Genomic DNA, 102,533 nt, shown 5'->3' with positions numbered 1-102,533 from the left:
ATCTTGACTAGAGGTAGGAAAGTATGTATGAGGCTATACCACTGTTAAATAATAGACAAAATATATATTGGTCTCTGCCCCCACTTCATGCCACAGAGATGCCAAAACTCTTGTGATTTCCGAAGTGATAACAGCACCAAGAACATATTTTTTTCTCATATTTGGTCTTTGACCCCAGTTCCTTACACAGGATTCCTGAACCCTTTGTAATTTTCTGAGTGATATAAACTTTTGTTCTCCTAAGGCAAGTCTGGGTGGGCTCCTGGATGAGGGATGGTCACCAGAAAAACCAAACCATGATTAGAAGCTTGGAATTTTCAGCCCCTTTCCCAACCACACCCCATTCTCTTGAGGAGGGAGAAGGAATGAGTTAATCATCAATCATGCCTACGTGATGAAGTCTCCATAAAAAACCCCAAAGTAAGGGGTTTGGAGAGCTTTCAGGTTGGTGAACACATCCACGTTAGTGTACCCCAACTCCATGGGGACAGAAGCTCAGGACCCTCCAGACTTCTTGCCCCATGTATCTCTTTTTCGGGCTATTCATCTGTATCCTTTATCACATCCTTTAATAAAGTGGTAAACAAACATACGTATTTCCTTGAGCTCTGTGAGCCATTCTAGCAAATAACTGACTTTAGAAGGGATTTCTTTGGAACCTCCGATTTGTAGCCACGTTGGAAAGAAGTTGTGGGTAACCTAGGACCTATTACTCATGATTGGCATCTGAAGTGTGTGTGTGGGTTGGGGGAGGGGGAATCTCCTGGGATCTGAGGCTATCTCCAGGTAGACAGTGTCAGAATTGAGTTAAATTATAGGACATCCACCTGGTGTTGCTCGTTGTTGGGGAAAATCTCCACACATCTGGTGTCAGAAGTGTTGTTAGTGTGGCAATGTAGAAGTCAAGGAGAAACACAGGAGGAAGACTGGGTATTTTTCCTATACAGGCAACAGTGCCCAGTGCTCCCCCCTCCCCACCCCACCACCACCTGCAACCCTGTTTACTAGATAACTGGGGATATTCAAGGCTTGATCTATGACCCCTGAGTGCAGGCTCCCTGCAATGCTCCATTCTAAAAATCAGGGAAGCCTAAGTCCAAAGATGTGACCTTCAGCTACTCTTCGTCCCCATCTCTTGTCCCACCTCATTCATAAAGCCCTTTAGAGGCCTGGGTTCTTCCTTGCACTTGCCAATCTCCTCTCTACCAATATGTGCCAGGATACAAATACTCACACTGTTCCAATGCATAATCTTATCTGGTTTTGTTTTTCTTCTTTTTCTTTGATGCACTAGAAAGTGAAATGCAAATATTTTTCCTCATCTTTGGTGAAGAAAGCCCTCCCTTCCCTGGAGCAAAGAAGAACATGTTTCTCAAGTTACAGATTTAATGAACTTAAAGTGTTTGGTGACGGAGCAAGAGGGAGGAACTTCCACCCATACTAGAAATTACTTGGCAATGGTGGGGAGAAGAGGTCCATAGGTCTAGAAGCAGTAGGAAGCCAGGCTCTGCTCCAAGTCATTACCCCAGGAAGCAGCAAGACTCCAGAAGGAGGTACGTGGTTTACCTAGGGAAGCAGAGGCCTAGGCACTGGGTTTCAGAGCTTTGACAAATATTCTAGTATGCTAAATGTGTCAGGGAAACTGCCAAAAGCTGCCCGACCTGACAGGATTGTGCGGACAGAGACAACGGGCAGACCAGCAGTAACTTGGGTGGGAGACATGACTCATGAGTAAGAAAGGCCTCCGGAAGCTTGGTGAAACGAGGGAGCACAGTTGAGGCGGCAATGCAAGGCTGCTGGAATAAGTTGTGTACACCTTCCTACCAGCCCAGTGGAGTGGCACCTTGGAGTCAAAACTAGGTTGATTCAGGGATCACAAAGAAATGTGATATTTCTTGCACACCAGAAGGTCTTAGATTCAGACCTGTTACAATATAGTAGATTCCTACTTGGGGTGTAAATCCAGTAGCTGAGGGACTAACCCCAGGAGGAGAGATCTCTGTTGACCATTCCTTGGTCACCCTTCCAGACTCATTTTTGCCACACCAACCATGCCTCAGCCTCTGGCATGACACTGCTCACCAGCCTCAGCATTCATCCTCAGTCCTGCCAGGTGTCCAGGGCAAGCCTTCTGTATCTTCTCTCCCACCTTGTCTTGATGTGGTTTATCTCAAGAAAGAGATATTTGTAGGATGGAGAAGTTTCTCTTCCTCAATTTTACTTTCCAAATGTTCACCATCTATCCCCTGGTGACTCTCAAGTCTGTATCTCCAGCCCTGTCCTGACTATAGAATAACAGTTCATATATGTGACATCCCCTTGGTACCCTACCTATAACTCAAGTTCCAGATGCTAAAACTAGAACTCATTAGCTTGTGCCACCCTGCCCTTAGATGTCCCTATCTCAGTAATTAGAACCACCAACCAGTTGCCTTAATCAGAAACCCAAAGTCACCAACTCTTTTTAAATGTTCTTTATTCTCCATCTTCTCAGGTCCCATTACTTCTGATTTCATTCAGGACTTCATCATCTCCTTCCTGGATTGTTACAACAGCCTCCTAACCCATCAAACTCCAGTATACTTTCCACAAAGCCAGATCAATGTTTCCAAAACACAAAGTGACTGTCACTCCCCTTTTTAGCATCCTTCAGTGGTACCTCACTATTCTGCTGTCCCATGTCATACAAACTGCGGACCCTGGCCAAATCCAGCCTGTACCCTCTTTTGGTATAGCCCTCAAGATAAGAATGGATTTCACATTTTTAAGTGTTTTAACCAAAAAAAAAAAAAAAAGAAGAATACCAAACAATTGCCATATATGACCTACAAAGCCTAACATATTACGATCTAGCCTTTACAGAAAAAGTTTACTGCCCCTCTTAAGTTTAAAGGACTCCATTCTGGCCCTCCTCCAACCACTCCCCTCCCCACTCAGGGCCAGGAGTCCCCATCTATCCAAAGGGTGGTCCCACTGAGAGCCTGTGTCCTCCTCCCTTCCAGACAACAGTCCTGGAATTCCCAACCCAAACAGCCTGATCCCACTGCTAGGGCTCACTCTTAGGCCTTAGAAGTGGCCAAAGGCAGATATTTTCAGGGAGATGGGACAGAGCCTGGACATGCAAGCTGGGTTGTTCACACATGTGTGTGAGGTGAATTACAGGAGAGAGGGTAAGATGAGAAGGGGACCAGCCAGGAAACTGTACTTGTGTTTTTGGCCTGGGCCCCACGAGTATAAGGATATTTTAGAATTCCCTAGGTCTGCTCAGGATACTTTTAGAATTCCCTAGCGTGATAAGGAAAACTTTTCATGATGTGGTACCCTGCATTCCACACTCAAGACAAGCACTAACAAGACTGACTCTTAGTGCACCCTGCTGTTTTACCAAGTTCCCATGGACTTGCCTCCCTTTTGCTGTCCATTCTCCTAGTAGAATCCTCTCAATTTCAAGACTCAACTCCAAGGTCAGCTCCTCAATGAAGCTTTTCCTGGTCTCTCTTCTCTCATGTCTCATCATTTCTCATTTAGTTTTTAGGGCCTCAAATGCCCTACACAAATGTCTACCACAGTACTTCTGACACTTTATTCTACCTCATTTCTATGTCTGCTTCCTTCCTGTAGACTGGACCCTCCTTGAGGACAAAGACTTGGTCTAATTTTTTTCTGTAACCCAATCAGTGTAATGGAGTATCTAATGCATAATACGTACTCAATGATTTTTGAAAGAATGCATGAATAAGTCAATATATATGATCAGTTTACCTTACCAAATCTTGGGATCCACCCTCAAAGGGCATAGATACTTGTATAATCCTAAGTCACTATGGTCTCCATCCCATTTTTATCCATGGGGAATTAAAATAAAAACTAGGATCCTATAACTATCTGCAGTTTTCTACATGCACCATATGTTTATGGCCTCTATGACCTTGTTTTGAGGTCTGGTGAAGTCCTCAACACTTAACACTTACCTCAGGTGTCCCCTCTTTCAGAACACCTTCAAGCTGAGTTTGTCTTCCCCATTGGCATACTCTTGTTCCATTGCCTATTTCTCATACCAAACTTTTACATTGTTTATGTCTTTCTCCCCAACAAGATTGAGAGCTCCTTGAAGGCAAGATCTGTCTATGCATTTTTGCATTTCCAGCGCCCAGGGCTACACCTGACACTTAGAAGTTGTTTAATAAATGTGTGTTGACTGATTAATGTTCACACACACAGAGACTTTAGAGACTGTGGAAGTTATCCAGTCCAAAGAAGGAATCCCAGCCACTGTATTCTCTCTGATCTGCCCATCTTTGTTTGAAAACCTCCAGTGACTGTCACATAAGACTACCCTAACAGAATGTACGCCTCACTGGGACAAGAGTTTTTGTGTGTTTTTCACTGGCAAATCCCCAGAACCTAGACCAGTGCCTGGCACATAGTAGACGTTCAACAAATATTTAGTAATGTTTGAATGAATAGTTGAAAAGTTTTTCCTGACACTGAACCCAAATTTGTTTCCTTGTAATTTCTACCCTTTGACCTTGGAATATATGTTTTTCTTCTTCACATGACAAGTTCCACATATTTTTCAGGGAGATCTCATATCTCCCCCACCATGAACCTCTTCTTCTCCAAGCTCAACAACCTCAGTTCCTTCAACTCTTCCTAATCTGTTCCCAGTCTCTTTGCCATCTCCATGCATGCCCTTACCGTCAACATCCTTTTGATACTGAAAAAATAATTAAGAGGAGCTGTGAAAGAGAGGGGTATAATGTAATTAAAACCCACAGCCCTAGGCCTAGTATAACAACTTGAACATTAAAGAGTTCAGAGAATCCCTAGGGGTTAACTAGTTTAAGCTCCTCATTTCACAAATGAAGAAATTGAAGTTAAATTACTCATCAGAGCAAGACCTGCTCCTGGTCCAGTAGCTAATCAGGCGTAGACCCATCTCAACCCCAAGATTAATCATCTTATTCTACTTGAATTCTTAGTTGGATGTTAAACTGAAAAAGCTTAGATTTGCAGAATCTAGCTCTCTGCCAAAGACTATTCTCTCTAGAGATGTGATGAAATTATTTTAAAAAGAAGGCCAAGTTTCCTAATTCTATAAGCAATAATTTACACTTGTTGAAGCTGTTTTTCATGAATCACCAGATTCTTGGTAGCCTTTTAAAGAGAGAGTTAATAAAATGGTTTATAACTTGTTATAAGAGCTATAAAAATCATTTTATTAAGTTCTTATACAGATTCTTTGCATGATACTTAATTTTTTTTAGTTCAAGAACTAACTGAATCTCAATGTACATTATATGACAGAGGCAACCCAGCTGAACCACAAGAGGTCCATGCCACTTTTTTCTTTTACCCCATATCAGGCAAATATAGAGGAAATTAAATTAAAACCAATTTTTTGGAACAAGAAGGGATCACCCATTCCCACCCCGATTTACCATTCCTCTTTTCTATTTACCACTTTTTCTTATCCCAGAAAAGAATGAACAAAATTAAGTAAACAAAGTCAAATTTTTAGGAAAGACATTTAAATATTTCAAAGGCATGGGCAGTTACATACCTTTTAAGGAATTCTGTCTTAAAATTGATGGAGTAGAATAATTAACAGAGGGATGGTAAGGGTTGCTTTTAGTAGGTACAACGTCTATTTGCAAATAAGCCAATTTGCAGATAATCCAGTTGAAGAGCTCGTTTTCTAACCCATTTTTCTAAAATGGATCTGCCTATTTGTAATTGGAAACTTCCTGGAAAATGGATAATAAACACATAAATTTTACTTTCATGTTAAGTACAAACTTTAGTAGTCAACAATTTGCACAAATTATTTTTGGAGAGAATTTTCCTCTGTGAACTTCCCCCTCAAAGATTTGTAATTTAAAACAGGAAAATGCACAGTGCAGTCCAGTGTCAGAATTGCATCAGAGTATTACCAGGACAAAGTGGTAGATTTTTATCTTGGGAATTGCAGCTAACTACAATAGGTCTTTTCTTTCCCTGTAATCATCCTCACCTTTGATACTTCCATCTTCTTCAGTGGTTTTCAAAGTGTGGTCTGGCTGCATCAGCAACACCTGGGAACTGATTAGAAATGCAAATTATCAAGTCCTACCCCAGACCTACTGAATCAGAAACTCTGGGGGGTGAGGCCCAACATTTTGTGTCTTAACTAGTCTGCCAGGTGACTCTGATGCACGTTAAAGTTTGAGGATTGACACTGTATTGTAATAGCAGTTCACCACATCCTTTCCTTTACATTTCAAATGCAATGTTCTTACCCTTAGACAGGCCCTTGTCACCTTACAGAGGTGAGAAACAGAAAAGTAGTCACTGACATCTGGGAGCTGATCTGGCACTCACGGCTTAGGTCTTGGTGTAGAACATATTCAATTTCACAGAACATCATCAGATCAGGCCACTCTGTGATCAAGACAAAAACAAACCCAGTCCGAAATCACATCTGAACACACACAAAAACAGGAACATGTCCAAACCACAAAAATAACCAAAATATTTTCCATCCTAGCTAATATAAGCGGCCACTGCCTCTTTGCCAATTAAAGTTTAGGCTCTTTTTATTCCTGCCCCTTTCCAATAAGACTTATAAGATACCCAATCATAGAATTGCCCCCACTTCCTGACAGCATCCAATCCCAGACAAAGCCCCATCTCTCAATATTACCTGACACAAGCCCAAATCCTAAAATAAGTCCTTTCTAATTACATAAGCCCCCACTTATCTGCAGTTTCACTTTAGTGGTTTCAGTTACCTGTGGTCGACCTCAGTCTAAAAATATCAAATGGAAATTTTCAAAAATAAACAATTCATAAGTTTTAAATTGTGTGTGGTTCTGAGTAGCATAATGAAATCTCACACTGTCTGCTCCATCCCACCCACGACGTGAATCCTTCCTTTGTCCAGCTATCCTGCCCCTTAGTCACTTAGTACCCAACTTAGTTATCAGATCGACTGGTCACGGTATCAGTGTTTGTATTCAAGTTACCCTTACTTAACAGTGGTCCCCAAGTTCAAGAGTAATGATGCTGGCAATTGAGATCTGCCCAAGAGTAGAGGCAAAGTGCTTCCTTTAAGTGAAAAGGTGAAAGTTTTCGACATAAGAAATAGTATGCTGAGGTTGCTAAGATCTACAGTAAGAACAAGTCTTCTATCCATGAAATTGTGAAAAAGGAAAAAGAAATTCATGCCAGTTTTGCTGCTGCACCTCAAACTGAAGAAGTTATAAACACAGTGCATGATAAGTGCTTAGTTAAGATGGAAAAGGCATCTTAAATTTGTACAATAAGATATTTTGAGACAGAGACCACATTCACATAACTTTTATTATAGTATATTGTTATAAGTATTCTATTTTATTATTAGTTACTGTTGTTAATCTCTTACTAGGCCTAACTTATAAATTAAACTTTATCATAGGTATGTATGTATTTTTTTTAAAATGCAGTATGTATATGGTTTAGTACTATCCACAGTTTCAGGCATCCACTGGGAGTCTTGGATCGTATCCCCCGAGGATGGGGGGGATATTACTGTTCTTACTAAGATGTTGCAGGGTGTGTAACTCATCTTGCTACAACAAGTAATAACCACCTTTCTCAGGAACAGATGTGTTCCTGTGGTCTTTGACTGGACGGCATTGACATAAGAATTATTGCACAACCTCCTAGTCAGTGGGGACCAGTACCCTTCCATGAACAGTTTGTTCCCAGACCAATGCAAGGTAAAAATTAGGATTTGTTGTTTAGAAACATTGACAACCATTTGAGACAGTAATTTTATGTCTGTTGAATCTAAAAATAGAAGATTGCTTATATTTTGTATACCAGTTGTTTAAATTTTATTTTTCTAGTAATTTGTAATTATATCTTACAAATGATCTGCAATAGATTTAAAAAAGAAAAAAAGAAACTGATACTCCATTACAAATTGTTTGAGACGCATCGTCCTCCAGGACTTTTCTAATACTTTTCTTTTTCAATGCTGCTATCACATTAATCTTTAGAAAAGTCTGCTTTCAATATATTGTGCTCTTTCTCAAGCATCTCCAACATTACAATCTCCTCTGTTTTCCAGTTGAAGAGAGAGGAAACTAACATATTTTGAGTGTCTACCATATGTTATTAATTGTGCACATTTAAATACACCCAATTCCCAGGAAACAATTCTAAATAAATATTAGCATTCTATTTCAAAACCTATTCCACAAAAAGTACAAGGACTTTTATGCGTGATTTTTTTTTAATTCAAGGAACATATATATCGAATGTTATTTAGACAAGAATAAAACAGGACAGGCTTTCCAATTAATTTTTTAGAAGCCATCATAGTAGAACAAACCTGATCAATATAGCATTTGAAAACTCTAGTGCAATGTCATTAGTAAATATTGATGCAAAGGTGCTGTACTACGCACTTGTGAGAATTTGTTCTTCACTTAACATTTATCAGGTACTTACTAAATGTTGGCACCATTCATGGTCCCTTTGGCAGCCACATTTGTGCCATTTCCCCTCCTTTTGATAATAGGCTTTGTCATCCTTGGCTACAGAAGCTGGTAAGCGACATAAGAGCCAATCAAAATACCTCACCCTTCTGGCCTCAGTGATGGATCCAGTGGTGTGTTCATTACCCATGTAGAATAAATCAGTTTTCCCCAGAATTGTTCTAACTATAGGTAGCAGGGAAGTTGCTCTTTTTCCTTTGTTGTGAGTCATTAGGGCATGGTATAGATTACCAGTAGCGTATTCCCCAGTACATGGAGAAAAAAATTTTTTCCCCAGTACATGGGGAAAAAAATAAATTCAAAATTCAGAGAGACATAGAGATAGAACAAGAATGAGAACAAGAGTGCAAAGGAGAGACTCCCAAAACTGTGGGATTCCCTGGGCGAGGTCATCCCTGAAGCCAGCACGTTCTCTTCCCTGTCTCGGGCTTGGTTTCATAAAACAAAAAAATTCCTTTTTGGTTTAAGGTAGTTTGAGTTCCTTTTCTGTCACTTGCAACCCAAAAGGCTTCATTAACACAAACCTTCAATAAGTAGCCTGTGTGGTAGAAAGAGAAAGGGCTAAAGATTGAGACAAATATAGTTTTTCCACTCAATAATTATGTGACTATTAGCCTCTCTGAGCTTCATTTGCCTTGTTTGCTATCTGGGAATAAAAAGAGCCCACTCCTAGAGTCAGACTGTAAGCTTTGGAAGGACAGAAAATATGTCTACCTTTCTTGTTATGTCTCTCTCACATGAGGGTCTCATGACCTGCTTAATGCGGGAAGGGCCAGGGGAAGGTCAGAGAGACCCTCCTGCTTCTGCCATTTTCTCAGACTCCTTCAACTTAAAATATTCAATATACCAAGATGTCATGTTTTAGGATAGCATGTCCTAAACCCTATCACTTGAAAACCAGAGCTTGGTTTGGCAAATGTTCCCACAGTTAAAGCCAATTTGTTGACCTTTTTGTGTTTCTGCTTTCACTTACTTTTTAGCCTCTAAAATTCCTAACTTCCTCATCCATTTATTGTTTTCTAAATGTCCTTTTATCCTTTATCCAGCATTTTTATTGTGAGAGTCAACCAAGATATCTAGACTGCCATTTTGCCAGAAACACAAGTCTCTGACTGGTAGTTTTATTTACTATTCTTACGGACTTCCACTGTTTTCATTCAAAAATCTTTCCTTTATTTAGCGTCTTCTATCTTTATTATTGTAGAATATTTTAATGTCTTAGTCTATATGATTTTCCTTCTCATATTTCATGATTAATTTGTCTAAGTTTTCCCAGGTGTCTTACAATTTTCTAACCTTTGACTAAAGCAAGTAAGTGGTCAGGAGTATGAGCAATTTTCATAAAATAATCAGTAGAGCAGAGTAGTTAAGAGCATGAGTTCTGGACCCAAACTTCCTGTGCTCAAACACTCATTGCCACTTAGCTGGGAGACCTGTATCTTGAACTTCCTCATGTGTAAAATGCAGGTGATAATAATAGTACCCTCCTGTTAGTATTAAAGAGAAAACCACAGGCCCAAAATGGCATCACTTCTGCTAAAGACCATGATGCCAAACACAGATTTAATACCTAACGGAACTGCAGTTTCAACCTTCCCCAGAAATGTAATCTTATTCATCCAGTCTGGAATTTCCTGGTCAGTATCAAGGAGGTAATCTGCCACAGTGGGCCCTCTCCATTCTCCCCCATCCCCAGAGGAATAAGAGGCAATCTACATGATAAAACCCTTGCCCTTCTCTCTCCTCCCCCCAAAAAGATATCCTTCTTTTCTTTTGCTAATAGCTTCCTCATCCCACACTTCTTCCTATAAAAACCTACCATTTAGTACAACCCCTCAGAGTGCCTTTCTGTTTTCTAGACAGGATGCTGCCTGATTCATGAATCATTCATTAAGGCCAATTAGATCTTCAAACTTACTGGGCTGAATTTTTTAACATTAGGGACTGAATTAGTTAATATATGTAATGCTCTTAGAACATAGCTTGCCACATAGTGTTATATTTTTTATACCATTAAAACTGTAATATGATTAAATTATTAAAATTAGTGTAACTACCTGGCACCTGTCAGTGACAACATTTATAAATTAGTAACTTTTTTTCACATAATCCTAGAGGCCTGTGCTTCATTGGCTCAAAAGCCATATAAAAGCCATACCCATACGAACCTTAGAGAAACCAGACCTAAGTGTTTTATATAAAAGAATTAACACTGAACACTTACTGTGCCAGGCATAACAGTAAGGACTTTCTATGAATTATCTTTTTTTTCTAACGTCACTGTAACACAGGTAGTATTATTATTCTCATATTACAGTTTAAGGAATGGAAGTTCTGAGAAGCTAAAGTATATGATTGGGCCACCCAACATGGCTGTATCTTGCTTTCTGTACACCCCCTGGTCAACCAGTTCCTGCTTCACCTACACCCTACTCATCTAACTGACTTTCCCTCTTAATTATAGATCCTAATCAGTAAATGCCTACATACTTGCACCTGGTCCCAGCTAGTGATAGTTCAAAACTTTAGATCAAAACATCTCCACTATGATAGCTTATCAAAGGAGCAATGAGGAGAGTGCTCCTCTGCTGGTTTCCCTGGTAACCAGTGAGCCCACCTGACATCAATTCCCCCTTTGACCGGTAACCTTCTTCTCTCCCCTGAAGCGAAGACTGCTGCCATGTCCTGCCGGCCATCGGCTGCACATGGTAGGGTGTCACTCCAGGACCTTATTTCAGACATGTAAGATCCCCCATCCATTAAACCACTGATGTCTCTGTTGCTGACTCTGGTCTCTTCCTTCGGTCTTGAGGCTGGGCAAGTACAGTGCTTGCAGGCCTGCGGGGTGCAGCCCAGCGTAAGGGGACTTACTTAGGCTTGTGATGGAGGAAGGCCCAGATTCAAAGTCAGGCTGTCAGACCTCACAGTGAGTATGTTTAACCAAGAAGGTGGGCAGCACATCTCTGGGGCCAGCTCACGCTTTCATCCCTTGAATTCATGGGTTTGGTTCCATGTTGCTGTTGTTTTGGCCGCTGGATAGGACATTAAAGACTCCTTTGTCAAATGAATCCTCTCCCTTTTACCTAGGAGGAAATTGGGGCTGTAAGTTTGTGACTTGGGCTCCACAATTAGAAGTGGCAGAAGTGAGGCCTTCTAACACAACACTCTAACACTTATTCATTTACTTCCTTAATCCTGAAGCCAAAGTTTTATTTATTCACACCATCTGAATTCACACCACCTGAGTTATTTGATATGTAAATTATAAATGTAACAATAATAAACTTAGGTGAAAACGTTTTGAACTTGCTGGATTTCTATATTAATAAAACAAACAATAAAACAAATAATACAAAACCAAGCAATTTGAGCAAAAGTATCTTCAAAGGAGAAATAGGTTTAACTAGATTGGATTATAATGCCGCCATCATTAGTGCCACACCATCTTTCTAATATGCTAGAGGGTCATGTGAACCACCTGGTTAGCAAGAAAAAAAATGTTTCAAGCCTCAGTAAAACTTCCTCCTTCCACTGAAGCATACTCATCTTCTGTGAACAGATATAGCAAAATACAATAGAAATAAAACTAAGGCTGTCCTGAATGAGAATGGGAATTACCACCTCCCAGACTCAGCTCATCTCACTAGTCCCTTGAGTCTCAGGTACCAGCAGGCCACTTGGCAGCCCCTCTCAGCGAAGTTAGTCCTCATTAACAAGAGTGAAGATCAGGAGATCCTCAAATTGATTCAGGTCTGGACATGCTATCTCTGAGACTGGGATGCTCATGGTGTTCTAGCTAGCTAAGTGTTTAAGGGCTTCACTTATTCCAGCCTGAAACTTCCACAGGGAAGGGAATTTGCCATGTTCATCTTTGTCTCCCCAGCACCTAGCATGGTCCTAATGCTTAGCGGGTGGGCCATACCTGTCTTTGGAATGTTGTAAAGGTTAGACAAATGAAGGAGTCAATGAGTTAACGGATGTGAGTGAGACTGAAGGTCAGGGACAGGATGGTTCAGTTATGGCATCTTCCTTCTGTGGTCACAGACAAGGTCTGTGTGAAAACAGCAGACGATTTAAGTTTCTCTCAAACTTAAAGTTTCTCTCAAACTCTTCTCAAAGTTTCTCTCAAACTCTTCTCTCAAGAGTATGATACTCAAAGAAAAGTTAGTAAGGGATTCTTCACTCCTACGGTCACTTCCGAAGCATTCCAAATGCCATGCTCAAATCCAAAGGAAACTGATCTTTCTTTCCAAGATAGACTCTCACCCTTTTGTCCTGTTTCTTCACATGGTTTTCTTCCACCCATAAAAATCCTTTCCATCTCATCTTTCATTTCTCCGTCGTCCTTCTTGGAATACTCTGCTGTTCCACAATCCCAAGCCCCATGCTCCCAACTTATCTCTATATCCCCCAAACTGCTATTACAGTGTTATGGTACTTATCTTTTTTAATCTAATATTTTCACTACTTATGTTCTTGTCTTCTTTATCAGAAGAATCTAAACTGTAAAGCACTGATCAAAGGCAAGGAATTTTCATTTTTATTGTTGTACTTGCCTCCATGTACATTTCACATCCATTAGATTATGATCTTCTAAAGGCCAGTAAGAGACTCATTTATTTTTTTTAATTTCTCTTTAAGTTACACACTGTACCTAGCTAGCTGTTCTGGGCAAAAAACAAATGTTGTTTGTCTGATGGTTGACTGAGGTATAACTACAAGCCACAACAAGAGGAAGCTAACACACTAGCAAGGAACAAGAACACACATACACTGCAAGCCAGGAGCCAGGTTTTGAAACCTTTCTTAGTATGCAGACATACAGATCTATTTCCCGATTACATACTTTCATGTACATAGATCAAACAAGAGTTAAGCAACTAAGGACAAAAACAGATAGTTCACAGAAAAGGAAATACAAATGGCTAATGAAATAGACAATGATGTGCCATCTTAGTTAATAAAGAGGGAAATGCAAATGGAACAAAATGAGACACCATCATTTGCCTACCACACTGTCAAAAGGCAGAGACAGATAATATTCAGTGTCAGCAATGGTGGGAATGTAAATTTTAAAAGGTACTTTACAATACTGATCAAAATTTTTAAAACACACATTCCTTACTAAATAAGCCCACTTCTAAGAATCTACTCTTCAGAATAACTTTTTCCATATTGCCAGGATATTGGCTGAAGAATGTTCACAGTGCCATTAAATTTATATTAGTAGAAATCAGAGATAACCTAAATATGTCAAAAGTGAGATGTTTAAATAAATTATATTCATACTCTGATGCTACATAGCCATCACAAAGAATGAACCATATCTATATGTGTAGGTATGGGAAAATGATCACAATATATTGTCAAAAAAAAGCAAGTTGCAAAGCAGTAAATGTGGTATAATTTCTTTTTTGTGGGGAAAAAAGACGTGTTCCATGTTTCTGTGTTCATATAAATACACAAATTTCTACATAAGTCTATGTGCAAAAACAAAAATAAAAACAAACATACGGGCTTCCCTGGTGGTGCAGTGGTTGAGAGTCCGCCTGCCGATGCAGGGGACACAGGTTCGTGCCCCGGTCCGGGAAGATCCCACATGCCGCGGAGCGGCTGGGCCCGTGAGCCATGGCCGCTGAGCCTGCGCGTCCGGAGCTCCGCAATGGGAGAGGCCACAACAGTGAGAGGCCCGCGTACCGCAAAAAAAAAAAAAAAAAAAAAACAAAAACCGAACATACAAACAAAAACAAAGGTCTGGAAAGAAAAACACCCAACTGCTAAATGCGGTTTCCCCTAGGGAGGTAAAGCAGGAAGGGCTTTTCCTGTTGTGTATTTCTATGCATTGTTTAAATTTTCTTGCAACATCAACGTAATACTTTTGACTTTTCTGAAATAAAAAATAAACCTAATTAAAGTAGTTATAAAATGTTTGAAGATTCACAAAAGCAGTGATCAAACTTCCAGGAACTGCATGCATGAATTATCTCTTTAAGTATTCTTTAGAACTCTATGCTCACAAAATTATTCACACGTATTTGTGTCAGTTACCAAAACCTGAAACCTTATGTGGTAGCATAATACAGTCATGCCATGTTTTAGAAGAGGTAAGAAAGGAAAAAAGAAATTCCTTTAACACTGTGTACGAAGAATGTCACCTGTTATCAGTAAACAAAGGATGCTGAAGCCATCAACTGCAGACACCTCCAAGTGTACACCCTGAGGGAACTCAAGATGGGAAAGAACAGGATACTGGCCCTAAACAGTTAAGGTGCATATCAAAGGAATGATTTGAATGAGCCCAGGCTCTTGCACCTTCCCATACTGTAAAGCAGGGCTAAATTCATTAACTTGAGATGTCTGGTTTTCTTTAATTAACAGTAATCTTTTGATGTTCCAACTACCTGTATATTGCAAAAACTCATATATCCTGGCTACTCCTGTACCTCTTTGGAACAGCTAGCTCCTCAGAGCTATCTAAGAGTGTGTTTCCCAGGCTTAAGTCCTCAGTAAGTCCACCGAATAAAACATAATTTTCAACTTTTAGGTTGTGTATTTTTTTTTTTTAGTTGACAACACTTTTTTTAAAGAAATTGACAAACCAAGCAGAGGGCTCTCAGAAATAATTCACCTGATCATTGATTTATGCTAGGGGCCACAAATACAAATGCCAGAGGAGACTGGAAAGTAACAGATTAATGAGGCCAGCTGGGAATAAGACAGCAAGGACCAGAGGGACTATTTGGAGAGTGTGTACTGCTTAAAGGGAACAGCTACTTCAAAACTCCAGCTAAGTGAGAAGATGGATCTGGTGTTATCAGATCTTTTAATATTTCAAAGGAAATCAGAAACCAGAATTTTTTTTTTAAAGATGTTGGGGGTAGGAGTTTATTAATTAATTAATTTTTGCTGTGTTGCGTCTTCGTTTCTGTGCGAGGGCTTTCTCTAGTTGTGGCAAGCAGGGACCACTCTTCATCGTGGTGCGCGGGCCTCTCACTATCACAGCCTCTCTTGTTGCAGAGCACAGGCTCCAGACGCGCAGGCTCAGTAGTTGTGGCTCACGGGCCTAGTTGCTCTGTGGCATGTGGGATCCTCCCAGACCAGGGCTCGAACCTGTGTCCCCTGCATTAGCAGGCAGATTCTCAACCACTGCACCACCAGGGAAGCCCATAAACCAGAATTTTTAATAGCAATACACCTAGGTTTTACATTTTAACAACCGATTTCTTAAAATCTTAAATTTCATGTTGGAGGACTTCCCTGGTGGCACAGTGGATAAGACCCTGCACTCCCAATGCAGGGGGCCTGGTTTCGATCCCTGGTCAGGGAACTAGATCCCATATGCATGCTGCAACTAAGAGTTCACATGCTACAACTAAGAAGCCCAAGTGCCACAACTAAGACCTGGTGCAACAAAATAAATAAATAAATAAATATTAAAAAAATAAATAAATAACTGCTACGTTGGTAAACATTGCACAAGCCAAACAAAACACATCTCCTAGCTGGATGTGGCCTGCAGCCTCCCATTTGCCATTTTTGGGTTTCACTGTCTCCACAGAGTTCTAGTGGACTAATTCTGACAGACACATCCTTCATCACCCAGATCAGTTCCCTCTTCTTCCATTAGCACTTTGGCCATGGTATTATAGAACATTAGAGTTCAAACATATTTTTTTAAATCTCATTAAAATATCAATTTTTTATGGTAACAAAATACATATAACATAAAATTTGCCATTTTAGCCATTTTTATGTGTACAGTTTGGTGACCTTAATTACATTCACAATGCTATGCAAATGAAGCAGGAGGGAAGGGGGCAGGGCACAAGCTTTAAAAAAAATGACATAGCCATAGGACATGACAAGGACTGGTTAGAATCAACTCGGTCCAAGATGGCAGAAGATTCGACTTCCAGTAGACCTTGAGCCTCACTATATGCTCATTGTAATACATTAATAAGATAAATGACACACCCACCAGTGCCATGACAATTCTGAGGCCAACCATAAACGGTCAAAAAGTGAGCGGTGGAAGATTGGGATTGACATATATACAGTAATATGTATAAAATAGATAGCTAATAAGAACCTGCTATATAAAAAATAAAATAAAATAAAATCCAAAATTTCAAAAAAATATAAGAAAAGTGAGTGGTGGCCCAATTCCTGGAAATTACTGCCCCTTCCCTGAAATAACTGGAATAATCCTCCCATTCATTAGCCTATGAAATTACCCAGTCCATAAAAACTAACCATGCCATATTTTGGGGCCTGTTGCCTTCTGAGATGTCCACTTTGTCTGTGGAGTATTTTTCTCTCTAAATAAATCTACTTCTTATCTAACACTTTGTCTCTCACTGAATTCTTTTTGCAATGAGACATCAAGAACCTGAGCTTCATTAAGTCCTGAGACCAGGTGTGTGATCTCAATTAAAGGACGTGGGTTCAAGTCTCAATCTGGGTTTTGGCTGGGTTCGAGTCCTGGGACATGGGTTCAAGTCCCAGTCTGAGTTGCACAGTTTCATTACCATCACCACCAGCTCTTTCCAAAATTTTTTCATCACCCCAAACAGAAACTCTGTACCCATTAAACAATAACTCCCCACCCCACCCTCCCCCAGTCCCTGGTAACCTCTTATCTATTTTCTGTCTATGAATTTACCTATTCAGGGTACCTCACATAAATGGAATCATATAATATTTGTCCTTTTGTGTCTGCCTTATTTCACTTAGCTAAATATTTTTAAGGTTCATCCACAGCACAGCATGTATCAGAACTTCATTCCTTTTTACAACTGTGTAATATTTCATTGTATATTGTGATTCATATTAGGAAACATGTATTTGGTCTTTGTTCCCATTACTAGCACAAAAGCTTCTAAAACACTTGGAATTTTCTAAGTGGTGTGAGAAATAAAGGCTTCTTTTGTTATGTTAATGAGGTGATTTTTGGAATGCCCCTAGGGCACCTAAGAATGGATGCTGGTTGCCAGGGGAACCAACCCTGTGACTGGAGGTTTGGAACTTTCAGCTCCATCCCCCTGACCTCCAGAGAGGGGAGAGGGGCTAGATGTTGAATCATCACCAATGTCTATTGATTTAATCAACTGTGAGTATTTAAGGAAGCCTCTGTAAAAACCCAAAAGGACATCGTTTGAAGAGTTTCCACCTTGGTGAACATGTGATTTGAGAGAGAGTGATGCACCTGGAGAGGGCATGAAAGCTCAGCATGTTTTCCCCATACCTTGCCCTATGCAGCTCTTCTGTTTAGTTGTTCCTGGGTTATATCCTTTTATAATAAACCCATAATCTAGTAAATAAATTGGTTTCCTGAGTTCTGGGAGCCACTCTAGCAAATTGAACCCAAAGAGGGGGTCATGGGAACCTCTGATTTACAGCCAGTTGGTCAGAAGCACAGGTAACAACCTGGACTTCTGATTGGCATGTGAAGTACAGGGTAGCCTTGTAGAACTGAGCCCCTGACCTGTGGAATCTGATGCTATCTCCTGGTAGGAAGTATCAAAATTGAGTTAAATTGCAGGATACCTAACTGGTGTGAAAGCATTTTTTGTTGGGAAAACCCCCTCTGCTGCCACTATGGAACTGTCTTCAGAACCATTTGTATGTTTGAGTCCATTTTTTATTCTTTTGGGTATATACCTAAGAGTAGAACTTCTGGGTAATATGGTAATTCTGTATTTAACTTTTTGAGGAACTGACAACCTGTTTTCTACATCAGCCACACCATTTTACATTCCTACCGACAATGCATGTAAATCCCTCATTTTTAAGATGAAGAAAGCAAGGGTAAAACTTGTTAGATAGCTTGACCATATACACAGAAAGTCAACTGCAGAGCTGACATCAGAAACCAAGTATCTTGACTCCCAATACAGTCCTCTTTCAAAGGTTAACTCCACGAGGATTTAACTCAGATGACTAGGCAAATTGCAGTATTGTCTACACAAAGAGTGGGTCATTGGAAATAGATAAATTGATATATTGGAAGAAAGAATTTGAATTAAGTTCTGGATTTTGCTCTCCAAAATGGAGAGAATTTTGTTTTTCTTCTTCAGGTCTAAGCTCTAAGAGAAGATTAAGTCATACTTGTCTTAAGCCTAGTACCTAATTGTAGAATAATCATAGAAACATTTTTGTATCATTATTAGTCTTAACATTCTGAACTAAGGGCTTTTTTAAAAAAAATTCCTTGAAATGCAATAAAGACTTATTTTAGAGGAGTTGGAAAATTCAGAAAAGTGGAAAGGAAAAAGAAAGGGTCACCTAGAGAACTGTCAACCTGAAAAATATTCACTTTTTAGTACTTTTTTCCATGCTAGTTGTCCTAAACATGGTGTTTTTGTTTGGTATACATGGTCGAAATGATAGAATCTTAAAGCTTAAGAAAATTATTACAATTTGGGGAGTAAGCTTAAAAAACAGAATAAGGAAAAGTAGATATCAAAGTCTAGGAAAGCACCCAACATAGAGTTAGCACTCCTTCCTACCAAGTCTCAGCCCTCGCAGTCTTATGACATCCCTTTCGGTGGTATGTTCTTACTTACCTGTCCATATGGACATGGCCACACGATGCACTATTTTGTTTCTCCCTCTGTCCCTCGTACAGTGCTACAAATACAGTTGGTATTCAGTAAAGAACTTCTGAATGATTATTACTGATTTCATACCATCTTCAAGGTTAACACCCCTCAGAGTCTCCATAAGGGGTAACCCAATTCAGGCACTGCAGGACCCAGTCTCGGCAGGGCTTCACACTCCACAGAATTTGGTTCCATAATCAAAGATAATTTAAAAGTCATTTGAATCTTTACTTCCATTACTTGAATACTATAGGTAATTCAACTTGTAACCCACAGTAGCACTTTTTTTTTTTTCTTTTTTGCGGTACGCGGGCCTCTCACTGTTGTGGCCTCTCCCGTTGCGGAGCACAGGCTCCGGACGCGCAGGCTCAGCGGCCATGGCTCACGGGCCTAGCCGCTCCGCGGCATGTGGGATCTTCTCGGACCGGGGCACGAACCTGTGTCCCCTGCATCGGCAGGCGTACTCTCAACCACTGCGCCAACAGGGAAGCCCAGTAGCACTTCTTAAAACCTCCTTGGCCCCATTCTTTTCACTTCAGTACATTTCAAGTCCACAGCTGACTTAAAGGCCCAGTCTCAAAATCTTCACCAAAAATTCTCTCTCAGCTTCATCCCTGTGGTTCTTGGTTTTGCTTTTCATCCCCTTTATCTTCTATTTCTTCTTCCTTTCAGCCAAAAAATTACAGCCATTTGTATCATCTTGGCATTCATTCTTACTTCTTCAGCTCAGCCCCTCTCTCCTCAGTCTCTGATTCTCTTTCAGGAAAGTTCAGGAATAGAGCAGGCACACTCAGCCCCTCTCTTGGAAGGAGACCCAGGAGTTAGAACTGGGGGAGAAGAAGGCGGAGGAAGTGGGAGAAATCACAAATGCTTATAATGTACTGTCCTTTCTTTTATTCTCATCACGCAATGAAATTCTCATATATTATTTATTTGGGGTGGGCTACATGAAAGTTCTTTGGAAAAAAATGTGACAAGTTGTAAAGGTAAAACGATGAAATTTTCTTTGAGGATGGAGGTCACGGCCTACCCACCCTCTCCTCTTTGGGGTGTCACCTTGAGGGCATATAATAGGCTGATAAAAATGGTCTGATCTTTTGATCTTACAAAGCAGAGTCACAGGCCTTCTGACCCTTGAAACTGTAAACATTTACTCTGGAATTAGCTCAGAGGTCTCTCATGGGTATAATGAGACAATTACAAGGTACATCATCTTGTCTCTCACAGAGAAGTTTTCATTTTTCTCTCTTCTACTTTCTGCATAAATCTGTGTGGAAATTTCTCCAAATTTTGTATTCACTTTTGTGATACCTTATATGCATGTTATCACTGATAATGCTTACCTAATAGTAAAATTACATTCTCTCTCTCTTCTATATTGGTACAGAGGGGTCTTTCGTTGGAGTCTTTGTTTTCTTTCCCCAACACTATGATATGGTCCTCCAAACGACAGTTACATCTGTTTAACTATATTTCTTATTTCATCTCTTCCCCCAGTCCAGTAATATCCAAAGTGCACTACTCCTAGGTGACAGCAGACTTAAGTAACACTTACTACTACTTGACATGGGTCGAGTAAGTACCAACAGATAATCACTGAAACTTTTTGTTCTCCCTGGCTATCTCTGTATGCAGAGACTCAGAAGGACAGAAGGACAGTGGGACGGAGCTCAGAAAGTGTGACTGAATATTCCAGGATAAGGGATGTAGAGCTACCACTCATCTAGTTCTCAAGCCACAAACTTAGGATTTTGCCTTAATTTCTCTTTCCCTGAAACACCACATCCAATTGACTCCACACTCAATCCACATCCCAAATCCATTCAGTTCTTCCATTTTCACTACTTCTACCCTAGTTCAAGCCCACGATGCATCACCCTCTAACTGCACTTCCTGTTTCTACTCTTGTTCCTCTCTATAGTAGCTAGTGTAATCTTTTATAAAAATATAAATCATAAAATGCCACTGCCTACTCTTTAATGGCTTTTCATCATACTTAAATTAACACCCAACTAACCTGAAAAGGCCCAAACCTCATTTTATACTTCCTGCTTCAGCCACACTTGCTTTCTTTCTGTTTCCCCGACACATCAAGCTTGGTTAAAATGTACTTTCCCCTGGTTTTCACATGGCTCCTTTTAAGGACTCAGTTTAACTTTTACCTACTTAGAGAGGACTTACCTATTTATTCTAAAGTAACCACCTAGTTGTTCTCCATCACATTGCTGTGTTTTATCAGCATGACACATTTCTAGTTGTTTCTTGTGTGTATGTATGTTTTCAATTGCTCAAACTTTTGTTGAATGGATGGTAAGCCTTACTCTTCCATCTCCTATATGCGAGATAGGAAATACTGAGCAGGGATCAAAAGTCTAAGAACTTGGGGCTTCCCTGGTGGCGCAGTGGTTGAGAGTCTGCGTACCAATGCAGGGGACACGGGTTCGAGCCCTGGTCTGGGAGGATCCCACATGCCGTGGAGCAACTAGGCCTGTGAGCCACAGCTACTGAGCCAGCGCGTCTGGAGACTGTGCTCCGCAACGAGAGGCCGCGACAATGAGAGGCCCGCACACCGCGATGAAGAGTGGCCCCCGCTTGCCGCAACTGGAGAAAGCCCTCGCACAGAAACAAAGACCTAAAACACAGCCAAAAATAAATTAATTAATTAATTAAAAGGTAATGTGAAGTTCTTTAAAAATCAAAATGTCTAAGAACTTTATTTCAGATTTTTCTTTAACTTCCTCACAATAGCTATTTTATCTATTGTCAGTTTTCTCCATCGTGATTAGTTCTTACTATAGAATGGCATGGGGACTTGCAACTAACTCCATATGAAGCCTTGAAGAAATAAGAACACCAAAGAATGGGGTAGGTGGCAGTGACTTCAAACAGGAAAGGAAAGTATGCTGAATCCCTATAGCCTCCTATAGAGAAGAAACAAAAAGAGTCAAAGTAGGAGCTGATAAATAACCTGGGACTAACAACGGAAAGGCCCATGGGACTTCCTAGTGCCTGCCACTGAAATCTCTGAACTCAGATCTCACCTTCCTACTGTACTCATAGCACAACATAATCCTGCCAGATCCGTACTGAAAACTCACCGTCACCACCTCTCTCTCAACCAGACCTCTCAGATTCAGACACAACTCTCCAATTCCTTTTTGAGAAGTCATTCCTTAAAACTTTAGTCCACCCAGAACTCTCTTCTCTGACCTCCTTGTTTCAAAAGTAAAATCCAATTGTGGAGCTCATTGGTCTTTCTTTGTTTGTTTATCTTTACCATTACTTGTTTTTTTTTTTTTTTTTTGCTTGTTTTATTTTTATTTTTGCTCTTGTCTTAAACTTAGAATCCTATGTAGCACTGAACACAAGATACCCAGTAAGGTTTTTGGGGGGGTTTTTTTGGATTAATTGAACAGATTCACACTCTGGCTGAAGTTTGTACCCTCAGGGACAAAAAAAAAGAAGGAAAAACTAAAAGGAGAGGGAAGAAGAAGGTGTGAGAAAAACAGGGACTCTAATACACAGGGAAAGGAAGCAGGGGTGCAGAAGAGGGAAAGGACCCAAAAAATCAGCTTTCATTGTGAAGACTTAATCACAGTTTATAACATGTTGTCAATCTGCTAAAATGGAAGTTGACAGAAAATTGGCAGAGACAGGGAGATGGCCACAGGCCAAGTTATACTCTTGTGTTAAATCTTTCCACTGCCTTGCCTTATTTGCAGCTACCTCACGGTCTCAAAGCTAGGTAGATTCTGATTTGTTCCTCATGCAAGTATGGATTTATCAACAGACTGATTTATACATAGCTAGAAAGTAATAATCATCTGTGGACATCAAACCGGATGAGCCTTCCTCTATCACCTCTTTCTTTTTACAACTAAAAACTTACTGTGGGATATAAGTAAGTTTCAGTGGAATAACATGAAATCTCAATATCTCTTGTACAGTCATAACAGAAGCGGTTTCTGCCATTCCTATCCAGAAACTAACTCACTTTGAAACCACTCACTTGGTCTATCAGGTAGATCAGTGTTATTCACTGCTATTTCCTAGCACCTAGAATAGCGCCTGGTACATGTCATGTGTGCAATAAATTTTTGGATACTGACTGATTGGATTAATGAATAAATGATGGTTCCAATCTCTGGTGCACCCTTAGGTGACCTTAAGCCAAAGATACAGACATACGGGAAATACAGGATGGATTTTTAAAAAGGACATAATTGAGGGAGAAGATTACCAGAGTTTTGCTGCTTTGTTTATCTCCACCTAAAATTCATTCCACGAATAGAAACTGAATGCCTTCTATGCCTTCTATGTGACAGGAAGTGTGTTATACCCTCAAGTACAAATATAAAGATACAGACCCTGGATCCAATGTGTGCTTTTCCATGACTACATCATAGCCTCTAATCACACTCTGTTCCCGTTACTAGACTGTAACTGTCAATGTATCTGTCTTGCCACTATATTGTAAGCTCTATTAGGACACTGCCCATCACACAGTAAGCACTCAGTAAATAGCTGGTAAAGCATCTGCTTAAAGATGCCTTACCAGCTATTACCAATTTACCAATGGAAATTGTAGCCTACTAGGGGGAAAAGACATAATGAACCGTATAAAGTCAGGATTCTTAGTTTTGAGAAAGAAGAGCTAACTCTTGCTGATATAGCAGAAAAGGAGCATGTTGAAGATATTGGGTGGCTCTCAGAATTACTGGAGGGTAAAGAGAATCATGGCAGACGCTAGGCCTCCAGGAATAATGCACAAAATCACTGCAGAACTAGTCCAGTGAGGAAACTGTCTCTATTGCAGTTCCCCACCCATGCACTTCTGCATCGGAAACTCAATCTTGCAACCACTGAGAAACTGCTGTTGCTGCCAGTGCTGCCAACAAAGTCAGCCACCTCTGCTGCTACTCCTGTCAAATGCCAAAGAACCAGAGAGCACCCTTGTTCATTGGTAGCTGAACCAAGGTTGGAAAGACAGGTTGAGCCTGGATTGTGAAATGCCTGAACAAAGGTATAGGCAGTCACCAGAACAATTTATTCCTAAACCAGATTCCCCAATCAAATGGAGTAACCAAAAGCTAAATGTGCAGTGCTTGCTTTTTGCCCATGGTGGATGCCAACGAGTATTTGCAAGTTTGGTTGAAACAACAGATGGGGGTCTGCAAATTTAGGACAGACTGCCCCACTTAATCCCTATGATTAATCATGTCTATACTGATAGCCTTACCTGAGATCAGAAAGTACTATCTCTCATAACATATTTTTGGGAATACAACTATGATATCGTGGTCCTTATGTCATGAATCTGGGTCAGGTACCAAGAGAATCAACAACATTTAGATCTGCAACATTTAGAGTGTTGGGAAGGGGGGTGGATTCACCAGGATTTTAAGTGCTCTGGATCATTTTCAACTGAAGGTTTCCCACCCAAATGAGGACTCAATCTTTGTCGTTCTCTTGCATCAGCCACGGGTTGCTACAGGTCACTTCGGAGTTTCTTAGCAAAAACAAAATGCAGTCTGTAGGAGCACTGCAAGTCAAGACAGGTGAGTAGAATTGGCTCCAAGGGCTGAAGAGGAACTTAGCCAAAAACAGGTTAATCCATCTGAACTGGGACAGCAGACACCAAGGAGAAAAGGGACTAGGTTAGACGTGTGCAGCCTCGGCCTTGCTGGCTATACTTGCCTATGAACAGCTACCAATTCTTCCAATCCCCCCGCCACCATCCCCCCGCGTCCACTCGGATAATCTCTTTAGGCACGTTAGCTAGCCAGAGAAGCAGGGAACCTGTGGAAGAGGATGAGGTGTTATTTGGGGTATAGAGATCATGGATGTTTTACGTATGCACTTAATGAATTTGTCGAGCCCCTCACCCCCGCCCCATCTTAGGCTGGGTCACTCGGAGGAAAAAAACCCTCTTTCCTGTACCTCCCTTTATGCTGTCCTCGCCTGCGACTTCTCCCTCTCACTCTGAGCCGCACGCAGCCTCCGTGCCTCACCTAAAAACTACTCTTCAAAGACTTCCTTCCGGGCCCAGCAAAGCCCGGCGTACTCGGTATCTGGAGAGGCAGAGGTACTCGCTTCTATCCAAAAAAACAAAACTACCCTTTCCGGAAAAAAAAGAAAACTGCTCGAGCATTCCGAGGCTCGCATGCGCGCGTCACACGGGGAAGCTGCTAGGAGGGTCCGGGTGCTTCAAATCGCAAACCCCGCCCCCGCGTGTCGGCCCCGCCCCGCCGCCTCAGCCCCGCCCCGTCCCGCCGCCGGGGCAGGCACGCGACGCCCTCTCCAGGCCAGGCTCCCGCGCCCTATTTGGTCTTTGGGGGGCAGGCGGTGGGAGGTGAGGCGTGCGTGGCGGAAGGGGACGCGGGGCGGGCTCGGGTGCGCCAAGGCACAGCTCTAACCAGCGCAGCCGCCACCTCTTCGGGAACCCACGCGGCCTCTGCGTCCTGCCTCGGAACAATGGGACTCGGCTCGCGAGGTATCTTGGCTGTGCTGGCCCTGGGGGTCGTGGTGGGGGTAGCGCTGCTGAAGATCATCGCCGACAGCACAGACCCGGAGGGTAAGTGGCTGCGGGGGTCGCCAGCCCGGGCTCCGGGAGGAGTCGCGCTGCCCATCGGGAGTTTCCAAGTTGGATCTGGTTGTGCAGAAAGTTCTGCAAGTCTTAGGCCGAACGCACGGGGCAGTCCTGGAGGTGACCTGATGGCCCCATCAGAGGGAAAACTGAGACTTGGGCCAGTCCCCCACCTGTCCCAAGGCCGCCTGCTTAAGAAATGGTCCAGTCCTTCCCCTCAGTTTTTCTGCAAGCAGCGGACGCAGGCCTGGAGGAGTGCGTATAACCTGTTGAGTTACCGAAGGATGGGCCTTCAGCAGGGGTTCAACTCAGTTGTTACAGTCTTTCCCCGAAGTTAATGTTTTCCTGGGAGGTTAGAGATTATCTAAGCCTTCCTTTTGTAAACGATTAGATGGATTGAAAAATATGTCTACCGATTCCTGAGCAAATATGTCTACCAGTTAGTTGCGGAACCTTCAGGCGTTTTCCGGCGTTTCATCGCCTAATTGTGTAATATCAAACCAATTATTTATAGTCTTAAGGACCCCAGACGCTTTGGGGCTAGTGTAGCTGGTTGGGAGCTTTTGGGGTGCGGACAGCGCTCCCGGGCGCAGGTGATGCTTGTGCTTCTGTGGATGGGCGCTACCAGCCCCTCGTGTACCGTAAACACCGGCCGAGGCGGGCCGAGGCGCGTATCAGCTGTGCAGCCTTACGATCACAGCTGCGCTATTGTTAGGAGTCCACGACGTCGTCAGTAAAATCATAACAAAATGATTTTGACATTTCTCTTCTGGGGTAAGTGGAGGTGTCCCTTTAGGCCCTTGGCCCTTTGGGGACTTTTTGGATAAAGTCCTGAAAACTGATTTGCTGTGTAAATTCTGTTTTCTCTTTGTCAGCTCTTATAGAGGTCAGGTCACTGATTAATGGTCAGTAAACTAGAATAAGTTAGTTTAAATGACCCAAGTTTTTCCTGGTTTTAAATTCTATCCACTGTATATTACATTAGTTTTATCCAGCAGTTTGCAAAACCAGAGGGTTCAGGCACAACACCTGCTTTTGCTAGAATAATCTGGGTGAGTTAGACAATAACAGTTTTTGTTTGTTTTGCTGAATTTTTTTGTTTGCTGAATTGCACATGTGACAGACTGGCTTTGTAGAGCTAATTTTGAGATCATTTCAGGAAAGAATGATCAGTAAAATCATGTCCGTCATAGTTTCAATATTATGAGGTATTTTATTGTAAAAGTGGACTATCTGGAATTAAACAGTATATTTTGCTGATAATTTTATGCCAATATTTATGTGAGTTGCTTTCCATTTTTTTATTTGTTACTTTGTGAAAGTATACCTGCTTATTGTTTCTCTAAAGAATTACTGAGTAGAGAAACTGAGTGTGCTTGCTTTTCTTTTGCCCTCATAACAGATTTTTTTTGCCCTGTTTTAATACTCACTGTTTGTTCTATTTGTTACTTGATGTCTCACTAGACGTTAATGCTATTTGGAAAACTTGGAATGCTCTACTATATGAAAGCCTTGATTTCATAAACTAGTATAACCAATGTGAGCTGGAATCCATTTCTGCAGACTATACAGTCCACCTTGAAACTAGAGTAAAGGAAGGTTCTGTAGAGGATGTCTCAAAAGAGCAAGTAAAGGTTGTCCTAGTCTTTATATGCAGTGTGTAATCTGTATAAAGTGTCATTATGAAGTACAGTGATTTTTGTCATACTAGAGCTTATATAGCTAATTTTTACTAGACACTTTTCCTGTGCTTCTCACACTATGCTAATTGAGGTCCATACTTACTCCCATTGGATCCTCACAGTATTATCCCCATTTTATAAATGAGGAAACTGAGGCTTAGAAGTTACCTAATTTATTCAAAGTGAAACAACTAATACATGTTTGATTTCAGAGGCCAGAATCTAAACTCTCAATTAACCATTTTGCCACTAAGCTACAGTAGGTGATGTTGGCTCTTCAAGTAGATAATACTTTTATCCACAATACTGACATTGCCCAGAATATTGTGGGAGAAGATAAAAACATTATTGAAATTCTTCTTTTAAAATATCCTTCACAGTCTGCTGCATAGTTTCATAAATATCTTCAGTTGAAGGAGGAGGGATACTATAAGCAAGTTAGCAAGCCAGCAGACAGGATAGATTGTGGTAGTTCAATGAAAGACGTAAGGGTGGGGGAGGCTATTAATCAGGACTTTTGGTGGCAAGTGACAGAAACCCACCTTAAACAGCCTTAGGGGAAAGGAAGAACTTTATTGACCCTTAAATGGAAAAGTCCAAGGATTAAGGTGGCTTCAGAAATGCTGCATTAAAGAGTTCAAATAGGTTGCTAAGAGATGGCCATTTCCGCTAAGAGATGGCCATTTCCGACTCTCTAGATTACATCTATCAAACCATAGGCAAGCCCTAGTTAAAGTGTTCTTAGCCTGCAGGGGGAATGCAAAAAACAGGGACTTTCTAAAGTGATTCCCAGGCTTCAAAAGCCACCATAATGGGTAGCCAATTAGGATATGAAATTAATCTTTAATGAGCCTATGCCACTTCATGAACTTAACTTTCTTTTCTTCTATTTAGTGCAATATTCTATTTTAATACTTGGTCATTTTGTCAGGTAAAGCATCAGCCTCCTTGTTCTTAGATTGTCCGTGCCATTCTTTATCTCTTAGGACACAGAAACAGTGCCTGCCCATAGTAGGTACTTCATAAGTATTTTTTGAAAAGAGGAGAAAAGGTCCTAAAGCTAGAAAGAGCTTAGAAAGAACACTGCTTCTGCCTTCTTCCTCATGCAAAAAAAAAAAAAAAAAAATGGGTTGCCAGGAAATCATCCCTCATAGGAGTGACAACAGCAGGTAGACAAAAACAGGAGGCTCTCGTAGCAGTCTAGGCAAAAGATGAAAGCACGTGGTAATGGAGATAAGTAGATAGAGTCTAGATCTTTTTGGGGGGTAGAACTGAAATCATTTGCTAATGGATTGCATGGTGGAGTGAGGAAGAAGGAAGAATCAAAAGATGACCTCTTGGTTTTAGGATTGAACAACTGGTAATGCAACAACTGGGAACACTGGGGCAGAAGCAGGTTTATAGCAGAAAATCAACGGTTCCATTTTGGCATTCACAAGTACAGGCTTTGGAATCAAACAGCCTGGTCCAAATCCAGACTCTGCCACTTACTAGCTGGGTGGCCTCCTCTGGGTCTCAGTTCTGTCACTGCACAACAGTGTTCCTGTCACAGAATTGTTGTGAGGGTTAGATGAGCTAATGCAAGTTACATGCTCCCCATGAGGCCTGGCATGTAGTAAGCCCTTAATAATGTTGGCAGTTATTTGCTTCCTGCTGCTAAATACATCTGTACAGTCTACTGACCTTGATCTTTTTCAAGTTTAATCTTCACACTATATTCTTTTGTGATAAATGGATTATGGTTCCAGCAAGAGGAAGAAACGCACAGTAAAGATAGCTCCTTCAAAGTTGTTATTGCTTACTTTCTTTGTACTTTGAAGGTTTTTTGGGTAGGGGAAAACTATCTTTGTGAAAAGTACACAGTAATAAACTTACTTGCCTCCCATGTAGTATATGTGTTAATCTTTCATTATACAAAGACCAAAGATGAATAACCCACTCTGAAAAGTTGCTTAACTGGGGCATAGAATTCTTCCAAACTTTTTCCAAATTTAAGGTACTAGCTAAAAATTCAAAGAATTATACTGAGAAGGCTTGCAATTTTAAATGAAAATCCTAACCCACTTCATCTTCTCTCCATTGTATGCAGTTAGGCATGTTGGTGGTACAAGACCTAGGAGCACCCATTAATAGTAAGGGCCCCTCCCAGGATGGTCCAGTCTACTCAGAAGAGCAGAGTTGTCAGTAGCAAAAATTCCTCACCAACCACTGTGTCCTCATGTGGGTGAATGAACTTTGGCAAACTATTGTATCATTGGCTGGCACATAGTAAGTACTATATAAGTGTTACATTAGCCATATGTTTTCTGTCTTGAAAAATCCAATAATACAGTCCCAGATTTACTGACAGTTTCAAGGTATATTTCATAGCAACAGTGGCAAAAGTAGAACTTCCTGTGGAATAATCTACCCTTCCCCCACACCACCACCACCCCAGAGACAGAAAGAAACATATTGCCAGTGTTCTTAGTTAAATATTAAATGTCCTTTCATCACAGGATATTTCTTTGTTTTTATAGGATCTCCAGGTAAGAAGAATCCTATGTCTGTGGAAGACTCCAATGATAACCCAATAGGTGAGTTTAAAAAGGTCAGGAAACAGATTATCTGTCTAGGATACATAAAGTAATATCAGCTAGTCAAGTACATGTAAGCTGGTACACTGACCTGTCTTAACCATGATTTGTTCATTCGTGAATCCCTAAAGCCTACCATCAAGGGCTGCCCTTAGTGGACATCAGTAAATGATAGTTCACTGGATTAATAGTCTTTCTCAGTTTAGCAAAGATGTGAATAAATTCTGAAACTAAAAGCATACTGGAATTTATTACTGAGTTCTGAAGCACATTTTTAGGTATGACATTTTGCACTCTGCCTATAGATATGAACTATGAATATGTAAGTCTGCTGATCTTGCCGGTAGAACAAGTCACGCTAAGCTGGTCAGCCACAGTAGCCTTAATTTGCCTTGGTGGACTCCAGGGAGACCCTACTTATATTTCACCCATCAGTTAGATTTCAACCCACCCTCTTGCTTCCCTATTGAAACAATAGACGAGGCCCTTTTTGTTTGTGTTTTTGTTTTTTGGCTGCACTGGGTCTTCTTTGCACCTCTCGGGCTCCTGTCTAGTTGCAGCACATGGGTTGCCCCACAGCATGTGGGATCTTAGTTCCCTAGCCAGGGATCGAACCCGCGTTCCCTGCATTGGAAGGCGGATTCTTAACCACTGGACCACCAGGGACGTCCCAAAAAGATGCTCAGGCACTTTTCTTGTGCTTTTAGTTTGGGACAAATGGATTTCTTTCTTGATTTTCTGAGTTCATTAGCATGGAAAGATAGGAACCAGGCTGATGTTATAAATAGTGAACCATCAAGGCATGTTTCTTGTAAGCAGTATTTAGTTTATCTTCTTACTGTCCTTGTTATTAAGAGTTGACAGAGGTAGAAACTAGAAAAAGGTACACAAATCCTATCACTGGACCCATTTTCTCTACTTTTATTCAACAAATATTTATTGAGTGCTTCTAATGTAAGGACACATTACAAAATGGACCAAGCCCTTACTTCTTGGAGTTTTTGTTTGTTTTTTGTTTTATTTCATTGTAGAAAAATACACATAACATAAAATTCACAATGTTAGCCATTTTTAAGTGTACAGCCCAGTGGCATTAAGTACATTCACATTGTTGTGCAATGTCATGGAGTTTTTTATTAATTAATTTTTTTAGTGAAATATAGTTGATTTACAATGTTCTGTGAATTTCTGCTGTACAGCAGAGTGATTCAGTTATACATATATATATTCTTTTTTATATTCTTTTCCATTATGGTTTATTCCAGAATATTGAATATAGTTCCCTGTACTATATAGTAGGGCCTTGTTGCTTATCCATTCTGTATGTAATAGTTTGCATCTGCTATGAACATAGGGATGCATGTGTCTTTTTGAATTATACTTTTGTCCAGATATATGCCCAGGAGTGGGATTGCTGGATCACATGGTAATTCTATTTTTAGTTTTCTGAGGAACCTCCATACAGTTTTCCATAGTGGCTGCACCAACTTACATTCCTACCAACAGTGTAGGAGGGTTCCCTTTTCTCCACACCCTCTCCAGAATTTGTTATTTGTAGACTGTTTAATGATGGCCATTCTGACTGGTGTGAGGTGGTACCTCATTGTAGCTTTGATTTGCATTTTTCTAATAATTAGAGATGTTGAGCATCTTTTCATGTGCTATTGTCCATCTGTATGTCTTCTTTGGAGAAATGCCTCTTTAGGTCTTCAACTGGGTTGTCTGCTTTTTTGTTGTTGGGTTTTATGAGCTGTTTGTATATTTTGGAAATTAAGCCGTTGTCGGTCGCATCTTTTGCAAATATTTTCTCCCATTCTCTATATTGTTTTTTTCATTTTTTTATGGTTTCCTTTGCAGTGAAAAAGCTTGTAAATTTGATTTGGTCCCATTTTTTTATTTTTGTTTTTATTTCTATTGCCTTGGGAGACTAACCTAAGAAAACATTGGTATGATTTATGTCAGAAATGTTTTGCCTATGATCTCTTCTAGGAGTTTTATGGTGTCATGTCTTATATATATCTAAGTCTTTAAGCCATTTTGAGTTTACTTTTGTGCATGGCGTGAGGGTGTGTTTTAACTTCATTGATTTACATGCAGCTGTCCAACTTTCCCAGCAACACTTGCTGAAAAGACTTTCTCCCATTTTATATTCTTGCCTCCTTTGTTGAAGATTAATTGACTGTAAGGGTGTGGATTTATTTCTGGGCTCTCTATTTTGTTCCGTTGATCCCTATGTCTGTTTTTGTGCCAATACCATGCTGTTTTGATTACTGTACCCTTGTAGTATTGTCTGGGAGGGTTGTGCCTCCTGCTTTGTTCTTTTTTCTCAGGATTGCTTTGGCAATTCTGGGTCTTTTATGTTCTGTATAAATTTTAAGATTATTTATTCTAGTTCTGTGAAAAATGTCATGGGTAATTTGATAGGGATCGCATTAAATCTGTAGATTGCTTTGGGTAGTAGAGCATGGGATATCTTTCCATTTCTTTGAATCATCTTTAATTTCCTTTATTAATGTTTTATAGTTCTCAGCATATAGGTCTTTCAGCTCCTTGGTCAGGTTTATTCCTAAGTTTTGGGGGGATTTTTGGTGTGATTTTAAAAAGTAATTTTTTTTACATTCCCTTTCTGCTATTTCATTGTTAGTGTAAAGAAATGCAAGTGATTTCTGTATGTTAATCTTGTATCCTGCTACCTTGCTGAATTTATTTATCAGTTCCAATAGTTTTTGTGTGGCGTCATCAGGGTTTTCTATATATAGTATCATGTCATCTGTATATAATGACAATTTTACCTCTTCCCTTCCAATTTGGATACCTTTTATTTCTTTTTCTTGTCTGATTGCTGTGGCTAGAACTTTTAGTACTATTTTGAATAGAAGTGGTGAGAGTGGGCATCCTTGTCTTGTTCAAGAATTTAGCAGGGCTTTCAGCTTTTCACCATTAAGTATTATATTGGCTATGGGTTTGTCAAAAGTGGCTTTTATTATATTGAGATATGTTCCCTCTATACCCATTTTGGTAGAGTTTTTATCATGAATGAATGTTGAATTTTGTCAAATGCTTTTTCTGTGTCTATTGAGACTATCATGTGGTTTTTGTATTTTCTTTTGTTGATGTGGTGTATCACATTGATAGATTTCCGTGTGTTGAACCTTCCTTGTGAACCTAGGATGTATCCCACTTGGTCACAGTATACGATCTTTTTTATGTGTTGTTAGATTCAGTTTGCTAGTATTTTGTTGAGAACTTTTGCATCTACGTTCGTCAAAGGTATTGGCCTGTACTTTTCTTTTTTAGTGGTATCTTTGTCTGGTTTTAGTATCAGCGTGATGCTGGCTTCGTAGAATGTCTTTGGGAGTGTTGCCTCAACAGTCTTTTGGAAGAGTTTGAGAAGGATCAGTAAAATTTCTTCTATGTATGTTTGGTAGAATTCGCCTGTGAAGCCATCTGGTCCTGGACTTTTGTTTGTAGGGAGTTCTTTTTTTTATTACAGGTTCTATTTCACTTCTAGTGGTTGCTCTGTTCAAATTATCTATTTCTTTTTGATTCATTTATGGTGGGCTGTATGCTTCTAGAAAGTTGTCTGTTTCTTCTAGTTTGTCAAATTTGTTGTCATATAATTGTTCATAGTATTCTCTTATGGTTTTTTACATGTCTGTGGTATCAGTTGATATTTATCCTTTTTCATTTCTTATTTTATTTGGGTTCTGTCTTTTCTTCTAGGTCCTGGTTTTATTGATTTTTTCTATTTTTTTAAATCTCAATTTTATTTATTTCCTCTCTGAGCTTTATTATTTCCTTCCTTCTGCTGACTTTAGGTTTTGTTTGTTCTTCTTTTTTTTGATTCTTTTAGGTGATAGGTTAGGTTATTTTTTGAGATATTTTTCTTGTTTCTTGAGGAAGGCCTGTATTGCTATGAACTTCCCTCTTAAGAACTGCTTTTGCTGCATCCCATAGATTCTGTATGGTTGTGTTTTCATTGTCACTTGTCTTAAAGTATTTTTTAATTTCCTTTTTGATTTCCACATTGACCCATTGGTTTCTTAGAGGCATTTTGTTTAGTTTCCATGTAATCGTTTTTTTTTCATATATCTTTTCTTGTGGTTGATTTCTAGTTTCATGTTGTTGTGGTCAGAGAAGATGCTTGAAATAATTTCTATACTGTTAATTTGTTGACGTTTGTTTTGTGCTCTAGTATGTGGTCAATCCTAGAGAATGTTCCATGTGACCTTGAAAACAATGTGTATTCTGGGTTTTTTGGATGTAATGTCCTGAAAATATCAATTAAGTCTAACCGTTCTATTGTATCCTTTGGATCTTTGTTGCCTTATTGATTTTGTCTAGAAGATCTGTCCATTGATGTGAGTAGGGTGTTAAAATCTCCTACTATATTGTATTTCCATCTGTTTCTCCCTTTATGTCTGTTAGTATTTGTTTCATGTATTTGGGTGCTCCTATTTTAGGTACATATATGTTGACGAGTGTAAAAATCCTCTTCTTGTATTTGTCATGGATTTTTATTGTTGTGGGTTTCCTAATGCTCCATGTAGTTCATATTCTCAGTTGCCTCTGGGCTTGCTTTTTATTATTTCTGCTGTACATAGTCAGAATATACTTTTATTCTAGTTACAGTAATTCTACAGAAAAATTTTCAATTGGAAAAAAATGACTAGATAGATTACCCTAAATGTACTTGTGATTATTATTGGGCAGTTGTGGGAATGGTTTTTTGTTTTTAAATACTTTACTCAGTTGTTCAGTCTTTTCCTATTGGACTTCTTTTCTCATTTTTAAAAATTCAATTTATTTAAACAGACTAAAAATAAAGCACAGTTCACCCTTTACTCTCATGCCCCCATCCTCAGTCTCTGGCAGCCACTGATTTGTTCTCTGTATCTATGGGCTTGTTTTGTTTATTTTTTGAATTCCACATATAAGCGATATTATACAGTATTTGTCTTTCTCTGTCTGACTTATTTCACTTAGCATAATACTCTCACAGTCCATCCATATTTGTCACAAATGGCAAGATTTTCCTTCTTTTATATGGCTGAATAATAATCCATTGTGTGTATATACCACAATTTCTTTATCCATTCACCTATCGATAGACACTTAGATTGTTTCATATCTTGGCTATTGTAAGTAATGTGAAATGAACATGGGGGTTTGCATATCTATTTGAGTTATTGTTTCTGTTTACGTCAGATAAATACTGAGAAGTGGTAACTGAATCATACGATAGTTCTATTTTTAATTTTTTGAGGAATCTCCATCCATAGTGGTTGCATCAATTTATGTTGCCACCAACAGTGCATAAGGGTTCCCTTTTGTCCATATCCTTCACAACAGTAGTTATTTCTCATCTTTTTGATAATAGCCGTTCTAACAGGTATGATGCAATATCTCATTATGGTTTTGACTTGCATTTCCCTGATGATTAATGAAGTAGAGTATCTTTCCATGTACCTGTAGGCCATCTTTATGTCTTCCTTGAGAAAATGTTTATTTAGATCTTCTGCCAATTTTTAATTTGATTGTTTTTTGATGTTGAGTTGTATGAGCTCTTTATATATTTTGGACATTAACCCCTTATTGAATATATCATTTGCAAATATTTCCTCCCGTTCAATAGGTTGCCTTTTCATTTTGCTGATGGTTTCCTTTGCTATGCAGAAGCTTTTTAGTTTGATGCAGTCCTATTTCTTTATTTTTGCTTTTGTTGCTTTCTGTGTCAGATTCAAAAAAAGTCATTACCGGGCTTCCCTGGTGGCGCAGTGGTTGAGAGTCCACCTGCCGATGCAGGGGACACGGGTTCGTGCCCCGGTCTGGGAGGATCCCACATGCTGCGGAGCGGCTAGGCCCGTGAGCCATGGCTGCTGAGCCTGCACGTCTGGAGCCTGTGCTCCACAATGGGAGAGGCCACAACAGTGAGAGGCCCGCGTACCGCAAAAAAAAAAAAAAAAGTCATTACCATGCCAACATCACTGTCAAGGAGCTTACCACCTATGTTTTGTTCTAGTAGTTATATGGTTTCAGGTCTTTTGTTCAAGTCTTTACCATTTTGAATTTATTTTTGTGTATGGTGTGTCAACCTTAAAAACTAAATAGCCAGTTATTTTACCAGCAAAATGAGTTCATTTGGGAACAGCAGACTAATTATAATTCAGGACAAGCAAAATATGGTGAATCATAGGCAAGTCTGGAGAACAAAGGAGAGAAGCATGCTTTTATAGAGGAAGGGAGGAAGTTGGGGGGGGCCTGCTTCAAACAGAAGTACACTGGAGCAGAGCAGGAGTGCAGGGTAATAGCAGCTTCTCATTGGCTGAATGTGGTAGTTTCTCATGGGCTGGGCTGTTGCTGGGCAAGGAGAAAATCTTTCTTCCTTCTTCTACGGCATGTAAAGTAAGCTTCCTCCTGCTGGGTCTGCAACTGGCAGTGAGAGGTAGTGTATGAGAGCTCTCCCTTCAGGGATTCTCAACTCCATTTTTAAGTAAGAGTTCCTTTATTTATTTTCACATTTCCCCCTGTTGATTAGTATCTTTCCTTAGAAGCATCACTGATCAAGAGTCAGGTTTTGGTGATTCTGTTCCTTGGTTTGAGGAAGGTCCTTTCCTGGTTGTCATATCCCACGTTGGAGGGAAAATGCACAAATTGGAAACTGTTGAAGCTACATTTGAGTAACAGGGAAAGGTAGGAGGGAGAACTCTCAGACACTTCTCATCTAAAGTTTATATCTTATCAAGGTCATAGCATTTGGAGATCATCTCAGAGTACTGAGTTAGCATTTCCTCTATTTGATGCAAAACCTCTGCAGAGATTTGACAGGCAACCAGTACAAAGTAGAAAAATAATTATGCAAAACAAAAGTAACAGGACAAATCCAAGTTATTTGATGATTCTAAACCATAACCCTAGACCCAAAGGTAGCCAGCTGAACAAATCAAAGGACCATGGAGAGAGTCAGGTGAAATTCCTTGTAACCAGTACACTTGCTCCCTGATCTTGTACAGTTGAATTTCTGTCTTCCGATCTTGTACAGTTGAATTTCTGTCTTCCCAGAGACATTAATCCATATGTGACAGGGGGTATTTGCTATTACACAAATGCCTCCTTGCTCAGCAAGTAGATAAACAAAGGCTATATGATTGTCCAAAACTACCTTAGCCAGTGAGTCATGTAATTATTGTTAGGCAGCTACTGCCTTGGCTGTGGAGTTGGCTAGCTCTTCTAATGTTAGGGAAAGATTTTTGAGTATGCATTCCCTGGTTCTTACCCTAACCCATGGGAGAAGGGCTCTCCCTGTGGAGGCAAACCCAGAGTCATGTGTGCTTCCTGGAAGTTCCTGTTTAAGGCAGCCATGGAGGTTTAATGGGGAGAACAAATGGGAGGCTTCTGATTTGTTACAAATGTTGACAGTTAAATGTCCCAATAAGCATTGGCCTCCAGTTCACCATCTATCTAAACATGCATACACCCATGAGAAATGTCATCCACTGCAGAAAAAGATAAAACCAGGTGGAGCAGAGAACTCCATCTAAGGTCTGGTTCTTCATTAGCTAGAATTTCCTGATTGACCTTTTCAAGTCAAGGGTCAGAGGAATTGGGATGACATTCTGTAAGGTACTATCCTAGCCCAAAGGGGTCTATTCTAAAAGCCTTCCAAAGAGAAGTTTGCCCGCTTGTACTTCCCTTGGGTGTAGGAAAACAGATGGTATTTTAATAAGGAAAAGGGTGTGGGAGAGTTAAGGTCATACAGTTGGTGGAGGTTTTTTATTGAGCTAGTATTGTTATGGTTGGAGAAAGATTGAAACAAGGCACGGGAACACTTGCATGTAACAGCCTAACCAAATAGGTAACACCTGTAGGCTTGTAGGTATAATTGACAGTGGCATTTGGGACTAATGACAAATTAGTTACAGGTAAAAATGATGGATCTCCAACATCATGAACAGGTTGGAGTATCTAGGGACAGATCCAGCAGTCAGAGAGGTTTCCCCTTTTGCAATACATTGGGAAATGCAGATAAGAGAACTGTCTTTTCAAGAAAGAAGGGGAGAAAAAGGTGTATACCTGTACAGGCCTGGTTCAGTCATCTTGGAAGAGCTGTCTCCTTCAGGTGTCATCTGCTTCAATTCCTGTAAATCTTTATTTTCAGGTCACCAGTTGGTGTACCGGTCCAGTTAGTGTTTGATGCTTTCTTGAGATGTGATGTGTTAAATCCAAGAGTCTATATTTTTGAAGTTCGGCAACACAAGGGTTGGTTAACAGTACCTGATAGAGGCCTTTCTAGTGGGGTTGAAAAGAGTCTTTCTAGAGATGTCTTTTCCAATAGATGAAATCTCCAGGCTGCAGTGTGTGTTGTTTGAGGCCTTCATCTCCCAGGAGTGCACGATGAAAAGATTGCTCTACTAAAGTATGGTTATTTTTGTGACACACATTTTCGGATGCTAACTAGAATTATGACTGATAACATCATACCTGGACGTATCAGAATTTTATACAATTTCTAGAACATTTATGTTAATAACATTCACCCATGCAATATAACTTAAAAAGGTTTATTATCGTTTATTTGACAATGCTTCCCATGTAATTTAACATACCAAATAAGCCTAATTAGTTTAATATCTCTTTGTAAAGAGAGAGAACAAATCTTTTGAGGTGTTGTAGGAGCTCTGGAAATGCCCAGGGTTACTTTCAGATCAAAAAGACATTATTTAGAATTTGATTTTTGGGAAATTTGTCAAAATTATCAAAAGGTTTTGGACACTTGACTAAATGAAATCACAGATTATTATAAAGCAATACTTTATTATCTAAAAAGTTTACATAGTTCTGAGCAAAACTTAGTTCTTTTAAAATTGAGAAGACTCTGTTTTCCCAAGTAATCAAAGACCTGATTAAGATAACATGAAGCACAGGAAATAATTTTGATAAAACACAAAATCTTTGCTTTCTAGGCAGGTTACTTAAAAGATAAGAATAAACCTTTCACAGAATCTTATCAGGAGCAGATCAATAGTCCAAGCAAACTTTGTTCTTTTAGTAGATGAAAGAAAATTAAGTTCCAGTTTTACATAAGTACACCATTGATATTAAAGGTTATTTTTTTAAACCCTTAGAACAAATTTGTTCAATCTTATCCAGCTTGATCACACATAATACTTCTTTCCCAAGATTCTCTTTCCACAGACCTCCTACAACTTTCTTAATATCCCTTCAGATTGTGTTCTGTGTTTTTTCCTCTTTCCCTTTCTGAAATAACAAGCCTCACTTTAGGACAAATTACTTTCTTTTCTCTCAACAAAAACACATCTCTCATACCTTCTTTTACCAAAAACGCACATCCTAGTTTTCTTGCACATGGAGATGTTTCCCTTATTATTTCTAGTAGCTTTAATTATGTTGAAGCATTAAAATTCTTAACACTAAGTAACCTTAATTTCTAGTGAAAGTAAGAAAAAGAACTGTGAACTGTTAGACCAGCATTCTTTAGATTGGTCAGTTTATGAATATATTTCATAATTTCTAGAAACATATGCTTTCTCATAGTACAGTTTTTTAGCATGGCACAAAACGTGTTTAGTGAGAGAACTTAATATCTTTAGTGACTCTATAAAAGAAAGCCCAAAGTGGATAAACCTGGGTTCAGTATTTAGTGTTTCAGTGTTGTATCTTATTTGGAAATGATTCAGGTATTCAATGAATTTAACTTAACTCATTATTTAACTGAACTTAGCAAAACTTTAAGGTTCCAGATTACCAAAAGATTTGGGGGAACTATTTTAAAAGTTTACCCAAAAACTTTGTATTCTGTGTACATCTATTTACTTGCTTTTAACAATTATATTGAGATTAATTATGACAATCTGATCCTACTAAGTTATTTTTCTTGCTGAATGATCATTAAAGATCAATTCAGTACTTTGAGAACAGCTTCAGAGTCAGTGAGATGATTTCAAATACCCCTTCTAGCACAGGGAAATTTATTCTGAGGGGAAAAAAAGCATTGCCTCAAAATATTTTTCTGAAGAGACCAGATAATACAAATATTATAAAAATGTTTTGTTCATTGTGTAACATTTTCCATAACTGTTTTATTCCTTTTATATCCTCTATTTTCTCTTTTGTAGTAACACACTTCTAATCGTTGAAAGGTTGTCTTTTGGACGTACTGTTTGCCAATTTATTGGATGCAATTTAGCACAGTTTATTTGGCACCAGTCCCAAAAGGAGAACAACGTCTTTGGGGAATCCTGTATGATGTGTATTCCAGGAATGTGCTGTTGGGAAAAGTGGAGACAGCCAGCAATACTACAGCATTGGTGCCTATCACTTTTGTAGGACTCACCACATTGGATTCAACAAATCCAATTTTTCTCTATTTTGTTTGTTTTTTTGGTCTCTGTCTAAGTTCTATGAGTGGTATCTATGATTTATTCATCCTGACACATAACACTATGCCTGGTACATATAGTAGGTATGCACACATGTTGGTTGAACTGAACTGTGGAACCAAGTACATATTTTGTAGTTGCTGATTTACCTTATCAAAGAACCATTATATATGTTTTTCAGACAAGACTGGTCCATGCCCCAATCTTATCCATTATCGTAGCTGGATTTTTTTTTTTTTGTTTATAGAGTAAGGTAGATACTGGAGGTCAAAGAAACAGGAATTAAGGTTACTTTCTAACTGTACCACCGAATTATATGTAACAGTTCTGTTTTTTTAATATGCTCTAATCATTATTTGAAGACAGACATACTTTTGACATTCTTTTGTGCAGGAACTTGTTTGATGATTTATAAGCTTATAGAGAAAATAATTTCCCCCATTTCATGTACAGTCAGGGGCTTATAATTTAGGGTCTGTGGATGGATGGGTTTATTCTTCATGGTGCAAGGAAGGCACATGTCCAGATTATTTTTCATAAAAGGGGTTTGGGCAAGGATACAAGGAGATGTAACATGGTCTAGAATGGACAGTAGGTCTCAGAACAACAGCTCAGTATCATTCAGGATACAGCCTTCTCCTCAATCAGTTAGCATCAGTGCTTTCCCCAAAAGGGGAATCTCAGAGGTTAAGGGTATCACTGTCCAGTCTGAAGCGCTTTTCTTGGGCATAATTTTACAAAACCAGATTCAAAGCAGTTGATCTTCCTTAACGTTCTATCCATACACAATTGCCTTTGGCTTGGTAACCCATCCTTGGTACAGTCACTTGGGCTGCTCTAGTAGGGTTGGCTTTATCCACAGACCTGGCAGGACCATAGCAATTTTGAACAGATGGACCTGATTTGGAGGTTAGATTTCTGCAGAAGAGGGCAGCGGAAATTTGGGAACCGCTTACTCAAGTAATTATTCCAATTTTTACCGCCAATGGAAACACTAAAAGTCTTACTGAAGTGGAAAGAATTTTACTTCAGATATATAATCCCATATTCCTTACTACCTTCTTTTATTCACTTTGGGTAAAATGTTTTATGTGTGAAAGAAACATTAGATGGAAACTTCCTGTTAGGTTGTAAGCTGCTCTAAGACAGGAGCCAGTTGGCCCGACAGGTTGCTTCAGATGCAAATGGTGTTAGATAGACAGACAGACAGACAGACGTGTAGGTATAGATATTGATACTTGTTTCTAACTAGAGAGTTGATGTAGGAAAGAATTTCCTGACCACTCTGAAGGATTAATTTGTACTTAAGGAACTGCTTCTACTCCTCAAAGACTGTTTATTGTGTTCAACTCATGTTTTTGAGATTGCATTTGAAAATTGCTGGTAATTTTTAACAGCATCAGGTTTTGTCTCAAGGAATGTAGAATGGGAAATCATGCAATATTATGTTCAGTTATATAGTGAACAGATGTTTGTTTTGACTGCCCACTTTACTATTCACTGTTTTAGGCACAAGGCATACAGTGATAAATAAGACAGATTAGTTCCTGCTCTCAAAAACTTTATAATCAGGTGGGGAGATACAGACTATAAGGAGATAAACAACTAAAGAAGAGGATTTCAGATTGTGATTTTTAGAAATAAACAAGGTGGTATAAATATGTAAATACATAAACAGGGTAATGTGGTAGAGAATGACTGAGGAAGGGCTGCTTCAGACTGGGTGGTCAGGGAGGACCTCTCTGAGATGGGGTCATCTGAGCTGAGCCCTGACTAACAGGGAGGAGCCAGCCCTGCATATACCAGGGAGAGAGCACTGCAGGCAGAAGGAATAAATGGTGCAGGTGTGAAACAGGAGTGAGCCTCTTGTGTCCAAGGAGCACAGGCAGGTCATGTGGCTGCCTGCAGGTCGTGTGGCTGCCTGCAGGTCGTGTGGCATGCAGCCATGGGTGTACACTGCAGTTATGTTATCACATATAGGAAATTCTGAAGTGGAAATACAGTATTTAAGATGTAAGAGTTATATTTTGAAACGTCAAAAGCAAAGCAGGCTCCAGAAGAGGAGGCCGAGGGATGTGGATTCTGCCAACTTCATTAATTTTTCTGGGTCTTTTTTTTTTTTTTTGGTGGGAGGTGGGTGTTATTTCTTCAAGCATTAAAATGCTACAGTGATTCTAAACCACTATGCACCTTCATACTCTGCACTCAAGACAGCAGGTGTAATAATAAATTGGAATTGTTCTGGTGTTTTCTTTCCTGAAGCGTGCCTCTATCCTGAAGTTACAATTAGGAGCCAAATGAAATGCTTCCAATTCAGATCAAGAACTGCTGCTTGCACTTTATTGTGATGTGAACATCTAAGGGAATATCTAACGTTTAAATCATTTTAAGGGTTAGAGATAATGGGGCTGAGTAACCAGCCTGCTGTATGAGTTCTGGGAAAACCCAGGAAATTGTGAACCTTAGCTTCAGTTCGTGGGGGCAGCGGGAGGGGGGAAGGTCATGATGAACGGAGGTTAGGAGAGATAAACAGTGCTGATGCACATGCACTGAGAAAAGTTTGAGCAATTTTTTATGCTTTTGTCCCTTTTGAAAAGCCAGAAAAACAAAAGCTGGTGTAGAAGATAAATATAGGTCCTCCCTCCCCGCAAAAGTAGGCCTAGGGCAGAAAAGCCAACCATCAGACCCTCGGTTCCTGTTGTCTTTCAGTTTGCCCATGAAGGGGCTGCCACACATTGAGTGCCCCATGGGTCCTTGTTGAATGTGAATTCTAGTTTGAATAGGAAAATGGACTCAACTGGGATTGAATACACAACACTTCTTCTTTATCTTTCTTTTTCATGGAAACCTGGTAGGCTTGCTCTGGACTCTCGTGACTTCTTTCAGACTGAGATTAGTGACTTACCTACCCAATTATGTGCAGTAATACATAGAGATTTCTCAAGAATAACTTCCTCAGATGCATAATGTTCCAAGGAAGAGACTTCGATGTACTGATTATAGAGTTAAGCAGTAGTTGGTATCAGGCATTCATCTTTTTGCTTGTAGTATCTTCTTTTTTTCCTTCATATTTTAATTTTGTTTACAACTTATTATACAATAGGAGTAATGCGTGTACATAATTTAAAAGTTCAAACAGTACTTGAAAATATGAAATACATAATACCAATCTTCTTTTCTCTACGGAGTCCCACTCAGTCCTTTTCCCAAATGTACTTCAACAGTCAAAAGCCAGATTCATTATCCACCCAAAGATCAGTGGTTTTTAGTATATTCAGATAAGTGCAGCCATCACCACAGTTAATTTGAGAATATTTTCATCATCTCAGAAAAGAAATTGTGTGCCCTCTAGCCATCATCCCCTTATCCCCCCTCTCACCCCAACCCCCAACCCCAAACAATCACTAATCTACTTCCTCTATAGATTTCCTTATTCTGGACTTTCATATGAATGGAATCATTGTAGTATGTGGTCTTTTGTGATTGGCTTCTTTCACTTAACATAATTTGTTCGAGATACATCCAAGTTGTAGCCCTTTTATGGCTGAATAATATTCCACTGTATGGATATACCATATGATGTTTATACATTCATCCATTGATGGACATTTAGGTTGTTTCCACCTTTGAACTACTATGAATAATGCTGCTGTAAACAGTTGTGTACACATTTTTGTGTGGATATATGTTCTTAGGAGCAGAATTGCTGGGTCATGTGGTAACACCATGCGCAATGAACTGCCAGGTTGTTTTCCAAAATGGCTGTACCATTTTACATTCCCACTAGCAGTGTATCCTGATTCTGATTTCTCCACACCCTTTCCAGCACTTTTAAACTTTTGATTCTAGCCATCCTAGTGGGTATGAAATAGTATCTCATTGATTTGCACTTCTTTGTTGACTAATGATGTTGAGCATCTTTCATGTATTTATGGGTTATTTGCATATCTTGCTTTGAGAAATAGCTATTTACATATTTTTTAATTGAAGTATAGTTGATTTACAATGTGTTAACTACTCTTTATTAGTTTACTGTACAGCAAAGTGATTTAGTTATACATATATATATTAATATTCTTTTCCATTATGGTTTATCGTAGAATAATGAATACAGTTCTCTGTGCTATAGAGTAGGACCTTGTTGTTTATCTGTTCTGTATATAAAAAGCTTACATCTGCTAACCCCAACCTCCCACTCCAAAATATTTAAGTATTTTGCCCATGTTTAAATTAGGTTATTTGTTTTTTGTCTTTTTTTTTTCCTTATCAGTTATCCATTTTATACGTATTAGTGTATATATGTCAGTCCCAATCTCCCAATTCATCACACCACCACCCCCCGCCAGGGACTTTCCCCCCTTGGTGTCCATACGTTTGTTCTCTACATCTGTGTCTCTATTTCTGCCCTGCACACCAGTTCATCTATAGCATTTTTCTAGGTTCCACATATATGCATTAATATACGATATTTGTTTTTCTCTTTCTGACTTAGCTCACTCAGTATCACTAGATGCATCCACATCTCCACAAATGACCCAATTTTGTTCCTTTTTATGGCTGAGTAATACTCCATTGTGTATATGTACCACATCTTCTTTATCCTTTAATCTGTTGATGGACATTTAGGTTGCTTCCATCTCCTGGCTATCGTAAATAGTGCTGCAATGAACATAGTGGTTGCGTGTGTCTTTTTGAATTATGGTTTTCTCTAGATATATTCCCAGTAGAGGGATCGCTGGGTCATATGGTAATTCTATTTTTAGTTTTTTAAGGAACCTCCATACTATTCTCCATAGTGGCTGTATCAATTTACATTTCCACCAACAGTGCAAGAGGGTTCCCTTTTCTCCACACCCTCTCCAGCGTTTGTTGTTTGTAGATTTTCTGATGATACCCATTCTAACTGGTGTGAGGTGATATCTCATTGTAGTTGTGATTTGCATTTCTCTAATAATTAGTGATGTTCAGCAGGTTTTCAGGTGCTTCTTGGCCATCTGTATGTCTTCTTTGGAGACATGTCTATTTAGGTCTTCTGCCCATTTTTTCATTGATTGTTTTTTTTAATATTGAGCTATATGAGCTGTTTATATATTTGGGAGATTAATCCTTTGTCCGTTGATTCATTTGCCAATATTTTCTCCCATTCTGAGGGTTGTCTTTTTGTCCTGTTTATGGTTTCCTTTGCTGTGCAAAAGATTTTAAGTTTCATTACGTCCCATTTGTTTATTTTTGTTTTTATTTTCTCTAGAAGATGGATCAAAAAAGATCTTGCTGTGATTTATGTCAAAGAGTGTTCTTCCTGTGTTTTCCTCTAAGAGTTTTATAGTGTCTGGCCTTACATTTAGGTCTCGAATCCATTTTGAGTTTATTTTTGTGTATGGTGTTAGGGAGTGTTCTAATTTCATTCTTTTACATGTAGCTATCCAGTTTTCCAGCAGCACTTATTGAAGAGACTGTCTTTTCTCCATTGTATATCCTTGCCTCCTTTGTCATAGATTAGTTGACCGTAGGTGCGTGAGTTTATCTCTGGGCTTTCTGTCCTGTTCCATTGAGCTGTATTTCTGTTTTTGTGCCAGGACCATATTGTCTTGATTACTGTAGCTTTGTAGTATAGTGTGAAGTCTGGGAGCCTCATTCCTCCAGCTCCGTTTTTATCCCTCAAGACTGCTTGGGCTATTTAGGATCTTTTGTGTCTCCAAACAAGTTTTAAGATTTTTTTGTTCTAGTTCTGTAAAAAATGCCATTGGTAATTTGATAGGGATTGCATTGAATCTGTAGATTGCTTTGGGTAGCATATTCATTTTCAAAATACTGATTCTTCCAATCCAAGAACATGGTATATCTCTCCATCTGTTGGTATCATCTTTAATTTCTCTTTATTTTGCGGTATGCGGGCCTCTCACTGTTGTGGCCTCTCCCGTTGTGGAGCACAGGCTCCGGACGTGCAGGTTCAGCGGCCATGGCTCACAGGCCCAGCCGCTCTGCGGCATGTGGGATCTTCCCGGACCGGGGCACAAACCCACGTCCCCTGCCTCATCAGGCGGACGCCCAACCACTGCACCACCAGGGAAGCACCATCTTTAATTTCTTTCATCAGTGTCTTATAGTGTTCTGCATACAGGTCTTTTGTCTCCCTAGGTAGGTTTATTCCTAGGTATTTTATGCTTTTCATTGCAGTGGTAAATGGGAGTGTTTCCTTAATTGCTCTTTCAGATTTTTCATCATTAGTGTATAGGAATGCAAGAGATTTTTTGGCATTAATTTTGTATCCTGCAACTTTACCATATTCATTGATTAGCTCTAGTAATTTTCTGGTGGCATCTTTAGGATTCTCTATGTATAGTATCATGTCATCTGCAAACAGTGACAGTTTCACTTCTTCTTTTCCAATTTGTATTCCTTTTATTTCTTTTTCTTCCCTGATTGCCATGGCTAGGACTTCCAAAACTATGTTGAATAATAGTGGTGAGAGTGGACATCCTTGTCTTGTTCCTGACCTTAGAGGAAATGCTTTCAGTTTTTCACCATTGAGAATGATGTTTGCTGTAGGTTAGTCGTATATGGCCTTTATTATGTTGAGGTAGGATCCCTCTATCCCAACTTTCTGGAGAGGTTTTATCATAAGTGGGTGTCGAATTTTGTCGAAAGCTTTTTCTGTATCTACTGAGGTGACTATATGGTTTTTATTTTTCAGTTTATTAATATGATGTATCACAATGATTGATTTGCATATATTGAAGAATTCTTGCATCCCTGGGATAAATCCCACTTGATCATGGTGTATGATCCTTTTAATGTGTTGTTGGTTTCTAATTGCTAGTATTTTGTTGAGGATTTTTGCATCTATATTCATCAGTGATATTGGTCTGTAATTTTCTTTTTTTTGTAGGATCTTTGTCTGGTTTTGGTATCAGGGTAATAGTGTCCTCATAGAATGAGTTTGGGAGTGTTCCTTCCTCTGCAATTTTTTGGAAGACTTTGAGAAGAATGGGTGTTAGCTCTTCTCTAAATGTTTGATAGAATTCATCTGTGAAGCCATCTGGTCCTGGACTTTTGTTTGTTGGAAGATTTTTAATCACAGTTTCAATTTGATTACTTGTGATTGGTCTGTTCATATTTTGTGTTTCTTCCTGGTTCAATCTTGGAAGGTTATACCTTTCTAAGAATTTGTCCATTTCTTCCAGGTTGTCCATTTTATTGGCATAGAGTTGCTTGTAGTAGTCTCTTAGGATGCTTTGTATTTCTGCAATGTCTCGTGTAACTTCTCCTTTTTCATTTCTAATTTTATTGCTTTGAGTACTCTCCCTCTTTTTCTTGATGAGTCTGGCTAATGGTTTATCAATTTTGTTTATCTTCTCAAAGAACCAGCTTTTAGTTTTATTGATCTTTGCTATTGTTTTCTTTGTTTCCATTTCATTTATTTCTGCTCTGATCTTTAGATTTCTTTCCTTCTACTAACTTTGGGTTTTGTTTGTTCTTATTTCTCTAGTTCCTTTAGGTGTGAGGTTAGATTGTTTATTTGAAATTTTTCTTGTTTCTTGAGATAGGCTTGTATTGCTGTAAACTTCCCTCTTAGAACTGCTTTTGCTGCATCCCATAGGTTTTGGATCATCGTGTTTTCGTTGTCATTTGCCTCTACGTATTTTTTGATTTCCTCTTTGATTTCTTCAGTGATCTCTTGGTTAGTTAGTAACGTATTGTGTAGCCTCCATGTGTTTGTATTTGTTACAGATTTTTTCCTGTAATTGATATCTAGTCTCATAGTGTTGTGGTTGGAAAAGATGCTTGATATGATTTCAATTTTCTTAAATTTACTGAGGCTTGATTTGTGACCCAAGATGTGATCTATCCTGAAGAATGTTCCATGTGCACTTGGGAAGAAAGTGTAATCTTCTTTTTTGGATGGGATGTCCTATAAATATCAATTAAATCTGTCTGGTCTATTGTGTCATTTAAAGCTTCTGTTTCCTTATTAACTTTCTGTTTGGATGATCTGTCCATTGGTGTAAGTGAGTTCTTAAAGTCCCCCACTATTATTGTGTTACTGTCATTTTCCTCTTTTGTAGCTGTTAGCAGTTTCCCTGTATATTGAGGTGCTCCTGTGTTGGGTGCATATATATTTATAATTGTTATATCTTCTTCTTGGATTGATCCCTTGATCATTATGTAGTGTTCTTGTCTCTTGTAACCTTCTTTATTTTAAAGTCTATTTTATCCGATATAAGTATTGCTACTCCAGCTTTCTTTTAATTTCCATTTGCATGGAATACCTTTTTCCATCCCCTCACTTTTAGTCTGTATGTGTCCCTAGGTCTGAAGTGGGTCTCTTTTAGACAGCATATATACAGGTCCTGTTTTTGTATCCATTCAGTGAACCTATGTCTTTTGGTTGGAGCATTTAATCCTTTCACGTTTAAGGTTATTATATGTATGTTCCTATGACCATTTTCTTAATTGTTTTGTGTTTGTTTTTGTAGGTCCTTTTCTTCTCTTGTGTTTCCCACTTAGAGAAGTTCCTTTAGTATTTGTTGTAGAGCTGGTTTGGTGGTGCTGAATTCTCTTAGCTTTTGCTTGTCTGTAAAGCTTTTGATTTCTCCATCAAATCTGAATGAGATCCTTACTGGGTAGAGTAATCTTGGTTGTACGTTCTTCCCTTTCATCACTTTAAGTATATCATGCCACTCCTTTCTGGCTTGTAGAGTTTCTGCTGACAAATCGGCCGTTAACCTTACGGGTATTCCCTTGTATATTGTCATTTTTCCCTTGTTGCTTTCAGTTATTTTTCTGTGTCTTTAATTTTTGTCAATTTGATTACTATGTGTCTCGGCGTGTTTCTCCTTGGGTTTATCCTGTATGGGACTCTCTGTGCTTCCTGGACTTGGGTGGCCATTTCCTTTCCCATGTTAGGGAAGTTTTCGACTATAATCTCTTCAAATATTTTCTCGAGTCCTTTCTCTCTCTCTTCTCCTTCTCAGACCCCATAACGTGAATGGTGGTATGTTTAATGTTGTCCCAGAGGTCTCCTTGGCTGTGTTAATTTTTTTCATTCTTTTTTGTTTATTCTGTTCTGCAGCAGTGAATTCCACCATTCTGTTTTCCAGGTCACTTATCCATTCTTCTGCCTCAGTTATTCTGCTATTGATTCCTTCTAGTGTATTTTTCATTTCAGTTATTGTATTTTTCATCTCTGTTTGTTTGTTCTTTAATTCTTCTAGGTGTTTGTTAAACATTTTTTGCGTCTTCTCAATCTTTCCTCCATTCTTTGCTGAGGTCCTGGATCATCTTCACTATCATATTCTGAATTCTTTTTCTGGAAGGTTGCCCATCTCCACTTAATTTCGTTGTTTTTCTGGTGTTTTATCTTGTTCCTTCATCTGGTACATAGCCCTCTGCCTTTTATTCTTGTCTCTCTTTCTGTGAATGTGGTTTTTGTTTCACAGGTTGCAGGACTGTAGTTGTTCTTGCTTCTGCTGTCTGCCATCTGGTGGATGAGGCTAAGAGCCTTCTGCCAGTTTCCTGTTGGAAAGGACTGGTGGTGGGTAGAGCTGGCTGTTGCTCTGGTGGGCAGAGCTCAGTAAAACTTTAATCAGCTTGCCTGGTGATGCATGGGACTGGGTTCCATCCCTGTTGGTTGTTTGGCCTGAAGTGACCCAACACTGGCGCCTACCCAGGCTTTTTGTGCGGCTAATGGTGGGCTCTAGGAGGACTCACACCAAGGAGTACTTCCCAGAACTTCTGCTGCCAGTGTCCTTGTCCTCACGGTGGGCCACAGCCACCCCCGGCCTCTGCAGGACACCCTCCAACACTAGCAGGTAGGTCTGGTTCAGTCTCCTGTGGGGTCACTGCTCCTTCCCCTGGGTTCCAATGCACACACTACTTTGTGTGTGCCCTCCAAGAGTGGAGTCTCTATTTCCCCTATCCTGTCAAAGTCCTGCAATCACATCTCACCAGCCTTCTACGTCTGATTCTCTAGGAATTCCTCCTCCCATTGCTGGACCCCCAGGTTGGGAAGCCTGACGTGTGCCTCGAGACCTTCACTCCAGTGGGTGGACTTTTTTATGAGTGTTCTCCCGTTTGTGAGTCACCCACCCAACAGTTATGGGATTTGATTTTATTGCAGGTGTGCCCCTCCTACCATCTCACTGTGGCTTCTCCTTTGTCTTTGGGTGTGGGGTATCTTTTTTGGTGAGTTCCATTGTCTTCCTGTTGATGAATGTTCAGTAGTTGTGATTCTGGTGCTCTCACAAGAGGGAGTGTTTTGTGTCCTTTTATTAATTTTTTTCTGATTATAAAATAGTATATAGTTCCTGTCGAAATTTTGGAAACTAGAGCAAGTATTTTTTAATTATTCAAATTATTCCCACTAAGTGGTTTTAGGTTTTTTTAAACTCAAACTTAATATATAGGCACAGTTTCTTAAAATGGAAACTAATCCTCTTCTACAAAACATTTTATTATGGTTACAACTTATGACATGAAAACAACTAGTTGAAAAGTGACAATTTTAGTCTATTACCTGACTGTTCAGTAAGAACTGGTTTGACAACTTTTTTCACTCTGCAATGAATTTGATTCACTAGTTTTAGTGTTTTTCACCCAGTGTGTGTGTGCCCTGTTGTATTTTGGGGAGAATACAAAGAGAAAAATAATTGCTTTGCTGTTAAGTGAACTTGGGCAAGTTGTGTAACCCCTCTGTGCCTCATTTCCTTTTGTAAAAACTAGAACTGATAAAATAATATAGCTGTCTCATGGGATAAATAACAGGTAAAGCACCTGGCTTTAAAATAGCACCTGACACAGACTAAAAAGTAAATAAATGTGTTCCTCTTTGCTCTCCAGCCACAATGGTCCTTTTTTTTTTCATTGAAATATAGTTAACTTAAAATAGTGTATTAGTTTCAGGTTTATAGCACAGTAATGTGGTATTCTTAAACATTAAGAAATGTTCGCCACAATAAGTCTAGTTACCATCTGTCACTATACAAAGTGTCTACAATATTATTGATCATATTCCCTATACTGTACATTATCTTTTCATGACTTAGACTTATAAATAACTAGAAGTCTGTACCTGTTAATCACCCTATTTTGCTTGTTCCTCCACCCCCTTCCCTTTGGCAACCACCCGTTTATTCTCTGTACCTGTGAGAATGAGCCTTTTTTTTAATTCCTCCCATCTGTGCTCTCTTTGCCACAGAGCCTTTGCATATGCTGTTCTGTTTCCCTGAAGAACTCTTCCCTCCCATCTTTGCCTTTGCCTGGTTAACACCCATTCAGCCTTCAGATCTCTGTGCCAGCTTCAGTTCCTCAGGGAATAGACCTGTGGTTACAGGCCTTCAGAGGACCATATATGTTTGTTTGATGCTTTAGCTAAGACTGCCTTCCCGACCAGAAAGTCATCTTCAGGGGCAATGCTGATTTCACTCAGCACCACATCGCTGGTGCTCAGCTCACACCTGACCCATTTTTTTGAAACATAGGATAAATGAATGCTCTGGGAGGAGGAAACCAGTTTTTGCGCTTGCTGCCCCAGGCTTACCTGCGAGGTTATTTGGGAGCTCCTTGGTCAAAATAAATCACCACTTGCTCTCTGCCTGACGTTTAACCAGACCCAGGCTTTTCACTTTACAAATTCTATTACTGCGTCTCTGGACAACTCTTTTCTTTCTCTTTGTTCACATAAAGCCCCTCCAACAAGGCCCTGATGCAATGAGGCGTGTGGGGAAACGGCGGGACAGGGCCATTCAGATCCAAGAGGACAGAGAGGACCTTGCCAGGCTCACCAGGGCTGTGCTGTGGTCAGTCTTCCTGCTGAGTAGGAGATACCCAGGTTGTTCAGCCCTGGTGACCTTCTGGCAAGACATCTGTGCTCTGCACGACGTAAGAGAGTCATAAAGGTGATGCAGGGAAGAGGTGTTGCGAGGCTTTACTGATGTTGGGGGAGGGGAAGGGGTTGCTGAAGTTCCTTAGGGAGTATGGATTTGATAATAATGCAGTGGGAAGCCATTGCAGGATTTTAAACAAATTAGTTTAAATGGATGATGGGCCAGGTGGCTAGTGGTGGAGATGAAGATAGATTCTGCTGATGGATTGGGTATGCCAGGTAAGAGGAAGGGATGGCTGGTGGCTGGGTATTTGAGTTTGAGCTCAAATGTTTTATTGGCCCAGTCAAACCCAGACACCTGGCCACCACGTATCTGGGCAGCTATTACAGGGGAGAAGTTAAGAATGAGAACAGCTGAGAGATCATGGCAGGCTGGAGGGGAAGAGTGGGCAGTATCCAAAGAGGGAAAGCCTCATGATGAAAGACAGAGGAAAAGAGTAAGGACAAAGTTGGGGGTTACATAAAGTGAAGGGTGAAGAGAATCCCACTTTATTACACTTCCTTGCCTTTGAGAAAGATGGGAGGTAGGGGTTACAATGTGAAAATTAGGCAGTTTTAACTTCCTGTATGAGCCAGTTATTAGGGGTTTCTTGCAGGATAAATCTTAGAAACTGTCATTTAGTAGTTATATTGTCCCATTTTATTTCTTTAACATTTCTTATAAGGCAGGTCCAGTGGTGATGAACTCCCACAGCTTTTGTTTTTTCAGTAAATCTTTATCTCTTCTTTATTTCTGAAGGACACCTTTGCCAGGTATAGAATTCTTGATTGACAGCTTTTTTCTTTCAATATTTTGAATATATAATTCCATTCTCTCCTGGCGTGAAATGTTTCTATTTAGAAATCCACCACTAGTCTTATGGGGTTTCACTGTGTGTAAGTACTCTTTTCTCTTGTTATTTTCAAAAAAAAATCTTTGTCTTTGACTTTAGACAATTTAATTATAGTGTATCTCAGTGTAGTTCTATTTGGATTCTACCTATTTGGGGTCCTTTAGTCGTTGTGGATCTGGAAATCCATTTCTCTCCTCAAGTTTCAGATGTTTTCAGCCATTATTGCTTTATTTTTTTTCTTTTATTAAAGTATAGTTAATTTACAATGTTGTGTTAGTTTCAGGTGTACAGCAAAGTGATTCAGTTATACATATTTTTTTTTCCTTTTTCAGATTCTTTTCCCTTATAGGTTATTAAAAGATACTGAGTATAGTTCCCTGTGCTATACAGTAGGTCCTTGTTGTTTATGTGTTTAATATATAGCAGTATGTATGTGCTAATCCCAAACTCCTAACTTTATCTCTCCCCCCTCACTCTGCTCTCCCCTTTGGTAACCATAAGATTTTTTTTCTATGTCTGTGAATCTATTTCTGTTTTGTAAATAAGTTCATTTGTGTCATTTTTTTAGACTCCACATATAAGTGATATCATATATTTGTCTTTCTCTCTCTGACTTAACTTCACTTAGTATGATAACCTCTGGGTCCATCCATGTTGCTGCAAATGGCATAATTTCATTCTTTTTTATGGCCGAGTAATATTCCATTGTGTATACATGCATACATCTTTATCTGTTCATCTATCAACAGACATTTAGGTTGTTTCCATGTCTTGTAAATAGTGGTGCTGTGAACGTTGCATTATTGCTTTAAATATACTTTCTGTTTTCTTCTGGAATTCCCATAATGCAGATATTGTTTGTTTTGATTATGTCCTATAAGTCCCATAGTCTTTCTTCACTCTTTTTTCTTTCTTCTGTTTGCTCTTCAGACTGGATAATTTCAAATGTTCTGTCTTATAGGTCACTGATTCTTCTGCATGGTCAAGTCTGCTTTTGAGTTGTCTATTGAATTCTTTAGTGCAGTCATTGTATTTTTTAGCTCTAGGATTTGTGGGGTTTTTTTTAATTGTTTATATTTCTTTGTTGAACTTTCTGTTTTGATCATACATTGTTTTCCTAATTTCATTTAGTTGCCTGTGTGTTTCTGCAGTTCACTAAAATTCTTTAATTATTCTGAATTCTTTGACAATTCATAGATCTCCATTTCTTTAGGTTCAGTTTTTGGAGCTTTATTAGTTTCCTTTGGTTGTGTCATGCTCAACAAATTTTTCGTGATCCTTCATTCCTTATATTGGTATCTGCACATTTGAGTAAGTGGCCTTTGCTTCCAGTCTTTACAGGTCTGGTTTGGCAGAGACAGCTCTTTACCAGTCAGCTCAGTTTGGGTCTGTGCATATGTCTGCTGGTACCATCCTTGGGCAGGTGGGGCTTGCTATCAGGGTATATTTTGAGTGAGGCCACTGCTTGGGCTTTAAGGTCAGGGGTAAGGGGGTGGTACCACTAACCAAGAGCAGGTAGATAGGATTGCTGACTTTGTCCCCTGCTCCACAACTGCCTGGATTCTCTGATCAATCCTAGTAGACAGTCCAGACTGGGTACTACATTCAGAAGTAGATGGGGCTATGAGTTAGCTTCTCTCCCCTGGTGTGGTAGCAAAATGGGTCCCAGGGCCTACAGAGCTTGTTGTTTAGGAACCTGAATCAGGCAAGACTGTACACTGAATTCTCTGGCCAGATAGAGCCACTGGCTCTTTATTCAGGTGTCACTGTAAGCACGTGACAAGGAACAGTAAGCAAGGCTGTTGGATGGGCCACGCAGCCACCCATGTGCTCTGCTGAGATAGGCTGAAGGCTGTATTCAGCAACAGTCAGGGCTACAAATTAGTTTTCCTACCCAGGCACAGGGGGAGAACCAGCTCCAAGGCTGGTAAGGCTGTTTGTGGTCTTGACTCAAGCCACCTGTTCCCCAAGCTTCCTGGCCAAACGGCGCCACTTGCTTTGTTCTGCAGACTACCAGCTCTGACTGCCAGCTCTGACTGCTCAGCTATTTCCAGGCATTCTTGTCAGAAGCTCCTGGGTAGGGCTGGGAGCTTCACTCTTCAGTGGCCAGGACTATGACTCAGCTCTCTTGCCTGGGTATGGTGGGAGGGCAAACACCTGCAGGTTTTCCCTGTCAGGCTTTCTGGTCTGGAGGGGCCAGGAGCTGCACTCAGCTGTAGACCTGGTATGATTCAGCTCCCCTGCCTGGGAGTGGATGGAGACCAGGCTCCAGGGCCAGCAAATCTCTTCATTTGAGGCATGCAGACTTGCATGCCACTGAGTTCACTAGTCAGACTGCCCCGACTTGGTTCTGCAGATGAGCAAAGCTGCTAGTTGGGATTACTAGTTGGGTGCGCAGGCAGGGACTTGGTCTGCCAAGATCCTAGTGCCGCTTATTGCAAGCCCCTAGCCCCCTCCTTCATCACAGTCAGGTGCTCCGTGGTCAAGCCCCACAGATTCTCCTGCAGTCCCCAGGGGACAAGACTGGAGTGGGGGCTCCTGAGAAGCTACCCACAAAATGTGGGAGCTGGATGTCCACGCTGGGCTCTCTTCACCCCTAAAGGAACTGTAGGTGCAGGGGGACCTCCTGGCATGGTGCTGTGCTGTCCAGGGGAGGGGCAGTACCCTTCTAATGCAGGCTGTCTTGGTCTCTGTGGTGCGGCGGAGGCGGGGGTGCTTTAGCCTCACCCTCGTATTCTTGGATTCTCAGTGGTGTCTTGTCAGTGAACAGTCATCGTTAGTTCTTCTCGTGAAGGGGAGTGAAGTCAGGAATGTTCTATGTTGCCATCTTGGTGATGTCACTCTGAAGAGTTTCTTAGTATATGCAAATATGCAGTCACTGCTGTTTGAATTGTTTTTCATCAACATGTACTACTTTCAGCATTTCAGGAAGAGGAAGAATACAAATACTTCTAAGCAAAGGGAGGGGTGAATTTTAAAATTTTCAAAATGTGGATCTTATGATCTGCTTCCTTTCATAGATGAGAAGCTGTCATTTTTTTTTTTTTTTTTTTTTTTTGTGGTACACGGGCCTCTCACTGTTGTGGCCTCTCCCGTTGCGGAGCACAGGCTCCGGACGCGCAGGCTTAGCGGCCATGGCTCACGGGCCCAGCCGCTCCGCGGCATGTGGGATCTTCCTGGACTGGGGCACGAACCCGTGTCCCCCGCATCGGCAAGCGGACTCTCAACCACTGCGCCACCAGGGAAGCCCGAGAAGCTGTCTTTTTACATCTAGTAAACAATTAATGTGTGGCTCCCAAGTCCCAGGAACACTGCTAGACTCAGTATACAACAGTGAAAGAAGGGAATCCTTGCTCTTGTCAAGATCATGCTCTATGGTCATGAATGAGAGTGACCAGCACCATGTGATGTGTGTCCTCAAGACCCAGTGAGGAAACAAGAAGTCACCAGCTTTGCCAGACCCGTAGGAGCTCACCAGGAGAAGAACAGGACACTCCAGATTGAGGCAACAGAAAGTCCAAGGGCAGAGGTGAAAAATGAAAGTCTCTGTGGAATCTCCCTCCGAAGGAAAGTCAACTGTCCAACTTCTCAGGGGTTTATCATGGAGAAACCATAGGATTTAGAAGATGTCAGCAGGAAACATCACTTGTCTTTCCCTTAGTTGTATGATTTTTTTTCTTTTGCTTATTTAACCTATTTATGCTGGTAGCTATGCTAATGCTTAATTATATGTGAAAATTATAAACCAAAAAGTACTATCTAGTTCCTCAGTGAATGCCTAAACTTACCAGAGAGGAGAAAGTATTCAGTTCTTAATTTTTTCAATTGAGTTTAATTGTCCTAGGTATTAAATTTTCTTGTAAGAGTTGTTATGTAATCCAAGTTTTGCCGTGACTTCTTTCTTTTTATTCAAAAAGCTTCTGTTTCACAAAGTAGCCTTGAGATGAAGCAATCCGTAGTAATTCTGACACACCAAGGATAATACATGCTTAGTTGCATTGCATAGTTGTATTGATGAGACTTGGCATCACATGTACAACGTATGTGTTGCCATCTCTGTAAAGAGGTTAATCTCTCTTCATGTTAGGTTTGATTGAGAATGATTCTGTTTATAACTAAGCTCTAGATCATACTGACCCAGAATAAAATCTTTAGACTAAGTGCTTTATATGATGCTAAGTCCCTGTAAATTCGGTGAGTCTAGCTGCATCTGAAATACATACTAGCTTACCAATTAAAGGTGCTTACCAATTAAAGGTAAAACATCTTCTTAGTTGAGTGCTATGATTATAACAGTTTACAATCAAGACATGATCCAGTTGGCTTGGCATAAATATAGTAGCATTACAGCACACAGACACAGGCATTCATGTTTTCGTGTTTGTTAGCTTAGAGTCAAAGGTTCATAGAGGGGTATCAAAGTCCATTTCAAAGAGAAAAGTCTAATTTTAGAAGCTTGCAGTTTACACACCAGAGCTTGCCTTTCAATAAATAGCTTGTGTAATCTTCCTGCTGGCACAAGTTGAAAAGTACATTGTTGGAAGGAAAAAGAAAAAACTGAAGAGAAATGATAAACTTGTTTATGAAGAACAGGAAGAATAAAGTAGACATCGTCACAGATTTAGTTTTCATATTGTTGAAAGTATTTGGTTGCAAGCAACAGAAACCAACTCTAGCTAACTTAGGCAAATAAGAAATTGTTGGACACCAATGGGGTCACTCACAAAATCAAAGAGAAAGAATTGAACAACTAGACCTAGTCCTAGGGATTTCAAGGGCAGGAGTGAACAGAAGATATCTTTAGGGAGTTGCCATTAAAATGACTGTCAACTGTTTTCCGTCCTAGTGTACACTGCTCGAGTTTCAGATTCCTGGGAGAGTCTGATTGGCCTAATTTGAATCACTTGCCCACCCATTGACAGTCCCTCCAAACTACATGGAATGTGAGGGATGCATCTCTAAGGAAGAGTGGAAACTGTGACAGAAACTGAGGATCACGGGCTTCCCTGGTGGCGCAGTGTTTGGGAGTCTGCCTGCAGATGCAGGGGACACGGGTTTGTGCCTCAGTCCGGGAAGATCCCACATGCCACGGAGCGGCTGGGCCCGTGAGCCATGGCCACTGAGCCTGCGTGTCCGGAGCCTGTGCTCCGCAACGGGAGAGGCCACAACAGTGAGAGGCCCGCGTACCGCAAAAAAAAAAAAAAAAAAAATGAGCATCAGGAGCTGGACAGGGAAAAAACAGTGGATGTTCACTACACCACATAGCCACAATCAGTAGTAATGATTTTGCCCGACCAGAGTACATGGCCAATAGTTATTGGTATTTCTCTTCAGAAACATCTCTTGTCAGCTTTGTATTCATATGTGAGCTGTGGGAAAAATATTATGCCACTTTGATGGAGAGGGACCATTTCTCATGAATTTCAGAGTATCATTTTCATTTATCTTTGTAAATTGTCCAGATGGCCAGGAACTTCTGATATGGAGTAAAAATATTCTAGAATCACTTTTCTTGTTTGCTTTTCATTTTTTTTTCAGGAAGCTCTTACACTAGAAGTATGTCTTGCCAGAAAGTTATCATGATAATTCTCAAAAGGTGTATGTATATTCTTCTTTTCTACATCTCAACATAGAGAAAATATTCTTTGTCTCCCTGAATGGACTGACAGATTGTTTACATTTAAAGTCTGTTTCCTTAGAACTTATACCCACCCTATTCCTTCTCTACCACTTCTACCCTTCCCCTTGTTCCTCATAGTTCTTGGGCGTGTACTACTTCAGCAGGGACCTGGGGTGGCTTTCGTGAAACTAAATACAATCAAAAAGCCCAGGGAACAAGAATTAATTTAAATGTGTTCATTTAATTCAACCTTCTGCTGCAGCAGCCATTGAAAAGCAGTGGTCATTACTCTGTGCCGTGGCCACGGACCTCAGCAAGGACCACAAGGTGGCCAAGCACACTCGGTTCGTGCTGGACTAATCCCAGAGGTATATGGTTTCGCTCTGTGTGAGTCGTGTACACGTGGGACTGTCAAGGTTTCCAAGGACAAGTGGGCCCTCAAGTTCATGAGGAAAAGGGTGGGGACACACATCCGTGCCTAGAGGAAGAGGGAGGGGTTGAGCAGCTTTAAGGAAAACAGCTGCCAAGAAGTTCTGAGCCTCCTTCCCTGAGGTACATAATCCAACCTTTACAGGGAAAAAGCATATACTGTTTGGGACATTAAGCCAACTGTGAATACTAGTGTTTTTCAGCCCACTAGCTAGATATAGAGGGTGGATAAGATACATGTAGTGTGTTCCACCCACAGACTAAAGGTTGTGCAAAGAGAACTTGCAAGAAGCCAAAACCCTGCAACTTGATTCTGCAACTTAAATTGTCCCACAGTAGACAGTAATACATCACAATTAGAAAACTTCTATTTGGTTTAGTGATATCCCAACTACCATAGAATAGCAAATAACTGCTGCATGTGCCCAGACACAAAACTTTTTATCCACAGCTTGCTGTTCAGTTAATACAAAGTTTTGTGAATGGGCATATACATCAGTTATTTGCTGTTCTATGGTAGTTGGGATATCACTAAATCAAATAGAAGTTTTCTAATTGTGAATGTATTAGCCAGCCATGGATTTTGATCAATAAGTGGGAAATGAAGCAGCCTTTGTAAACATTAAGCCACATGCTCATTCAATCTTTATCTTCATATCCTAGTAAGTAAATTTGCTTTCCGTGTTAAACAACAGCAACAAAAGGCATACCAAAATCCTTGTATACCTTTGGGTGTAAACTTTTCTGGGGTTTTACATTATTATGAAGTCAAAGACAAATTTATAACTTCCTTGAGATAGCTAAAACTTGCATAGCAACCTCTTTAAGTAGGGATAAATTATTACAAAGAAATTGATCCTGCATTATTTTCTACTCAGGACAGGGTTTTGGTTAAATACATTTTTGTTCTGTTTTAAAATCTCTTATACGTGCTTTGTCCATCTACTAGTTAGCTGCAAAGCAGCTGACCTCAGGCAAAGTTAAGTCCCTTGGGAAGTCCAGTACCTAGAGATAGGGAGACAATTTTGCTTGACATTGACACTATTTAGTTAGAAGTAACTATAAGTGTTTCGGTAGATCAGTGGAAATTGATTTTGGATGTTAGATAGTAGAAACTTCTTTTACCTTGAGGAGAACATAAATATTATCAATAATATCCATTAAAATATGCATAGGGGAAGAATGGAAAATAAGGCATAGAAGTAATTCCAACCCACAGGGGTTTTATGAAGATTGGCTGAGGTAAACTGAGGAGTGTTACAATACATAATAAATTCTCTTTGGCCATTATAGCTTTTTTAAATTGTTGGCTCTTATTTTTACCAATCTGAGTTTTCATTGGCCTTTGTTTTTCTTACACAGTTAGAGGGAAAGGAATTATGATATGACCTTAAAAATCTCTGTGCCTCAGTTTTCTTCTAGTACTTCTTTATAGGGTTGCTGTGAGGATTAAGTGAGTTAATACATGTAAGGCACTTAGAACAGTGCCTGGCACATAATAAACACTATTTATATGTTAACTATTATTATTGTTAAGAACGATCCAAATACAGTGCTCAAGAGTGGAGAAGTCAGAATTCTAATAGGTTGCTATAGTAACTTAGACTCAAAGCTATAAAAATTTAGCTGACCTTCCTATCAAAGTTCAGTGATAATTCTGCTACATAAGCCTCTGGTATTCTTTTGTTATATCCACTCAGCAAATGTTCATTCTGAACCTAATGTGTCGGGCCGTGTGCCAGGTTTTGTGAGAGCTATGGAGCCCAAATGGATATAGACACTGCCCTCATGATACTTAAATAAGAACAAAAATAGCTATAATAAAAAAATATGCTAAGTATAGTAGGAACTTGCACTCAGAAGAGGGAGAGATTTACTTTCAGTTAGGAAAATCTTGAAGGAAATAGCACTTGAACTAGGTCTGAGTGGATGTGACGTTCAGAGATGGAATGAGGAAGAAACAGATTTGTCATTGGAGGACACGATGTGAGGAAAGGAGTGGGTCTGTGCTGGAAAGGTGGTCCAGGCTGTCTTTAGTTGTACCTTCCCTGTTGTAAAATGAGGGTGGAGGTGCTAAAAATGGTAGATACTGGTTGAACATAATACTGCTGCCAAGCATTTTGCAGGTATTTCACGTTTGTTACTGAATTCCACACAATAACCAGATGAGCTAAGTATTATTTTCCCTATTTTAGAGGTGAGGAAAAGTTGTATACTTAGAAAGTAACTGCACAACCATTTAAGCACAGGAGTGGTTGATGGCAAAAGCCTGGGTTTCTTTCTAACATACCTGGCTGCCTCTTCAAAATCGCAAGCGATTGGTTGACAGATAATTAAACACATTCTACCATCTTGAGAATACTAATTGATACCAATTAGAATTTTCTTCATTACCACTTCTACAGTTTCAGCAAACAGATTTTCTGCCTCCGGCGTTTCCCAGAAACCCCTGATAAGAAGGTTTGTCTTTCCCCAAGACTGTTTCTGAAAAGGTTGCTGGTGAGCATGCAGTCCGTGCAGAGTTGGATGGTCGTTCTGGCTGTAGTGACTTGGGGTCCCACATCTACAGGCTGGACCCTCTCCTTTTTCAGTATCAGATAAATAGCGTTATCTGTGTGATCAAGTTCAAACTCAGAATGGAATTCAGGGACTCTGTGCCTTGGCTCCATTCACTTCCTGGCTTTGTTTCCAGATCTATAAAATAGCAGTAAAAATACTTTTATATGCTTCAAGGTTTATTGTGGGATAAGATAAAATTTAGTACATGGAATACTTCGTAAACTATTCACTGCCTTATAAATATTGTTTCTATAATCATAGGCTTGTGAAACAGTTACATCCTCAGAGGATACATAGGCGTCTTTGTTCCTACACTTGAGTGGCTTCAGATGGCTTATTTTAGCTTCTCCTTTTTTCTAACAGACTCAACTGTCATGTCTTTGTATTGTCATTATGCTTCCCTCCAACAGCCCACTCCTCTCTCAATTTGCTTTTAATCAGCAGTCAACTAGGAAACCACATAATAGAACTTGCTGGCACTATGTCTAAAATTAAAGAAATTTTGTTCTTCTCTTTAACAAGGGGTGAGAGGAAATTTTTTTTAAATCTCAATTGGCTTAAAATTTCATATTAATTTTTTAAATCTTATCAGTTTTTAAGCATTTTTAGAAATTAATAATGCATGCACTTAATCTTTCAAACAATGCAAAAGCATATAAAATAAAAAAGATCTGATCCCATCCTCCCTTTCCTTCCCAACAACTCCCTAGAAATAATCACTATTTACTGGTATGAATATATGAGATAAGCACATAATGGTCTGCAACTTACTTTTTGACCAAACTGTTGAGCTTTTAGTGTCAGTACATTATTGGTTATTGCTACGTAATAGAACCCCAGAACTTAGTGGTTTGACTATATTTATTACCTGAGTTCCTGTGAGTCAGGAGTTCAGTAGCGGCTCAACTGGGCACTTAGCTGGAGGTAGATTGAGGTTGCAGTACTGGAGGCTTGAGTGGGGCTGAAGGCTTTACTTCTAAGGTGAAAAAACTCACAGACAGGCTGTTGGCAGGAGGCCTCAGTTCCTCTCTCTATAGGGTTGCTTGAGGATCTTCACAACATGGTAGCAGGCTTCCCCAAGAATGAGCCATCTTAGAGATTCACTAGATCCTAGAGAGAGCCAAGTAGAAGCAATCCTTTTTCTGACCTAGCCTCCGAAGTTACATCATTTTGCCATATTCTTTGCTGGAAGCAAGTTTCTAAGTTAGGTCCACATACAAGGGAAGTGAAATTAGACTTCACCTTTTGAAGGGAGGCATATCAAAGAATTTGTGGATATGTTTTAAACCACCAGAGTATGTATAGCTCTCTCATTCATTTTCATGTTTGTGTTACGTTCCATAGTATGGAGGTACCATAATTTCTTTAACCATGCCCCCATTAGTAGATACTGTTACTCATCTAAACAGTGCTTCAGTGAATACGCACATACACCTTTACCAACTTGAGCTAGAATTTAGCCAGATACGTAAAAGTAGTTGTTGGGTTCTGAAGGTGGGCCAAAGGGGATGGATCCCTTAAAACTAAAGAGCTGGAATGCATGAAGGCATGTTTTGCCTTTCAGCTGTGTTCTGGCTAGATGGTTCAGAAAGATATTGGAGTTAGTCATTTCATGTAATCAGACTCATACAAACAGAAAACATCTCAAAATATTCTTGGTATTAAAAACAAGTTTAATACTATGAGAAATGTGTGAATTAGGGGTATAGATGTCAACATGAGTGAAATTTATTAATGTAATATTGAGTAAAAAAAACAAGAACAGAAAAATATATAGCATGATGCTAGTTATATAAAATTTAAATGTGAAAAACAGTATTTTGTTGCTTAGAAATAGTGTACAGTAAAAATACAAAGAAATCTATGATAAATTCAGGGTAGTGGTTACTTGGAATGGACTGCAGTTGAGGAGGTACACACTTTTAGGGGGTTTCTTAATTGGCAGTTTTATTTCTTTATCAGAATAATGAGGACACAGATGTTGGTATTATTCTTTGTACTTTTTTGGTACATCTACAGTTATCACAATGAAAATTATGAGAGGCTCTTGATTTTTAAATTCTGAGCTCTTATTTTAGCTTCAACTTTTGCTATTAAGTATATACATTTGTTTATTGATGGTGATTTTAGTGCAGTGAAGATAGTCAAAAATTAATTAATTTTTAGGTAAAGTTAATATCTAAAGTAAATACAGTAGGCTCTGGGATTCAGGTGGATTTTCATCAGGAGACAATGAGCAAATCAATGAAAAGATTACCAGGCTCGGAGGAGTCCAACGACCTGTGTTATGGTCTGTTCACCACCATGTCTGACAGCGATTTGGAGCATTTAGTTAACTTGAGTCACAGTTTTCTCATCTGTAAATTGCAGGGAGCAAACCCACTTCTTGGTGCTATTATACAGATCACATGAAATTTTTTAAAAATTAAAAATATGAAAAGCACCTAGTCCAGTTACTGGTGCAGCAGATGTTCATTATTTTCTTCCTACTCCCACAGATTACTGCCATCATGATTCTGGTACCATGTCTAGCATTTAAGCAAGTATGTATTTTTGGTAATTATGTAAAGTTTGCATTTTTCTTTTGTCATGTAAGAAAAAATGTTCAGTATTAAATATTCGAATGCCTTTATACAATGAGTTAAAATTATTTAATAGTGGATTATAAACTGTACAGTTGTCATCTCTAGGGATTTCTTTTTGCTGACATTTGAGCAGACAGTTTTTTTGCTGACTGAGTATCTCTTTGTTGTGTTGCTTTGAGCTCGTTAACGACCAAATTCTTATGTGGCAGCTGCACATTACACATGCTTATTCTCCGTGTTCAGACCATAAATCTTCTGTGACTGAGTGACAACACCACCTGCAGAGTCTTTTGATGTTGCAGATATAGCACTAATAATGTTATTTCAGACCTGTTTTCTCATACATTTTAGCGCTACTGGGACAATGAAATGATATTTCAGGATATGAGAAGTTATTGTTATTGTTTTTTGTGTATTTTACAATGGAGACAGACTGGTAATATTTGCTATGTGTAGGATTGTAGAACATGGAACAGCAAGAGTATTCGGTATATACCCAGCTGAGGTTTGTTAAATACTTAGAGTAACTCTGAGTATGTTATCATTTTTTCTCCCTAAAATCTATTTTCTAGCTTATTCTTATCTAACAACATGTTGAAGGTCAACACTGGGGCAATGACACACTCACCCATCCCAACCAAAGCTTTTTGTTTTGGTGGCACTACTTTTTGTGACTGGCAACGGAACACAGTGCTTGAAAGCAGAGGCTCAGTTCACGTCCTGGCTCCTCCCCTTACTAGTTTGTTCTCAAGTCACTGAACCTCTCTGTACCTCAGTTTCATCTGTAAAATGGGGATGACCATAACATCTGCCTCTCGGGGTAATTATGAAGATTGCTAATATTTACAATATATTAGAGCAGTGTCTGGATCAGAATGAGGACTGTTTAAAGATTCATTAAATAAACACATCAAATAAATATAGCAGACAGACAGCTGTAGAGCATAGAGCACACAGGACTGGGCTTGGCTCTGTGGGCTCATCCCAGATTGGATCTGTCCCCAAACAGTAAAAGACACTGTCCTTTCAGTCAAATTAGTTATACAAGCTAATAAGGATAAGGAGGAATATAAAGTATCAGCAGATGATGCCTTCCCTTTGGCTTAACCAAACCAGAAGCCTAGGGGTTAAGGGAACCTATGTCATTTTTTAGGGCAGAGGGCTGGTGGGTCAAGGGTAGGGAGGGATCTAGAGGGACAAACAAAATATCCATCACAGTTTCTAAGACAAAGTGCATATTTATATATAGTGCATATATGATATGTAGATATGTGCATATTTCTATATAAATTTTCCATTATCTTCCAATATATTTTCTAAGTTTCTACAGAAAGAAGTGTGATCTCGGCATGTAACTGGAATGAAAAAGTCTCACAGTCACTTAAAGTGTATTTACAGCATTACTACTTCCTGGCTTAAACAAAGGAGGAACACAGTTCATTTTCCACTTAATTCAGAAAAGCCATTCCAAGCATGGTAGGAAATGTTAAAGAGCTGATAGAATTGATACTACTACCTCCGAGGTAGAAGTGCTGGCAAAACTATCCCCCAGTCTTTATGCCATATGCTTCTAATCTGCACCAATAATTCCTGTTCATAAATAGATATATTGAATTCTCTTTTTAGAGTAATAAATCTATGCCTAAACCAGTTTTTTCATTTTTCTTCTACTAGAGTACCATTGTGCTCACTCTGATGTTCACGTCTTCAATGGGAGGTAAAGCTGATATGGAATTTTCTGAATAAGAAAAGTGGTTAAAAGAACACTTCAAAAGAAACCATTGTCTAACAGACTGGACACACATTGTCCTGGGGAGTTGAGGTAGCTGAGAGATGATGAATGAACAGGCTTTAATTCTCTTGGTGATTTGTTGCTAGAGGACCATTTTAAATTTCTTCCCTGGAGCCTTGAGAAGGTTGCGCACTTGCCTCACAGCATTGGGTTAATTCTGTGTTCAGGTACACAAGGGACCTGATTAACCCTGGTTTGACAATTAGTTGTTGGTAGCTAATAACTAATTATTCAGGACATGAGGAAACACATTTTTGTAACCTTCCCTCCCCCTCCAAAAACAATATATTCAATAAATTCACATAGGGGAACTTTAGCCTGCCTATGGTTGGGAGCCAATTTTGTTTGCCCGACTTTTGAACCTTTGAATTTAATGAGGGGTTGCTGACACTTTCTCCCATTCAACAGCTAGGAATTTAGTTTTCCCAGATTTGCAAATCAGGATCAACTTTACCCAAAACACTGTGTGGGAGGTGGAATTCTAAGATGACCCCCCCAGTGACCCTCACCCTTTGTCTTATTCCCTCACCTGTGAATATGAGACATCATTCCTGTGATTATGTTATCTTACCTGGCAGAGGGGTTTTTGCAGATGTACTTAAGGTTAGTAATCAGTTGACCTTAAGACAAACTATTGAGTGGGCCTAGCATAATCATATGAGCCCTTTAAAAGCAAAGAGTTTTCTCTGGCTGGTGGCAGAAGTGGAAGTCGGAGAGATTTGAAGCGTGAGAAGGACATGCTGCTGTTGGCTTTGAAGACAGAGGGGCCACATGAATACAGGTGGCCTTTAAGAGCATGGAGTGGCCCCAGCTGAGACAGTAAGAAAATGGGACCCTCATGCAAGGACCTGGATACTATCAGCAGCCTAAATGATCTTGGAAGCAGGTTTTTTCCCAGAGCCTCCAGATAAGAGCCAAGCATAGCCACACCTTGATTTCAGCCTTCATGAGACCCTGAGCAGAGACCCAGCTGAGCCGTCCATTCGTACTTATGACCTCCACAACTGGAAGCTTATAAATGGTGTTTTAAGTGACTACATGTGTGGCCTAGAAGTATATTTTGCGACTAGTTTATCTTGAAAGGAATACCGGGGAGTTATACTACTCTAAGCTATAAGTGCTATGGGTACTTTCCCGAGAAAAAAGTTGATGGCCAGGGTGAGTGTTTGCTTAGGATACAGTTACTTCAGTAATGGTGTGAAAAACCACACATTCTTCTGTTAGGGAACAGTCTGCTGCTGGTATGTAATTTTTATGTGTTTGGTTCTTACAGGAAGGAGCTTTTACAAACCATTAACATTTATTAAACAAACCCACAACCTGTGACAGAAATCAGTGAAGTTTTTCTGTGAAGGGCCACATGGTAAATACTTGTGGCTTTGGGGCCCATATGGTCTCCATCGCAACTATAATCAATTCTGTCCTGGCATCACAGCAGACACAGACAATATTTGAGTGAATGAGTGTAGCTGTGTGCCAGGAAAACTTTATTTATGGTCATAATTTGGCTTGTGTTATCAGTGTCTTATCTCTGGGTTTTTTTTCTTTTTACTCATGGTTGGTAGGTACTAGTTATTCCTTTAATTTATCACAACTGATTTCTGCCCTCATTCGTAGCTTTTCCTGACTTGAATTTACAAGAAACCTCCCCCACCAAAAAAAGTCTCTTTACTGAATTATCTTATAATCTTGAGCATGTTTTTTGTTTTTTTGTTTTGCGGTACGCGGGCCTCCCACTGCTGTGGCCTCTCCCGTTGCGGAGCACAGGCTCCGGACGCGCAGGCTCACCGGCCATGGCTCACGGGCCCAGCCGCTCCGCGGCATGTGGGATCTTCCCGGACCGGGGCACGAACCCGCATCCCCTGCATTGGCAGGCGAACTCTCAACCACTGCACCACCAGGGAAGCCCTTGAGCATGTTTTTAAGTGACAAAATTGGTAGGAGAAGGACTATGGAATCTGTTTTATTACATAAGCATAGTGTATAAAACTTAATTTTAAAAGAGGCAAAGGTCATTCCTTTTATTTATTGAGGTATAATTGATGTGAAACTTTGTATTAGTTTCAGGCATATAGCATAATGATTTGATAATCGTGTATACTGGCAAAATGATAAGCCTAGTTAACATCCAACACTACACATAGTTACAAAATTTTTCTTTCTTGTGATGAGAACTTTTAAGATTTATTCTGTTAGTAACTTTTTTTTTTTTAAACGGGAGTCACTGAGGTTTATGGTTTCATTTGGCCCCAAAAATACACTTTTAGGGGGCCTCAAATTACTAGACATGTGAATTTGAACGTTCCCCACCGCCAGGTCCCTTCCACCCTTCGGTTCCTCCCAGGAGCTCCAAAGCCAAAGTTGAGTCTGTCCCCCTCGGGTCGTTCCACAGCCGCTCTGCTTCCTGGGGGCTGCAGTTGCGATGTGAATGACGGTGACGTTCCAGCTCAGGGGCCTCTGCCAGCTGCTGTCACATGATTGCACAGCACGAGTTTTGTTTCCAGGCCGTTTTATAGAAGGCTTTAGACTGTATTCCCAGCACTTCAGATTTGGACACCAGGTCATCTAGCTTCTCGCCTCGCTCTAACAAAGACTCCGCGGTGTTGTGCAGGATGATTTTGGTCTCATCTAGTTCAGCCTGCACTTTAGTCATTGGGTCAGCTTCTCGGAGGTTCTGGTATCTACTGAGGTGACCGTCCAGGCCTGCATACTGGATGGTATTGGGGAATCCAACTGGCCAGTCTGGCCTTTCGACCTGCTTGGAAAATTCGTCTAGTACCTTCTCCAGCAAGGTAAACGCCACCCAGGATGGGTATTCACTGTCAGCAATGACCACTCCCACCAGACTGTCGCTTCTCACTTAGACATGGCACAGATATTCTTGTTCTTTGACAGAAGCTCTGCTGCCTTTTGAAGAGCGCTCCACAGTCAGTTGACTTGTGAAGGTCATGAATTCCTGAACGCTGGACCTCTGGAAGAAGCTGAAGGAGGACACGTCGTACGCAGCTTTGAGCGGCACCGCCTTGGCATCGCCTTTGTACGGGACGCTGAGGCTGTACAGCTTCATGGCGCCGTGCCCTCGGGCCAGCTTCCCGCCTGGCCGCGGGACCAGCTTGCAGGGAGCAGCATGGCACTGCCCCTTGAGACCGCCATCAGCTGCTGACGGGTCGGCCACTCTCTTAGTAACTTAAATATGCAGTACAGTATTAACTATAGTCGCCAGTCTGTACATTACATCCCCTGACTTACTTATTGTATAACTGAAAGTTTGTACCTTTTGTCCTCTTCATCCTTTTCACCCACCACCCCTGCCCCGCCACGCCCTAGCTTCTCCACATTTGACAGCCGCCTATCTGTGAGCTCAGTTTTTTCTTTTGATTCCACATAAAAGTGACATCGTACAGTATTTTTCTTCCTCTGACTTATTTCACTTAGCATAATGCACTCAAGGTCCATTCCTGTTGTCACAAATGGCAAGATTCCTTTTTTTTTTAATGGCTGAGCAATATTCCACTGTGTGCGCGTGCGCGTGTGCGTGTGTGTCTGTGTCACATCTTTATCCATTCACTCATCAAAGGCCACTTAGGTTACATATCTTGGCTGTTGTACATAATGCTGGACTGAACATGGCAGTGTGTGTATATATATATATATATATATATATATATATATACACACATATCTTTTCAACTTAGTGTTTTCATTTGGGGGGGGGGCGCTGGAATAAATACCCAGGGGTGGATTGCTGTATCATACAGTAGGTCTATCTTGAGGAACCTCCAAACTGTTTTCCATAGTGGCTGCACCAATTTACATTCTCACCCAGAGAGCACAAGGATTCTCTTTTCTTCATATCTTTCCTAAGACTTGTTATTTTTTGTCTTTTTGATAATAGCCATTCTAACAGTTAGGAGGTGATATCTCATTGTCTCTCTGATTTGCATTTTCCTGATGATTAGTGATGTTGAACACTTTTCATATGTCTGTTGTATGTCTTCTTTGGGAAAATGTCTATTCAGATTCTGTGCCTATTTTTTAAATGATATTACTGGTTTTCTTGCTATTGAGTTATATGACTTCTTTATATAATTTGGATACTAACCCCTTAACAGATACATGATTTACAGATATTTTCTCCCATTCAATAGGTTGCCTTTTCATTTTGTTGATGGTTTCGTTTGCTGTGCAGAAGCATCTTAGTTTGATGTAGTCCCACTTGTTTATTTTTGCTTTTGTTGTCTCTGCTTTTGGTGTCAATCCCAAAAGTCATAGCCAAGACTTAAGGACTTTACCACCTATTTTTTTTTAGATGTTTTATGGTTTCAGGTCTTACATTAGGTACTATTAAGTCCTTACCCCATTTGGAATTAATGCTTTGTGTGTGGTGTAAGATAGCGGTTCAGTTTCATTCTGTTGCATATGGCTGTCCGGTTTTCCCATCTCCATTTATTGAAGAGATTGTTCTTTCCCCCATTGTATATTCTTGGCTTTGTCATAAATTAATTGACCATACATGTGTGGTTTCTGGGCTCTCTGTTCTGTTCTGTTGATATATATGTCTGTTTTTATGCCAATACCATACTGTTTTGATTACTATAGCTCTGTAATTATAGCTTAAATTTAGAAAGTGTGATGCCTCCATCTTCGTTTTTATTTCTCAAGATTGCTTTGGCTACTCAGGGACTTTTGTGATTCCATACAAATTTTAGGATCATTTGTTCAATTTCTATGAAAAATACCATTGGAATTTTTATAGAGATTGCATGGACTCTGTAGATTGCTTTGGATGGTGTGGATATTTTAACAATGTTCTTCTAATTCATGATCACAGAATATTTTTCCATTTATTTGTGTCTTCTTTAATTCCTTACATCAATGTCTTATAGTTTTCAGTATACAGGTCCATTACCTACTCGGTTAAATTTTTTCCTAGGTATTTTATTCTCTTTCATGCAGTTGTAAATGGGATTGGTTTCTTAATTTCTCTTTGTGATAGTTTGTTATTAGTGTATAGAAACGCAGTAGATTTTTGTATATTGATTTTGTATCCTGAAACTTTATTGAATTTGTTTATTAGTTCTAACACTTTCTTTGTGGAGTCTTTAGGGTTTTCTATTTATAATACCATGTTATTTGCAAATACTGACAATTTTACTTCTTTCTCTCTAATTTGGATGCCTTTTATTTCTTTTTTTTTTTTAGAAGATGTTGGGGGTAGGAGTTTATTAATTTATTTATTTTTGCTCTGTTGGGTCTTCGTTTCTGTGTGAGAGCTTTCTCTAGTTGTGGCAAGTGGGGGCCACTCTTCATCGTGGTGCGTGAGCTTCTCACTGTCGTGGCCTCTCTTGTTGCAGAGCACAGGCTCCAGACGCGCAGGCTCAGTAGTTGTGGCTCACGGGCCTAGTTGCTCCGCGGAATGTGGGATCCTCCCAGACCAGGGCTCAAACCCGTGTCCCCTGCATTAGCAGGCAGATTCTCAACCACTGCGCCACCAGTGGAAGCCCCTATTTCTTTTTCTTGCCTAATTGTTCGGGCTAGGACTTCCAATACTGTGTTGAATAAAAGTGGTGAGAATGGGCATACTTGTCTTGTTCCTGATTTTACAGGAAAAGCTTTCAGCTTTTCACCATTGAGTATGATGTTAGCTGTGGGCTTATCATATATGGCCTCTATTATGTTGAGGTACATTCCTTCGGTACCCACTTTGCAGAGAATTTTTATCATAAATGTTGAATTTTCCTAAATGCTTTTCCTGCATCTAATGAGATAATCATATGGTTTTTATCCTTCATTTTGTTAATGTGGTATATAACATTGATTTGCAGATGTTGAACCATCCTTGCATCACTGGAATAAATCCCACTGGATTATGGTGTATGATTCTTTTCATGTATTGATGAATCCAGTTTGCTAATATTTTGTTGAGGATTTTTGCATCCATATTCATCAGGGGTATTGGCCTGTAATTTTCTTTTGTTGTGGCATCCTTGTCTGATTTTGGTATCAAGGTAATGCTGACCTCTTAAAATTACTTTTGAAGTCTTATCTCTTCTGTTTTTTTGGAAGAGTTTTGAGAAGGATTGGTATTAATTCTTGAATATTTGGCAGAATTGACCAGTGAAGCTGTCTTATCCTGGACTTCTGTTTGCTAGGAGGTTTTTCTTTTGTTTTGTTTTTAGGTTTTTTTTTTTTTTTCTATTTTGTTTTATTTATTTTTTTATACAGCAGGTTCTTATTAGTCATCAGTTTTATACACATCAGTGTATACGTGTCAATCCCAATTGCCCAATTCAGCACACCACCATCCCCAGCCCCCCACGGCTTTCCCCACTTGGTGTCCATATATTTGTTCTCTACATCTGTGTCTCAACTTCTGCCCTGCAAACCAGTTCATCTGTACCATTTTTCTAGGTTCCATATACATGCCTTAATATGCGATATTTGTTTTTCTCTTTCTGACTTAATTCACTCTGTATGACAGTCTCTAGATCCATCCATGTCTCAACAAAGGACTCAATTTCGTTCCTTTTTCTGGCTGAGTAATATTCCATTGTATATATGTGCCACATCTTCTTTATCCATTCATCTGTTGTTGGGGATTTAGATTGCTTCCATGACCTGGCTGTTGTAAATAGTGCTGCAATGAACATTGGGGTTGCATGTGTCTTTTTCAATTACGGTTTTCTCTTGGTATATGCCCAGTAGTGGGATTGCTGGATCATATGGTAATTCTATTTTTAGTTTTTTAAGGAACCTCCATACTATTCTCCATAGTGGGTGTATCAATTTACATTCCCACCAACAGTGCAAGAGAGTTCCCTTTTCTCCACACCCTCTCCAGCATTTGTTGTTTGTACATTTTCTGATGATGCCCATTCTAACTGGTGTGAGGTGAAACCTCACTGTAGTTTTGATTTGCATTTCTCTAATAATTAGTGATATTGACCAGCTTTTCATGTGCTTCTTGGCCATCTGTATGTCTTCTTTGGAGAAATGTCTATTTAGGTCTTCTGCCCATTTTTGGATTGGGTTGTTTCTTTAATATTGAGCTGCATGAGCTGTTTATATATTTTGGAGATTAATCCTTTGTCCGTTGATTCATTTGCAAATATTTTCTCGCATTCTGAGGGTTGTCTTTAAGTCTTGTTTATGGTTTCCTTTGCTGTGCAAAAGCTTTTAAGTTTCATTAGGTCCCCTTTGTTTATTTTTGTTTTTATTTCCATTACTCTAGGAGGTGGATCAAAAAAGATCTTGCTGTCATTTATGTCAAAGAGTGTTCTTCCTATGTTTTCCTCTAAGAGTTTTATAGTGTCCGGTCGTACATTTAGGTCTCGAATCCATTTTGAGTTTATTTTTGTGTATGGTGTTAGGGAGTGTTCTAATTTCATTCTTTTACATGTAGCTGCCCAGTTTTCCCAGCACCACTTATTGAAGAGACTGTCTTTTCTCCATTGTATATCCTTGCCTCCTTTGTCATAGATTAGTTGACCATAGGTGTGTGGGTTTATCTCTGGGCTTTCTATCTTGTTCCACTGATCTATGTTTCTGTTTTTGTGCCAGTACCTTATTGTCTTGATTACTGTAGCTTTGTGGTACAGTGTGAAGTCAGGGAGTCTGATTCCTCCAGCTCCGTTTTTTCCCTCAAGACTGCTTTGGCTCTTCGGGGTCTTTTGTGTCTCCATACAAATTTTAAGATTTTTTGTTCTAGTTATGTAAAAAATGCCATTGGTAATTTGATAGGGATTGCATTGAATCTGTAGATTGCTTTGGGTACTACAGTCATTTTCACAATATTGATTCTTCCAATCCAAGAACATGGTATATCTCTCCATCTGTTGGTATCATCTTTAATTTCTTTCATCAGTGTCTTATAGTGTTCTGCATACAGGTCTTTTGTCTCCCTAGGTAGGTTTATTCCTAGGTATTTTATTCTTTTTGTTGCAGTGGTAAATGGGAGTGTTTCCTTAATTTCTCTTTCAGATTTTTCATCATTAGTGTGTAGGAATGCAAGAGATTTCTTGGCATTAATTTTGTATCCTGCAACTTTACCAATTGATTAGCTCTAGTAGTTTACTGGTGGCATTTTCAGGATTCTCTATGTATAGTATCGTGTCATCTGCAAACAGTGACCAATTTGTAATCCTTTTATTTCTTTTTCTTCCCTGATTGCCGTGGCTAGGACTTCCAAAACTATGTTGAATAATAGTGGGGAGAGTGGATATCCTTGTCTTGTTCCTGACCTTAGAGGAAATGCTTTCAGTTTTTCACCTTTGAGAATGATGTTTGCTGTGGCTTTGTTGTATATGGCCTTTATTATGTTGAGGTAGGTTCCCTCTATGCCCACTTTCTGGAGAGTTTTTATCATAAATGGGTGTCGAATTTTGTCAAAAGCTTTTTCTGCATCTACTGAGATGATCATATGGTTTTTATTCTTCAATTTGTTAATGTGGTGTATCACATTGATTGATTTGCCTATATTGAGGAATCCTTGCATCCCTGGGATAAATCCCTCTTGACCGTGGTGTATGATCCTTTTAATGTGTTGTTGGATTCTGTTTGCTAGTATTTTGTAGAGGATTTTTGCATCTATATTCATCAGTGATATTCTGTAATTTTCTTTTTTTGTAGTACCTTTGTATGGTTTTGGTATCAGGATGATGGTGGCCTCATACAATGAGTTTGGGAGTGTTCCTTCCTCTGCAATTTTTTGGAACAGTTTGAGAAGGATGGGTATTAGCTCTTCTCTAAATATTTGATAGCATTCACCTGTGAAGCCATCTGGTCCTGGACTTTTGTTTGTTGGAAGATTTTTAATCACAGTTTCAGTTTCATTACTTGTGATTAGTCTGTGTATATTTTCTATTTCTTCGTGGTTCAGTCTTGGAAGGTTATACCTTTCTAAGAATTTGTCCATTTCTTCCAGGTTGTCCATTTTATTGGCCTGGAGTTGCTTGTAGTAGTCTCTTAGGATGCTTTGTATTTCTGCGGTGTCTGTTGTAACTTCTCCTTTTTCATTTCTAATTTTATTGATTTCAGTCCTCTCCCTCTTTTTCTTCATGAGTCTAACTAATGGTTTATCAATTTGTTTATCTTCTCAAAGAACCAGCTTTTAGTTTTATTGATCTTTGCTATTGTTTTCTTTGTTTCTATTTCATTTATTTCTTCTCTGATCTTCATTATTTCTTTCCTTCTGCTAACTTTGGGTTTTGTTTGTTCTTCTTTCTCTAGTTCCTTTAGGTGTAAGGTTAGGTTGTTGATTTGAGATTTTTCTTGTTTCTTGAGGTAGGCTTGTATAGCTATAAACTTTTCTCTTAGAACTGCTTTTCCTGCATCCCATAGGATTTGGATCGTCGTGTTTTCATTGTCATTTGTCTCTAGGTATTTTTTGATTTCCTCTTTGATTTCTTCAGTGATCTCTTGGTTATTTAGTAACGTATTGTTTAGCCTCCAAATGTTCGTGTTTTTTACCATTTTTTCCCTGTAATTCATTTCTAATCTCACAGCGTTGTGGTCAGAAAAGATGCTTGATATGATTTCAATTTTCTTAAATTTACTGAGGCTTGATTTGTGACCCAATATGTGAGCTATTCTGGAGAATGTCCCTTGTGCACTTGAGAAGAAAGTGTAACCTGCTGTTTTTGGATGGAATGTCCTATAAATATCAATTAAATCTATCTGGTCTGTTGTGTCATTTAAAGCTTGTGTTTCCTTATTTATTTTCATTTTGGATGATCTCTCCATTGGATGATCTGTCCATTGGTTAAAGTCCCCCACTGTTATTTTGTTACTGTCTATTTCCTGTTTTATAGCTGTTAGCAATTGCCTTATGTATTGAGGTGGTCCAAGTTGGGTGCATATATATTTATAATTGTTATATCTTCTTCTTGGATTGATCCCTTGATCATTATGTAGTGTCCTTCCTTGTCTCTTGTAACATTCTTTATTTTAAATTCTATTTATCTGATATGAGTATTGCTACTCCAGCTTTCTTTTGGTTTCCATTAACATGGAATATCTCTTTCCATCCCCTCACTTTCAGTCTGTATGTGTCCCTAGGTCTGAAGTGGGTCTCTTATAGACAGTATATATATTGGCTGCAGCATTTAATCCAGTCACATTTAAGGTAATTATTGATATGTATTTTTCTATGACCATTTTCTTAGTTGTTTTGGGTTTGTTTTTGTAGGTCCTTTTCTTCTCTTGTGTTTCCCACTTAGAGAAGTTCCTTTAGCATTTGTTGTAGAGCTGGTTTGGTGGTGCTGAATTCCCTTATCTTTTGCTTGTCTGTAAAGCTTTTGATTTCTCCTTCAAATCTGAATGAGATCCTTGCTGGGTAGAGTAATCTTGGTTGTAGGTTCTTTACTTTCATCACTTTAAGTATATCATGCCACTCCCTTCTGGCTTGTAGAGTTTCTACTGAGAAATCAGCTGTTAACCTTAAGGGAGTTCCCTTGTATGTTATTTGTCATTTTTCCCTTGCTGCTTTCAATAATTTTTATTTGTCTTTAATTTTTGCCAATTTGATTACTTTGTGTCTCGGCATGTTTCTCCTTGGGTTTATCCTGTATGGGACTCTCTGAGTTTCCTGGACTTGGGTGCCTATTTCCTTTCCCATGTTAGGAACGTTTTCAACTATAATCTCTTCAAATATTTTCTCGGGTCCTTTCTCTCTTCTCCTTCTGGGACCCCTATAATGCGAATGTTCTTGCGTTTACTGTTGTCCCAGAGGTCTCTTAGGCTGTCTTCATTTCTTTTCATTCTTTTTTCTTTATTCTGTTCCGCAGCAGTGAATTCCACCATTCTTTCTTCCAGGTAACTTATCCATTCTTCTGCCTCTGTTATTCTGCTCTTGATTCCTTCTAGTATAGTTTTCATTTCAGTTATTTTATTGTTCATCTCAGTTTGTTTGTTCTTTATTCTTCTAGGTCGTTGTTAAACATTTCTTGCATCTTCTCTATCTTTGCCTCCATTCTTTTTCCGAGGTCCTGGATCATCTTCACTATCATTATTCTGAATTCTTTTTCTGGAAGGTTGCCTCTCTCCACTTCATTTCGTTGTTTTTCTGAGGTTTAATCTGTTTCACTATCATTATTTTCAATTCTTTTTCTGGAAGGTTGCCTATCTCCAACTTCATTTAGTTGTTTTTCTGGGGTTTTATCTTGTTTCTTCATCTGGTGCATAACCCTCTGCCTTTTCATCTTGTCTATCTTTCTGTGAATGTGTTTTTTTTTTCCCACAGGCTGCAGGAATATAGTTCTTCTTGCTTCTGCTGTCTGCCTTCTGGTGGATGAGGCTATCTTTAGGAGGTTTTGATTACTGATTCAACCTCCCTATTGGTCTGTTCAGATTTTCTATTTCTTCATGATTCAGTCTTGGAAGGTTTTATGTTTCAAAGAATTTATCTATTTCTCCTAGGTTGTCCAATTTTTTGGCATATAATTGTTCATAGTAGTGTCTGAACATTCTTTGTATTTCTGTGGTATCTATTTTGATGTCACCTCTTTCAATTCTGACTTTAGCTGAAAGTTTGTCCATTTGTTGTTTATCTTCTCAAAATGGCAGCTCTTGATTTCATTGATGTTTTCTATTGTCATTTTAGTCTCTATTTCATTTTTCTACTCTGACCTTTGTTATTTTAATTCTTCTACTAACTTTGAGTCTCAATTTGTTTTTTTTTCTAGTTTCTTTAGTGTAAAGTTACGTTGTTTATGTGAGATTTTTCTTGTTTCCTGACGTCAGCATTTATAGCTATGCACTTCCCTGTTAGAATTACTTTTGCTGCATCCCATAAGTTTTGGTATGCTGTATTTACATTTTCATTAGTCTTAAGGTATTTTTTGTTTCCTCTTTGATTTCTTCTTTGACCCATTTGTTCAGTAGCATGTTGTTTAATTTCCACATATTTGTGCATTTTCCAGTTTTCTTCTTGTAATTGAATTCTAGTTTCCTACCATTGTGGTTGGAAAAGATGCTTGATATTATTTTAGTCTTCTTAACTTTGTTAAGACTTGTCTTCTGGCCTCATATATTATCTATCCTGGAGAATACTCCATGTGCACTTGAGAAGATTGTGCATTCTGTTGCTTCTTGGATGAAATGTTCTGTATATATCTGTTAAGTCTCTATGTTCTAACATGTCATTTAAGGCCAGTGTTTCCTTATTGATTTTCTGTCTGGATGATCTATCCATTGATGTAAGTGGGGTATTAAAGTCCCTCATTGTTATTGTATTGCTGTCTTTTTCTCCCTGTAGGTCTGTTAATATTTGCTTTATATATTTAGGTGCTCCTATGTTGGGTGCATAAATATTTACAAATATTTTCTTATTTGTTTAACACCTTTATGTGATGCCCTTCTTTGTCTCTTATTAATATCTTTGTTTTAAAGTTTATTTTGTCTGATGTAAGTATAGCTACCCCAGCTTTCTTTTTGTTTCCGTTTGCAGGGAATATATTTCTCTATCCCCTCTCTTTCAGTCTCTGTGTCCTTGTATCTGAAGTGAGTCTCCTGTAGGCAACATATAGATGGGTGGGTTTTTTTAATCCACTCTGTATCTTTCAATGGGAAAATTTAGCCCATTGACATTTAAAGTAATTGTTGATAGGTATGGACTTACTTCCATTTTGTTAATTGTTTTCTGGCTGTTTTGCAGGTCCTGTATTCCTTTCTTCTTCTCTTGTTGTTGTCTTTTGTGGTTTGATGACATACTTTAGTGGTATGCTTAGATTCCTTTATGTTTTGTGTATCTACTAGAGGTGTTTTTCTTTGTGGTTACCTTGAAGCTTACATATAAGAACTTATTTATAACAGTCTGTGTTAAGCTGGTAACAACTTAAATTTAAATAGGTTCTAAAGCTCTACAGTTTTGCTCTCCCCACCCCCACGTTTTATGTTTTTGATGTCACATTTACATCTTTTTATCCTGTGTATTCTTCAACTAATCATTATAATTATAGTTATTTTTATTAGTTTTGTGTTTTAATCTCCATACTAGCTCTATAAGTGATTAATCTACCACCTTTACATTAGATTATTCTGAATTTTACCTTTACCAGTGATACTTATTCTTTAATATGTTCTCTGTTACTGATTAGCACCTTCTTGTTTCAGCTTAAAGAAGTCCCTTTAACATTTCTTATAAGGCCAGTTTAGTGGTGAACTCCTTTAGCTTTTGCTTTTCTGGAAAAACTCTTTATCTCTCCTTCAATTCTGAATGATAACTTTGCCAGATTGAGTATTCTTGGTTGACAGTTTTTCCTCTAAGCACTTTGAATATATTGTGCCACTCCCTTCTGGCCTGCAAAGTTTCTGCTGAAAAATCTGTTGTTTTTATGAGGATTCCCTTATATGGAATAGGTTGGGGGGTTTTCTTGCTGCTTTTAAGATTTTCTCCTTGTCTTTATCTTTTGACACATTAATTATAATGTGTCTTTGTGTGGGTCTCTCTGGGTTCATCTTACTTGGAACTCTCTGGATTTCCTGGATCTGGATATCAGTCCCTCCCCAGGTTGGGGAACTTCTCAGCCATTATTTTCTTTCAATAAATTTTCTGCCCCTTTCTCTCTTATTTTCCTGGCACCCCTATAATGCAAATGTTGGTCTGCTTGATGTTGTCTTGTAAGTCCCTCAAAGTATCTTCACTTTTTTTTCCACTCTGTTTCCTTTTTGCTGCTTTGATTGGGAGAGTTCCACTGTCCTGTCCTTGAGTTCACTGATCCTTTCTCCTGCTTTATCTAGTCTACTCTTGAGCCCCTTTAGTGTATTTTTCAGTTATTGTATTCTTCAGCTCTGTGACTTCTTTTGTTACTTTCTTATATTTTCCCTTTGTTGAAGTTCTGACTGTATTCATCCATTCTTCTCCCAAATTCAGTGAGAATCTTTATGACAGTTATTTTGAACTCTTTATCAGGTAAATTACTTATCTTTGTTTCATTAAAGTCTTTTTTTGATGTTTTATCTTGTTCTTTCCTGTGGAACATATTTCTCTGTTTCTTCATTTTCCTTGATTCTCTACATTGGTTTCTATGCATTAGATGAAACAGCCACCTTGCCCAGACTTGAAGGAGTGAGTCCATGTAGGAGATGAACCTTATTGTTCAATCCTGCCCTAGCTCTTGGTTGTCTCTCAAACTTTTTTGATTGTTAAGTAGTCTATTTTGTTTTTAATGGATGCTAGTAGCTGAGAGTATGCCAAGACCTGTCAGTGTAGGAGAGGATCTCAGTCAGCACCTAGACTAAACCTGATTGGAAGCTAAACCCTCAGGTAACAGCTTTCAAAGTATGCAAATATATACAGTTCTCTGGGACCACAAACATAAGTCCCACTGGCAGCTAGAGCCAGGTGATCTGGAGGTGTCCCCTGGGCAGCATCACAAAATTGGTGCCTCAGAAAAATGGACAGCCTCCTTTCCAGAAGATCCCAGAGACCTGGAATGAGGCAAAGAGAGAGTGCAAAGATGGTGTCCCCTGGCCTCCATTCCCGAGAGCGCCTTTGTAGGCCGCTAAAAGTGTGCCAAACCCTAAGCCTGCCCCTCAGGCCAAAGCTCCTGGACAAGCAAGAAGGCCTCTCTCTCAGAAAGATCTGCTATCTGCACAGTTCTCTGGGGGTGGCAGCCAGCCAGGAACTACCTTTGCATTTGTTACAGTCCCATGGGACCTAGGAACACAAGCCCCCCCTGGCCTCCAGAGCCAGGCAATCAAGTGCATCCCCTGGTGGTGTGGGGGGGGGAGGGGCAGCCACAAAAAACAGGGCACCAGACACATATACAAGTCCACTCCAGGATACACTGGTGCTCTGGAGTGTGGCAGAGGGAGAACATGAAGATAGCACCCACCCCCCAGGTCTCTGGAAAGGATTGTGGTTAGCCCTTAGATGTGTGTTTAATTAGAAGCCTGCCCCTCAGGCCTAGCTGATAAGATAATAGGCCTCTTTCACAGAAAGGCTGAGCTCCTGGGTCTGTTGCCTCTTGCTGTGTCCTGGGGAGTGGTAGCTGGTTGAGAGCTCTTTCTCTGTTGGTTACAGTCCTGTGGAACTTGTGAGCATATACCCTGCTGACCAGAGCCAGTCATTCTAAAGGTCTCCCCTGGCAGCAACCACAAAAGTTGGGGCACCAGAGATGGGCATAGGCTCCTTTCTGGGAGATCCTGGTGAGCGGGAGTGAGGGAGAGCAAAAAGATGGTGCCCACCAGCCTCTGTCCCTAGAGGGTACCCCAATAGGCCCTTAGACATGTGTTAGATTAGATTCCTTCTGCTCATACCAAACTTTCAGATTAGGAAATGAGCCTCTTTCACATAAAGTCTGGGTGCCTCTCAATTGACTGCCTCTGAGCTGGTCCTTGGGGTGGGGTGAGTCTGAAGATGAGTGCCCTTTAAGAGCCATTTCTCAGTTGGCTATGGCCTTGGGGGTCTCAAGGACATGGCCCCATTGGTTTTCAAAGCTTAGAGGGCTCACCTCTCAGGTGCAGGTCTTAAAAGTCGGGTGCCTGATGTGGGGTTCAAACCTTTCACTCCTCAGGGAGAAGCTACGGGTTTTGAGTTCCCTTCTGATTGTGTGTCACTGCAGCAGGTTGAGGGCAGGAGCGGGTTGCAGAGTTTATGGCGAGATTGTGTCAGCCTCTCCTACCTGCCTCAGTGTTGGTTTTTTTCTCATTTGCCCAATGTGTAGGAGTCACTTAGCCAGTTTTGGGGTGTCTTTTTTCCCAGAGGAAATTGTTGTGTAATTGGCTGTAGATTCAGTGTGTCTATGGGAAGAGGTGAGTTTAGGATCTTCCCATGTCACCGTCATGAACCAGTACCACTCATCACCTTTTCTCTGATTAGTAATTGTATAGTATATTTCTTTCCTATACCTTCACTTTCAATACCTTTCAGCTTTTTGGAATCTTAGTTTTAAGATATATTGCTTATGAACAGTTCATAGTTTTGCTATCCAGTTGATAATCTTTGTCTTTTACGTGGCCTGTTTTGTACATTTAATATAACTTCAGTGTAATTACTGCCAGGAGCAGTAATAGGGTTTCACCAGGTAAAGAATGGGCGGGAAGCATCCCAGGTAGAGGAAGTAATATAACAAAGCAACAGAAATAAATAAACTGCATAGGGAAAGCTCAGTAAATCTTCTGGAGCAGAAAAGAGTAGCAGAAGATTAGGCAGCAGAGGAGACCATGGCCTTGTCATCATGGTGAAGAGATAGCTTTTGGCCTTCCCTCCTTGCATAGTGTGGAGCACATGCTAGAAGTGATCGAGTTCTTCCAAAACTGTGCCTGGCACTTATGTAGAGTAAAATGAAAATGCAAGATGTAGTTCTTGCAATTAATAACCAACTAATTCCATTTAAAAGGTAAGATAGTACAATTAAGAGTCCAGAAAAATGCAAAATAAGAAGATAAATAATAAAATAAAGTTAAAAATAAAGGAGTACCTGAGAAGGATCGCATCTTTCTTGTTTCTGCAGAGCCTCCTAGCATTGTTCTTGGCACTGAGTAGGTATTGGGTTGGCCAAAAAGTTCATTCCAGTTTTTCTGTGACGTCTTAGGGGAAAACCTGAATGAATTTTTGGCCAGCCCAATAATACTCAGTGCTGGGAGGAGTGAGAAGCCAGGCTGACTGGAATGTGTTGGGGAAGAATAGCAGATAGAGTGAATTCTATTCTGTGGAGAGTGAAGATTGCCAGGATGAGAGGCTGGGAAGGTTTGGAGCAGGAACAGAGGAAAAATAATATCAGCTTGCCTGATGCCCTTGTGAATGTGATTCTTGCCTTATTTATTTATTTATTTTTAATTAGCTAGGGTTACAAATTGTGGGCTGGGTCTGTGGTAATGAAATAGAATGGGCAAGACCTATGGCAATATCATAACAAAGCCTGGATATTGTCTTACACAGCCCCGGCCAGCTCAGCCTTGGCTGAGTTGGGTTCTGACTGCCTTGAAAAGCCAAGTTTCTTTTCTGACCCTCTCTTGCTCATCTGCTTTCTGTACAGCTCTGGGAATGCACAGGATCGCCCTTCGGAATGAATTTCCTTAAACAAACCTGGACTGTGTCACAATTGTTAGTTCTCACTGTCCGTAAGGCAGATAATTGCCTTGACTGAAAATGCCTCTTTCAGCTCCTGCCAGAGTTTATATTAAAAGATTTAGGTAGAGTGATGATAGTGTAACAAAATGTGGGAACAGAATTTATTACAGATATACTATAACTTACTTAAAACACCCCAGTTGTTATTTTTCTGTGTTCATATATATAGAGAGAGGTTTTTTTTCCTTTTTGGAATTTTAATTTTTGAATTTAGAAGTTTAGGAAAATATATTTGATTTTCAGAAAATGGACAGCTCTTTATGATGATATATTTTTTAAAGCCCAATTTTCTCTTAGATTGCTTTAAATCTAGATTTTTCTTGATTTTTTTAAAAGATAACTTTTTAAGTTTTTTTTCTAATCTATATTTTTCAGTTCTGTGGATTTTTGGTCCTCAGGTAATTTGAATTCAAGGAGAATTTTCATAATGAATCTACTGACTTTGTACAATGAGGAAAGGCCCCTTTGCTTTCTAAATAATGAGTACTTCTGGGATTACACTGATACTTAGATTCTCTATAGCAGGGGTCCCCAACCCCCAGGCCACAGACCAGTATCAGTCTGTGGCCTGTTAGGAACTGGGCCGCACAGCAGGAGGTGAGCGGCGGGCGAGTGACGGAAGCTTCATCTGTATTTACAGCCGCTCCCCATTGCTTGCATTATCACCTGAGCTCCACCTCCTGTCAGGTCAGCGGCGGCATTCGATTCTCATAGGAGCTCGAACCCTACTGTGAACTGTGCACGCGAGGGATCTAGGCTGCGCACTCCTTATGAGACTCTAATGCCTGATGATCTGGCTGGGGAGTGGCTGCAGATACAGATTATCATTAGCAGAGAGCTTTGACTGCACAGAGATCATAATAAATCATTTGCTTGCAGAGTCATATCAAAACCTTATCAGCAGACTTCCCTGGTGGTTCAGTGGTTAAGAATCTGCCTGCCAATGCAGGGGACGTGAGTTTGATCCCTAGTCTGGGAAGTTCCCACATGCCGTGGAGCAACTGAGCCCATGCACCACAACTGCTGAAGCCCGCGCACCTAGAGCCCGTGCTCCGCAACAAAGAGAGGCTACCACAATGAGAAACCCGCACACCACAACGAAAAGTAGCCCCCGCTTGCCGCAACTAGAGAAAGCCCACGCACAGCAATGAGGACCCAATGCAGCCAAAAAATAAATAAAATTTTAAAAAGCCCTATCAGTGAGTGGCAAATGAAAACAAGCTCAGGGCTCCCACAGATTCTGCATTATGGTGAATTGTATAATTATTTCATTATATATTACAATGTAGTAATAGAAATAAAGTGCACAATAAATGAAATGTGCTTGAATCATCATGAAACCATCCCCACCCCCATCCGTGAAAATCTATGGGAAAGAGGTTCTCAGTGTTTAAAAATATTTCAAGAGACACACACAAGACTAGTACTAGCTGCAGTCTGTACTTAGAATCATAGAACCCTCAAAATGACTCTGTGGCACCAGAAATTTATGATCCATGATCTTAAATAGCTCTGTATTTTTGACAGCTATAATAGGAAATGAAAAACTACTACTATCCCGTTTTAAAATAACTGAGATTTTTTTTTAAAATGAATGTGAATTTTCAACTCTGGTTTAAGTGTGTATCTGATACCCCAAAGAAAACAAATTGTCACTCTTAACTTTGAAATATTTAGGTTAAAGGACAAAAATGGCACTTAGATAGTTTGGGGCTCAAGGTTATAGGAGTAAAGAAAGTTATTTCAACACAACACAGTTATACAAAGATACTTGGAATAAATCCAGACTTTGAAGAGGATGAGTACTTTTACTTGGTACTAGGAAAAAACAGGCTGCTTCATCGTGTCCTTGGTCTTGCTGTAATAAGAAGGTGGCCGGCTGGTGTTAATAGAAAAAGGCCTGGAACATCACTTTTTTCTTCTTGGATATTTATATCAATGAACTGAAAATACCTTTAAGAGCATCCTCTTCGATGTGCTGTTATTCAAATGGCAGTGGTGATAATCATGGAAGTAGATCTGACTGACTACTACTCAGCCTCCTATAAGGGAACTGTGTAGTGCAGCTCCGTAGGAGAGGTATATTCTGTAAAACAAATGCTGAGATACAGAGTAACCATTCATTGAGCAGGTCCTCCGTAGGAGGCACTGTGCTAAGTGCTCAATACAAATTATGTCAGTTATTTCTCCCAAACCCCTGTGATATCCCTTTTTATAGATGAGGAAGGAGACTGAATCTCAGAGAGGTTAAGTAACTTGTCTAAGGTAACCCAGCAAGTAAGTGGCTGAGCTGATCCAGAGCTTGAGCTCGTTCCCACCATGCCTGAAAAATATCACTAGCACTTGGTAAAGAGAAGAGCTCAGTACATGGAAGTGCGAATTCCGTCATAGAAAAATTGTGCTCCAGGGATAGTTCTCTTATTACAGAACAGGAACGGAGTGCTGATTGGACTGTCTTGAGTATTTTTTCAGCAGTGACAAAACATCAACTCATCCCCGTTTGTACTTTCTCTGTCTTGTCCCTTTTGCGCCTGAACATGGCAGTTGCTGGGACGGAGGGTGCATGGGTGCTCTTACTACAGCCCTTCACTTTGTTTTCCTGTGATTATGTTAGTTGAAACCAAGAATTAGGGTCAAGATATTTTTATAGCTCTGAAATCTATAGGTGATCTTAGGTTTCATTTAAGAAGTTTTGAGAGTAGTTTGACAAGTACCGAATGACTTAATTCATCTCACAGTGATTAGTTGCAAGGATCTGTGAAAGGAACAAGCTCAGCACAGCCACTGGCGAGTGCTGTGGCACAGCTGCCTGAAGACACGTTTTGTTAGCAGTGAAAGAACTGTGGTCCTGAGTGCATTAGTTTGCTAGGGCTGCCACACAAAGGACCACTAACTAGGTAGTGTAAACAGCAGAGATGTATCGTCAGATTGTCGACAGGGTTGGTGCCCCCTGAGAGAGGATCTTTCCTGTGCCTTTCGCCTCGTTTCTGGTGTTGTGCTGGCAATCTTTGGCTTTCCTTGGCCTGTTGGCAGCATCACCGTGATCTGTGCCTTCATCTTCACATGGTGTTCCTCCCGTATGTCTGTCTGCCTCCAAATTTCCCATTTTATAAGGACACCAGGTATTTAAGGCTCATCTTAATAATCTCATTTTAACTTCATTATAATCCTCTGTAAAGACCCTGTCTCCAAAAAAGGTCACATCCTAAACTACTGGGGGTTAGGGCTTCAACATATGAATTTTAGGGGGACACATAACACTAAATAAGTGTTAACAACTGTGTGCCACATACACCCCTTCCCGCAGCTCCACTTACATTAGCTGAGGTGTTATCCATAGTACGTAGGTCCAGTTTATTGAATCAGTTGTATTTAGTAAGGTGTCTCTCGTTTTCAGAATAATACCAAAATAAATAAAAGTCTACAATGATTGGAATTTCTCCCTCTGTCAGCCTGGGCCTGCTTCACGTTTGGAACCGACAGTGGGGAATTTGACGCTGTCGGCTTCCTTCCTTGCTCTGCCTTTCTCCCCCTCACTTCTCCTGGTTTTTACCCTTCCAGGATCAGGCCTAAAGGGGCTTAAGGGGAAAAGCCAGCTGGGATGTTCTCATCTGACGAAGGTGCCCCCTAGGTGGCGGATGTGGTTCTCTTTGGTAGATTCCGGGGAGACCCTACAGCTGGGGCTTCCCCCTTCAGCTCCCCTGATGCAGTAGGGCCTCCCCTCCAGCTGACCCCCTCACTACACACCCTTGGCCCCTAGCTTTCGGTGTTCCACTTCTCTGCTGGTTATCTTCATCCCTCTGCGCAGAACTCTCTGGGGAGGCTATCTTTTAAGGCAGCCCCATGCTGGCTGTGTTTCACGGGGCCTGGTTTGGTTCTTGGGAAACACGCACCTTTGCTGTCAGTGGAAATAAGAGTCTACTCCCAGCGCAGCCTTTTAAACTCTGCTGACAGGTAGAGACAGCTCAGCCATAGCCTCTCGCCTTTAGAGTTACTTTTCAGGCTTGAGTCAAATCTTAGTCTTCGTCGCTTCAGGTCCAGGAGATACTGGGCCTGCTCTTCAGGTGACTCCCTCGGCTTAGTTTGAGGCGAGGGGCTGCGTTCTCCTCTTTTCCTCCGTGGGCAGAGGTGGCGGTGGACACAGAGCACACTTGACACTCTCCAGTAACGTACCCTCTTTGGGCCTTTATAACTTGTTTTGTTTTGATTTGATGTTTCTGTACTGTTTTTGATTGAGATATAATTGACGTATAACATTATATTAGTTTTAGGTGTACAACATAATGATTTATATATTGCAAAATGATCACAATAAGTAACATCTATCATAATATATAATAATGTATACAACATAGAACACCTATTTCATCATATTTAGTTACAAAATTTTATTTCTTGCGATGAGAACTTTCAAGATCTATTCTCTTAAAAACTTTCAAATATACAATATAGTGGTATTAACTGTAGTCACCATGTGCTGTACATTACCTCCCCATGACTTATTTATTTTATAACTAGAAGTTTGTACCTTTTGACCACCTTCACTCATGTCACCCACCCTCCACGCCTTTACAACTTCTGCTTCTCAGAGGCAGGGGGAGACTGGCTAAAACAGCAAAGTCAGATAGGGCTAAACCCTTTCCAAGCCCTGCATGGATGCTCTGTTCTTCTGACATCTCTGCAGGTACTCACTGAACCACGCCCTGGAGGGCACTGGTCAGTAGCTGAACAGTTAAGGGAGAAGGAAGACACCCAGATGTCCGTGGTGGGATGTTCTCTTTTGCAGAGGAGCACAAATGACTGTTTACTTATATTACAGACAAGGGGGTTGAGTCATGGAATGTGAGTTCTGACCTTGAAGAGAGCATCCTTGCATTGCAGTTATCCCATTTAAACATCGTGAAATACACCTTAACATAAAAATTATTGGCCTGTTTTGTCAATTTATAGAAAATTTTAGCTACTTCGTGGTTTCTGTAACACATTTGGATTTTCTTAGTGAAGAACTAACCTGTTACAGCTCCCTGTTTTTGCCCATGTTACTTCATACAGTATCTCTGAAGAATATCTTATTATGGCAGGGAGAAGAGAGTAGGCTGTGTGTGTGTGTGTAATCCAAAAGCAGAATTGTGTTCATTGTTTTACTCTGCAAAGATCATTCTGTTCTAAAGATATTATATAAATGATGGTTCTTTGCTGTATTTAATTTCATTATAATAGAATTCATTCTCTACATTAAAATAATAGGTGATTATTTCAACGCTAAATTATATGTTTATAGAGCATTCAGAATTGAATAATAAAAGATTAGTCCAAGTTCATAGCATTCTACTTGAATAATTATGATTTATTCACCTATATAATACAAAAATACTGATTCCTTTGGTCTTTTTTTAAAAATTAGGTAATACTCAGTGGAAGAGGTCACACAGTAAAGACCCAAAGTTCACAAAATGTGATAGGAATTTAAAGAGTAAAAGCAGATGGGCAGATAAGCACTATTAAAACCAGCCTGTAAAATTGAAAATAAATATTTGAATTCTTTGAATAAAAAGTCCAGAATAGGGGCTTCCCTGGTGGCGCAGTGGTTGAGAGTCTGCCTGCCAAGGCAGGGGATGCGGGTTCATGCCCCAGTCCGGGAAGATCCCACATGCCGCGGAGCAGCTGGGCCCGTGAGCCATGGCCGCTGAGCCTGCGCGTCTGGAGCCTGTGCTCCGCACGGGAGAGGCCACAACAGTGAGAGAGGCCTGCATACCGCAAAAAAAGAAAAAAAAAAAAAAGTCCAGAATAATTGTGAAAGGGTGATAATGCATGAAGTAATCACTTTTGGTATGTGACAGCAGCAGTGGTACAGAGAACCTGAAGGCCTTGTGCTGCTGTCACTGGGGGAAAGGAGAAGGCAAGCCCGGTGGGTAATTCTTTCCACTTTAGTTCTTGGCCATAAAGAGTAAAATGGGAGTATATAGGCAACATAACAAACCACTAAACCTGCAAGTAAACTTTGAGACTAGGAAACAAACACAGAAATAAATTACATCCTATTAATAGGGCAAAGAGATTTTTCATTCCTTAAATAGTATATACTAAATTATAATAACTAAAGTATCTTTAGTTGTAAATATCAGTTAGGTTGTGATGTTACAATGAAGATAGAGTATGAAAGAATATTGTTAAGACAGAAAGGTTTGCTTTTGGTCATAGGGCATTTTGTACATATATAGGTATTTAGTATTTATTTTTGGTCATAGCGCTTATTTATTTATTTCCAATTGTTTATTTTAAATTAACACCAATGATTCTCCTTTACAAAATTGGCTTTTGCTTTTTTTTTTTTTGCGGTGCGCGGGCCTCTCACTGTTGTGGCCTCTGCCGTTGCGGAGCAACAGGCTCCGGATGCGCAGGCTCAGTGGCCATGGCTCACGGGCACAGCCGCTCCGCGGCATGTGGGATCCTCCCGGACCGGGGCACGAACCCGTGTCCCCTGCATCGGCAGGCGGACTCTCAACCACTGCGCCACCAGGGAAGCCCGGCTTTTGCATTTTTAAAGGTTTCAGAAATAATTTTAGAAATACCTTCCCAATGACAGAAAATTATCACGAGTGTGAGATTTCCAACTAGCCACGTTCTGTGATGTTGTTTCACTTCCTAATGCACCATGGGAAGCTGGTTTTACTCTTAGGAAGAGTATCTCGCTCATGCTCACATCCTACTGGGGGGTTAGAAGCATGCAGCTACTGTTTGTCCTCAAAGCTTTTTGGAAGAATGTGGCAGAGAAACCTTAAACTTTAAAAACCCTTTTTATATCCATTGGTTTCATAATCCATTCAACTAATATTTGTGACATGAAGCATGGAATATTCAGACACAGAGATGGTTAAGACACTGTCCCTGTATCGAAAGAACTCAGTCTTCTGGGTTGTTTCTTTTTTTCCCATACGTTCACAAAAATTTCTTACTTTACGTAAATCCAGGCTTGGTTCCTGTTGAATATTTTACTATACGTTTTATGGCTTCTTGCTGTGTAGTGCAAAGTATTAATAAGCTAAGTATCTTTCATGATGCTGTGTTTGTTAGACCTTTTTCTTTATGTATGACCACGAAAGTCAGTGAAGTGGGAGTTAATTATCTACGTCATAGCTCTGGCTTTAATGTTTCTTCATATTCTTGCAGCCCCACAGGTACTTTTCAGCCATACAAGTGAATCTTCCAACTTCAATGTGAAACCATCAAAAACTCCAGTTTCCCCAGTCTCAAAGATGATAGCTACCACCTCAAAACCCATAGCAAAACCATCAACAACTGCAGCTGCCTCAGTCTCAAATAACGGGACCGCCACTACCTTGAAAACAGCAAAACCATCAACAGTTCTAGTTGCTTCAGTCTCAAATAACGGGACAGCCACCACCTCAAAACGCATAGCAACATCTAAAATGATAACACCAGAGGTCTCAACAAATATGACTTCCACCACCTTAAGGTCTACACTCAAAATCACAAGTGTTTCACAAAATATATCCCAGATATCAACATCCACAATGACCACAACCCACAATAGTTCGGTGACGTCTGTTTCTTCATCAGTAACAAGTATGTATAAAAATGGACCTATTTTTCCTATGCTGAAAAAATAGTTGTTAAAATGCCACATTTACATCATTCCATTCTGTAAAAATGTAGAAATTTAGACAATTATTTCTCATTTCCTAAATAAATTAGTTGTAGAGATCAGGAAGAGTCAGTTGACTTAGTAACTATCTTGTCCCTTTAAAAAAATTAGCTTCCAACTTAACCGTGCCAAATCATGACTGTATGAGATCCATCCGTAAATAAATAATTTATCCTAACATGGGATTTTATTTTGCATGGTTTGAAAACTTGTCATACCTTTAACTCTTTGAACCTCATTCTAGAAAGGAATTAGGCAGGCTCAGTCTCCATGATTTCTAAACCTAAATCATGGAGAACTTTGGTTTTAATTTGTGCCATAAAAATATTTTTTAATGGTATTATATATAGTCACATATGTAGTATTAGTCTCAGCACTCTTTATTTTTTTGCATTTGTTTAAAATATAATGCCTGTGAAACCATGAATTCAAAAACCTTAAGATTCTCTTTTAAGTTATCCAAAGTTGAAGTTCTGTTTAAAAGCTAGTGATTACATTTATCATAACAAATAGCAGACTTCATGGTTTCTTTTGTGTGTTTTTATATACTTCTATTCCAAATAGTTTATTTTTTTATTACTACAATTTATGTATTGAAATCAACTTTAATGTCTCAGGGGCTCTTGACTCCATAAAATTAAAATAGTTAAAATTCCCAATTTATTCAAAAGGAGAAATTTCAATTAGAAACATTTACTCAAATTGGATCCAGTTTCAAGATTTCAGCTGTTACCCAGACCTGTTTTGTTTAAGGCATGAACTCTTAAGAAAATTCGTAAAAGAATTAACCAAATCTTGCTGCCTCTGAGGTTTTGGTAGACCATCCAAGCCCAGTCTCACCTAAAGATCTTGGGGTTGTAGGCACTGGGGATTTAAGGGATGTGTTGGATCAAGTGAAGAAAACTAGAACCAGGCAGTCACTAGACACAGAATCATCTGGAGAGCACCTTGATGTGCTTATGATTCCCCCTTCTCCCCAGATCAGCATTCTTACATAGAAATTCAGAATGTTTTAGCTTATTACAATATGTTTAAAAAGCACTAAAGCCTTATTTTTTTGTTTCCTTTTGTTTTCTTCTAGTCACAGCAACTATTATTTCTAAGGAAAATAAAGGATCAAAATTTGATACTGGCAGCTTTGTTGGTGGTATTGTATTAACACTGGGAGTTTTATCTTTTCTTTACATTGGATGCAAAATGTATTATTCAAGAAGAGGCATTCGGTATAGAACCATGTAAGTTTTGATTGGCCAGGACTTTTTTATTATTATTAATTCTGTATTTAAATATCATGACAAAATATCAGAGTAGAGCGAGTGTTCATCTCAGGGATTAATAATTTATAGATTTATGAGTTATATTCCCATTAATCCTCTATGCCCAAAGCAAATTGTTTGTGTGCAAGCTTGTGATTATAATTATTTGCAAATGCAAATGGATATACCTATAAAAATGATTGTATTTTATTAGTGTCATACTTTTTTTTTTTTTTTTTTACCAGAGACCCAAGTTTAGCTAGTCCTTTTCACTTGCTTATACCTCTAATTGCAAGAAATACCATTATCAGGTCTCCTGAGGCTGTTGACCTAGTGTTACTGACAAACACAAGACATACTAAAATAACATCCTTGATAAAAACGTGATTTTTGCTTTCTGTGACAAAGAAAATAAAGAAATTCTTCTGACAGCCTCATTTTCCCTGATACTGAGTTGTTAGTATAATATACATTATCAGTTAATCTGTAGCAAAACTGTCTTTTCAGGTGAGCGTTATCAACAAGTCCCCAACAACAAACTATGTCATTCTAAAGATCTGATGGTTTTTGGAGGTATAATCTCCCAATTTTTGTTATTCCAAAAAGTCCTTTCGGTTTTTTCTTTTGAGCCTTATATGTACAAGAGCAAATCCATTCTTTTGATTGTTAATGTATGTATAAAATAAATAGAATAGATGACCATTATCCAAGATTTGTTTAAGTTGTCATATGCATATGTGTCTCACACAGGGTTTCCATGTCAGAAACACTTGGGAACTACTAATTGAGCAAAGTAAAATAGAATAGGTTACTTTACTATAAGAATACTGTAAGCCTTTGATATGTTGATGTACATTATGAATTTTTAGGAGGAGAATAGAGTATGAAAATATGTCTCAAATTTTTCATTGAACTAAGAAAACCAGACTTTAAAAAAAGTATATTTAAATTAGAAGTTACCTTCCACATACAGTATCCATCATATCGAACTTACTTTAAAAGCGCATCAAGGTGGTGTTTTGTCAGATTAAAAGCACATTCAGAAACATTCATTCTTTTCTCTTTTAGATCAACCCATAAAAGAAAAAAATACATGAAGGAAACTGACTAAACAGAGTTGACTCTAAAAATGCTTTAAAATTTGAAATATTTTTTAAAACCACTGTGTTTCTAGAAATACTTATCATCTGTTTTCTTGGTAAATTTCACCAGTTAAACAGAAGGCACATTTTGATTATAGTAAATTTAATGCAACTCCTTTTTTATAATATCAATATTTATCGATATACTTGAGGCTATAAAATATTGAAGGAATTAAATTTAAATGTGTTGTTTTCATTTTAAAGTGCCTTAACTACAAAGTATATAATTTTAGCTTTATGGACTTTTTCCTCACGTATACATGACCACATAATGCTGCATGCCCTGTGGAGGACATCAGAGTCCAGAATCCCCATAACTGTAAGGACAGAGCTGTGTGGCATGTAAGGAAGGCAGTGTGACTCTAACAGGAGTCTTATTCATATCAGAACCAGTAGATGGTGAAAACACCATATTTAGTTGAGTCTAAGTACACATTTTTGATTTTGTGTATTTCCACATTTTAACACCTCTGAGATGGATGTATCTTACAGTCTATGGGATGAGAAAGCATTGTGTTGTAGTTTAATAGGCCATGTTTTTCTTAGTGCTACATTTTTTAAAGAGTGCATTTTAAAGCCAGTAGTTTCTTTGAAGTTATAAATAATGACATTCCATAAGTAAGGACTTAATATTTGTCCCATTAAGGAACCTGAGACCTTCTATACCTAGTAATTATTAGCATTTCTAGTTTTCATTTATTGGATAATAACACTGATTAAAACACTGATTATAGTGTTAACTCCTGTATTTCTTAGAGTTGCATGGAGAGACAGTGGAGTGAGGTGGTAAGAGATGGGGTTTGGGGCAGACAGACTTAATTCTGATTCTGGTTCTACTGTTGACTAGCAGGGTGCCTACCCACGTTTATATAAATGATGTAGTACAGTGTACAGTGGTCAAGACGAGAGTTCACATGCTTGCTTAGCTTCTGATCTTCTGCGAAATGGAATTGATTGATTAAATAAATAAATAACATTATATATATATATATATATTTTTTTTTTTTTTAAAGTGCCCTCTCTCTGCTTAGGGGTACTGTGATGATTAAATGAGATATGGTTGTAAAGTCTGTAGCGTAACACCTGGCACATAGAAGATGCTCAAGAAATGATCGCTGTTTTGGTTGTTTTCTTTTTTAAAGAGGGTTATAATAGCTAATTGATGAAAAGTCACACAGGCACTGCAGAGATTTGAGCATAGGTCCATTTCGCAACCTGAATACACTGCTTGAATCCTTAACCAATACAGTATACCAGGTACTTTTTCTTAAGAAACTTTACACAAAGCAATGACAGTTTTGATTCTGAAATTTATTTATTACTTAAAATTATGAACTATAAGTAGTTTGATACAAATACAAAACATAAAGTAACTTTAACTTTTGATGTATTACAGCGATGAACATGATGCCATCATTTAAGGGACTCCAAGGATCAATGGAAAGAAGATTGATACAACCCTATCAATTAATTTTGATTTATTATTACTTTAGAACAGTATTCTCTTCTTGAAAATAGCATAAACAGGCCATGAATATAATATACAATGTATTATATAAATATGTAAAGATTCCTCATGATTGCTAAAGGTAAAAAGGGTTTGATTTGGGTTTTTTAATGAACATATGTAGCATACAGTTAATGCAATGGTTAGAAAATATATAGTAAGACAAGTCTTGTCCCATTTTTTTGTGTCATTGGTCACATAGGGCCAGTAATTGGAAAACATCATCAGTGAAGGGTATGATGCCATGTGTTCATACAAATAAGGAGCTTGTCTCAGCACTCAGGATTTTGCTGTCTTTGTTGGTCACACAAAGAACCTCAGTGCTGTTAAGAGCTGGATATATCCTAATTACCATTGCCACATAGCAGAAATTATATGAATAAGCCAAGTCTTAAGTATAATTTTAGTTGAAGTGTCTCTTCAGAAAGCATATTTCATATGTTTAAAGCTTAGTTATTTGGTTTAAAAACAAAATGCATGCCCTCCCCCACCAAAAAAAAAAAGTCAAATAAAACTAGAAACAATATGTGGGCTTATCCCTGTTAGAGAGCCATTGGAGAGCCTGTATTTTTAATAACTTCTTTGGCGCTTTCAATGGCAGTTGATGTAATTGCCTTTTTTTCCCTCTGTAATTTCAGTAAATTGCAATGTTTAACATAATAATGTTTTAAAGACTTAGTTATTAGTGTTAAATAATAAGTTAGATTATTTGCTACTGTGAGAATACTGTCACCACTGGAAATTGCTTTACTTCATGTTCAGCTGTTAATTTTATATTTAGTGAACATTTTTAACAGATGTAGACCTGCTTTCAATATCTAGAAATGGTTAACGTAATGTAAACACACCTAGCCTTAAAAAAAGAGACTCTTATATGATTTCCAAAGCAACATTTAGAACTCTCTTTAGTCCAAACGATAGATGAATGCTGTTTATCAGGCCAGGGATTGTGGGGCTCCCCTCAGGCTACTAAACCTATAGGATGAGAATGCCGCATTTTTGTGCACTGTCAATGTTACTCAAAGATTTGGGGAAACAGCATTTTTATACTAAGACACCAGTGTACTTTGGAATAAATTCCTGCGGAGTATTTAAGACAGAAAAGTTCCTGCTTCCTTATTTGGGTCCTCTTCCTCCCGTGCTGACGAGGGGAGGCACGTTCAGATGTACCATGTTAATGGAGAGGAAGCACGCAATATTGAGGGACACCATTATCAGCCAGCATATTTTGGAGTGTTTTCAGCTTTACAGTTTATATTCCAGCACTCAAAACTCAGGGTCAAGTTTTGACAAAAGAGGTATTTAGTCATACTGTGTACTAAGATATTGTTTCTTCTATCTTAGATGGTCACAGTAAATCACACCAATGTCTGACAGTCCAAAAATGAGCTAAGAAGTCCTAAAAAATATGTACATACATTTAATAGGAATTAAATGTAACTTTTGTGATCAGCTTTTGGTTTGCAGAGAATCAAGAATTCTGATATAAAAGGATCATTTCTACTCACTGTGTATTATGGCCAATTGATGTGATGAAAATGAATAATAAAAATTATCCAGAATATGGATATGACAGGATGGATGGATGTGACACATGGAATGTGGAAGAAATATTATGAAACACATGTGTTTGCATTAGTTTGAAAAAAGAGATGTGGGCTGATAAGTTGTATGTTACTAACTTAACCATAACTGGTCTTTTAAACACTGCTTCATTTCTTTGCAAAATATACTAAAGATACGTTTTATAGTAATGGGGGCTTTCTAAATTTGATTTGTCTCCTGCATTCTTGATATTTCAGTACTTTAAGTCAGTCAGAACTTTGTAGACAGGACTGAACTTTTCTTGAATACTTGTTTCTTAGCACTTTGAAAAATATAAAACCACTTTTTAAGTACTAAATGTCATTATTTGCCTTTAAAGTTTCCTGTGCTTTAGGTTCGAAATATTTTAGTTATGTCTTTTTTCTGTATATAAGTTGTATAATTTGTTACTTTCAAATATCAGTACTTCAATGCAATCAGGTGTTGGGGGTTTTTGCTTTGTTGTTTTGTTTTTGTTTTTTGGTTATCTGCAGAAATTGAGGGAAACAGCTATATAAACCAGTATTTCCCTTTGGAGCACATTTCCTAAGTGTAAATTTATCTTCCTTATTATGTTTACTTCAGCAAATGTTCAGTTTTATTTGCATTCTTTGATAATGTATTTACTTGAAGATAAAAGCAATTCAGATGTATGTCTAAATATTAGGTAGAATTCAACCTATGATTTTAAAATTTCCTTGGATAATCCATAGAATGAATAATTCAAATACAGATAATGAGAGCTGGCAGTATATTACAGTGATAATTTTGTATTTTTCAGAAAAAAATGTAAAGCAAATTTCTGTTACTTTTTTCTTTTTATTACAATGACCAACTTTTGGCATTTCATTGTTACTGAGATCTATTTTTAGAATAAAATTTTGTTAAGAGTAGTATATGGTTTTGCTTCATTTTATCAAACTCAAGAGAAATTAACAAATAGAAAATGCCCAAAGTAAAAAGGCAGATCGTGGTGGCTAATCTGACACTGTAAGTGTGGTTGCCTGGTTCAGCAGCAGCAGGAACATCACCTGGAAACTTGTTAAAAGTGCAAATTCTTGAGTCCCATCCCAAACCTACTGAATCACAAACTCTGGGGTGGAGCCCAGCAGTGTTTTAGCAATCCTATCAGGTTATTCTGATGAACACCAGAGTATGAGAGGCACTGCTCAAAGGATTTTCATTTGAAGCCTCTTATTTGTTCTTCTGGGTAGAACTTTTTTTTTTTTTTTCCTTTTTTTTTTTTTTTTTGCGGTACGTGGGCCTCTCACTGTTGTGGCCTCTCCCGTCGCGGAGCACAGGCTCCGGACGCGCAAGCTCAGCGGCCATAGCTCACGGGCCCAGCCGCTCCGCGGCACGTGGGATCCTCCCGGACCGGGGCACGAACCCGTGTCCCCTGCATCGGCAGGCGGACTCTCAACCACTACGCCACCAGGGAAGCCCTGGGTAGAACTTTTAAAACAGGTATATTCAGGACTTCCCTGGTGGCACAGTGGTTAAGAATCCGCCTGCCAACACAGGGGACACAGGTTCATGCTCTGGTCCGGGAAGATCCCACATGCCGGTGGAACAACTAAGCCCGTGTGTCACAACTACTGAGCCTGCACTCTAGAGCCCCCAAGCCACAACTGCTGAGCCCACATGCCACAACTACTGAAGCCCGTGCACCTAGAGCCCGTGCTCTGCAACAAGAGAAGCCACAGCAATGAGAAGCCCATGCACCACAATGAAGAGTAGACCCCGTTTGCCGCAACTAGAGAAAGCCTGCACACAGCAATGAAGACCCAATGCAGCCAAAAATAAAATAAAATAAATAATAACTTTATTTAAAAAAAAAAACAGGTATATTCGTGGTAGAAATTTAAAAATTACCATTCCTTATGTAAATCAGCTGCAAATGCATTAACGTATAGTGTGGTATTTTCAACACTTCTTTTCCTTTACAACTGGAAATAATTTAACTATATCTAAGGATAACTTACATGTTATTATAAGGTAACCAAGGGGAAAAGGTGCAGTCTTCAGAAAATTTATATAACAAAAGGTACTCTTACAGCAATATTTGTACACAATTCTTCCTCCCCATCATTACTTCAGCTTCACTCTGGGCAAAGTTACTCCCCCAGCAACTTCAGGCTTGAATGTGTGTCTTGTTTGGGTCAACCATGGTATGAGTGTAGATATAATAAACATCACATGTGTCCAGAAAAAAATACCCTTTTAAGTTTCAGCTAATTATTGAAGTATGTTATACATACAAAAAAAAATGCAGATTGTCTTCACCAAGATGGCAACAGAAGCACAGCTAATAACTATTCATGCACTGAGAAAATCCTGGAATGCAGGAGTGAGGGTGAAACACCCCCTTGCACCACAGAAACGAAGAGAGACCACATTAAAAAGGTAAGAGGAGGGACTTCCCTGGTGGCACAGTGGTTAAGAATCTGCCTGCCAATTCAGGGGACACGGGTTCGAGCCCTGGTCCAGGAAGATCTCACATGCCGCGGAGCAGCTAAGCCCGTGTGCCACAACTGCTGAGCCTGTGCTCTAGAGCCCGTGAGCCACAACTGCTGAACCCGAGTGCCACAACTACTGAAGCCCATGTGCCTAGAGCCTGTGCTCTGCAACAAGAGAAGCCACCACGATAAGAAGCCTGTGCACCGCAACCAAGAGTAGCCCCCACTTGCCACAACTAGAGAAAGCCCAAGCACAGCAAAGAAGACCCAATGCAGCCAAAAATAAATAAATAAAATAAAATAAAAAAAAGGTAAGAGGAGTGGCTACATGGTGACTGCACTGCCCCTCCCCCCAGCCTGGCACAACACCATGCCAAGAGGTCTCCCTTGAACCTCTGGTTACCCCATTTGGAAAAGAGCCCAGAGTGGACATCTAGCTCCCCCAGCATTGTGGTTCACTTCTTGGGAGCCTGCACGCCAGTCTCACCCCATGGGAATTGCAGGGAAGTCTGTGGGGCTTGACCACCAGGAATCTGACAGAGAAGAGGGGAAGGGCTTGCAATAACCAACACTCAGAATGTGGCAGACCAAGTTCCAACCTGCAGCATGCAGGTGTAGTCCCAGCCAGCAGCTTGGCTCATCTGCAGAATCAAGTTGGTGGCACAGTCTAACCAGGGAACTCAGTGGGGTGCAGGTCTGCCTGATTTGGGTCCTCAAACAAAGAGACTTAGCAGCCCTGGAGCCTGGTCTACCCCCATCCCAGAAAGCTGAGTCATATCCTGGCCCACTGCTGAAATGGAAAAAATAGAAACATACAAACTGCCTAACTGAATTCAGAAGAAATAGGAAATCTGCACAGACCAATTATTAATAAGGAGACTGAAACAGTAATCAAAAATTTTCCAACACAAAAAGACCAGGACCAGATAGCATCACTGGAGAATTATACAAAACATTGAAAGAAGAATTAATGGCAATCCTTCTCAAACGCTTCCAAAAAAATCAAAGAGGAAGGAACACTCCCAAACTCATTTTATGAGGCCAGCATTACCCTAATACCAAAGCCAGAAAAGGACACTACCAGAAAAGAAAACCAGAGGCCAATATCCCTGATGAATATAGATGCAAAAATTCTCAATAGAATATTAGCAAACTGAATTTAGCAACACACAAAAAGGATCATTCACCAAAATCCCTGGGATTTTTATCTTGGTGATGCAAGGATTATTTAACATATGCAAATAAGTCAGTCTGATACATCACATTAATAGAATGAATGAAAAAATATCATCTCAATGACACAGAAAAAGCATTTGAAAAATTCAACATCCCTTCGTGATTAAAAAAACTTAACATTTTATGTATTAAGGAATGTACCTCAACATAATAAAAGTCATATATGACAAGCCCACAGCTAACATAGTCATGAGTGAAAGGGTTGAAAGTTTATCCTGCAAGATCAAGAACAAGACAAGAGTTCACTCTCACCACTCCTATTCAACACTCCTATTCAACATAGTACTGGAAGTCCTAGCCAGAGCAATCAGGCAAGAAAAAGAAAAGGCATCAGAATTGGAAAGGAAGAAGTAAAATCGTCCCTATTTGCAGACGACATGATTTTATATATAAAAAAGTCCTAAAGATGCCACCAAAAAACTTTAGGTCTATTCAACAAACTCAGTAAAGTTGCAGTATACAAAATTAACATTCAAAAACAGTAGCATTTCTATACACTAACAATGAATTATCTGAAAAAGAAATAAAGAAAATGGTCCCATTTACAATAGCATCAAAAACAATAAAATACTTAGTAATAAACTTAACCAAGGAGATGAAAGATCTCTACTCTGAAATTATAAAACACTGATGAAAGAAATCGAAGAAGACACAAATAAATGGAAATGTATCCTGTGTTCCTGGATTGGAAGAGTTAATATTGTTAAAATATCAACACTACCGAAAGCCATCTAGAGATTCAATGCAATCCCTATCAAGATTCAAATGGCATTTCTTTTACAGAAGTAGAACAAAAATCCAAACATTTAGATGGAACCACAAGGACCCCAAAGAGTCAAAGCAATCCTGAGAGAGAAGAAAGCAGGAGGCATCATACTTCCTGATTTCAAGCTATATTATAAAGCTATAGTAATCAGGGCAGTATGGTACTGACACATAAAAACAGACACATAGAACAATGGAGCAGAATCCAGGTCCCAAAAATAAACCCCTGCATATATGGTCAAGTAATATTTGACAAGGGAGCCAAAAATTCTCAATGGAAAAAAAGTCTTTTTGATAAGTGGTGCTAGGAAATTTGGATATTCACATGTAAAAGAGTGAAATTAGACCCCTATCTTACACTCCTCACAAAAATTAACTCAAATGGATTAAAGACTTACATGTAAAAACCATAAAACTCCTAGAAGAAAACATAGGAACAAAGCTCCTTGACATGGGTCTTGGCAAATGGTTTTTGGATATGACACAAAGCAAAAGCAACAGAATCAAAAATAAACAAGTGGGACCACATCAAACTAAAAAGCTTCTGCATAGCAAAAGAAATGATCAACAAAATGAAAAGGCAACCAATGGAAAGGGTAAAAATATTTGCAAACCATATATCTAATAAGGGGTTAATATCCAAAGTGTATAATGAACTCATGCAACAATAGCAAAAAAAAAAATTTAAGGGGGAAAGGAACTGAATAGACATTTAGACATTTTTCCAAAGAAGATACAAATGGCAAACAAGCATATGAAAAGATGCTCAACATCACTCATTATTAGGAAATGCAAATCAAAACCACAATGAAATATTAGCTCACATCAGTTAGAATGGGTATCATCCCCCAAAAAACAAGATATAACAGATGCTGGTGAGGATGTGGAGAAAAAGGAACACCTGTGCACTGTTGGTGGGATTGTAGACTGGTACAACCACTATGGAAAACAGTATGGAGGTTCCTCAAAACATTAAAAATAGAACTATCATATGACTTAGGAATTTCACTTCTGGGAATGTAACCAAAGGAAATAAAAACACTATGTTGAAGAGATATCTGCACCCCCATGTTCATTAGCAGCATTGTTTACAGTAGCCAAGACATGGAAGCAACCTAAGTGACCACTAATGGGTGAATGGATAAAAAGTTGTGGTGCATATATATACAATGGAATATTATTCAGCCATAAAAAGGAAATCCTGCCATTTTTAACAGCATAGATGGACTTTGAGGACATTATGCTAAGTGAAATACGTGGACAGAGAAAGACAAATAGTAAATATCTCACTTATATGTAGAATCTAAAAAACAAACAAAAACCTAAACTCATAGAAAAAGAGAGATTTGTTTCCCAGAAGTGGGGTGTAGGGGGAGGGGACAATTGGATAAAGGGAGTCAAAATGTACAAACTTCCAGTTATAAGATAAATATATACTGGAGATATAACGTACAACATGATGACTAACAGTTAACACTGCTGTATGATATGTAAGAAAGTTAAGAGTAAATCCTAAGAATTCTCATTACAAGGAAAAATTTTTTTTTCTTTTGTATCTATATGAGATGGTGGATGTTAACTAAACTTATTGTGGTAATCATTTCACAGTGTATGTAAGTCAAATCATTATGCTGTAAACCTTAAACTTATACAGTGTCAAATGTCAATTATATCTCAATAAAATTAAAAATGCATAAATCATAAATATACAGCACAATGAATTATCCCAAAGTGAACAAAGGTTTATCACAAAGTGAGAAAACCTCTTTAACCCCCAC

The 102,533-nt window shown here is 39.3% G+C and overlaps 1 protein-coding gene, 1 long non-coding RNA gene and 1 pseudogene across 3 annotated transcripts; 1 reads left to right on the top strand and 2 right to left on the bottom strand.

The window, feature by feature from the left end:
• Positions 1–5,248: 5,248 nt before the first annotated feature.
• On the bottom strand, positions 5,249–25,274 carry LOC137229689 (uncharacterized). Its single transcript, XR_010945801.1, has 5 exons — positions 25,135–25,274; positions 11,394–11,605; positions 6,279–6,420; positions 6,014–6,081; positions 5,249–5,747 (listed from the first exon to the last, which is right to left on the bottom strand). It is a non-coding gene; the product is annotated as an uncharacterized lncRNA (long non-coding RNA).
• A 119-nt stretch (positions 25,275–25,393) lies between these two features.
• On the top strand, positions 25,394–97,191 carry TMEM123 (transmembrane protein 123). 2 transcript variants are annotated; one of them, XM_067750829.1, is made up of 7 exons: positions 25,614–25,697; positions 29,911–29,967; positions 64,191–64,235; positions 65,952–65,994; positions 90,314–90,730; positions 91,891–92,044; positions 94,604–97,191. In XM_067750829.1, the coding sequence occupies exons 3-7, from the start codon at positions 64,203–64,205 to the stop codon at positions 94,626–94,628; spliced, it is 672 nt and encodes a 223-aa protein (XP_067606930.1). In that variant the 5' UTR covers positions 25,614–25,697; positions 29,911–29,967; positions 64,191–64,202; the 3' UTR covers positions 94,629–97,191. The 2 variants fall into 2 exon arrangements, with proteins under 2 accessions (XP_067606929.1, XP_067606930.1); XM_067750828.1 differs by lacking the exons at positions 64,191–64,235; positions 65,952–65,994 and having other exon boundaries at positions 25,394–25,697.
• Positions 68,302–69,288, bottom strand: LOC137230784 (synaptobrevin homolog YKT6 pseudogene; annotated as a pseudogene).
• Positions 97,192–102,533: the final 5,342 nt, after the last annotated feature.

The sequence above is a fragment of the Pseudorca crassidens genome, chromosome 9 (assembly GCF_039906515.1).
Source record: "Pseudorca crassidens isolate mPseCra1 chromosome 9, mPseCra1.hap1, whole genome shotgun sequence".
Lineage (NCBI taxonomy): Eukaryota > Metazoa > Chordata > Mammalia > Artiodactyla > Delphinidae > Pseudorca > Pseudorca crassidens.
The sequence above is the reverse complement of the archived record's forward strand: the minus strand, read 5'-3'. Positions and strand labels throughout refer to the sequence as shown.

Coding starts and splice junctions, on each gene's coding strand:
- TMEM123 (XM_067750828.1), top strand. CDS start 25,598: ATGGGACTCGGCTCGCGAGGTATCTTGGCTGTGCTGGCCCTGGGGGTC. Junction 25,698..29,910: donor CGACAGCACAGACCCGGAGG/GTAAGTGGCTGC, acceptor TTGTTTTTATAG/GATCTCCAGGTAAGAAGAAT. Junction 92,045..94,603: donor GGCATTCGGTATAGAACCAT/GTAAGTTTTGAT, acceptor GATGTATTACAG/CGATGAACATGATGCCATCA.